Raw genomic sequence first — 133,091 nt, forward strand, 5'->3', positions numbered from 1 at the left:
TCCCAAAATGTTTGATTCTTTGAAGGCTTTAGTCATGCCTTGTGTGACATTCAAATATTTAATAATAATAAGCCAGAATGAGAATTATAATTTTTCATTTAAACATTTTTTTCTTATAATTAAAAAGTTTCAGAAAGAACTACAGACAGTTTATGACTAGAACTGGAATATTCTCCAGTAATGATAGTAACTAATGCATCAAAGCTAAACCGTCCATTCTGGACAAGATGTGAGTTGGTGGTTGGGGTTGGGCGGCACTGTGTGTGTGTGTGCTGTTATCATAGGGGAAACTGGTCAGTTATTTTTTTTTTTTGTGTGTGTGTAAAAAACTGACCACAGTTTCCCCTATGAAAACAGCGAGATCACTGGGTTGAGTTTACACACCGGTGCTGCTCATAAAATTAGAATATCTGGAAAAAGTTGATTTATTTCAGTAATTCCATTCAAAAAGTGAAACTTGTGTATTATACTCATTCATTACACACAGACTGGTATATTTCAAGTCTTTATTTCTTTTAATTTGATGATTATATCTGACAATTAATGAAAACCCCGAATTCAGTATCTCAGAAAATTAGAATATTGTGAAAAGGTTCAATATTGAAGACACCTGGTGCCACACTCTAATCAGTGAATTAACTCAAAACACCTGCAAAGGCCTTTAAATGGTCTCTCAGTCTAGTTCTGTAGGCTCCACAATCATGGGGAAGACTGCTGACTTGGCAATTGTCCAAAAGACGGCCACTGACACGTTACACAATTGGCCAGCAAACTCACATGACCTTAACCCCATAGATAATCTAGGGGGTATTGTGAAGAGGAAGATGTGCCAGACCCAATAATGCAGAAGAGCTGAAGGCCACTATCAGAGCAACCTGGGCTCTCATATAACACCTGAGCAGTGCCACAGACTGTGTGTGTGTGTGTCAGTCACTATGCTTGAAGGGAAATTAGTTTAAATTTCTTAACCGCTTTTGGGTTCCCCCTGAACCTGTTTTAGCTACGGTTTTAATTGATGTGACATGCAGCGTTTTTTCCCCCCGGGTTCATTAGAAGGATACTGGATGCTGTATGGGTAAGACCTGCTGCTCTCTTTCATTGAAAAATTCAGTATTTAACCACTAAATAATGAAATTGTTATTACGTGTAATATAACATCTCAGGAGAAGATGTTTGGAATGTCAGTTTTGTGTCAAATAAAAATTAAATTTTTATTAAATGAAATATTATAAATATATCATGAAATTTTAAATGAAATGAATATTTCATTCATTTAATAAATGAAATTTTGCGATGTTTCTTTGGCGGTACCAGTGTAGGGTGAGAGAGAGTGCTGATTTGCTTACCATGCCCCATGCTGTTTATTCAGGTATGTTCATTGTTTGTGCGATTGTAATAAGGGTTCATATGAAATATTGACATCTGTCCGGCTCTAATGTAGTATTTAAAACACTATACAATCAAAATATTATACTTGTAATATCATGTAATTATTTATTATTATTATTATTTTCCTCACGTGGTTTTTCGAGTTTTTTGTAGAAGCTCAGCATCAGACAGTTTTGTATGGAGCTTGTTTGACACTGTTAATGAGGTGAATTAATGTAATACTGTCATGTATCACCAAATTCATCATAATCTCTGGTCAGGTGCAAATTAACCCTCATCAGTGTATTTCATACTCTTCATATGAAATTGTTTTATATGGTCAGGGGTTCATTAGAGGCATAGTGGATGCTGTATGGTGTAGGGAGAGAGAGAGTGCTGATTTGCTGCATGAGCTTACCGTGCCTCATGCTGTTTTACTCAGAATAAATCTGCAGATCTCCGTGTGTGTGTGTGTGTGTCTGCTTATATGACCAGTGTAGTTTCAAGACTGCTACACCAGCGTTTCTAAAAATCCTTTTGTTGGTTTTAAGTAATATCCTAATTTTCTGAGATATCGAATTTGGGGTTTTCATTATTTGTCAGTTAAAATCATTAATTAAAAAATAGACACTTGAAATATATCAGTCTGTGTGTAATGAATGAGTATAATATACAAGTTTTACTTTTTGAATGGAATTACTGAAATAAACTTTTTCATGATTCAAATTTTATGACCAGCACCTGTACTGTCATTAACCTACACTGAACAGGATTTTCTCAGAGCCCCCCATCACAGTCCGTGTCCCCAGGGCCAGGCCATGCCTAGCTTAGCCATGATTGACATGAGGCGAATACTTGTTACCCTCCCTCCCCACATCTCTCTCTAAGCATTCATCTGTCCTTCATTCCAAGAGGGTGAGGCCAGACTGGGGTTCACACACTTTAATACTGTACACACAATAAACATGGGGGGTGGGGCTGGCTTTTAGGAAGGGCTTGAAAAATTCATTATCATAAATATGAAGACATAACTGCTATATTTTCATTTCTCCCAGGTTCTGTCTTTTTCCTTTCTTTCAACAATCTCTTAACTCTGATCTCTTTCTCTCCCTCAGCCCCACACCTTATTCCTTCTCTCTCTCTCTGGTTTCCACCCAGTGATTGTGTTTCTCTGATGGTGACATCACACACAAATCCCCCCCCAACTGTCTGTCTGTCTCTTTCTCTCTCTCACACACACACATCATGTTTATTAATTATCTCTCCAACACCAACACACACATAAACCCTCCCCTCGTGTGTGTTTGCGTGCATGTGTCTACGCGTGTATCTGCTTCGTCATCCATGTAAGTGAATGTGTCTTCTGCCTCCGAGCACAGCCCCCCTCTCCCTCCCTCTCTCCCCCTCTCTCACTCCCTCTCTCTCTCTCCACGCAGGCGCAGTGCTGCAGGTCTTCTGCATTACTGCAGCGGTGAAGCTGCTGGTTGAGCTGTTCGTGCGGAGCTGAAGGTGGAGGAGGTTTTTAAAGATGGAGGATCCCTCGCACTCCCCCACTGATGGGGGGTCTCCACTGCCGGGGAGAGTCAGACAGGTTAGTGGGGTAAATGCTAATGCCACAGTATGGGTGTAAATACTGAGGGGTAAATACAGAGGGGAGGGTCCTGGGTGTTAAGTGTGTGTATGGTGCATAATTCAGTGTTTAGGCTCTGGGTGTGTGTGTGTGTTCCTTTTTTGCTACTCTTGAAAGCTGTGTCCAGCTTCTGAGGTTCAAGGATGGTGACAGTGCTCCAGGCCCTGGTTGCTTTGGGATATGATCAGACTCGGAGATGACTAAGCGGGGAGGACTGCGTTTGAAGTTTATGACCCTGCGATCAGCTCCGACACTTATACTATTCTGAGATATGTTCCTCTATAGCACAGAGAACCGTCATATAGAACCTTCCTACAGCCCCTAACAATTCAAACCTCAGACCACTAGTGTCACTGCCACTCTTACATCACTGTCACAAGTGTCACCTCAGACACTGACATCACTGTAAATTAGTGTCACTGCTGTAACTCTGACATAACAGTCCACTACTGTCACTGCTGTAACTCTGATATCACTATTGACTACTGTCACTGCTGTAACTCTGACATCACTATTGACTACTGTCACTGCTGTAACTCTGACATCACAGGCCACTACTGTCACCGCTGTAACTCTGGCATCAAAGGCCACTACTGTAACTCTGACATCACTATTGACTAGTGTCACTGCTGTAATTCTGACATCACAGTCCACTACTGTCACTGTTGTAACTCTGACATCACAGTACACTACTGTCACCGCTGTAACTCTGACATCACAGTCCACTACTGTCACCGCTGTAACTCTGACATCACAGTCCACTACTGTCACCGCTGTAACTCTGACATCACAGTCCACTACTGTCACCGCTGTAACTCTGACATCACAGTCCACTACTGTCACCGCTGTAACTCTGGCATCACTGTCCACTAGTATCACCTCCATAAATCTGATATTAGTGTCCACTAGTGTCATCTCCATAACTTGAGCATTAGAGTCCACTCCAGAGAACACAGTTCCACACACCAGAACTGTTGGGTGATATTTAGTGTGGACCTGTGTGAGGGGAGTAAGTGCAGAAAGGGGACAGTCCTTCCTGTAACAATGACCTCTGCAGGTCTACCTCATGCACATCCTCGTCCTCGGTGATGATGTCACTCAGAGTAACATCTATGTGCTGTGGTCTCAGAAAGCCACACCCATTGGATAATGGAACTGGGAGGAAGAGCAGAGGGTAATCAGATTCCAGTAATGGACCATCTCTGCAGGACAAACACACACACACACAAATAGAGATAGAGAGAGAGCACACCCATCAGAAAACAAACACACTCTGCACTGTAGGCTTTGAAAACCACAACAATGCCAGCGGTAATGTTAGGCGCTGTTTACATCTTGTTCTTACATTTACATTTATGCATTTGGCAGATGCTTTTATCCAAAGCGACTTACAAAAGAACATGTGTACATGTTCTTGTGCTGTTTTTGTGTTTTGGACTGAACGAATCTGTTCTAACAGTTTTTCTTGTTGCTTGTTTGGCTTTTTGTCAGCCACCAACCCAAGGAGCATTTGAACCTCTTTAAAATCCCTCGGGATGATGTTGCAAGGTGCCAATTTGAGTCAAGAATCGTGACAGAAATATTCATATTGTAATCACATATAACCAGCAGCAAACATATAATGTTATTTGAATTGAAAATAAATGCATATTTACAAATACAATTAATAATAGACAAAGATCATTTTGTAACAAAAATAACATTTCAGTGTATCAATTATTATTTAAAAAACTATATATTATATATATTTGAAAACTTTCAGTAGTGTTCCTCAGTGGTGCAGTGTGCTACATGTGAAAACCTCGCCTTCCTGCATTGCACAGAGATGGGTTGAGACCCTAGTGGGGTTTCATCCTTTGTTTGAACTTTTTACTTCGGGTGAGTCCTGTAGTAATTAAACAGTTTGGAGCAGGTGGAAAATCTGTGAGAAAACAACTGCTATATGTTTATGCCCTAATCTCACAGTTAAAAATTATGGCTCTACAAAGGTTGTTCAGTTTGTGTTTGTAGATTATTTCTTAACAAGGCTTCTCTGCAGTTAACCTTATACCATTGGAAAGCCTGTTAATTTCCCTTTAAATGGTGCCACATTTGTAAGGAACATACGTTTGTGGGATGAGCAGTAGATGTGGGTATGTGGGTTGCGCCCATGAAACATTTGCCATAAATATTTTGAAGTTAAAGTTGTTTATATTTTGAGACTAAAGTAATAATATTTAGAAAATATAAAGTCACTGTGGAGTAGGGGAAGGTAGTTCATTCCCCTTGTGCATCTACATTGAGGTACAAATATTAAATCTCCAAAGAAGCTGGATTGAATTGATGGTGGCACTGTCCCTTAACACGAGACGCGATCAATCTATTTAAACAGCTGTCTATGGAGTCAGTGCCTACATAGGCAGCTCACTAGGTTTTGGCACAGACCAACTGTGTTAAACTCCAGTGTAAACAGTGTTAGTGCCCTAGTGTAAACACACGTCAACTTAGACACCAGCATAAGCACGCAGTGTTAGTCTCCAGTGTAAACGCAGTGTTAGTGTCCAGTATAAGCAGACACTGCTATTCTCCAAACATTTTAAACAGTGTTAGACCCAAGGAGCATATACACCTCTTCAAAACACTGTGAGGTAAAGTTAGGAGCTGCCTTTTTTGAGTCAGATAAAAATAAATGGGAAAGATGCTGTAACTTCAGAGATTTTACAAAAGGCGAGTTTGTGCTGAATTTGAATGACCATTTCGTGTTGATTAACACGTCTCTCTGGCCAGTCAATGCTCTGCAGGGTTTACACATCACTATTTAGTATCTATTCTGCACGTGTGGAACCCTGAGTGAATTGGGACTAGATTTTACCAGTGGAAAAGCAAAAAAGCTGTGCCAAGTTGAGTAGAGTCATGTAGGTTCCATGCAGAGGAAAGGCACCATTTGAGTGTGGGATATTTCTGTTTCTCCATCACTCATTTTCTCTCTCTCTCGTTTATTGTTATGGAAACCACTCTATCCAACAGTTTCACTCCATTAAGTTAGGAGTTTCTCTGTCCATCATAATACACTCACGACAGCCCCATTATAATAGTTAATATCCTCTCTATTTCTCTCTATCAGTGGATGTTGATGATGGAGTGATGATGGAGGATATCTGGTTAAAGGTGTAGCTGTTCTGTAGAGGTTGGTGACATCTGTCATGTGGACAGCATTTCCATAGGAACTACTAAGTGTTAACATTTGCATTTACCCCACAGTGCCCTTCAGACAAAGAGCTAAGTAGCTGGGGTTTTTGCCAGGAGAGACCTGGACCTAACCTCCCACTTCACACCAAAGGAACTCCATCACTCCAGAGAACACAGTTCCACTGTTCCACACACCAGAGGAACTCAGTCACTCCAGAGAACACAGTTCCACTGTTCCACACACAAGAGGAACTCCATTACTCCAGAGAACACAGTTCCACTGTTCCACACACAAGAGGAACTCAGTCACTCCAGAGAACACAGTTCCACTGTTCCACACACAAGAGGAACTCCATTACTCCAGAGAACACAGTTCCACACTCCCCTCTGGGGGATTGTTGGTCTTAGGAAGGGTGAATCTTTCCAGACAGTGAGCATATATCAGTCCACTGTCATAAAAATGCTGGCACACCACTGACTGTAGACCACTGCTGGTCCACCATCGGACCACTCAGATTACTGTCCTGTACAGGATACTGTGCTTGGATTAAAATGATTTATAAATAAAAACAAAATAATCTAATGAATGAAATATTTGTAAATTGGACCATGAATGGGGTGGCACAGTGCAGCACACCGCTCCAGGATCCTGGGGTTGTGGGTTCAAGTCCTGCACTGATTGACTGTCTGTGAGGAGGTTAGTGTGTCGGTGTGGGTTTCCTCCGGGTGCTCTGGTTTTCACACGCCGGTAGGTGGATTGGGGACTCAGAATGTCCGTAGGTGTGAGTGCGTATGTGTGTGTTGCCTTGTGAAGGACTGGCACCGCCTCCAGGGCGTGTTGCCGCCTTGTGCCCAATGATTCAGTGTAGGCTCTGGACCCACCGCGACCCTGAACTGGATAAACAGTTACAGACAATGAATGAATGGAAACGTGCTGAAATGTGGCACTTTGTCTACAATTCTGTTTAGTCACTGGTGGTCCACCCAGAAAACGCTGTGCAAAACGCCACTGGACCTCCAACTTTGCCCTCAGTGTACCAACCGTGGTCTGCCTTCTCCTTGCTCTCAGGGATGGCTCATTTTTAGCTGCTCCAGAACGTCAGAATACAGCAGTATAAGGCGCTGGAGTCTGTCTTTCAGATGACGTCAGACTGGATCTGATTGGATGACGGGAACATCTGCGAAATGCATTTTAAAATATTAATAATTGATGAAGATCCAATTTTCCATGATTTCCCGCAAGAGCAATGGAGGGCCTGATCAATACCCTTCAGACAGCAGATGGAGGGATGAGTGTGTGTAGGAGGGGGTGATGTTAATGGACAGAGGAACTGGACTCATCTAATTAGTGTCCCTTCTGGAGCCTGATCACTTTATTTATCTGTATCTCTCTCGCTCTCTCAAATTCAGATCAATAAGCAAATTTTGCCTTGCTCAGCGCGTGTGTTTTCAGCTGCGCAGTGAGGGGGCGGGGCTTGAGCGCACAGTGGGTGGAGCTTCCGCAAAGTGCGCAGAAAGGCCTCACACTCATGTAAATCTATCACACACACACACACTGATAGACACACTTAGGGTAGAAATATACTTGCTGTTTGGTCATGCCTTCTCATAAACTACCGTCTGCACCATGAACGTAACTGTTCACTATGTGCAAAGCTTATAACTGGCGGGTTATAAGACACGGCTAATTGCAGACTTGGCTCTCATGTGACTCAATTTGCCTAACCTGCCCAATTTGGACTGCGCATGTGCAGACTTCCATATAGCTTATAGCAGCAGAGACTGTTTTCCAAAGCAGATAGGAGCTTTATCTTCAAGAGTGAGTAGCTTTTAAACATAAGGACGCCTTTCCTCACTGACCTTTACAGTTTTAAACAACTGGAGAACATGCAAAGTGTGTTTATTTACAACTCACGATGTCCGTGTTGCTTTACTGAGGTAGTCTTCTGAGGGCCATGACTCTTTACGAGTATACTCAAAATAGGAATTAGTCAAATATCAAAGCTATCAGCAAAGTGTGCACAAGCATGATGTTCTGCGTATGGGCAGTCTGAACGAGCAGCAGCAGCGAAAATGTGGTAGCGACAGACACCGTGTTCTTCAAAACATTCCACCATTGTGATGCAGTTTTCGCCTGCACTGCTACTTACCGTTTATGCGCGTGCAGCACCTTGCATAGTGTATATTTTTTTCGAATGTGCACAATCGAAACACACACACACACACACAGCAACAGAGCGATAACAGGATACTGGGGGTGGAGAGCGCGCACCAGAGAGAAATATTTAGAGACAGAAGAGAGAGGTACAAACCGGATTCCAAAAAAGTTGGGACACTAAACAAATTGTGAATAAAAACTGAATGCAATGATGTGGAGGTGCCAACATCTAATATTATATTCAGAATAGAACACAAATCACAGATCAAAATTTAAACTGAGAGAATGTATCATTTTAAGGGAAAATATGTTGTTTCAAAATTTCATAGCAACAACAAATCCCAAAAAAGTTCAGACAAGGCCATTTTTTACCACTGTGTGGCATCCCCCCTTCTTCTTACAACACTCAACAGACGTCTGGGGACAGAGGAGACCAGTTTAGAAATAGGAATGCTCTCCCATTCATGTCTAATACAGGCCTCTAACTGTTCAATCGTCTTGGGCCTTCTTTGTCGCACCTTCCTCTTTATGATGCGCCAAATGTTCTCTGTAGGTGAAAGATCTGGACTGCAGGCTGGCCATTTCAGTCCCGGATCCTTCTCCTACGTAGCCATGATGTTGTGATTGCTGCAGAATGTGGTCTGGCATTATCTTGTTGAAAAATGGTCTTCCCTGAAAGAGATGACGTCTAGATGGGAGCATATATTGTTCTAGAACCTGAACATAGTTCTCTGCATTAATGGTGCCTTTCCAGACATGCAACCTGCCCATGCCACAAGCACTCATGCAACCCCATACCATCAGTGATGCAGGCTTCTGAATGGAGCGTTGATAACAACTTGGGTTATCCTTGTCCTCTCTGGTCCGGATGACATGGCGTCCCAGTGTTCCATAAAGAACTTCAAATTGTGACCCATCTGACCACAGAACAGTCTTCCATTTTGCCACACTCCATTTTAAAAGACCGCTGGCCCAGTGCAAACGTCTGAGCTTGTGGAGCTTGCTTAGAAATGGCTTCCTCTTTGCACTGTAGAGTTTCAGCTGGCAACGGCGGATGGCACGGTGGGTTGTGTTTATGACAGTGGCATTCCTGTTTGAGGTGCAGTGACATTTAAGGGCCCGGAGATCACGAGCATCCAGTAGAGTTTTACAGCCTTGACCCTTACGCACAGCAATTGTTCCAGATTCTGTGAATCTTTTGATGATGTTATGCACGGTTGATGATGATATCTTAAAAGTCTTTGCTATTTTACGTTGGGTAACACCATTCTGGTATTGCTGCACTATCTTTCTGCGCAACAATGGTGGAATTGGTGATCCTCTTACCATCTTGGCTTCATAGAGACACTGACAAGCTGAGAAGTTCTTTTTATACCCAATCATTTTGTCAATTGACCTAATTAGTGTTAATTGGTCTTCCAGCTGTTCATTATATGCTTAACTTCCTTTTTCCAGCCACTTATTGCTACTTGTCCCAACGTTTTGGGGATTTGTTGACACTGTGAAATTATGAATCAACATATTTTTCCTTTAAAATGTTACACTTACTCAGATTAAACTTTTGATTTGTCATCTATTACGAATAAAATATTGACATTTGCCATCTCCACATCATTGCATTCAGTTTTTATTCCCAATTTGTTTAGTTTCCCAACTTTTTTGGAATCCGGTTTGTAGTTGTAAATCCTGATGTAAAGGAGTGTGTAACGTGCACAATGTGGAACAATGTGTTCTCTGGAGTGATGGAGTTCCTCTGGTGTGTAGAGGGAAGGTAGGTCCAGGACCCACAGGGAGAAACACTTTGCTCAGTGTCTGAAGGGTAGTGTAGGGTAAATGTTAATTCTAGCACCTAGCAGTTGCTATGGAAATGCTGTCCACACGAATTATGTCACCAGCCGTTTCACATCAGCTACACGTTTAACTAGACATCCTCCATCCTGCTGGGGGCGCTCCCTCTCTCTATGTCTGTGTGTAAATGTAATTTGTGTCCAGTGTGTATTATCTGTGCTGTGTGTGTGTTTATCCAGTGTATTTTATCTGTGATGTGTGTCTATATATCTAGTGTGTATTATGTCCTGTGTGTGTGTGTGTGTTTATCCAGTGTTTATTGCCTGTGCTGTGTGTGTTTGTCCAGTGTGTATTATCTATGCTGTGTGTGTATTTATCTAGTGTGTATTATGTCCTGTTTGTGTGTGTATGTTTATCCAGTGTGTATGTGTGCTCTGTGTGTTTATGCACTGTGTATATTCTGTCCTGTGTGTGAGTTTATTCAGTGTGTATTATCTGTGCTATGTGTGTATTATTGAGTGTGTATTGTCTGTACTAGTGTGGCACAGTGGTGCGACAGGTAGTGTTGCTGTTACACAGCTTCAGGGATCTGGGGTTTGAGTCCTGCTCCGGTGAATGTCTTTGAGGAGTGTGTTGTGTTCTCTCCATGTCCTTGTGGGTGACTGTCTGTGAGGAGTGTGGTGTGTTCTCCCTGTGTCCTTGTGGGTGTCCTCCAGGTGACTGTCTGTGAGGAGTGTGGTGTGTTCTCCCTGTCTCTGTGTGGGTTTCCTCTGGGTGACTGTCTGTGAGGAGTGTGGTGTGTTCTCCGTGTCTGCGTGGGTTTCCTCCGGGTGACTGTCTGTGAGGAGTGTGGTGTGTTCTCTCTGCGTCTGCGTGGGTTTCCTCCAGGTGACTGACTGTGAGGAGTGTGGTGTGTTCTCCCTCTGTCTGCGTGGGTTTCCTCCGGGTGACTGTGAGGAGTGTGGTGTGTTCTCCCTGTGTCTGCGTGGATTTCCTCCGGATGGCTGTCGGTGAGGAGTGTGGTGGGTTCTGCCTGTGTCTGCGTGGGTTTCCTCCAGGTGACTGTCTGTGAGGAGTGTGGTGTGTTCTCCCTGTGTTTGCATCAGAATCAGAATCTCTTTATTTCGCCAGGTATGTTAAACATACTAGGAATTTGTCTTGGTGACAGCAACACATGTATGACATGTAACACAGACTGTTAACAAACATAACTCTAAAAGAGGTACAATAAACAATAAATAAACTAAAGAATACAGTTAAGTACTAGCAAAAAAAAGAGCATTAAGACATAAATTAGACAACATAAAATATAAAATCTATACTGTACAGATATGAGTATGAATATAAATGTTTCCAAATATTCCTGAAGTAGGTTATATTATATATTGTTGTAGGAGTTACAGAAATAGAACTTCTGTACAGCTGTGCAAAATAGCATAGTGCAAGTGAGTAAAGTGTCCTGTTCAGTGCAGTTAAGTCCAGTCGGTTTAGTTCAGTGGTTTGGAGACTCAGAGGTGTTCACTGTGGTTGAGGAGAGCTACAGCTCTGGGAAAGAAGCTGTTAGCACGTCGTGTTGTGCTGGTTTTGATGGTCCTTAGTCTTCTACCAGAAGGGAGAGTCTGGAAGAGGTGATGTCCAGGATGTGAGGGGTCAAGCGTAATTTTGTGAGCGCGTTTCCTCACCCTGCTGGTGTGGATCTCCTGAAGCGTTGGCAGGTTACATCCAATGATATTCTCTGCTGATCTGATGATGCGCTGGAGCCTGGCTCTTTCTTGCATGGGTTTCCCCCAGGTGTCTGTCCGTGAGGAGTGTGGTGTGTTCTCCCTGTGTCTGCGTGGGTTTCCTCTGGGTGACTGTGAGGAGTGTGGTGTGTTCTCCCTGTGTCTGCGTGGGTTTCCTCTGGGTGACTGTCTGGGAGGAGTGGTGTGTTCTCCCTGTGTCTGCATGGGTTTCCTCTGGGTGACTGTCTGTGAGGAGTGTGGTGTGTTCTCTCCCATGTCCCTGCGTGGGTTTCCTCCGGGTGCTCCGGTTTCCTCCCACAGTCCAAAAACACACGTTGGTAGGTGGATTGGCGACTCAAAAGTGTGCATAGTTGTGAATGTGTGTGTGTGTCGCCCCCTCCAGGGTGAGTCCCTGTCATGCGCTCAGTGATTCTGGGAAGGCTCAGGACCCACTCCAACCCTGAACTGGATAAGGTTTATAGACACTGAATTATGAATGAATATTGTCTCTGTTTATCCAGTGCTGTATCTGTTTAATCTGTGCTGTGGGTGTGATTTAGCATTTTAGAATGACATTTATGATGATCCCCTATCGATATCACTAGTTGGAAGAGTAGACACTGATTTAAGGTTAAGTACATATGTATAAGAGGACATACTTATTGACAACCTGCTTGCAAGTGGCTCCTATCTCAACAACTTTACACAGTAGCTAAAGGCAGTTATCAGTTTATCCTTAATTCTCAGGTATGTGAAAAACATACCTGTAAACAAACAATTGGTCTCAATGTAATCTGTATTGGTCTCTAGGTAAATAATTATCAAAAAAGTTTGAATTTTAGACACGCTGTTGCTGCAATATTTCAACAAACATGAGTGGGCAGAACTCATTGCACTCTTTGAGCTACAGGGGTTAGACAATGAAACTGAAACACCTGCCATTTTAGTGTGGGAGGTTCATGAATAAATTGAACCAGCCTGGGGGCCAATCTTCATTAATTGCACATTGCACCACTAAGACCATGTGCATCCAATGGTTCAAACATTGTATCCTGGAGGCGATGCCGTGTATCAGGATGACAATGCACCAATACACACAGCAAGACTGGTGAAAGATTGGTCTGATGAACATGAAAGTGAAGTTGAACATCTCCCATGACAGTCACCAGATGAAATCCCAAGACGAATTGAAGCTGTGTTGGCTGCAAAAGGAGGCCCTACACCATACTAATAAATTATTGTGGTCTAAAACCAGGTGTTTCAGTTTCATTGTCCAACCCCTGTATAACTCAATCATACTTATCACACTCAATCAAACCAAAATGGGTAGACATGTGCAGGCCATTACTCTGAAGAGGTGTGCCAAATATAATCAAAATGCACATACAGGGAACATAACTTAAAATTAAGTTTTTAAATGTCTTATAGTGCCACCTAAGGATGCAAATCTTTTCTGAAGCCCATATGAATTAATCTTGTGCATTTTCATAACAAGTGGCAAAAGCATTTTTGACTTACAGCTATTTGTGTAATGTTTCGAAGGCAAGCTGCACAGCTATTTTAAGCAGAGCTTGGAGGCCATGGGATTTTAAACATTCTTTTCATAATTATTAAAGTTCAGGTTCTTATGATTCTGCTCATACCACATATGTCCATATTAGGTTATAATTCAGAGACTAGTGTATATGTGTATATATATATATATATATATATATATATATATATATATATATATATATATATATATATATATATATATAATATCTCTTCTCCTATTGTATATTTATATCTCTCTTCTCTGGGCAGCCAGGACTTTTTATACCTGCGTATAGGAGAGAGAGAGTGTGAAGTGGGATTTGTTCATAAAATATTGTATGGTTTGAATGCATTGTGGAAATGTTGCTTACATTTGCGAGTATGAGGTCTTACTTGCCATTGCAGTGTTGTTGGATTGTGCACCATACCTTGATATCCCCTTTTCTCTATAATCACTTTCTATTCTCTGATTCCTATAGACCAGAGAGGAGTACTTTGTAGTTTTATAATGAAAGAATACAGACCGTTTGTGGCTCTGTATATTTTATTTCCCCACTTTCACACTGATTTAAATGCTACAGTTTATCAATAAATTGAGGCATGAGTTTTTTATCTTAATTTATATTCTAAATTAAGATATCTCTAATTATATTTTGACTAGGTGAAATAACAAATGAGGTATCTTTAATAACATTTTGACTAGTGTAAATGACATCAAATTTAACATGGAGTTCAATGGAAGCTCCAATTCAAGATATCTGAAATTAATTACTATCTTAAATCTACACTTCACACATCTACAAATTGTCTAAATTGTGAATAGTAAAAAAGTAAATTAGAGATAGCTAGCCTTTTGCTCTGACTAATCATAATTCTAATTGGAAATAGAATTCTAATTAGAATTGGAATTGGATTTATATATCTTAAATTCACTCTATATTAAGAATACAGTGATCCCTCGTTTTTCATTGGGGAATGCGTTCCAAGACCACCCGTGAAAAATTTTCGCGAAGTAGAGAAAAGAAATTTTTTTTATGTATTTAACGAGTATTTGGACTTTTGAAACCCTCCCTGTACTGTTAACAACCCACCATTTGCATTAAACAGTCATTCTATAATGTTTTTCAGCTGGAACTACATGTGATATCCTGCCAGTTTCTTTAATAGAGTAATTCCTAAGCTGTGATTTAGCGTCAGTAAGTTTCACTCGGATGTAGACATGAACAATACATGTACTGTACGTAAGAAATACTTGTAAATGATACATTTTGTCACCTACAGGCCTAGTCTATGAAATTTTAATGGATTTAATTAAATATTTTTGCTGTTCATCTTTCATGGTTTTCCTAGATTTTCCTTTAATATCCGTGATATAGTGGCCATAAGCCCCCTTGAAAAAAGTAGCGAATCCACAAAAGATGAACCGCAAAGTACAGAGGAATTACTGTATCTTAAATATAGTTTGAGATATCTGAAGCTAAATTGTAGATATCTGAAATTAAATTCTAGGTACCTTGAATGTAAGTAATGACTAGTCAAAACAAAGTTAGAGATATCCAAAATTGTATTCTTGAGTAGTAAGTATTCCTTTTTAGATATCTTCAAATCAATTACAGATATCTTCAACTTTTTCGCTTTTTTTAATTCTGATATCTTAAATGATAATTGTGACTAGTCAGAATGTGATTGTAGATATCTTAAATTATTGTTCTGGCTAGTGAAAATGTAGCTGACTTACATAGCCCATTTTAGCATCATGTAACAGTTGCCAGGTCTGCATATTATAGTGGACTTTGGTTTTACATTTGCAGTAAATTCACTTAGAAATATTTAGTCGTGGGTTGCTTTTTGGAGCTTGTTTCTAAAATTATATTGCCTTTTTGGGCTTGCTTCTTCATAGAGATAATGCCCACGAAAATAAGCCAAAAGTTTAATATTTACATGGTATGGAAGTCATGTTCGTATGTTGCCGTCTATTGGCGACAAAATGCAATTACTGCACCATCTATGGTAGAACAGAATATCTGAATAAGAAGCTGGAGAATAAGAAGCCAACTTCAGCGGTGTAGATTTTTTCTGTATTTTCCCTAGTCCCTGACATGTAAATAAACGTGTGAACCTTTCTCATTGATGGAGCATAAGCTGGTGTTATTATGATGTAAGCGACTTTACAGAGAAATAACACTTAAATTCAGTGTGATGCCTGCATTCTAAATTACTCTGTAGTCATTCATTCATTCATGCATTATCTGTAAGCGCTTATCCAGTTCAGGGTCACGGTGGGTCCAGAGCCTACCTGGAATCATTGGGCACAAGGCAGGAATACACCCTGAAGGGGGTGCCAGTCCTTCACAGGGCAACACAGACACACACACACACACACACACACATTCACTCACACACTCACACCTAAGGACACTTTTGAGTCGCCAATCCACCTTTACTCTATAGTACTGCATGCAAACGTTCATCTTGCTCTTCTTCTTTTCTACCCTAAATGAGTACATCATACATGAAACAAACAACTCCCTCCAGTGCCTCTGTAACTTCAGACACGTTTGCCCATTTCACACATGCACTCTGGAGAATTTCTAGAGAAACTCAGGAGTATCGGGTCTGGAGACACATGCAGCTCACAATGGGAGATTTTCTGCCTCAGAAGCGCTCTCGCAGCAGGAGATGAAACATGTGATTTAGGCAAGGGGCACAGCGCGCTGTTCTCACATGCCCTGACTCAGACTTTACCGGGAACATATACTAGGCCTTGAAGAAGGTAAAGTCCAGATAATGTCAGGGAAAAATATTGTGGGTAGTCACGTTCACACATACAGCTCCTTTGGGTAAACACTGAAACATTTCTGGATTTCTGTGAAGGTGCTCCGGCGCTGAAGCAATTACAAATGAAAGACGGTTGAAAAAGAATCTTCTGAATGGTGCGGTAGTGTACTGATTCTATCATTGGAGGAATTTGACACAAATCCATATTTGCACCAAGTTTACTAAAGATCTAGGCTCCTTCTATGTTACCAAATGTCAGCCCTATTGGAGGCAAAACATACTTTACACACTGCTTTATTTAGCTTGGTTAGGTTTACACAGGAAGTATTCAAATCTTTTTGGTCACAACCACCATACTGGAAAACCAATCGATTGGTTTTTTTTAACCCTGCTTATGACTTCCATGCTTTCCATATAGTGAAGTTCCTCCTTCACTTTATGCATAAGAAGTAAGGGAATTAATCTTGGGATCTGTATCTGTAGCACATACATAATGAAAATGACCATTTTTTTCCCCATATCCACCACTGTTCACATTGTTAGCTGGACACAGGTAATTTGGATGTGAAAGGGTTTTTACACATCGGTAGCATGAATTACTCATAGCCTTTACTCTGCATGTTTTTGCTTTCCCTGACTTGCTATGTATAAGTGCTATACCCTCTTTCCACTAAGCACTCAGAAGTTGATTCATAGCGCAAATTACTGTTGCTTTTTCACTTCCTCTGATTGCCTAGGTATATTGATGGCTTTCTCTTGAGTCAAATATTTATCCAAATGCATATGTTCTGATAGAGATGTTTCAGCTAACCAACAACTAGCATCTCCTAATGTAACAGACCATTGCCTCTTTCACACATGAATTTCTAGAGAAACTCTGAAGTATCAGGTCCGGAGTTGTCCCAGAGTGGTAATTCACCCATGCAGCTCACAGCAGGAGATTTTCTGTGTCAGTCACGCTCTTGCAGTGGGGAAATTAAATGGGTGCTTTAGGCATAGCACAGTGCCTATACAGCTCACTGACTTTACCTGGTGTCTTTACTAGGGAGCGAGGAGGATTATGTGCAGGTAATGTCCGGGAGACATAGCTCCTCTGCGTAAACATTTCTGCATTACTGTGCATATGTGAAAGGGGCACATGATTGCAATGCTCGGCCAGCTCATATGAGGCAGTAACAAATGAGTCTTCACTTTCATTTTCACCTTGTTTCGGAAAATTCGGTTACAGTGTAGTTTTGATCACTGTAATTGTAAATCAGGATATGATTTCTATGGTTACGATGTTGTTTGATCACTGTAATTGTAAATCAGGATATATTTTCTGTGGTAACGGTGTTGTTTGATCAATGTAATTGTAAATCAGGATATCTTTTCTGTGGTAACAGTGTTGTTTGATCACTGTAATTGTAAATCAGGATACCTTTTCTGTGGTTACAGTGCAGTTTTGATCATTGTAATTGTAAATCAGGATACCTTTTCTGTGGTAACGGTGTTGTTTGATCACTGTAATTGTTAATCAGGATATATTTTCTGCGGTAACGGTGTTGTTTGATCACTTTAATTGTAAATCAGGATATATTTTCTGTGGTAACTGTGTTGTTTGATCACTGTACTATGAAGTCAGGATATAGTTTCTGTGTTAACATTGTCATTTTGATCACTGTAATTGTAAATCAGCATATCATTTCTATGGAATCTGTGTTATTTTGATCACTGTGATTGTACAACGAGATATTGTTTCTGTGTTGATGGTGTAGTTTGATTTAATTGTAGGTAGGGATGTAATTTCTACTGCAATTGTGTCATTTTGATCATTGTATTTGTAAAGTCAGGACATCGTTTTTGTGGCAGCTGTGTTGTTTTGATCACTATAATTGTAAGTCAGGATTTCCATGGTATCTGTGTTGTTGTAATACAGCTCACTGACTTTACCTGGTGTCTTTACTAGGGAGCGAGGAGGATTATGTGCAGGTAATGTCCGGGAGACATAGCTCCTCTGTATAAACATTTCTGCATTACTGTGCATATGTGAAAGGGGCACATGATTGCAATGCTCGGCCAGCTCATATGAGGCAGTAACAAATGAGTCTTCACTTTCATTTTCACCTTGTTTCGGAAAATAAGTTTAAACCATTCCGTACTGGTACTCACATCTTTGTTCGCTGTTTAAATTCAGCCCTTGCAACATGTCATCTGCTTCATCTCCCATACAATAGATGAGCATTTTGACCTGATTATCTTCAGTGGATGTGTGAAGATTGCTTGCCTGACAAAAACGTTAGAATCGTTGAATCTATCTCAACCTGTCCTGGGGTTTTGTCAAACGGCTCTGCCAGCTGGATGCTAAATGTTGCAATTGGACCCTGCACATACATATCTTTGTGAAGCCTGCTTGCTTCACACTACAACACTTCTGACACCATGTCATGTTTTCCATTAATACATGTTTCAGAGGCTGTTGTAGAGCTTCTGAATTTCCTTTATTAATCTTGTCACACCACACTCTAACCCATCCACCTCACAGGTGTGGCATACCAAGATGCTGATTAGACAGCATGATTATTGCACAGATGTGCCTTAGGCTGGCCAAAATAAAAGGCCTCTCTAAAATGTGCAGTTTACTTTTACTGTATTGGTGGGGTCCAGGGGATCAGAAAACCAGTCAGTACCTGGTGTGATCACCATTTGCCTCAGCAGTGCAACACATCTCCTTCGCATAGAGTTGGTCAGGTTGTTGATAGTGGCCTGTGGTTTGTTGGTCCACTCAGTATGCCATCAGTAAAATACACTCATGTTCATTGTCCATAACATATGCTTGCCCATACCATAACCCCACCGCCACCATGGGCCACTCGATTCACGACAATGAGGAAGACAAGTAAGCAGATGAGCTTCCCTGGGATGGTTTCTGACAGTTTGTGTAGAAATTCTTTGGTTATGCAAACTGATTTTTACAGCAGCTGTCCGCATGGCTGGTCTCAGACGATCCTGATGGATTATCTCGGTAATGGAGTAGTGCTCTCTAACACAGATTAAGACAAATTTGAGAACAATATTTCGGAGAAAAGGTCTTTTGTCTACGTAGATCTTGTTGCGTTTAAATTTTTGTTCACTATAAATCATCCCACATCTATCTCTTTCTCTCTATCCCTCTGCTTTCTCTCTTTGTTATATTTCTCTCTTTCTGTCTCTCTCTCCATTTTGTTTAATGTAATTTGTTCATATGTTGTACATTTTTGCAGCTAGTCTGTAAATTCATGTAATTACACACACACACTCAGTAATCTTTAAACAGCATCACAGGTTTGTGTGTGTACGTGACCTGATGGTGTCCAGATGTGGACACACACACTCAAACACACATACACACAGCGAGAGGGACAGAGCTGTATGGATGGTCAGGAATGTGGACAGTTTGTCGTTTACTGTCCGACAGCTGATTTACAGTCCACCGCTCGGCTGTTTCGGAGTTTCAGTTGCTGTTGTTTCTGGGGTAAAACTATACATTTTGATCACCCAAATTGAAAATCAGGATATTGTTTCCATGTTAACGGTGTAGTTTTGATTGCTGTAATTGTAAGTAAGGATATCTTTCCTATGGTGAAGTTTTAGTTTTGATCAGTAATTATTAGCCGATATACTGTTTCTGTGGTAACGGTGTAGTTTTGACCACTGTAATTGTAGGTCAGCCTATCGTTTCCATGGTGCCAGTTTAGTTTTTGCTCACTTTAATTGTATGTCAGGATATAATTTCCATGTTAACAGTGTCATTTTGTTCACTGTAATTGTAAGTTTAAACTTAAAATTTAAAAGTAAGATTCTGTGGTCACGGGGTAGTTTTGATCACTGTAATTGTAAATCAGGATATCTTTTCTGTGGTAACAGTGTTGTTTGATCACTGTAATTGTAAATCAGGATATCTTTTCTGTGGTAACAGTGTTGTTTGATCACTGTAATTGTAAATGAGGATATCTTTTCTGTGGTAACAGTGTTGTTTGATCACTGTAATTGTAAATCAGGATACCTTTTCTGTGGTTACAGTGTAGTTCTGATCACTGTAATTGTAAATCAGGATATATTTTCTATGGTTACGGTGTTGTTTGATCACTGTAATTGTAAATCAGGATATATTTTCTGTGGTAACGGTGTTGTTTGATCAATGTAATTGTAAATCAGGATATATTTTCTGTGGTAACGGTGTTGTTTGATCAATGTAATTGTAAATCAGGATATCTTTTCTGTGGTAACAGTGTTGTTTGATTACTGTAATTGTAAATCAGGATACCTTTTCTGTGGTTACAGTGCAGTTTTGATCACTGTAATTGTAAATCAGGATACCTTTTCTGTGGTAAAGGTGTTGTTTGATCACTGTAATTGTAAATCAGGATATATTTTCTGTGGTAACTGTGTTGTTTGATCACTGTACTATGAAGTCAGGATATATTTTCTGTGTTAACATTGTCATTTTGATCACTGTAATTGTAAATCAGCATATCATTTCTATGGAATCTGTGTTATTTTGATCACTGTGATTGTACAACGAGATATTGTTTCTGTGTTGATGGTGTAGTTTGATTTAATTGTAGGTAGGGATGTAATTTCTACTGCAATTGTGTCATTTTGATCATTGTATTTGTAAAGTCAGGACATCGTTTTTGTGGCAGCTGTGTTGTTTTGATCACTATAATTGTAAGTCAGGATTTCCATGGTATCTGTGTTGTTGTAATTACTGTGATTGTAAGTCAGAATAGTGTGTCCATGGTGACGGTTTAGTTTTAATCACTGTAATTGTAGATCAGGATATGATTTCCATGGTATTTTTGTCGATTTGATCATTGTAGTTGTAAGTCAGGATATTGTATCTGTGGTGATGGTGTATGATGGCTCATGCGGCCGCCCATCTGAAGAAGGCCCGGGAGTTGGAACAGCTGTCTGAGCTTCGGGCACTCACTAAAGCGCGAGAAAAACGGCAAAGGCACCGAGAGAGGGCACAGCGCAGACGGCAGGTAACACACTGATCTGTGCTTTAAATACACCAATCCCATGACTGTGACCCAGAGGCCATGCCTCTGCTGCATGCCATTAAAAGGAGACCTGGGTCAGAGCTGGGCTGCCAGGAATGTGTGTTCCTCTCACTGGCCGCTTCACAATGATTACATCTCTATGTGTGTTTGTGTGAGAGAGTTATATCAATGCTGTTTGATGTAGACCTTTCACAGACCCACAGTGAGCCCCAACAGCAGAAGATCGCAGTATCACTCGACACACACAATATTCACACATAGTGGAACACCCAGGGAACGCAAATGACAAATATGTACATGATAGGCTGGGTCAATATCTGTGGAACACCCGCGAAATGGAGATGATGTGCAGAATGAAAGCCAGTCCAACACCAGCACCAATCTAGGCCTGACCTTCAAACCCCTGTCCCAGTGCTGCAGCCAATCAGAACCCAGCACATGAGAGAGGAACTCCCAGAATCATATCCAGAGACCAGAGGTGGTCAAGAACTAAAGATATGATGAGATCTAGAACCAAGCTAAGATCTGAGGAGATCTAGAATCCAATGGAAATCCAGTGGTGGACAGTAACACAGTATATGTAGTTTGTTACTGTACTTAAAGCAGACTTTTTTTTAGCAACTTTTGTGCAAATTTGAGAGTAATAATCACTTTCAGTTCTTAGAACCAATATGAATTAACACAATTATTTGTACCATTTAGCATTTGGCTGTATTTAAGTCAGCAGCAACTATTATTAGTTTATACATGGTTTAGAGATCTGTAGATATCACAAATCATTCTCCAAGGATGAGAGTCAGTTGGAGATTAATTAAACACGAAACATGAAGCGAGATCAAAACCAGAAGAAATCCCAAATCCCAAAAATCAGTACAGAGGTATAAACAAAGCTTCTGTGATTGCAACTCTCAGCTCAGCACTGCAGAAAGTGCACTATGTAACTTGTGGAGGAGGGTAGGAAACCACCCCTTACATCCTCCTCCATACCAATTTCAGTACAGTGCATTGAAAGTTCATTGCACTGGGAAGGCCCTAAAAAAAAACCCCAAACCTTACCGTTCCTAAATGAAATGAACTGTTTTCTGGTGCAGAGAACACACTAAAAGCCAGTTTATGCTTTTGTGTTACCTCAATGCAGAACCTATGTCATAGCCTGCACATTTGTCCTATGCCGTTGTGAAAATGTATACTTGTGTGTTGGCGTCTGCATCGCCCTACTATTACACTGCCAAACAACTAGGGGTGAATTTCAGACATCTTTTTCAACTCTGTGTAGTACACAATGTAGTGGTGTAATGGTATTAGTTTAATGAATTTTTAAAGTTCAGTAGGGCCAAAATAGGGTAAAAAATTCTTGAGCTTGTAAAAATATTTTCATAAATGTATTGAAATTTGCAGTTGTGTTTGAGTAACTACAAAGATGTTAAATCCAAATTCACAAATGAATTGGAATGTGCCAATATGAAACAAAAACAAAAACAACAACAACAATAATAATACTATATACATACACAATAATAATAATGATTCAAGTTTGCAAATGTGTAAAATATTTTATATAGAAAGAGTATTTTAAAAAGTAGAAAAGATTTTAGAAAAGCATTTGTAAATAAAATGTTCTGAATGTGTGAATCAGTACTGCTCAAATGACTTAAAATTTTCATGTAATTATACTCTCTGGCATTTAAAGGTTCCAAGTGTGACTGTGGGAGCTTTTGAATGTGACTGAGTGTGCACACATCTCTACTTCTGTATGTGTGAACCTCTATATATTAAAAATATTTTGGCACATTAGTCAATTTTAATTCTATTATGCAGATTCCAGTACATTTGCGAATATAGTTTTTTAAACTCAAATTTTTTGGCACTCTTTTACTCCGTAGCTGTTTGTTTAGTAGGAGACAGATCTCGCAATTGTTTTGAAAATGTATTGTACTTTTTGTTTTAAACACTTGTGCCAGTATTACATATCACTCAAGCAGGTAGCATTCACACAGCTCCAGGGACCTGGAGGTTGTGGGTTCGATTCCCGCTGCGGGTGACTGTCTGCAAGGAGTGTGGTGTGTTCTCCCTGTGTCTGTGTGAGTTTCCTCCGGGTGACTGTCTGTGAGGAGTGTGGTGTGTTCTCTCTGTGTCTGCGTGGGTTTTCTCCGGGTGACTGTGTGTGAGGAGTGTGGTGTGTTCTCTCCGTGTCTGCGTGGGTTTCCTCCGGGTGACTGTCTGTCAGGAGTGTGGTGTGTTCTCCCTGTGTCTGTGTGGGTTTCCTCCGGGTGACTGTCTGTGACGAGTGTGGTGTGTTCTCCATGTGTCTCTGCGTGGGTTTCCTCCGGGTGCTCCGGTTTCCTCCCATGGTCCAAAAACAGACCTTGGTAGGTGGGTTGGCGACTCAAATGTGTCCATAGGTGTGAGTGTGTGTCGCCCTGTGAAGGACTGGCGCCCCCTCCAGTGTATGTTCCTGCATTGCGCCCATTGATTCGGGTAGCGACAGCGACCCTGAATTGGATAAGTGGTTGCAGACAATGAATGAATGAATTAATAAATGAATGAATGTTTCTGTGTGCATATTTATGTATTCTATATGTGTGTGTAATGTGTGTATATTGTGTGTGTGTGTTTTCCAGTCGGACAGTAACACCAGTTTCCTGAGGGCAGCAAGAGCTGGGAACATTGAGAAGGTTCTGGAGCTGCTGAAAAGTGGACAGGACATCGCCACCTGTAACCAGGTAAGACATTCAGGGTCAGAACACTCATAGACACTGTCCGTACACACACACCACAGTCAAACCAGAGCACCAAGTTGAACATGGCGCAGTGCACATAGAGAGGAGTAGCCCACTTGGGCAGGAGGACACTGTGGGTTACCTTTTGCAGACAAAGCCAAATGGACGCACCTGAGAACTGTGAAGTAGGTGGAGTGGAGGTGTAGAGGCTTGCTGTTTCTGACTTTAAGATATGCAACGTTCCCACAGCAACCGAGTCTTAATTTAGAAATACTGTTGTGTGTGTGTGTTTGGAGAGAGGAGGGAGGCGGGGAATGAACAGCTGTTTGAGTTGAACAGCTGTACACCCCCCCCCCTCCACACACACACACACACACACAACAGATTCTGCAGTGCATTCACATGCAACCTAATATCATGTACACAGGTTATGCTCCCATCTGAATGCTGCCAATTTGAAGTTAATCATGTGACATCATTCAGTTATGACCTCGACTATCTGACCTCAACTCTGTCCAGAGGATGTTACACTTCAGTTCTATTCACATTTAAATTCCGTTAGATAACACCCTAATATCCACCATACGCTCTTTCTGTCAACAGCCTAATAACCACCCAGGACACTACAGACACCCCCTCATATAAACACCATAATAACCACCCAGGACACTACAGACACCCCTTCATATAAACATCCAAATAACCAATTTGAACACTATAGATCCCTGCTATCATCAACCTAATAAAAACCCAGCACAACATACACCAACATGCTAATAATCACCCAGGACACCTGTCCTGTCAATACCCTAATAACCACCTGGGACAACATACACTCCCACTATCCACACACTAAAAAATGCAGAGAAGCATTTTCCCTAAGAGGATGGATAAAAGTGTTTCTTCTTCTTTTCTTCTAAAGAAAGATCTAATAATGCCCTAATAACACCCAGAGGCACTATAGCTACCACCTAGCAATTCCCCTTTGGGACACCATAGCTACCATCTAGCAATGCCCTAATAAACCTCTGGGAAAACAACCACCTTAAGGGTAATTCCTGAAACCATAGCTACCACCTCAGAATGCCATTGGCTGCTCTGTCCCTCTGACTTGTCTTTCATGTTTCACAGGTTCCAGCTCCAGGTTTTTGTCCAGCCCCTCTCACACACTTGGGCATTAAAATCGATAACTAGGTTTTGTTTCCACACTTGCAGTAACATGAAGGGCAGAGGCCCTAGGCCAGGACCTCAAGGAACACCTTATCTGACCACTGACATGGCCTGGCGTGTTCCACTCGGGCACATTAGCAGTGTGAACCTGTCTACCTTTGGCTTAACCCCGGGGGCAACGGCAGTGATCGTTATGTAAATCCTCTCTCTGTTAATGAGTGGAGGCTATTTCATCATCTGATGGAGCAAATGTGGAGAGTTTAATCCCTCTCTCTATATAACTCCCTCTCCCCAACCTGTAAAACAGAAGAAACACTGTGTTCCAATTTTACCACCTGCTTCTCCTCATCCTCTAATGCAGAGTTTAAACAGAGTTTATATCAGGACCACCAGGGGGCAAAACACACACATGACCATTGAACAAAAGAGTGAAAGGAGGCCAACAAAGTATGCAGAGTAACAGATTGTAATTACAGAGGTAGAATTACAGAGTGGACAGTGAACGGAGAACCAGGAGGTTTTTTTATGGTGGAACAATATAACGTTCTGTGTGTGTGTGTGTGTTTAGAATGGGTTGAATGCCCTCCATCTTGCTGCTAAAGAGGGTCATGTGGAGCTGGTGGAGGAACTGGTGGACAGAGGAGCAGCCGTCGACTCAGCAACAAAGGTCTAAAACGCACACACTAACACACACGCGCGCACACACACACACACACACACACACACACACACACATGCACACACACTCCATGACACAACTCCCTCTTCAGCAGGAGACCATGGGGGTGACACACTGAGATGGCACAGTATTGATGGCATCAATATTTAAATAGTCTATACAACTTTAACTCTTAACACTCTGATTGGCCAAGCAGAAGGGAAACACCGCCCTCCATATTGCCTCATTGGCTGGGCAGAAGGAAGTGGCCAAGCTGCTGGTGAAAAGAGGAGCGGATGTCAACGCCCAATCACAAGTAAGGATCTCTCAACCAGTCACAGGTAAAGACATATAACACAGTGTTATATGACATATAACTCTCTGTGTGTGTGTGTGTGTAGAATGGGTTTACTCCTCTATACATGGCATCTCAAGAGAATCACCTGGATGTGGTTCGCTACCTGCTGGAGAATGGAGGGAACCAGAGCACTGCCACAGAGGTGTGTGTGAGAAGATGTGACAAACTGAATGTGTTGAGCTAAACTGCTGCAGGATGTAGACTGGGCAGGCTAAGCTACAGTAGACGGAGTGGCTGGGGCAAAACTGCTGCAAGATCAGTGGGTGGGTTTAGATTGCTGTAGGCTGAGTGGGTGGGTTTAGATTGCTGTAGGCTGAGTGGGCGGAGTTATATAGCTGTAGGCTGAGTGGACGGGGTTAGATTGCTGTAGGCTGAGTGTGCAGGGTTAGATTGCTGTCTCTAGATTGGTTCAGAGCTGTGTAGAGAAGAGGGTCGTGTAAACAGAGTTGCCGACTTTGTTGTTATATTTAGCAAGAATTCAGACCCCTCTAACGACTGTGTTTCAAAAAAAGAGACCAGCGACATATCTAGCGACATCTTCTGGGGTTATTACTTTTGGAGACTCAGACATGACCGCACATATCGTTCTGCATTTACTGTTCTCAGAGAGCAGCAGTTGCTGCTGGGGGCCCCTCCCCAGTCCCAAAACACTCACAGGAGATCTCCCAGTAGCAGCAGTCAGAGCAGAGAGGAGATCCACAACCTCCACTCTATGTCCAAATTGCAGATGAATCAAGCATGCCCAAAGCTGCCGATGATTCCGTCCTAGCTTACACAGAGGGATGTACAGTTTCTTTCGTGTGACACTATATCACTGCATTTGACTCACAGTCTGACTTACACTTTCTGTGTGCCAGCACAACATGTGTACATTAGGTTTGAAACTGGACCAAATAAGACTGTGAGGAGTTTGGTGTGTTCTCCGTGTGTCTGCGTGGGTTTCCTCTGGGTGCTCCAGTTTCCTCCCACAGTCCAAAAACACACATTGGTAGGTGGATTAGGGACTCAAAAAAATAGTGTCCGTAGGTGTGAGTATGTGTTGCACTGTGAAGAACTGGTGCCCCCTCCAGGGTGTGTTCCCACCTTGCGCCCAGTGATTCCAGGTAGGCTCTGGCCCGACCTCGACTCTGAATTGGATAAGCGGTTTGAGACAATTAATGAATGAATATATATATGTACAGGTGCTGGTCATAAAATTAGAATATCATGAAAAAGTTGATTTATTTCGGTAATTCCATTAAAAAAGTGAAATTTGTATATTATACTAATTCATTACACACAGACTGATATGTTTCCAGTGTTTTCTTTTAATTTGATGATTATAACTGACAACTAATGAAAACCTCAAATTCAGTATCTCAGAAAATTAGAATATTGTGAACTGCAACACAAATAGTTATTTTTAATTTAATCATTTAGTAATGACTGTAGTTGGAACAAATAATAATTGTAGTAGTGTAAATGAGATACAATTCTGCATCAACTGCAGTATTCACAAAACATGGATATATTACATTTATGAGCTGCATGAAAAATAGTCATGTTTAATAAAGGTAAAAACAATACATGAATAAAGTTACAACCAATTAAATGTATTGTCACATTCCACTAAAAAAAGTTGATATTTTTAAATCCCATATTTTAAATGTAAGGTATAACGTTACATTATATGAGCATGAATTTAAAAAGTCCATCTAACTGTCTCTTTTTTGATAGTTGGTTCATTGTTCAGCTTTGTATGGCTGACTGCCTTGATCTGGGACACTGAAACATAAAACTTTTGCTGGATGTGTTCTGCATTAAACAAAAAGAATCATCTTAAATTTTTCTGTTAATTATAAACTTATAAACTTATTTTTTATTATTTCCTCCTTCATCCCAGACTGACTCCCATGGCACCAAATACCTCCACTAATATATGCAACCAGCACAGAAACTTGTTAACCCTCTAAAATGTAGAGCAAGACTTTTTATTTTAATGCTGTTTAGAGCCCTTGTTATCAAATCTGGCCTAATCCAATCCATCAGCACACTGATCTTCACATTCCATTTTGTCTAAATAATGATTTGATACTTTCTATTTAAAATGCTGATATACACATTTGAAAACATGGCATCTGAAACATCTTGGCAGAACTGAATTAGAAGTTGCTTATTAGATTCGACAATTTGTTGGCCTTGATGGTCTCTCTCACAGAATTGGTTGCCTTAAGGCCATTTAGAGAATGTGTGAACAGGGTCTCTCTACCAAAGGTCCAAAAAAAGCTTGCTTGTAAATTTCTTGTAGTCTCTGCTGTTGATCCAGTCATAGAAGGTTTTTTGATGATTACATCTTGTCCCAAGCAGATATAAGTAGGACCGTGCCCGAACTCCTCCTCTCACCCCTATATATACCTCGCAAATTCACATCATTTCCGTGTCAGACAAACTCGCTTCATTTAGTTCAGGAGATGGATCTCGACTCGACTGCTTCACTACGTCAGCTCGCTCCTCCGCGCTGGGTCATTCCTGCTGATCCCCATATTCTGAGCTTTGTTTGGCCATTATCAAGCCCACCGAGCCTCCTGTTTTCCCCTTTCTCCAGCTAAACAGCTATGGGACTGCCTGGTATTTGAAGTTACGTACGTCGTTGTCAAGCCTGCAAACTGCTTCAACTGTTCTATGCTCTGCGGTCTTACCCGCTCCGGATCGGTGCTCTGCTTTTCTGCTTGTCCTCCCACTGCGTGACACCCCGTATCTACCTCCAACGCTGGCGCACGGCTTTGAGCCTCCCTTTACCTTCATCTCCGGCTACGCAGCTACGGAACTGCCTCGTGTTTGGGGAATGTGAATCTACCGTCGTCACGGCTGCTGCTCCACAGCAACGAGCTCTACATTTCCTCCCATTTCCTCCTCTCCAGCAGAACAGCCTCAGTGTTCCAGTAACATGCTCCCGAGAACGAGAGCTAACGAGAGGAACTCCTCTGCCAGTGTACGGAGCAGCAATGCAATGATGTCACAACCTCCTATCTCAGACTCAACACCCCCTGCTGGAGCATTCTTTGTCTTCCTGTTACCCTTCCTGGTTGTGTCTAAGCTGTAGACATTAGCTTCAATGTCTTATAGTCTTTGCTGTCTCACAGGCTGGTGACTTAGAGGGCTTTTTTGATAATAATATAATTACCTGAGCTGCATTGGAAAATGGCTTGGAATCTGCAATATTTATGTGCATCACCAGGGCACTAGTTCATCTACCCTGCTTGCCAAGATGGTCCTATTTGAAATGTTGGAAAAGAAAGCAGGCAGCATGCTTAAGCCTTCATTCCAAATCGCCTCCTCCTTCCCTCTGAACACTACCCTGATTGACAGCATTTCACCCATTTAGACAAAGCCCCCCCTTGCTCGTTTTGTTCCCCCTTATCCTCTCTACACATCATCCCAACCCCTCCCTTTATCATCCCAACCCCTCCCTTGCTCTTCCTCTCTACATCTGTCTGTACGCATCATCCCACCCCTCCCTTTATCATCCCAACCCCTCCCTTTCTCTTTGTCTACATCTGTCTCCATGCATCATCCCACCACTCCCTTCATCATCCCACCTCGTCCCCCATTGCAGCTGCAGCTACATGCCTCAGACCTTCTAGCCTGCACCCCTCTATAGGTGATGCAGCAGGCCCGTCTCCTGTCCAGCACTCTGGGCACTCTTTTATGGCTTCTTTATTGCTGATTCATTTTCATTTCACCCACCCACCCCTGCCTTTCTTCATCCCACCCTCTACCCCACAGCAGCTGCCACTCTATGCATCATCCTTTCCAGCTCACACCCCCTGGACCCTCCTCTGTGCTGCCTTGCTGCTCATACTCTATAGCTTCTAGCTCCTGCTCTGTTTTCAGGTGCTTCGGTGGACCTTCATCACCCACTTTTTGCTGCTGCACTACTCCCGGTCTCTGACTTTCCAGCTCATCGTCTTCTCGGGTGCTGTTACAGGCCATGTCCTAATCCTCTCTCCTTTGCGGCTGTCCCATACCCCGCCTCTTACTTTACACCCTCTATCCTAATGTGGACCTTCATCCTAATCCCCTTCCCCTTGTGGTTTCGCTGCATCCTGCTGCTTGCTTTACAGCCCTCTTCTCTCATGCCGTTGCCCTTTGTCCCAACCCCTAGCTTTATGGCCGTGCCGCCCGCCTTCAACTTCACAGCTTGCACTCTCTCCTCAGAAACTGCTGTGGACACTCATCCCTATGCCTTCCCCTCACAGACAAACAGCGCCCTGCGTCCACTGTACGGCTTGCACTCTCTCATACTGGAGCTTACTTTCTGCCTCTCTGCTTGCAGCTAAGCTTCTACCAGCCCTAGATTTGCAGCTTGCGTTTTCTCCCACCCAGACCTTTGGCCCAGCCTCTCTCCTTTCCAAATACGCTGCTCCTATCTTATTTAAACCCTCACTCTGTGTCAGGTACTGCCATGGACCTTCATCCCATTCTCTCCTCTGGGCAGCCACATTGCTCTCAGCTTCTAAATTTCCAGCTCATGCCACCGAGGACCTTCATCTCTCTGCTAGCGACTGTACCTCACCTGGCCTCTTATGGTACTGTTTGCACTGATTCCTCCAGCAGCTGTGGGTTTTCAACCTGACCTCTTCTCTTCGCAATCATGCTGCTCTGATACCTCTAAGTTCCAGCTTAAGCTCTCTTCTCAGGCGTTGCCTTGGACCAGCCCCCATACCCAGCACTCAAGCCCTTGACACCACCTCAAATTCAATTCAACCTCTTACATGCAGCCTTGTCGCTCTTGGCTTCTAACTTTCCAACTCCTGCCACCGAGGACCTTCATCTTTCATCTCTCTGCTAGCAACTGCAACTCACCCTGCCTCCTATGATACAGTTCGCATTGATTCCGCCAGGCACTGTGGGCCTTCAACCTGTCCTCTTATCTTCACAACCATGCTGCTCCTAGCCCCTAAGTTCCAACTTATGCTCTCTCCTCAGGTGTTACCAGCACTCAGCCACCTCAAATTCAGTTCACCTTCTTACATGCTGCCTCTTCTCTGGCACCTGTTTTTCATCACCATCTAGGCGTCTTTGCTATATTTGAGTCAACTTTCTACCACCATTACCACCCTTGCTTGAGCTCCTCAGCATCTTTGGATTTTGTCTCTTTCCTATGTGACAAACTGCCTTCTCTCTCCCCATTCCTGCGGTGCTGACCCTTTTTGGGCTTCTTAATTGGCCTCATCTGTCATCCATTTAGATCACTCTTCCGTTCTCAATTCCCTCTATGCCATTGGAAAGGCACCACCAGGGCACACCTGCCAATGAAGGACATCTTGCTTTATTAATGCTGCCCCTCTGTTGTACTTTACTTTAAGGCTGCTACTAATCTACTTTCCACTTATTGTTGCCAGCCTCAGACCCCTCACCATTGTCCAACCACCATCAAATACACTGAAGTAGAAACTGGACTTAGCAACACTCTGTCCGGCTTCATACACATTCATAAGCCACTCTGAACTCCTCCCAAAAGACTTCTGGTCCGTACTAGCAAATTAACCATGAGTGGCTATCCCAATAAAAAAAATAACATGTAAACACACACACACACATGGATAGCCATTCTAGTGTGTGATGAACTTGAACATAACGAGATGGAGTGCTCAATAAGGCAAAAGTTATAAAAATTATGATTATGCCTTACTGGTACACATCCTTCAGCTGTACACTTTTTAGGTTTTTGGCCAGTGCTATGCTTTTGGGTACATTGGGACCAAATTACAACCAATTACAATCCATAAATGCTAGGACACTGCAAAATGTAAATAAAAACAGAATGTAGTGATGTTCAAATTATGTTGAAACTTTGGTCCTGGAGTTTGGTCCTGTGTTTATGGGTCTTGGAATAGTACAGGTGCTGGTCATAAACTTGACTCGAATCGAATATCATGAAAAAGTTGATTTATTTCAGTAACACCATTCAAAAAGTAAAAATTATTTTATACTGATTCATTTCGCACAGACTGATATGTCTCAAGTGTTTATTTCTTATAATTTGATCATTATAACTGACAACTAATGAAAACCCCAATTTCAGTATCTCAGAATATTAGAATTTTACTTAAGACCAATACGCAAAAAAAAGATATTTAGAAATGCTGGCCAACTGAAAAGTATGATTATGAAAAGTATGAACATGTATAGCACTGAATACTAAGGTAGGGCTCCTTTTGCCTGAATTACTGCAGCAATGTGGTGTGGCATGGAGTTGATCAGTCTGTGGCACTGCTCAGAGAGCCCAGGTTGCTCTGATAGTGGCCTTTAGCTCTTCTGCATTGTTGGGTCTAGCATATTGTATCTTCCTCTTCACAATACCCCATAGATTTTCTATGGGGTTAAGGTCAGGCGAGTTTGCTGGCCAATTAAGAACAGAGAGACCATGGTCCTTAAAACAGGTACTGGTAGCTTTGGCACTGTGTGCAGGTTCCATGTCCTGTTGGAAAATGAAATCTGCATCTCCATAAAGTCTCAGCAGGAGGAAGCATGAAGTGCTCTAAAACTTCTTGGTAGACGGCTGCATTGACCTTGGACCTCAGAAAACACAGTGGACCAACACCAGCAGATGACATGGCACCCCAAACCATCACCGACTGTGGAAACTTTACACTGGACCTCAAGAGAGGTGGATTCTGTGCCTCTCCTCTCTTCCTCCAGACTCTGGGACCTTGATTTCCAAAGGAAATCCAAAATTGACTTTCATCAGAGAACATAACTTTGGACCACTCAGCAGCAGTCCAGTCCTTTTTGGAAGTACATACGTATGTGTGGTGGTGGTTCTTGAAGCAATGACTCCAGCTGCAGTCCAGTCTTTGTGAATTTCCCCCACATTTTTGAATAGGTTTTGTTTCACAATCCTCTCCAGGGTGCGGTTATCGCTTGTACACTTTTTTGTACCACATCTTTTCCTTCCTTTCTCCTCTCTATTAATGAGCTTGGACACAGAGCTCTGTGAACAGCCAGCCTCTATACAATGACCTTTTGTGTCTTGCTCTGCTTGTGTAAGGTGTGAATGGTCGTCTTCTGGACAACTGTCCAGTCAGCAGTCTTTCCCATGATTGTATACCTTACAGAACTAGACTGAGAAACCATTTAAAGGCCTTTGTAGGTGTTTTGAGTTAATTAGCTGATTAGAGTGTGGCACAAGGTGTCTTCAATATTGAACCTTTTCACAATATTCTAATTTTCTGGGAAACTGAATTTGGATTGTCATTAATTTTCAGTTATAATTATCAAATTAAAAGGAATAAACACTTGAAATATATCAGTCTGTGTGTAAAGAATGTGTGTAAGTTTCACTTTTTGAATGGAATTACTGAAATAAATCAAATTTTTAATGATATTCTAATTTTATGACCAGCATCTGTGTACTGAGGTATAATTCCAATTAATTTCAAAGTAAATGCAATTATATTTGTAAGGGAGTGAGCTAATCTGGCTAAAGTTTGCAGACTTTAAAATACATTAAAATATAACACTGAGCCAGGACATATTAAATCACATAGGTTTGCACACATAATACTAACCGGATTCCAAAAAAGTTGGGACACTAAACAAATTGGGAATAAAAACTGAATGCAATGATGTGGAGATGGCAAATGTCAATATTTTATTCGTAATAGAACATAGATGACAGATCAAAAGTTTAAGCTGAGTAAATGTAACATTTTAAAGGAAAAATATGTTGAATCAAAATTTCACAGTGTCAACAAATCCCAAAAACGTTGGGACAAGTAGCAATAAGTGGCTGGAAAAAGGAAGTTGAGCATATAACGAACAGCTGTAAGACCATCCATCCATCCATCCATTATCTGTAACCGCTTATCCAATTTAGGGTCGCGGGGGGTCCAGAGCCTACCTGGAATCATCGGGCGCAAGGCGGGAATACACCCTGGAGGGGACGCCAGTACTTCACAGGGCAACACACACACACACACACATTCACTCACACACTCACACCTACAGACACTTTCGAGTCGCCAATCCACCTGCAACGTGTGTTTTTGGACTGTGGGAGGAAACCGGAGCACCCGGAGGAAACCCACGCGGACACGGGGAGAACACACCAACTCCTCACAGACAGTCACCCGGAGCGGGAATCGAACCCACAACCTCCAGGTCCCTGGAGCTGTGTGACTGCGACACTAACCTGCTGCGCCACCGTGCCGCCCCGCTGTAAGACCAATTAACACTAATAATTAGGTCAATTGACAACATGATTGGGTATAAAAAGAGCTTGTCAGAGTGTCAGTGTCTGTCTGAAGCCAAGATGGTAAGAGCATCACCAATTCCACCATTCTTACGCAGAAAGATAGTGCAGCAATACCAGAATGGAGTTACCCAGTGTAAAATAGCAAAGACTTTTAAGTTATCATCATCAACTGTGCATAACATTATCAAAAGATTCAGAGAATCTGGAACAATTGCTGTGCGTAAGGGTCAAGGCTGTAAAACTCTACTGGATGCTCGTGATCTTCGGGCCCTTAAACGTCACTGCACCTCAAACAGGAATGCCACTGTCAAGGAAATAACAGAATAGGCTCAGGAATACTTCTGGAAAGCATTGTCAGTGAACACAATCCACCGTGCCATCCGCCGTTGCCAGCTGAAACTCTACAGTGCAAAGAGGAAGCCATTTCTAAGCAAGCTCCACAAGCTCAGACGTTTGCACTGGGCCAGGGGTCTTTTAAAATTGAGTGTGGCAAAATGGAAGACTGTTCTGTGGTCAGATGAGTCATGATTTGAAGTTCTTTATGGAACACTGGGACTCCATGTCATCCGGACCAGAGAGGACAAGGATAACCTCTACATAATCACAAAAACTATTGTGTCTTACTGTTGTGTAACTTTAGCTTAGTTTGTATTGCAAAATAAATACTTATTTCACCTTCTCCACTCACAAGTCTACAGTCACTCAACCCCAGCTAAATTTAACAAATACTCCCCCAGCCAAACATAATCCCCAATGGAATAAATCATAACATCACACATAAATATACTGATTTAGTGGGGAAATCCGCCTACATGCTTTAACACATTTATTAATTGGATATAGATGTGTTGATAATATAACATCTCATTCTTTAAACAACTTAAATTTTAATCACACATCATACTCATGTCTGTTATGCTGTAACTCTACGATGCTGCTGGTGTCTGGGACTAACTTCTGGGAACTATTGCGAGGCTCCATGATCTGTCATTGCTGTAAAAAATGGTCCATTGGCATGAACAGAGTTGACACAACTCTCTACATGGCTCTGAATAGTGCAGGCTGAGTGGGCAGGGTTAAATTGCTGTAGGCTGAGTGGGCATGTTTAAACTGTGGCAGGTTGAGGTGGGTGGAGTTAAATTATTGTAGCTGAGCGGGTGGTTTAGATGGCTGTGGGCTCAGTAGGCTTGGTTAGAATTCTGCATGCTGAGCGGGCATGCATAGATTGTTATAGGCTGATTGGTTGGGTGTAGATGTGTGCTAGTTGAGTGGGTGGTGTTAAATTGCTTTAGGCTGATTATGCATGGTTTGTCTGTAGGAGGCTGAGTGGGCTGGTCTAGGGAGGCAGAGTGGGCATAGACAGTTAGACAGTTGAAGGCCATATGTGCTGGGATAAGCAGAGATCTCTCTCCCTATAGGACGGGTTCACTCCGCTGGCGATTGCGTTGCAGCAGGGCCATAACCAGGTGGTCTCTTTGCTGCTGGAGCATGACACTAAAGGGAAAGTCCGGCTCCCAGCGCTGCACATTGCAGCCCGGAAAGATGACACCAAATCAGCGGCACTGCTGTTGCAGAACGACCACAATGCTGACGTCCAGTCCAAGGTCAGCACACACTCCCCACACCTCTGTTAACACACTCTTCACCACAGGACTCCTACCCGTGTCCCAAGGCCTGGGTCTGACCCATACTGCGAGGGATAGACTACATGACCTGGTTCTTTTTACTGTGAGCTTAGTCTGTAGAGTCATTGCTCTGCCCAAATGCCTTTTTCCTGAGCCTAGGTGTTAACATGAATCTATTCTAAACAGCTGGAATGTGTTGTGTTCTTTTCAGATGATGGTCAACAGAACCACAGAGGTACCGACCTTCTTTCAGATCACTGTTCAGCTTCTTTGCTTCTGCCTATCCATCCTACAGCACATCTATACACACCTGCACACTCCACAGCACACCTGTTTCAACATGTAAAAGCCTGTCTACTCTATAACACACCTGTACACTCTACAGCACATCTGTCTAATCTATAACATGCCTGTTCACATCTGTACATTCTACAGCACATCTATACACACCTGCACACTCCACAGCAAACCTGTTTCAACATGTAAAAGCCTGTCTACTCTATAACACACCTGTACACTCTACAGCACATCTGTCTAATCTATAGCATGCCTGTTCACATCTGTACATTCTACAGCACATCTGTACAAACCCACACAAACCTGTACACTCCATGGAACACCCGTACACATCTGTATACTCTACAGCACACCTGTACAAACCTTTCTACTCCTTAGGTATTTCTTACCTGTACACACCTGTTCACACTCCACAGCATATCTGTACGCACCGGTATACTCTAACACCTGTTGACACCTGTACACTCTAAAGCACACCTGTACTTTCTACATCACATCTGTAAACACCTGCACACACATGTACACCTTATGCTTCACCTGTACACAACTGTACACTCTACAGCACACGTTTACATGCCTGTACACATCTGTCTACAGCAAGCTGTGCAACCTATGGCACACCTGTACACATTGCTTCATCCTATAGCACACCTGTACATACCTATTTAAACATGTGCACCTTACAGCACATCTGTTGACCCTACAGCACACACCCTTTACACTCCTGTTTATCCTTATCCACACAACAGCACACCTGTACACATCTGTCTATTCTGCAACCAGAAAATATGTCTACAAAATATCTGTCCTCAACTGTCCACTAAAATGCACATCTGTCCACACCTATTCACACTACACATAATACTTCTGATTCACACTTTATAACAAAACACTGCATGAGGCACAGAAAGCATGATGAATGTGGGTGTGTGGTCTAATATTTGCCTTTCTGCACATCACTGACCGCCACACTCTGCCGATCGTTTGTGTTTACTCTTGTTCCTGTTGGTCACTGTTGCACTTGTGTCCTGTTCATTTATGTTAGAAAGTGATGTGGGTTTTGTTTGTAAATAGTTTTTCATGTTACATGACTTGAAAGTGCACGTATCCAAAACAGCATGGAGCCACAGCCACACACCCACCTTTGTCCAACTTGCCGTCACTGGACGCCCGGTAACAGGGGCCCAGTAAAAGCGGTGGGGGGAGGGTCTGGACTGTTCCATTTGGAAAGGAAGTGAATACATTGAGCATTGCAGTGGCACAGTGACTGGTTCCATGGGATGTGACCTCGTGGTCCAAACTGAAACTTAGTCGATCAAAATTCTGGGCATCGCATGCTGTCCATAAGTGGTCTTTGGTTCTTTTCTGCTGCACCCTTTTAATTTTGTCTCTCAAATTACACCATGTCTGTCAGAGCGGGAAGGTAAGGCACACCCCCATCTCCCATCTCCACCCCCCCACATACCTGATAGCAACTGGCCACAACCGTGGCCATTCTTGGCTTTAGCTTTGTCTGCTTTCCTTTGTTCCATGCTTGTTCTGTGCTTCATCACTCTGCTTCTAGATGAATATGAGATGCTGCGCTGCTCATATGCTGGACACAGGGGGTCTCTGTAAATGCTGGAGTGGTCCCGACTGTGTTTGGTGCATGTCCAGCTGGTCACATTTTCCTTTCACTCAGCGTCCAGTCCATCCCCTCCTCTCCTCCTCTACCTCCTCCTCCTACATTCATATCTTTATTTCTTGCACCTTTCCATGGGCATGTTGCATGGCTCTGACATGATGGCCGCACTCGTGAAATATAAACACATTTCTCTCACTCTCTCTCTTCTCCTTCCCTCATTTTTCTCTCCTCTGTCTCCTTCTCCTCTTGTTTTCCCTTTATCTCTCTACAGAGTGGATTCACTCCTCTCCACATTGCTGCTCACTACGGAAACGTCAACGTTTCGACTTTGCTGCTCAACCGGGGAGCTGCCGTGGACTTTACTGCTCGGGTAACCTCTCAACCAATCATACAGAAGAGCCTCTAATCCTCTGCCAATCACACAGTTTCAGCCCTCCCAGCCATTAACAGTGCAGCCTCACCCTTCTCAGCCAATAAAATATAAAAGTTGATCAAATAGTTACAGTAACGTGCAAATAAAGTTATTGTGATGTACTGACATGGTTGTTACAGTGATGTACTGATATGGCTGTTATGGTGAAGCATTGATATGGCTGTTATATTGATGTATTGATATATGGAGAGGAATTAGTTCTAAATTGAAACGTAATCACTGCAACAGAACAGGGTGGAATGCAATTCACACACTTCATTGCTTTTTATACACTAACATGTAGAACATATGCCAAAGTGAAAAGCACAACCTCTAGTACATTGTTTTCACATTGCTTGACCTCTTTACTGTAAAACAACACACAAGGAATACACAAAAATAAATGTCTCATCGAAATGCAATACATCTGGGATTACATTTATACACTGATGTATGAAAAACGTGCCCAAATATAAAGTGAATATTTATTACATTGATTTAATGTCACTCCCCAGCTAGCAAGGTAGATCTGGCTCGGCTGGCTGCTGTCTCGGCGTGAATGCGGCACGTCACGTCTGGCCTAGTTCCGGCTGCCCATTGGCACTGTCGGCTGGCTGTGACTCAGCGTGAATGCAGCACCGTGTATCTGGCTCAGTTCCGGCTGCACGTTGGCACTGTCGGCTGGCTGCCGTATCGGCGTAAATGCGGCACCCTGTAACTGGCCCAGTTCTGGCTGCACGTTGACACTGTCGGCTGACTGTGACTCGGTGTGAATGCGGCACGCTGTATCTCGCCCAAATCCGGCTGCACGTTGGCACTGTCGGCTAACTGAGGCTCAGCGTAAATGCGGCACTCTGTGTCTGGCCCAGTTCCGGCTGCACATTGGCACTGTCCACTGGCTGTGACTCGGGGTGAATGCAGCACCCTGTATCTGGCCCAGTTCCGGCTGCATGTTGGCACTGTTGGCTGGCTGCCGTCTCGGCGTGAATGCGGCACCCTGTATCTGGCCCAGTTCCGGCTGCATGTTGGCACTGTAGACTGGCTGTGACTCGGCGTGAATGCGGCACCCTTTATCTGGCCCAATACTGGCTGCATGTTGGCACTGTTGGCTGGCTGACATCTTGGCGTGAATGCGGCACCCTGTATCTGGCCCAGTTCCGGCTGCACGTTGGGACTGTCAGCTGGCTGTGACTCAGCGTGAATGCGGCACGCTGCATCTGACCCAATTCCGGCTGCACGTTGGCACTGTCGGCTAGCTGAGGCTCGGCGTGAATGCGGCACCCTTTATCTGGCCCTATTTCGGCTGCACTTTGGCACTGTCGGCTAGCTGAGGCTCAGTGTAAATTCGGCACCCTTTATCTGGCCCAATTCCGGCTGCACGTTGGCACTGTCGGCTAGCTGAGGCTCGGTGTGAATGCGGCACGCTGCATCTGGCCCAGTTCCGGCTGCATGTTGGCACTGTTGGCTGGCGAGGCAGTTGCCATTGCAGTTAGCACACTACATTGATCAGAGCATTTTATTAAATACTGTGTATTAATCGTATGTGGCCCACGTCTAAAAATAAACTGTCTGGAAAACGATATAAAAAATGTTAAATAAATTAAATCATTATTTTAACTTGTTAAATGCCGTACAGTTATAGGTAAGCTCTGTATTGTAATATTTTAGAATATTGATGTAATGACTGGGACACGAACCACAGAAATGATTATGATAAATAGGGTTAATATGGAGACATCGGCCATTTTGCCTCCAACTTTTGTTTTTTCAATGGGAAAAGGGTCATGTGACACATCAAATGTATTGGGAATTTCACAAGAAAAACAATGGTGTGCTTTGTTTTTAACACAACTTTATTCTTTCATGAGTTATTTACAAGTTTCTGACCACTTATAAAATGTGTTCAAAGTGCTGCCCATTGTGTTGGATTGTCAATGCAACCCTATTCTCCCACTCTTCACACACTGATAGCAACACCGCAGGAGAAATGCTAGCACAGGCGTCCAGTATCCGTAATTTCAGATGCTACACATCTCGTATCTTCACAGCATAGACAATTGTCTTCAGATGACCCCAAAGATAAAAGTCTAAGGGTGTCAGATTGGGAGGCGGGCCCACGACGACCAATCCAGTTTCCAGGAAACTGTTCATGTAGGAATACTCGGACCTGACACCCATAATGTGGTGGTGCACCATCTTGGTGGAAAAACTCAGGGAACGTGCCAGCTTCAAAATGGCCACCATGATCACCACCCATCTTGAAAAGCCCCCCACCCATTAAATAATGTGCCACAGACAGGAAGTTAATATCACCAACCATTCCCATTTTATGGTATGTGTATCCATATATAGATTTTAAAATGTGTTGATTTCATACTCCCTGTTTCATCTTCAGGACTTTTATTATGTTTTTTGTTATATGACACATTTCTATAATGAAAGATTACAAACATGTATGTTTAAGGAACAAAACTGGACTTTTAAACAATGGTTTACCTTTAGTGACCAATATTGTACCTTTTTTCAGAGAGTGTAAGTTTATATTTAATAAAGCAGTAATTTCTTCATGAACCTGGTTCTATCCTTTTCTGAGGGAACCAGTAATGAGCCAGATCTGAGCTGAGTCTGGCACTAATGGCATGCTTCTGGCTCAAACTCGGTCATGGTCCAGTTATTGCGATTGAGTTATGGCTTGCCGGACTAGGGCCGAGTCATTTGATCTGTGCCTCAGCCACAACACTTGGCCGAGTCTGGGCCAAGAGTTTCCCAGACTCGGGCCAGAACTATCGGCCCGCTCTACGGCCGTACATCGCGGCCAAGACAATGCCGACTCTGCGTGCTGTCATCGGGCCGAGTGTTTTTGTTCCGGCGTGCATGAGTGTGGGCAGGTACAGTTTTAGCTAGGGAGCACTAAAGACAGAGAAAAGGGGATGCACTAAGATGCATACACGTCGAGCACTGTAACCTCCAGTGCACCGAGTCTCGTGCGTCACATATTTGAAAGAGACCGTGATTCTCAATTCTTCAAAACTCCTGGTAACTTGTGCGGCATACAGGCTTGTAACTAAGGCTGTACCAGGCTCCACATGGCATCCAGCTCTTTGTGTTCATAGAAGATGAATCTGCAGAGAAGAAAAAACACCCCTGGAGGTTGGATAAAACTCAGAAGAGAAGGAGGAACTCCTCAGTAAGAAAATTAACTATTGGCTGTTGTAGGAGTCGCTAAATTATGTCATTGCTTTGTTTGCATAATTTTCCATGTGTAATTGTTGCTGTAAAAGAGAGAAATAACACTGTGGGACAGTGAGTATGTTAAAAATAAACCCTAAATATGTTAAGAACAACAAATTAACTTTCTTCTGTTAATTATTTTTGTCATTGAAATAGGCAATCACTTCTCAAAATAACTTCATGATTTAAGTTTTCTTAAACTTGATCTTGTTTCATACCTAATTATCACACGTTATGCTGGCTCACAGAAAGAGTAGGTTATCTGACAGATTTGCGTAAGTCAAATGCAGTAATATAGTGTCACACAGAAGCCAATGAAAAGCCAAAATTTGTCATTTTTCACAAAACACCTGCAAAGGTTTCCTAAGCCTTTAACATGGTCCCTTAGTCTGGTTCAGTAGGCTACACAATCATGGGGATGACTGCTGACTTGACAGATACCTCATGATGTAAAGCGATACAGTTGCGCATTTATTACATTTCAAGATTGATTTTATTCAATTCTGACACTAATTCAGCATTTAATTTTTAATGCAAATTAATGTATGTATTGTTTTTCAGTAAAGAGGACAAGCGCCATGAAAACAATGTAATAGCAGTCTTGCGTTTCCTTTTGGCATGCATGTTAGTGAGGAAATGCAATGACGTGGGTTGCAATTCACATTGTCCTATTGGAATGAGTGATTTTCAATTTGGCGCTAATTACTCTTGATAAGGTTGTTATGGTGATGTATTGATAACGTTGTTATTGTAACTGACTGGTGGTCTTAGTGTGTGTGTTTATTTTGACTTGTCTGTGAACCCCCCCACCCCCCTTGTGCTCTGCAGAATGGTATCACCCCTCTCCACGTGGCCTCTAAACGAGGAAATACCAACATGGCTGCTCTGCTGCTGGACAGGGGAGCGCAGATTGACGCCAAAACCAGAGTGAGCCCCTCAGGCTATCAGATCACATATCAGAACATCAGAACAGCCTATCATTCATCACCTATGATATACACTGTCACAGACATCAGCCAGGGCATTAAAATACACAGACATCAGCCAGGACATTAAAATCACCTCCTGCTTTTTCCACTCACTGTCACCTCTCTCAGCTCCACTGTCCCTCACTGGCTATGTTTACAGGCAAAGATTTCCTCCAATCAGATTAAATTAATTCCAATTATAGATTCATACTATGGTGATTATATGTAAACTCCATTCACCAATCTGATTAAAATTGCAATTTATATGTGTGCTACCAGTAATCCAAGAAAAAAATTAATCACAGGTGCAGGGTACCCCTTAGTATACATTACTGGAGTTTGCTGTCCCCAAGAGGAAGACATCATGCCTAGTTCACAGAGGGACACACAGTCAGACCTGCAGGGCTGCCTGGCCTTTAAAGAGTCAGAGAGAGAGAGAAAGATTCTGCGCATGCATCAGGTAGTGAGCAGTGTTTCCATCCATCCATCCATCCATCCATTATCTGTAACCGCTTATCCAATTCAGGTCACGGTGGGTCCGGAGCCTACTTGGAATCATTGGGCGCAAGGCTGGAATACACCCTGGAGGGGACGCCAGTCCTTCACAGGGCTGAGCAGTGTTTCTCCTTCTTTAAAATAAAGTTTCCTTCATCTGCAGTTATACAGTTTCATTTTGCCTGCGAGGCTTACTGAAAAAATCACAGACTCTGAGTCTCAGAATTTCCGTATGATATGGCAGTCTTTCATGAAAAATTATATATATATATATGTGTGTGTGTGTGTGTGTGTGTGTGTTTTAGGATGGGTTAACTCCACTACACTGTGCAGCTAGAAGTGGACATGATGAAACAGTGGAGTTACTGTTAGAGAGAGGAGCTCCCATACTCGCCAGAACCAAGGTACTCCCTCTCTCTCTCTCTCTCTCTCTCTCTCTCGCGCGCACGCGCGCTCAGGTACTCACACACACATACACACACACACACACACACACCTATTAAATTAGAGCCCCTGTGGCCCTTACCTTAGCTGTGTCTATACACATGTGGTGATTAAGGTAATAATGATGAATGAAGGTGAATGATTATGATGAATGTGATGGTCCTGATGATGATGAAGGTGATGTTGTCTTACCCTGTTGCAGAATGGCCTGTCCCCGCTGCACATGTCTGCCCAGGGTGACCATGTGGAGTGTGTGAAGCACCTGCTGCAGCACAAGGCACCTGTTGATGATGTCACTCTGGATTACCTGACAGCCCTCCATGTTGCTGCCCACTGCGGACACTACAGGGTCACCAAGCTGCTGCTGGACAAGAGAGCCAACCCCAATGCCCGTGCTCTGGTACTCACCCAACTGCTTACACCCACAACTCCTCATAAAAGACATTTAGATACACCCACTAGTCCTTATATGGACATCCACGCAACCCCACAAATCCTTATATGGACATCCTACCACACCCACCACTCTCTATATGGACATGCTGCCACACACACCACTCTATATATGGACATGACACTCACAACAGAAAGACCACTTGACTGCAGTTCCTGTTGTAAAAGTAGATTTTAATTACATTAACATTTTATTAAAAAAATATTTGTATAGTGTTTTGTGTGTGTGTGTGTGTGTAGAACGGTTTCACTCCTCTACACATTGCCTGTAAGAAGAACAGAGTGAAGGTGATGGAGCTGCTGGTTAAATATGGAGCGTCCATCCAGGCCATCACTGAGGTACAGACATTCATTGACCTCTAATGACCTCTAACACTGGACCAATGTAAGAAACACATCTGTCTCTCATTCTCTCTCTTTCTCTCTGTCTCTCTCTCTATCTCTCTCTCTCTCTTTCTCTCTCTCTCTCTCTCTCATTGGTCTTGTCAAAGCATTAAACAAAGTCACACATGCATACAACAATAGCAATGCAAGAATAAAAAAATATTTTATTATATGCATTAAAACATTGTAAAATAAAATAAGAAAAAATGTATGTTATAATCTTTGTGTTAATAAGAAAATTATGTAGTTTGAGAGGGTAAGGGTTAATGAGTTAGGGTTAATTAGTCTCTGGACCACCCAACAGAGGGGACTATTTTCAGAGTTCAGCTCTTTGGATTGGAGGGCCTGATATTTCACACTTCTTGTGGGACTTGATTTGAAAATTTGAGGTATCTTGTTTCAATGTTGATGAAATTTTAAATCTGGTTATTTTTTTCTTCTTGAGCTGTTTAGTAATCATTTTTTTTATGTTTAGTCCACGGGTAAATGTATTCAGATACTGTAATAGCTGTGCTTTTTGTGTCTTGAGATCTTTTTGTATTCACATTATTTCATTTAATTAGAGATTTGTATCTTTGTTTTTTTGTTTGAACAATGTCTTAATTTCGTTCTTATTCTTTTCCATTCTTCATTAAATCATATTTTATGCTGTCTTTTGTAGTATTTGTTCATTATGAAATTGATACCTGGGCAGCACGGTGGCACAGCAGGTTGTGGATTCAAGTCCCGCTCTGGGTGACTGTCTGTGAGGAGTGTGGTGTGTTCTCCCTGTGTCTGCGTGGGTTTCCTCTGGGTGACTGTGAGGACTGTGGTGTGTTCTCCCTGTGTGTGCATGGGTTTCCTCCGGGTGACTGTCTATGAGGAGTGTGGTGTGTTCTCCCCGTGTCCACGTGGGTTTCCTCTGGGTGCCCCGGTTTCCTACCACAGTCCAAAAACACATGTTGGTAGGTTGATTGGCGAAAAGTGTCCATAGGTGTGAGTGAGTGAGTGGGTGAATGTGACCCTGTGACCCTGGATTGGATAGGTAGTTACAGATAATGGATGGATGATTTGTTCAATTACTAAATATTGTAATGACGCTGAGCTAATATGTTGACTGGTTAAAGCTAATGCTAATGATTCAAAATTGTTCATAGGTGTGAGCATGAAAGTGTGTGTGTTGCCCTGTGAAGGACTAGCGCCCCCTCCAGGGTGTATTCCTGCCTTGCGCCCAATGATTCCCGGTAGGCTTCGGACCCACCGCGACCCTGAACTAGATAAGCGGTTAGAGATAATGAATGAGTGAATTAATGAAATTGATACCTGCATTTGTGGATGATTTATGATATTTAATATTTATTTGTGACACAGCCAAATTAATAACTGTTTGGTTAAATTGGTGAACAGAGATTTAGATGAAGATATATTTGTTTTGGCGTTGAAATCTATCAGAATGACATTACCATGGGCCTGGAAATGTCTGACCGCATGATGAAGATTTTCAAAGAAATGCTCTTCATAGTGCGCTGATTCTAGCAGAGGGGCATATGCTGCACATATGTACAGTTCTTTTTGTCCTTTTTATGTCAAATGAGTGTGGATTCTCTTTTAATTTTTGATTAACCGGATGAAAAATCATCCTTATACCATTATATATCCATTATAACCACTCATGAATCTACCATGATTGATGTTTTTATGTTTTTGAGAAGATAAAATAATTTCTTTGTAATTTGGGGGATAGTGCGTGTTACCACCATCTCTACAACATATTTCTCAAAGTATTATATCTTGACCAGAAATACTGGCTAAAAGTCTAGATTTGTGCTTTTAAAATAAAATGTTGAAGACTATAACCCTTGAATATTCCAAGAGCTTATAGTAAGGGATGCCATTAATTAATTAATATAAAATGATAACAATCAAACTAGAATACACTTGTAGGTTTGTACAACAGAAAACTACATTTACAGATCAAATAGTACAAAGAATTATTAATTTCATACAGTTCATCCCTCAATATTGCTTCATAAGGTGGAACAACTTTCTCGCCTCTTCTAGGGCAAGATGATCAGGTTTTCTCTCCTCAGACACTACCTGTGGACAGTTGCTGGCACTGCTGAGGGCTCTGAGGGCTGTGTTTCTGGCTTGTGCTCTGGTGAAACCAGAGGTTTTTGGCTGGGCTTTACTGGGAGGAGTGGTGTTGGGTGGAGTCCCATTTTGTCCTGCAGCGTTGGATGTGGCTTTGTTTAGCCTGTTGGTCCTGCACTGTGCTCACCACTTGTTTGAGGAGCTATGCTTCCTGCTGTTCTCTGGTTGGATATTGAGGTGGGTGCCAGGGGATTAGTACAGCTCCTCCCAGGAAATACTCTTAACATCTAGATGTTACTTTTCTGTACATGCACATGATTGTGTAGATGTTCCGGATTGGGTGATTAGCGGTTTTAATGCCAGTCACCTGGAAGCACTCTGATGATAGTATTGTTGATTTCATTTATGATTTCACAGGGGAGGTATCTGGGGCGGCACGGTGGCGCAGCAGGTAGTGTCGCAGTCACACAGCTCCAGGAACCTGGAGGTTGTGGGTTCGATTCCCGCTCCGGGTGACTGTCTGTGAGGAGTTGATGTGTTCTCCCCGTGTGGGTTTCCTCCGGGTGCTCCGGTTTCCTCCCACAGTCCAAAAACACATGTTGGTAGGTGGATTGGCGACTCCAAAGTGTCCGTAGGTGTGAGTGTGTGAGTGAATGTGTGTGTGTGTGTGTCTGTGTTGCCCTGTGAAGGACTGGCGCCCCCTCCAGGGTGTATTCCTGCATATTGTGCCCAATGATTCCAGGTAGGCTCTGGACCCACCGCGACCCTGACTTGGATAAGTGGTTACAGATAATGAATGAATGAAGGGGAGGTCTCTGCATGGCTGTTCTGTGGATGAAGTGATGTTAGCATTGGGGAACTGTTTGCAAGCTTTCTAAGCTATATTTACAATGAGAGTGCGGTTAATTTTTTTCCCTATGTGTATGATTATATTATCAGGCACCCCTAACTGTGCATGGCAAAGTTATGCTTTTGTTGTGGGGCATCAGAATGTTCCCTCTCTGTGTGTTGGAAACATCTGTCTATATTACAGAATTTTCCCAGTGTGACTGTATTTGGGGTCTGTAGACGTGGGTCAGATGTTTATCCCGTTTCATGTTTAGCTGCAGAACACGAACGAGATTTGATTGATTTAGGATAGAGTTACTGTGCTCTCTCTGTGGAGAGCTCAGCTCCTTCAGTAGAGCAGTGGAAGGTTGGAGCTCTGGTTCCCTCTATAAAGCTGTGGAGGGGTGTGGCTCTGGCTTCCTCAGTAGAGCAGTGGAAGATCTGTGCTTTGGCTTGCTCTGTATAGCCCTGCAGGTGTGGTGCTCTGGCTCCCTCTGTAGAGCAGTGGAGGGCGTCATTCTGGCTCCCTCTGTAGAGCAGTGGAGACTATTATGGGTTTTTCTTTTTTATATTAATTTTGTATGGATTGATTGACAGTCTGAATGTACCAGTATTTTAATGTTCAGTTTGACTCCTCCTCTTTCTCTCTCTCTCAGTCTGGCCTCACTCCAATCCATGTAGCTGCTTTTATGGGTCACCTGAATATTGTCCTCCTGCTGCTTCAGAATGGAGCTTCACCAGATATCTGCAACATTGTGAGTGTGACATCACTCTTACATCATCACTTCCTCATTAATACCTCAACATTGACTCATCAATTCCTCATTAGTGTCTCATTACTACCATGTCAGTATCTTATGAGAACTTCATCACTATATCTACCTCATCATGACATTTTAAGGTCCCCATCACTACCTCATCACTATCTCATCTGCATTTCTAACTCATCAGTACCTCATTACAATTGCAAACACATCAGTACCTCATCACCACCTCATCATAAACTCATCACCAGCTCATCACTACCTCATAACCACCTCATCGCTATATTATCACTTACTTGTCAGTCATCCCTCATCCATATCTAATGAAAACCTCATCACTACATAATCAAAACGCATTAGTACCTCATCAGTACCTCATGAGAACCTCATCAGTACCTTGTTGCTGTGTGTGTTTGACTGTAGCGAGGTGAGACAGCTCTGCACATGTCTGCGAGGGCAGGGCAAATGGAGGTGGTGCGGTGTTTACTGAGAAATGGAGCTCGAGTGGACGCAATGGCCAGAGTGAGTAACAAACAGACACACACACACACACACACACACACATATATATATTACACATCCTTCCTGTGTCCCCTGTTCTCTGCAGGAGGAGCAGACCCCCCTCCACATAGCATCTCGTTTGGGACAGACTGAAATTGTCCAGCTGCTGCTGCAGCACATGGCCGACCCCAATGCGTCCACAACCAATGGATACACACCACTTCACATTGCTGCCCGAGAGCGCCAGATACACACGGCCAATGTCCTGCTGGAGGCCGGAGCATCACACTCGCTCACCACCAAGGTACACACTCATCTGTACACACCTGTGACACAGTTGTGACATACCTGTAATTCTCAGTCCTGGAGCATCACTCTGTAAATAATGATGTACACTGTCACCTGAAACACACCTTTAACTCGAAGTTCTGGTGCATTTTACTCTGTAAATAATCATGTAAACACTCACCTGTAACACACTGGTAACACACCTGTAACACCCTTCTTAGTCATCGAGCATCACTCTGTAAATAATGACAAACATACTCACCTGAAAAACACCTGCAACTCTTAGTACTGGTGCATCACTCTGTAAATAATGATGTAAACACTCATCTCTGACGTCGTCTTCTGTGCGTCGACAGAAAGGGTTCACTCCTCTCCATGTTGCTGCTAAGTATGGTAGCCTGGAAGTAGCCAAACTCCTGCTGCAGCGCAGAGCCCTGCCGGATGAGGCTGGAAAGGTAAATTTTCAGTTCGCTTATGCACTCACTTACTCACTCATTCACTCACTCACTCACTCACTCACTCACTCACTCACTCACTCACCCACCCACTCACTCACTCACATATAGTCCACCCAGGTATTAATGGTGTATAACTATTAGTGGAATATTTCTGTGAGTGTTGTATGTAAGTTGAAGTTGTGTTTTCTGAAAAAGTAAATTTTGTGTGTTTATAAAATTGTTAAACGTTACATGTAAAACCAGGCTCGTGTTCAATCATCACATTCGTCCTCATCTCTCTCTCTCTCTCTCTCTCTCTTTTTAGAATGGCCTCACTCCTCTACACGTTGCTGTTCACTATGATAACCAGCAGGTGGCGCTGCTACTGCTGGAGAAAGGTGCCTCTCCGTATACCCCAGCTAAGGTGATACATTGCTAACAGCTATCTCAAAATTGCAGTAAAGCCAGGACAGTGTCAGTTGTGGGTGGTTAGAGCAGTGGAAAAAACCCTTTCTTTTATATGGGCATGTGGTTCAGTGCCCAGCTCAGGTAGGAGTATTTAACACTGCATATCTGTACAGGGTTAAAGAGTCAGTGATAATGCTGTGAGTGGCTGGATGAAGTGCTGAGAGATGCTGGTGAAGATGTTTGTGTGTGTGTGTCTCATATGTTGTGTTGTTGTTTCTCTGCAGAATGGTTACACCCCCCTCCACATTGCTGTGAGGAAGAATCAGCCCCAGACAGCAATGGCTCTGCTGCAAAGGGGTGCGGACCCTGCAGCAGCCACCCTGCAGGGGGTCACCCCCCTGCACCTCACAGCACAGGAGGGGCATGCCACCATGGCCACATTGCTGCTGGAGAGGGGCGCAAACCCTAATGCTACCAGCAAGGTGTACCCACACACCAAACAACACGGGTGCAGGAGAGAGCATAAAGGCTAATGCTAAAACTTTTCCCTCTCTCACTTCCCCCACACTCTGTCTTTCTCTCGCGCTCTCTTTCTCTCTCAGAATGGAATGACTCCTCTCCATCTCTCTGCTCAGGAGGACAGAGTGAATGTTGCTGAGGTTTTGGTTAACCATGATGCTAATATAGACCATCAGACAAAGGTCAGAACACACATGCAATAAACACAGAATGCACACGCAACACACACAAACACACACTATAAATGTTCACACATGACATTTGCGAGCACAGACACACACGCAAAAAATAGCCACGTACACACACACTTAAACAGTAAAGGTCTAATAATGCACCTATATTCTGAACATATTCACACACTCTAATCTGTTTAATTTTGTTTCCCCGAACACTGTAAAGCAACTTTGTGTTTGTGAAAGGCACCATTTAAGTGTAACATATTATTATTATTATTATTATTATTATTATTATTATTATTATTATTATTAAATGAACCAATCTATCTCTCTCTCTCTCTCTTTCTCACTCTGCAGCTGGGTTACACTCCTCTGATTGTAGCATGTCACTATGGAAATGTTAAGATGGTGAATTTCCTGCTCCAGAATGGTGCCAGCCTCAACGCCAAGACCAGAGTGAGAGTCCACTTCCTATATACTTACCAGTGATGGACAGTAACCAAGTAAATGTAATTCATTAATGTACTTAAGTATTTTTTGTGTATCCATACTTTACTTAATTATTAGCCTGTTGCTAGTAGACGAACAAACACAGTTGCTGTGCTAAACCAAGTGTGAGTTTCTCCTCCTAAAACCAATAGCAAATACCAAAGGCAGACTTTGTTTTAAGTGAATTTGAGACTGTAAGTAATCACTTTCTCTTCTTAGAACCATAATGTAAATTAACAAAATAATTTTATACCGTTTAGTATTTGTCTGTATTTGAGCCAACAGTTACCACTATTCATTGATTTACACAGTTTACGGACCGAGTGTCACTTGAAGGTTAATTAAAAACAATGGATGAAGAGAGGTCAAAACCAGAAGGAATATTCCAAAACCCCAAAATCACTACAGAGATATTAACAAGTCCAAAAGACAAAAATGAATATCAGACAAAAACTCAGAAAAACAAAACCGCAGCCTGTTTAAAAAAAACAGGCGTTTCAGAATTGCAGATATGCTCTGCAACTATGTAGAAAAAACAGAGCTTAAAGGAACAATGTAATATTTTTCCTTAGAATTATAGCTTCAAAATCATTGTGATGCTACTAGGGCTGAATAGTTCAGACATCTTCTTCAACCCTACTTAGTACACAATGTAGTGGTATAGTGGTATTAGTTTTACGAATCTTTAAAGTGTACTATTAAGGGAGTGAAGAGGAGTTAATTTTTCTGGACTTCTTGATTTGAGCAACTTGAACTACAGTCGTTGTGGTCTGCGTAGACTTAATGAGTTACATTTCTGGAGAGGTGCACATCAAGCTGCGCTGCCTGAGGCATACGTTCAACACAGAAGCATAAATTGGGTTTAATATTCAGGCTACATGTAATAGTTGGGCATATGTAATAGTTGATATAGCATAATTTATTTTGTTTAATCTTTGGCCATTTCTGCTGTGTTCAGTGTCAGACTAATGAATGATATTCTATTAAAAGACTGGGTAGCCAAGAATGACACTAGAATCTTTTCACCTACAATGTGTTAAACATGAGCCCTTTTAAAAAAATTATAATAGGACATTAGAGCCATAATATGTCATGGTACTTATACTTTCAATACTTAAGTACATTTGAAAGTAATTACTTTTGTACTTTTACTCAAGTAGAGATCTACAACAAGGACTTTTACTTCTACTGTAGTAATATTTTGCCTTGAGTATCTGTACTTTTACTCAAATACATGGTTTGCGTACTTTGTCCATTACTGGTAATTACATTTAACATCTTGGTTAAAATGGTGCTGTATGGTGGTTGATATAGTGTTGCTAAGTGGTTGTTATTGTGTTTTGTGTTGGTTGCTATTGGGTTCTATGGTTTTTCTAGGATGTTGTTAGATGATTGCTAAGGTTTGGTATGGTGGTTGCTTTTGTATTGCTAGGTGGTTGTTATAGTGTTTTTTGGTGGTTTCTATAGTGTTAGTTAATTGTTATAGGATGGTTGCTGTTGTGTTTTATGTTTTTCCAGGACGTTGCTAGGTGTGTTAGGGGGTGGTTAGGGGGTGTTGCTCTGTGGTTGCTATAGTGCTGTTTGATGGGTTGAGGGTGTTTCTAGATGGTTGCTATGGTGCTGTATGCCTATTCTAGGGTGCTGCTAGGTAGTTCCTATGGTGTTGTATGATGGTTAGAGTGTGTTGCTGGGCAGTTGCTATGGTGTGTTATAGTGGTTAGAGTGTGTTGCTAAGTGGATGCTATGGTGCGTTATGGTTGTTAGAGGGTTTTGCTAGGTGAATTCTGTGGTACTGTATGTTTATTCTAGGATGTTGCTCTGGTGCAGTATGGTGGTTAGGTGGTTGCTTTGGGGTTGTATGGTTGTTAGAGGGTGTTGCTAGGTGATTGCTAGGCAGTTGCTAAGGTGTCGTATGGTTTCTATGGTGTTATAGGAGGTTGTTATGGTGCTGTATGGTTGTTAGAGGGTGTAGCTATGTGGTTGCTAAGGTGATGTATGGTGGTTAGGGGGCATTGCTAGGTTGTTGCTATGGTGCTGTATGATGGTTAGAGGGTGCTGCTAGGTAATTCCTATGGTGATGTATGATGGTTACAGAGTGTTGCTGGGTGGTTGCTATGGCCCTTTATGTTTGTTAGAGGATGCCTCTGGGTGGTTGCTATGGTTTTGTGTGGTGATTAGAGGGTGTTGCTAGGTTGTTGTTTTTTTAACAATCTGTTTGTTTGGTTTTTTTCCAGAATGGTTACACTCCTCTTCACCAAGCAGCTCAGCAAGGAAACACTCACATCATCAATGTCCTGCTGCAGCATGGAGCCAAACCCAATGCTATTACCATGGTGACCACGCGCACACACACACACACACACACACACACAGATATTTGCACATGCACATAGTTAATTTAAACTTTGGATTGGGAGTGTCTGAAGTTCTGTAGGGTATGTGGGCAGGACTAATGTACACAATGTACTGTGACTTATGTCCGCTTTCTGAACGACACATCTGTTTACTTCTGCCTAATTGCTATAAATACTTACCCTGCGGCAGGGTGTGAATTATACAATGACAAGTGGGGGTCAACTTTTTCTTCAGATCATAATCGGAAACCAGTACAGTGCAGGTGTGTACTTCAGTAAACTGAAGACTTATAATCCTTAAACAGTCTTGCTTGTTTACTGTAATGTCTGCAATACATTAATGATAAACCCATTATACCAGCTAATATGTCACGTACCATACAACAGCCTTTGTAGTCAGGGGTCACCAACAATATATTATAGAGCAAAATCACACAATGCTATTGGTTACAACTATACAAACTTTAGGCCAGTACCTGACTAACAATAAAGACATAGACCACGCAATAATCAAAATCTGTCAGCAGTTTTTTTGCCCTGAAAATGAAATTCATATTATACAGAATCTCGTAATCATGTGTTATTTAATTCTGAATAAATGGGAATTATGTCACTGAAAGTCACTGTAGCTTAGGCTTTTGTCCTATGTTACCCATTCATACTGGGACCAATACAGCTTCTACAATGTGAAATGTTTAAAAGCTTAGCTATTTTTAGTCTCCAAAGTAAACTCTTTTTTAGTGAATCACGTTAAATGCAACATTTTTAAAAGCATTTTAACCAATGTGCCTCAGATTCATTGCAGTAACATTTGTGTTTACTGTAGAGCTACTTACAACAGCAACTAATACCTCACTACTACAGCCACCAGATTATGAAGCTTTTAGGTTCTTGTTCAAATTTTCCCTTCCACTTAAAATTGGTGCATACATTACATACTGAGCATGTAGTAGATGTCAAGTTCTTGATGATTTGTATACATTTCTGCTTATGTTGTGCAGAAAATACAAACAGTCCACATAAAAACCTGGCTTCTTATTTGAATGTTCTGTTCCACCTGTATCAAGCCAACGGAGTTACATTCAAATTGCCTAAAAAACATATCTTCAGCCTGCAACCTGTATGTCACCACTGCAGCATTTAATGTGGAAGGGTAAAACTGAACTATTTTACCAGGTGTTACCTTAATGAAGACGCAATCTACATGACCAATAATATGCGTGAGGAAATTGCATTTCAAGATTCTTTCAGGCAAATATATTCTAAATTTATTGTAATATTTATCATTATAGCTGAGAAAGATTTATAAATTTTTTCGACCCCCCAACCCCACCCCCACAAACTATAGCTTTTATCCTGTACACTACAATAATAATTACAATAATTATAAAAAGATTGTATAAAATTGATATAAACTAGGGCGGCACGGTGGTGCAGCAGGTAGTGTCGCAGTCACAGCTCCAGGGGCCTGGAGGTTGTGGGTTTGATTCCCGCTCCAGGTGACTGTCTGTGTGGAGTTGGACCCGGAGGAAACCCCGTGTCCACGTGGGTTTCCTCCCACAGTCCAAAAACACACATTGGTAGGTGGATTGGCGACTCAAAAGTGTCCGTAGGTGTAAGTGTGTGAGTGAATGTGTGTGTGTGTCTGTGTTGCCCTGTGAAGGACTGGCGCCCCCTCCAGGGTGTATTCCCGCCTTGCGCCCAATGATTTCCAGGTAGGCTCTGGACCCACCGCGACCCTGAACTGGATTAGCGCTTACAGATAATGAATGAATTAATGATATAAACTAATGAAACAGGAATGTAGATCCGAAGGGTAAGGGTTGCACTAGGTGGAAGTAAACAGTTCGGAAAGCAGACATACGTTACTGTACATTATGCAATTGGTCCATACCCTGCTGTATGCTCAGTGGGCGTGACTAGCATATTATTTGATTGTCTGTAAGCAAAGTGGGCATGGCTTTAATAATAATAATACATTTTATTTAAGTTTCTTTACATACATTAAAAAATCTTTTAACATACAGTACAAATAAGAAAAATAAAATACAATATAACACTAAATCAAACAATAAAAGAGCCAAAACTTAAAAGCAAGCTATGAAAATGAAGAGCATTAACTCATGTATTAAAAGCAGATCAAAATAGGTGAGTTTTGAGGAGTGATTTAAAAACAGCCAGGTCAGTGCAGCCACAGATGTGTTTGAGAAGAGAGTTCCAAAGAGAGGGAGCAGCTACAGAAAAGGCTCTGTCCCCCCAGGTCCAGTATGGATAGGAGGTTGGCATCAGAGGAGTGAAGGTTTTGGGAAAGATTGGGATTGGTGTAGCAGATCAGTGAAATAGAATGGAGCCTGGTTGTGAAGGGCTTTGTGAGTGAATAGAGGGATTTTGAACTGAATCAGGTGTGAAACAGGAAGCCAGTGAAGTTTGTGAAGGACACGTGTGATGTGATCATGGGAATGATAGTAAGTGAGAAGGCGTGCAGCTGAATTTTGAATATACTGAAGTTTATTGAGTATTTTTGATGGTGTGCCATAGAGAATGCTATTGCAGTAATCAATTCTGGATGTGATAAAGGCATGGATCAAGATTTCAGCAACAGAAAAAGATAATGAAGGATGGATACATGCTTTTTTTTTTCATTTTTTGATTTGATTTACATGACGTTCAAAGTGGAGGCTACCATCAAAATTATGCCGAGGTTACACATATGAGAGGAAGGAGAGTAGAGTTGTCGATAGTAAAGGATTTTGAGGGCTTTGGGTCCAATGATAATAGTGTCTGATTTATCACAATTTAATTTAAGAAAGTTTGTTTGCATCCATGATTTAATTTCAGTGATGCAGTCAGTCAGAGTAGAGAGAACTATAGTAGTGATGGATTTTGTGGAGATGTAAAGCTGGACATCATCAATGTAACAATGATTACATGGGGAACACCTTGGGACAGAGGCGTAATAGAAGACGTGCAGATATGAATGCTGATAAATGTTTCCAGTGTATGAGATAGGATCGTAGCCAGGAAAGGTACCAATGATGTTGAGAGAGGATTCAAGGCAGGGAAGAAGAATGGTGTGGTCAATAGTGTCAAATGCTGCAGTGAGATCAAGGAGGACGAAGTTGTTGATGTGTCCAGAGTCAGAAGAGAGAAAAAGGTCATTGGTAACTCTGAGAAGGGCTGATTGTGTGCTATGATGATTAAGTTAGGAGGTAACAGCACGTTCTAGAATTTTTAACAGAAAAGGAAGATTAGAAATGGGCAGAAAATTACTCATAGTCAGATTCGAGTCCAGGTTTTTTGAGACTGGGTGTGACATCAGCTAATTTAAGAGCTTGGGGAACTGAACCAGAACTAAGAGCAGAGTTGGTGATCATTGTGATGAGTCAGGAGCTTGATGAGTTTAGAGGGAACCAGATCCAGAATGCATGTGGAGCTTTTCATTCCTTTCAAGATGTCAGACAGCTCCACTGGGGACACAGGGGAGAACTGAGACAGAGACTGAGTGGTAAATTGGGACGAGACATGTGGGGGGATATAGAGGGCGGGGAGGTGGTCAAAGTGTTGTATATTGCATCAATTTTGGTTTGAAAAAAAGAAAGAGTTGCACTTTTCAGTGCAGTCACTTATCAGTTGCTCAGGAAGTGATTGATTTAACATTTCTGAAAGTAATTTTACCTTTGTCTTTTGAGATTGGAATAGGAATTTCAATGTCCATGATGACTGTCAGATGGTCAGAGGATTAAGCTCAAGGCTGGAGAGCTGATGTATTGAGACACCAGTATCAAATCAAGTGTATGACACTGATTATGAGTAGGGAAATCTGTGTGTTGGCTGAAATTAAAGCATTGTAACAGTTCCAAAAATTCCACGGCAAATTTGAAATCAGTGTCATCAATAGATAGATAGATAGATAGATAGCCTTTATTGTCATTGCACATGTACAACGAAATTGAGCAGCAATCCTTAAAGTGCTTAAACAAACAAAAACAGTAGAAACATGCAGTTTTTTTACAATATAAATAACAAATTATTGCACTAGTCCTGAATAGTAGAAGAGATTAATGTGTGTGTGTTTGCTGTGTATTGTACAGGCCCTGAGTTGCTTAAGAGGTTTGTGTGTTCAGTTCCCATACAGCACTGGGGTAAAAGCTGTTTTTCAGTCTGTTTGTCCTGAATGTGATGGACCTAAAGCGTTTTCCTGAGGGCAACTGTTGGAAGAGATGGTGTCCAGGGTGGGAGGAGTCTTTCAGTATATTGGCTGCCCTGCTGAGGCAGCGGTAGCTGAACAGATCCTCCAGCCTGGGCAGTGGACAACCGATGATCTTCTGGGCCATGTTGATCACTCTCCTGTAGAGCTCTCCTTTCTGCCACTGAGCAGCTGCTGTACCATGTTGAGATGCAGTAGGTCAGCACACTCTTGATGGCACAGCGGTAGTAGGACACCAGCAGCTTCTCCTGAAGGTTGTTTTTCCTGAGAATTCTCAGGAAATAAAGTCTCTGCTGTGCCTTCCTAACCACAGCTGTGGTGTTGGTGGTCCAGGAGAGATCTTCAGAGATGTGCATACCCAGAAGTCTGAAGGAAGGGACTCTTTCCACACAGTCACCCTTTAAGGTGAGTGGTGTGGGGTCTATGCGTTTCCTCCAGAAGTCTATGACCAGTTCTTTTGTTTTGGTGGAGTTCAGGGAGAGATTGTTCTCTGCACACCACTCTGCCAGTCCCAGGACTTCATCACTGTAGGCGGTCTCCACCAGATATGAGTCCCACCACGGTTGTGTCATCCGCGAACTTGATTACTGTGTTGCTGGAGTGGGTGGGGGTGCAGTCGTGGGTGTAGAGTGCGTAGAGGAGAGGACTCAGCACGCAGCCTTGTGGAGCTCCAGTGCTAAGTGTTACCCTGGAGGACTGATGGCGGCCTAATCTAACAGACTGGGTGCGGTTTGTTAAAAAGTCCTTAATCCAGATGTATGTGGATTGAGAAAGTCCAAGGTCTAAGAGTTTGGTCACCAGTCTGCTGGGGATGACTGTACTAAAGGCAGAACTAAAGTCTATAAATAGTATTCTTACATAGTTTCCCTGGTGTTCCAGGTGTGTGAGTGCTGTGTGAAGGGTAGTATTGATGGCATCCTCAGTGGACCTGTTTGCTTTGTAAGCAAACTGATGTGGATCGAAGCTGGAGGGAGAGTGGCTCTGATGTGCTGTAGAACCAGTCTCTCAAAGCACTTCATTATAACCGGTGTGGGTGCGACTGGACGGTAGTCATTGAGGTCGCTGATGGTGTTCTTTTTGGGCAGCGGGATGATGGTGGCAGACTTTAGACATGGTGGTATGATGGATTTTGATAGGGACAGATTGAAGATTTTTGTGAAAATGCCACAGAGCTGGTCTGCGCATATTTTCAGCACCTTACCTGTCACACCATCCGGACCAGCAGCTTTCCTGGGGTTCACTGCTTTAAGTACACGTCTCACCTCATGTTCTTGCACCATGAAGATGTACTAATTGGAGACCGGTGGAGGGCTTGTGTTTGTCTCCACTGCTCCCACTTCAAAGTGAGCAAAGAAACAGTTAAGTTCCTCTGCGAGTGAAGTATCACCCTCCACAGTAATGCAGTTTCTGGACTTGTGGTTGGTGATGTGTTGAATGCCATGCCACACGTGACGTGGGTCATTGTTGGTGAAGTATTCCTCAATTTTCCTCTTGTAGGCAATCTTGGCCTCTTTGATGCCTCTCTTCAGGTTGGTTCTTGCCATGCTGTATAAGGCTCTGTCTCCAGACCTGAATGCGATGTTACGCTTGTTGAGGAGAATTCTGACCTCTTGTCAACCAGGGTTTTTGGTTTGGGTAAACCCTGATGTTTTTGTCCACTGTTACATTGTCCACACATTTCTTGATGTAGCAGAGTACAGTTGATGTGTACACTTCCAGGTCCTGATCCTCAAATATATCCCAGTTGGTTCTATCGAAGCAGCCTTGCAGCTGTAAGGAAGCTCCTTAGGGCCATGTCTGGACAGTCTTTGTGATAGGATGAGATCTTCTTTTGAGGGGGGTGTATGCCAGAGTTAGAAATATAGAGCAGTGGTCTGATTGACCCAAGTGTGGTAATAGGGTAGTTTTAAAACTGATCTTTAAATTTGAGTACAGCTTATCCAGTGTATTTTCCCCCTGGTAGCACATTTGATGTGCTGATCAAATTTAGGGAGAACTGATTTTATATCAGCATGATTAAAATCACCAGCTATTATGTGGACCGCTTCAGGGTAACTGTTTTGCTGTGAATTGATGGCACTGAGCATATAGCTTAGCGCTATGTTGGCATTAGCAGCAGGAGGAATGTACACAGCGGTTACCAGGACAATGGTAAACTCTCTGGGAAGATAGAATGGCCTGCATTTCACTGTCATATACTCCAAATCAGGAGAACAGTGTCTATCAGTGATGTTGGCATTAGTACACCAGCTATTGTGTGTGTAAATGCATAGCCCCCCTCCTTTTGTTTTACCTGAGTCTTTGTTTCTGTCCCAACGGAATTTCTAATAAGAAATTTAACTTTTGGGATTTGACTTCAATACTTAGACTTTTAAATGGTCTTCAGAGACATCTCCAATCCACCCAAGCCCAGATGGGAATGTGAGATAACATTGTGAGAGAACATTCTTTGTCTTGTCAAGTGTCATAAATTGGGTACAGGAAACATCCAATCAGGAGCAAGAGATGCTTCAATCCTCAATCCCTGAGGACTAATCAGGTATTCAAGGCAGGTTTCCTAAAATCTGGTTAAAACCCAGTGGTGAGAAAAAACTCACTCAGAAGAAGCAAGTTTTTTTTCAGTCCATTCAGTCAGTTAGACTCAGTTAGAGTTCAGGGAAAGTTCCCAGTTAAGGGAGAGCCCCGGCTCTCTCTCTAGAGAGCTCTCAGTTCAGAGTTCCGCTCTTCAGCTCTCTTCAGGCTTCTTCAGAAGCTTTCCAGACTCTCTTATGTCTCTCTCTTAAACAGTCTTGGGCTCCTCCAGCAGGGTCCAGACTGAACAAACCCAGAACAAGAAAGAAAATGTAGAGAGAGAAGAAAAGAGGAGGGGTGGAATGAAGGAGAATTCGCTTCCAGCCCGGGAGCTAAGCCAAGAGAGCCCAGAACTTCCAACCAGAAGTTTTATTTTTATTTCAAGCAGAAAATCTTTTAAAAAAGCTATAGTTTATTTCAGCAAAGCTCAATGCCACGCCCAGAGCATAAAGGAGACCACAGACCTCTGACCCTCAAAGTGGTGACAAGAGCTTCAGGATCAGTGACGAAGAAGAAGGCCACATGCTTCCCCAGAGTGACTTTCTGAGCAAAGGCCCAGGAGAGATCTGCATGGATGTGTCTCTCACCAGGAGGCAGATTAGCGATGATGGAGAATCCCCACAGAGACCCTCAGAATGCCACCAGCTCCAACGGAGTGGTCGCTGTACCTATGATTTGCCGTGTCTCTGGCCAAATGGGAGAAGAGGAATGGCCGCTGCTTCAATGCTACAAGACCTACACCTACAATGCTCCACGGATACATGAGGTCACATGGTATCATTTATTTCATAGCTCAGGAGATTGGTGCTGAATGCTTTTGCTGGGATAAACTATAGCCTTTCTAGAATTTAAGGTAATTATCATAGAGAAGTTCCCTCATACATTAATCTCCCTGGGCGGCACAGTGGCGCAGCAGGTAGTGTCGCAGTCACACAGCTCCAGGGGCCTGGAGGTTGTGGGTTCGATTCCCGCTCCGGGTGACTGTCTGTGAGGAGTTGGTGTGTTCTCCCCGTGTCCGCGTGGGTTTCCTCCGGGTGCTCCGGTTTCCTCCCACAGTCCAAAAACACACGTTGCAGGTGGATTGGCGACTCGAAAGTGTCCATAGGTGTGAGTGTGAATGTGTGTGTGTCTGTGTTGCCCTGTGAAGGACTGGCGTCCCCTCCAGTGTGTATTCTCGCCTTGCGCCCAATGATTCCAGGTAGGCTCTGGACCCCCCGCGACCCTAAATTGGATAAGCGGTTACAGATAATGGATGGATGGATTAATCTCCCTGTTGCCTCATATATCGCTGTAATCCATTTCATTATATGAATGTATAATTAATATTCATTATTTGATATTACAATTAATAAATCTTTGGTTATTTGTTTGTGTGTGTGCACTTTTCTTGTACAGAATTATTGCTTCTAATTCAGATTCAATTTTGTAGCCAAGATCCTACAGCGGGTCAATGAGCATAATAATCATGAATTCATTCTAGCTAATTCTGCTATATAATATGTAAAGTCATCTAACATGATAAACCACATGTTCAAGCTAAAATTGGAAAGGTAAAGACACTACATATTACTTAATGGCGTTAACAAAATGAATCAAATTATTATTAATCAAATAATAAATAGTTATCACTGACTCTGCTACATATAATTTATGCCGCCGCAATGTGGGGCCTACTCATTTTACTACAAGTTGTAGGCTGAGAGGATGGAGCTATAAAATGCTGTAGGCTCAGCTGGCGGGACTGATGTGCTGCAGGCTGAGAGGGTGGGGCTATAACCTGCTGTAGGCTGAGTGGGTGGGAATAAAACTATTATGAATGGGTGGGACTAATAAGATTGGCTGTGTGGGTGAACTCACAGTGCTGACCCTATGTTATGACTGGCTGTGTGGGCAGCGTCATCATGCCGATGCTGTGTTGTGATAGGCTGTGTGGGTGGGAACACAGTGCTGACCGTGTTTCTATGTTTTTCAGAATGGAAACACTGCCCTGTCCATCGCAAAGCGGCTGGGCTACATCTCTGTTGTGGACACCCTGAAGGTGCTGACAGAGGAAATCATCACAACCACCATGGTGAGCCTGCCCTACTGTCCCCTCTTCAGCTTCATGCGCACTACCAGCGTGGCCAGGGTTCCGGACTTCCGGAGACCCCAGGGCGCTGCGGAGGTTGTTTTGATGCTAACGCTGGTGTTTGCTGATGATCTGCAGACTGTGACAGAGAAACATAAGCTGAATGTGCCCGAGACCATGACTGAGGTTCTGGACGTTTCTGATGAGGAAGGTGAGCACATGCAAGTTCACTCATTGGCCATTTTATTAGAAACACCTACTCTCCTCTGACTAAGGACTGTGGTTAATATAGCCAACTGTGCTGTACTGTGTAGCTGTGTTTCTTTAAAATTGTGGATAATGTAGTTGTAGCAGGTGGAGGATCCTATAGCATAGTGGTCATGAATAGGTAGACTGAAATCCGAGTCTGGACCCAGACGCTGTCCTATCTGGACCTGCACCTGTAACTGATGAAATAAGAGCTGTTAATTTTGATAAATAAAAAGTGGTGTGACTTCTACTTATTCCAGTTCAGGTTTAGAGGTCCAGGAAATTACCAGAATAATCACATTTGTAATCACATGTGAAGCTCAGCCAGTCAGATCTAAGCATTGTGACTAAAATGAGTGACACACATAGGGCAGGACTCCAGACATCATTGTCCCAAAGCCAATAAAAAGAGCCCAAGGGACATGAAAAAGTCTCTTTTGGGACACATTCGAGATGACAGTGTTGTGTGAGGTAAAACCGGAAACTTTTATAAGAAGGGAATGATTAATGGTTGAAATATTCTCATAATGCTGAACATGGATTACAAACCGGATTCCAAAAAAGTTGGGACACTAAACAAATTGTGAATAAAAACTGAATGCAATGATGTGGAGGTGCCAACATCTAATATTTTATTCAGAATAAAACACAAATCACAGCTCAAAAGTTTAAACTGAGAGAATGTATCATTTTAAGGGAAAAATATGTTGTTTCAAAATTTCATGGCATCAACAAATCCCAAAAAAGTTGGGACGAGGCCATTTTTTACCACTGTGTGGCATCCCCCCTTCTTCATACAACACTCAACAGACGTCTGGGGACAGAGGAGACCAGTTTCTCAATTTAGAAACTGTTCAATCATCTTGGGCCTTCTTTGTTGCTCCTTCCTCTTTATGATGCGCCAAATGTTAGGTGAAAGATCTGGACTGCAGGCTGGCCATTTCAGTACCCAGATCCTTTTCTACATAGCCATGATGTTGTGATTGCTGCAGAATGTGGTACCATCAGTGATGCAGGCTTCTGAACGGAGCGTTGATAACAACTTGGGTTATCCTTGTCCTCTCTGGTCCGGATGACATGGCGTCCCTGTGTTCCATAAAGAACTTCAAATCATGACTCATGTGACCACAGAACAGTCTTCCATTTTGCCACACTCCATTTTAAAAGACCCCTGGCCCAGTGCAAACATCTGAGCTTGTGGAGCTTGCTTAGAAATGGCTTCGTCTTTGCACTGTAGAGTTTCAGCTAGCAATGGTGGATGGCAAGGTGGTTTGTGTTCACTGACATTTAAGGGCCCGGTGATCACGAGCATCCAGTAGAATTTTACAGCCTTGACCCTTACGCACAGCAATTGTTCCAGATTCTCTGAATCTTTTGATGATGTTATGCACGGTTGATGATGATAACTTAAAAGTCTTTGCTATTTTACGTTGGGTAACACCATTCTGGTATTGCTGCACTATCTTTCTGCACAACAATGGTGGAATTGATGATCCTCTTACCATCTTGGTTTCAGAGAGACACTGACACTCTGAGAAGCTCTTTTTATACCCAATCATGTTGTCAATTGACCAAATTAGTGTTAATTGGTCTTCCAGCTGTTCGTTATATGCTCAATTTCCATTTTCCAGCCACTTATTGCTACTTATCCCAACTTTTTTGGGATTTGTTGGCACTGTGAAATTTTGAATCAACATATTTTTCCTTTAAAATGTTACATTTACTCAGATTAAACTTTTGATTTGTCGTCTATGTTCTATTACAGATAAAATATTGACATTTGCCATCTCCACATCATTGCATTAAGTTTTTATTCCCAATTTGTTTAGTGTCCCAACTTTTTTGGAATCCGGTTTGTATTTTTTTCTAATAAAATTCCATCATCCAGCATAAAGAGCCAATCAGCTTGCTGTTAACGGATAAAGTCCTACCCTTTAGCAATAAGAGTCAATCAGATTGCTGGTTATAGAAACGCAGTAAAGTCAACTGCAGTTACAGAGTCATTAGGGACTTTATTTAAATATGCATTTATTTTACAAAATCATTGTTTTATTTGTAAATTTAGCTTGAAACAAGAAAATAACATTTTATTTAGAGTGGTTAAAATGATTTATAAATCTCATTGAAGTATGTTGAAATGTAATTGAAAGTGTCATTTGATTTGACACTCAGTTGTTAACTACATAACATTATGCTATAACTACAAGGCTATTTCAGTATGCAGGATTTGGCAAAGATCATAATGCAAGTAATACATTATGTATGTAACTTGGCTTGAGAATTTTCTCTAACTGTTCCTTAATGAATTTTAATTATTACCCCTGCTGTAGCACAACTGGCTCTAGAGTGGAGAGGTACTCAGTGGAAAGGGGGAGTGATGGTGATGACTGTGATATTGATGATGATGGTGATGATCATTTAACAGCATGCAGTGTGGAGTGTCAATGGTCAGAAGGGAGCAGATGTGGGTAGAGTAGCCAAACTGTACTCAAGTACAACCCCAATGAAGTTGGGACGTTGTGTAAAACATAAATTAAAAACAGAATACAATGATTTGCAAATCCTTTTCAGCCTGTATTCAATTGAATACACTGTAAAGACAAAATATTTAATGTTCAAACGGATATTGTAACTTTATTGTTTTTTTGCAAATATTCACTCATTTTGAATTTGAGGCCTGCAGCACGTTCCAAAATATGGGACAGGGGCAACAAAAAACTGGGAAAATTGAGGAATGCTCAAAAAACACCTGTTTGGAACATTGAACAAGTTGAACAACACTTGGAACAGGTGAAGAAGTTAACTGAAAACAGGTGAGTGTCATGTTTGGGTATAAAGGGAGCATCTCTGAAGAGCTCAGTCGTTCACAAGCAAGGATGGGGTGAGGTTCACCACTTTGTGAACAACTGCATGAGCAAATTGTCCAACAGTTTAAGAACAACGTTTCTCAATGTACAATTGCAAGGAATTTAGGGATTTAATTTCTATAGTCCATTATATCATCAAAAGTTTCAGAGAATCAGGAGAAAGTGGCAAGGCCAAAAAACCAACATTGAATGCCAGTGACCTTCAATCCCTCAGGTGGCACTGTATTAAAAACTGACATCATCCTGTAATGGATATTACTACATGGGCTCAGGAACACTTCAGAAAACCATTGTCAGTGAACACAGTTTGTAGCTCCATCTACAAGTGCACATTAAAACTCTACCATACCATGCCGCCGGCTTCTCTGGGCTCGAGCTCATCTGAGATGGACTGACGCAAAAAGGAAAAGTGTCCTGTTGTCTGACGAGTCGGGATTTCAAATTGCTTTTGGAAATCATGGACATTGTAGCGGAGTCAGTGATAATTAATTTATTATTTAATTAATAATTAATTATTTAATTCATTTTGTTAGGCTCCATGATTAGGAGCTATTAAGTAATGTAGTGGAGTGACCTTATTTGAACTCGTTATGCTTAATAGTGATTTAACTAATGATAATAATTATTATTATTATGATTGACTTAAATGACAAAAACATTAACCATTAATTGGAGAGTGAATACTGTCGCCGCTACGTGAGTTCTTTAGGATTTTCAGACTCTTAATGAACAAACTCAACACACTGTTATTTCAAATAATGGAAATATTTTATTAAGAGGAAAGATAATATTTAATAAACATAGCACAATCTCACGGAATCAATGCAGGTGAAACCTGTTCGAATTTAGAGATAGGCTAGGCGATATGACTTGGAAATGAGGCGTTGCTATGGTCTAATTAAGAGGTTATGTTACCAAGAGATTTAATTCAATTTTCAGCTCTGGAAATGAGTAATCTTAGCTTACTTTTCTGTTGATTTCAACCACTTGATGGGTACAGAGGCGCTTTGAGGTTTTGGGAGAGAGGAGTCCCGCTTGGTTCCCGCAGTTCTTGCGTGGGAGCTTTGAGACTGGGTCAGCGTGGACTTGGTCACTCATGAGTCAGGCCGCCTCGGGCGTGCTCAGAGCGTGGTGATGCCGATGAAAGGATTTCCTCTGGCTCACTGTCCTGAGTGGGACGTTCCATCCATGTGGAAGCGTTAGAACAGAAGTTTGCTTGTCCTTACAGTCTAAAGAACTAAAACGCTCAGAACACTCAATCCACACACTGGCGAGAAGCGGCAGCCAAACGCGCACAGCGTACTCTCGACCAGGAACAACCGTCCACCTGGAGGACTGCATTGGGCACTAGGATTTCACCCAGGACAGGGTGCCAATCCATATCTGGGCACACACACATTCACTCACACATACACACTCATTCACTCAGACAGCAGGACAGTTATTAGACAGAAGCCAATTCACCTACCCTCCATGTTTTTGGACTGTGGGAGGAAACCGGAGCCCCTGGAGGAAACCCACGCAGACACGGGGAGAACATGGAAACTCCACCCAGATGGGACTTGAACCCAAGGTCCCAGCGATCAGTAATAAAATTAAACTTGGATGGGCTACCAGCATGAACACAAATAAACAAAGAAAAGATTACGGACAATTGCTCGACGTTACTCTGTAGTTTCTGTATCGCACTGCTAACTGACACAAGGTGTCCCTTGGGCGTTGCGTGAGGTCCTTCGTTAGAGTCTTTTGAAGTCGTCTTGTCGGCGTAAAGAAGGAAGAAGAAGAGCGTCGCAAGCAAAGTGAAGAGAGAGCGACGTGAGGAGCGTAAGAGGGTGTAAGAGAGCGTAAAAGTGGAGCGTAAGAGTAAGAGAGCTAGCTTAGAGCTGGGCACTCCTTTTTTAGATGTGGCGCGGTCACGCCCATTTGGGAGGTCTCCTTTCTTTGATTGGATCCTGGGTCTGAGGCTCACATGACTTGTTTCACGTTTCAGAGAGAGAAAAGAGTCACATATGCTGGATAACATAGGATAATGACTAAAGTAAAATACTTATACATACTTGGGGTATAGCATAATGAGTGTACTGGATTATCTTTATCAAATATATATGTATGTATGTATCTTGCGTACATTACAATTGCATTCCATTACAGTATTATTCTAGATGTTAGAAACTAATTCGTTTTCCTAAACAGAGACAGAAATTTTCCTTCATGATTGAAACAGTAATACACATCACTTCATTAGTTAGTAGACATTTACCTGAGAATAACAGAGGGTAACATTAATGCATATTTGCATAAAACATGTTTATAAACACCCGATGCGTCCGTTATGTATTTAGAAGGCGGCAGGGCGAAACGTGATTTCGCAAATGTCCACTTGGGGGCACTGTTGGTCCATGCTGTTTGTCTGGTATGAGCTAGGGTTGCGGGAGGTCACTACAGGTCAGTCCTGTGGCCATCTGTTGATTTGCCGAAGATAATCAGTGCTTTTCTATGCGCTATCTAGGCGCCAATCTGGCACCCATGGCCATAACTGGGGTTCTTTTAATCCTGGTCTCCAAAACTTTGTTTGATCTCCTGGCTTAAAAGCGTCATAAACTGGGTCTGATTTCTTTACATTCCTGGAGAAGACAGGGGGTCACTGGAAAGTGTCCTGCTTAGCCTTTGTTGCAGACATATGTATGTGCGTGAGTTTGTGTGTGTGTGTGTGTGTTGGGGAAGTCAGCACACACGCATTCTATGGAATGTGGGGGTTCTGTTCAAAAAATCCTGATCAGGGTAGAGAGTTTTTTCATTCAGAACTTTTCATTTCTTGGTTTGATCCATACTCCACTACAGTAATATGTAGTGTCTTTACCTGTCCAGTCTCAGCTTGGACAAGTAGGCTATAATGCTGAATGACATTATATTGCTATATAATTTAGCAGAATTTGCTAGAAATAATTAACATTAATGAATTATGCTCATTGACCTGCTGTAGAATCTTGGTTATGAAATTGAATCTGAATGAAAAGTAATAATTCTGTACAAGACAGGTGCACACACAAAAAATGACCAAGAATAGGTTTTATCATACAGCTGGTTTATTAAATGTAATATCAAATAACAAATATTTATTATACATTCATATAATGAAATGGATTATAGCGATACATGAGGGAGCAGGGAGTTAAATTTATGAGGGAATTTCACTATGATAATTTCCCTAAATTCTAAAAAGGCTATAGTTTATCCCAGCAAAGTGTTCAGCACCAATCTCCTGAGCTATGAAAGAACAGAGGCTGGACCCTGCTGGAAGAGCCTAGGCCTGTTTTAGGAGAGCCATAAGAGAGATCTGGAGAGCTTCTGAACAAGCCCGAAGAGAGCTGAACAGCATTCTCTAGAAAGTTCTGAACTCAACTGAAACTGTACTCTGCTGAAAAAAAAAAGAAAATTCAAATTGTATCTCTTGCTCCTGATTGGCTGTTTTCTGTAGTTTCCTTGGTGATGACATCACATGAAATTTATGACACTTGACAAGACAAAGACTTTGGCCTCCAGGCCAAAGATAAAAGGGACTGTCCAGATTGTTATCAGTGCAAAGTCCAAAACCCAGCATATCTGATAGTATGGGGTGTGTTAGTGCCCATAACATGGGTAACTTGCACATTTGTGAAGGCACCATTAATGCTGAAAGGTACATACATACATATGCTGCCATCCAACCAACGTCTTTTTCAGGGACATCCCTGCTTATTTCAGCAAGACAATGCCAAGCCACATTTTGCATGTGTTACAACAGTGTGGCTTTGTAGTAAAGAGTGCAGGTATTTGACTGGCCTGCCTGCAGTCCACATACGTCTCCATTTGAAAATGTGTGGTAATTATGAAGCAAAATATGACAATGGAGACCCCGACTGTTGAACAACTGAAGTTGTACATCAAGCAAGAATGGGAAAGAATTCCACCTAAAAAGCTTCAATAATAAGTGTCCTCAGTTTCCAAACGCTTACTGAGTGTTGTTAAAAGGAAAGTTGATGTAAAACCGTGGTAAACATGCATGTGTCCCAACTGTTTTGGAACAGGTTGCAAATTCAAATTCAAAATGAGTGAATAGTTGTAAATAAACTATAAAGCTTATCCATTTGAACATGAAATATCTTGTGTTTGTAGTGTATTCAATTGAATATAGGTTGGAAAGCATTTGCAAATCATCGTATTCTGTTTTTACTTTTGTTTTAAACAATGTCCCAGCTTCACTGGAATTAGGGTTGTAAGAGTCATATTATTGTTACTTTACAATAATATGACTAGAGCTGGGTGATATGGACCAAAAATAATATCTCGATATTTTTTTAGCTATACGTGTGATATACGATATATATCTCGATATATTTCTTCTTATGAGATAATAACAAAAAGGCACTTCTGAGTCAAAACTACATGTCCCAAATGTCACACAGGAACTTTTATTAACATTCAGCTGTAGATGTACATGAGACGTTGCTCAAAAATAAATATTGGCATATATTAAATTATAATGCTCCTTAAATAAAATAAAGTTATTTGCATTGCAAAAGACTCATAGCTGTGCTATTAACTATAAACAGAAAACAAACAGAGCAAAAATAGCAAAAAGTTGACTTGTTCTTTAAAAGTCAGTTTCCTGTGAAGCAGACTTCACCAAAGTGCTTCCTCCTGTGTGTGCTCCTGTACGTCTAGTACTTTGAGCAAATAACAAAACATGTAAACAGACAATGATCCAGTTCAGGATCGCTGAGGGTCCAGAGCCTATCTGGAATCATTGGGCGCAAGGCGGGAATACACCCTGGAGGGGGCGCCAGTCCTTCACAGGGCAACACAGACACACACACATTCACTCACACACTCACACCTACGGACAATTTTGAGTCGCCAATCCACCTACCAACGTGTGTTTTTGGACTGTGGGAGGAAACCGGAGCACCCGGAGGAAACCCACACGGACATGGGGAGAACACACCAACTCCTCACCGACAGTCACCCGGAGTGGGAATCGAACCCACAACCTCCAGGTCCCTGGAGCTGTGTTACTACGACACTACCTGTTGCGCCATCGTGCTGCCCATGTTGTGAAATATAATGTGAAAAAATGATTTATGAAGATTTTATGAACAGAATATACAGTTTTGTGTGTTAGCTCAACCTCATGTCCCAATATTCAAATGAAAATCAAATGTCCATGTATGTTTAAGACAAAGGTTTTCATTCAGGTTTTCCCCCATAACTGTACATTGAAAACAATTCAGTTGTAAAGCAAATTAAAATGACAGAAAAACATTTTATTTATCAAAATAAAACTGAAGTACATGTCAAATGACTTTATTAATTTACAGTCATACAGAATCTGTAATAAAGTGCTTTTAAGAACAGTGTAAATCAGGGGTGTCAAACTCATTTTCACAGAGGGCCACAACAGCATAATGGTTGCTCTCAAAGGGCCAGATGTAACTGTAAAACAGTATAAATGTAACCAAATGTAATGTAGAATAAATGTAAGTACAATGTAAGTTTCCAGTCGGAGTTTGACTCCGTCAGGGCTGCCCGTTGTCACCAGTTCTGTTCATAATTTTTATGGACAGAATTTCTGGGTGTAGCCAAGTGGCGGACCTCCAGCTCTTGCTGGACCAGTTTGCAGCCGGGTGTGAAGCGGTAGGGATAAGGATCAGCACCTCCAAGTCCGAGTCCATGGTACTCAGTCGGAAAAGGGTGGAGTGCTCTCTTCAGGTTGGAAGTGAGATCCTGACTCAAGTCTACCTCGGGGTCTTGTTCACGAGTGAGGGAAAGATGGAGCGTGAGATTGGCAGGCGGATCGGTGCAGCATCAGCAGTAATGCGGGCTCTGTACCGGTCCGTTGTGGTGAAGAGAGAGCTGAGCAGAAAAGCAAAGCTTTCTATTTACCGTTCAATCTACGTCCCAACCCTCACCTATGGTCACAAGCTTTGGGTAGTGACCGAAGAAACGAGATCGCGGGTACAAGCGCTGAAATGAGTTTTCTCCGCAGGGTGTCTGGACTCTCCCTTAGAGACAGGGTTAGGAACTCTGACATCCGGGAGAGACTCGGAGTGGAGCCGCTGCTCCTCCACGTCGAGAGGAGCCAGTTGATGTGGTTCGGGCATCTGGTTCGGATGCCTCCTGGACGCCTTCCTGGTGAGGTGTTCCGGGCATGTCCAACGGGGAGGAGGCCCCGGGGCAGACCAAGAACACGCTGGAGAGACTACATGTCTCGACTGGCCTGGGAACGCCTCGGTATACCCCCAGAGGAGCTGGAGGCAGTGGCTGGGGAGAGGGAGGTCTGGGTTTCTTTGCGCCGACTGCTTCCCCCACAACCCGGATCCGGATAAGCGGTGGATAATGGATGGATGGATGGATGTAAGTACAAACTGGATTCCAAAAAATTTGGGACACTAAACAAATTGTGAACACAAACTGAATGCAATAATGTGGAGATGGCAAATGTCAATATTTTATTCATAATAGAACATAGATGACAGATCAAAAGTTTAACCTAAGTAAATGTAACATTTTAAAGGAAAAATATGTTGATTCATAATTGTCAACAAATCCCAAAAAAGTTGGGACATGTAGCAATAAGTGGCTGGAAAAAGGAAATTGAGCATATAACGAACAGCTGTAAGACCAATTAACACTAATAATTAGGTCAATTGACAACATGATTGGGTATAAAAAGATCTTCTCAGCTTGTCAGTGTCTCTCTGAAGCCAAGATGGTAAGAGGATCACCAATTCCACCATTGTTGCGCAGAAAGATAGTGCAGCAATACCAGAATTGTGTTACTCAGCGTAAAATAGCAAAGACTTTTAAGTTATCATCATCAACCATGCATAACATCATCAAAAGATTCAGAGAATCTGGAACAATTGCTGTGCGTAAGGGTCAAGGCCGTAAAACTCTACTGGATGCTCCGGGCCCTTAAACGTCACTGCACCTCCAACAGGAATGCCACTGTCAAGGAAATAACAGAATGGGCTCAGGAATACTTCCAGAAAGCATTGTCAGTGAACACAATCCACCATGCCATCTGCCGTTGCCAGCCGAAACTGTACAGTGCAAAGAGGAAGCCATTTCTAAGCAAGCTCCACAAGCTCAGACGTTTGCACTGGGCCAGGGGTGTGGCAAAATGGAAGACTATTCTGTGGTCACATGAGTCACAATTTGAAGTTCTTTATGGAACACTATGACGCCATGTCATCCATACCAGAGTGGACAAGGATAACCCAAGTTGTTATCAACGCTCCGTTCAGAAGCCTGCATCACTGATGGTATGGGGTTGCATGATTGCTTGTGGCATGGGCAGCTTGCATGTCTGGAAAGGCACCATTAGTGCAGAGAACTATGTTCAGGTTCTAGAACAATTTATGCTCCCATCTAGATGTCATTTCTTTCAGGGAAGACCATTTTTCAACAAGATGATGCCAGACCACATTCTGCAGCAATCACAACATCATGGCTGCGTAGGAGAAGGATTCTCTCAGTTTAAATTTTTGATCTGTGATTTGTGTTCTATTCTGAATATAATATTAGATGTTGGCACCTCCACATCATTGCATTCAGTTTTTATTCACAATTTGTTTAGTGTCCCAACTTTTTTGGAATCCGGTTTGTACTCTGTAATGTTAAATAACTCTGAATTTATTACTTATTCAACTCATAAATATTTGCATAGATATAAAAATGTTTGCTTGTTGCTCTGTTAATATAACATAAATCCTGTTAATTTGTGAGGTTAAGAAACTCATATTACTCCATCAATCAATTATCAAACTATCCAAATTGAATAAAGGAAACACAGGTTATGACATTAACTAACTCAAAACATTGTCACAGTTGAAAGGGGCAGATTAAGAATACAACCAAAAACTGTGAGCTGCTAAGAACGTGTAACAGATGTGGCATTTTACAAAAAAATGTAAATGTCTGTATTTGGTCAGAACACACCTGCTCACATACCTTCAGCATGCACTGCTTAAAAATAATGCACCCTCTGAAAAAGACTTAGACGCGCGAGCGATTTCTTCAGCTACAATAAAGGTAGCTTTCACAGCTGTGTCGTTTTGGGCCATAACTCTCTCTTGTGAACTTATTGTGCGGCGATTGCAGTTTGCCTTTTAATTCTTGTACAATTTGTTGCTTTTCTTAAAGGCTAACATTGGCATACTTAGCTCCGTGTTTGGTATCAAAGTGCAGGCGTAAATTGTACTCCTTGACAACTGCCACTGCCTCATAACACAAAAGACATACCGGTTTTTCTCCTTGAAGCACACACATGTATTTGCCTTCCCATCTCTCTTGCAACTTTGCCATTAATTTTTCTTTTCCTGGAAATTTTGGGATCAATATTAGTAGCCATTTCTTAATTCCACTTGTTGAAAAAAAAATCACATCGAAGAGGATGCACTGAAATCTAGTGGTGGAATGCCGTCACTTGGCGGGCAACATAATTGGCATGCATTGTGGGATATGTAATTTAAGGTCAATGCACGCTTTAGAATTAGTGGCGGAGTAATTAAGTCTAAAAGCGTGCATTGTCCATAAACTCCATTTTCCACAATTCATGCCGATTATGTTACCCGTGAAGTGACGGCATTAAGCCACTAGATTGCAGTCAATCAGATCTTTCAAGCTCGTGCGGGCCCCATCAAATGACACAGTGGGCCATATTTGGCCCGCAGGCCTTGAGTTTCAGACGTGGTGTAAAGGCTTTGGCTATGTGCTCCAAGTGTGGATTTCTGGGGAATAGCTCGTATGCAGACACACATTTTAATCTCCCAATCTTCAATAAAGCGCATAGTCACTCTCAAATATGGCTCACAAGTGCGACTTGACCCTATGTCTTTCGTCAAGGCAAAATGTTTTACTCTCGCGAGCCGGTTGGAAAGGGTCTGTTGGACTTAAATGTACATGATAGGCAGTGCTTCTCATGCAAAGAAATTGCGACTGGACGATTGGTATCGTGGGTCCGGAGTTTTAATCAGTTATTTGGAGCCCCTTTACTCTACTGTTGAGACGGGGAGCATACCCTTTTGCTATGTAGTAAACTACCGCTTTAGTAATACCATGCAACTTCATACTTTTCTTTTTGTAAGGCACAGCGTTAGCTAATGAAGCTTGCAGTGCTGTCTGCACTGGTTTAGGGAACTGTACTGGGACGTGAATGCTTCAGAACAGTAGCAGCAGCACCTCGGAGTTTAACAGCTTTGTACAGAAGTTTCTGCTACTGTTGTAAGTGGTGAAATAGGCTGGGAGTACCCCCCTCATTTGATACCTGCTTTCGGCATTCCCTGCAGATAGCCTTTTCTGCTACTCATCTGACCGGTAAAATCCCAACCATTTCCATATAAGCGAACTGCTGTTTTTTCTTGCTCCATTTTGTGTGTGTGTGTGTGTGTAAGAGAGAGAGAGAGAGAGAGAATGCAAGTGGGGGCGGGGCTGTGAGGAGAGTGAAACAGACGAGCTGAGCAGAGCACAGAATGGCCCTGTACAAGATTTAAACAAAGCAAAAAAAAAACAAACAAACAAAAAAAAACTAAACAATGAAGAATTTCAGAGCCAGAGAATATATCTTAAACAACAAAAACAATAATAAATTAAATATTTAAAAAATTAACATAAATTAAATTCAGACACTGACTTAATAACAAAACAATGGGCTCAATAGGTAGAGGTTACAAAGAATAAGAACAAGAAGAAAAAGGGCTGTACATAAGTTTATGTAAACCATAAGATGTGTGTGTGTGTAGTTCTGTGTATTTGCATGTTCACTCAATAGGCACTCAACAGGCTCAATAGGCAGAGATTACAACGTATAACAAAAAAAAAGAACAAGGCAGTCGGCACATATACCATAATTTATCCAAAAAGTTACTCAAGTAATTGTAACAAAGTAAATGTGGTGTGTGTGTAGGAGAGGACACTATGACGGGTGATGGAGGAGAGTATCTGAGAGCTGAGGATCTGCGGGAGCTGGGAGATGACTCTTTACCTGGACAGTACCTGGACGGCATGAGTTACCTCAGCCATAACCTGGACAGGTACAATAACAAATACACCCTTACAATTACACATCATTATAATAACAAATACACTATTACAATTACACCCTTACACATCATTATAATAAAAACATATAACATTACAGTTACACAGTTGGTTCTTTTTGGGGCACAGTTAAGCAAGGGATTCGACACACACCCTGGTAGGGCTCACAGACTTTTGTGATTTGCCTGATGCTTGGCAGCAAGACGTAGAGGCTAACACTAACATGGTCTCAGTTGCCATTGTCGCTATGTTCAGAGTTAATGTTCAACAAAACAGAAATCTATAGCAAAACTGATGAATGGGTCTCGTAGTGCTTGTAGATTGACCATGCATATGGTGCTCTTTGCACGCGACCTGATGAACATGCCCCACCGAAACACATCCTGAGAATACACTATTGCAGTGTTTTCTAAGATATCTGCAATGAAGTCACAAAGACCAGAAATCAACAAATACATATCTTCAGAGAACTTCTGACTACAGTGGTGAAGGGCCGTGCTGCCTTTCCATCCTGCCAGATCCATTCTTCAGGAAAAGCCTGGAGTATGGTTCCAACAAATCTGCAAAGCTTAGAGTGACGCTCAGTGGCACAGAGTCTGTGTTCACCAACCCCCAGAAGGCCCTCCAATTTGCCGGACATCATTTTTGGGCAGCCTCTGAAACTGAGAAAAAGTACGAGTTAATATCTGTCACACAGCTCCAAGGACCTGGAGTTTGTGGGTTCAAGTCCTGCTCCAGGTGACTGTCTGTGAGAAGTTTGGTGTGTTATCCCCATATCAGCATGGGTTTCCTCCCATGGTCCAAAAACCCACCGTGGTAGGTGGATTGGTGATTCAAAAGTGTCCGTAGGTGTGACTTTGAGTGAATGTGTGTACAGGGGTTAGAGAATAAAACTAAAACACCTGTCATTTTAGTGTGGGAGGTTTCATGGCTAAATTGGACCAGCCTGGTGGCCAATCTTCATTAATTGCACATTGCACCAGTAAGACCATGTGTTGGTTCAAACATTGTATCCTGAAGGCGGTGCCATGTATCAGGATGACAATGTACCAATACATACAGCAAGACTGGTGAAAGATTGGTTTGATGAACATGAAAGTGAAGTTGAACATCTCCCATGGCCTGCACAGTCACCAGATCTAAATATTATTGAGCCACTTTGGGGTGTTTTGGAGGAGCAAGTCAGGAAACGTTTCTCTCCACCAGCAATATATATTATCTCTAAGACGTAGCTCATATGAAATTAGGTAATGGTCAGAGATTGCTGAGGTTTGAGTAAGATATTAATTTAGTCTATGTTAAGACCTAGTGTCAAAACTAAGTCTGAAGTGTGAAGACAGTAGTGTGTAGGACCTGTTACATTTTGAGTAATACCAATAGAGTCTAGGATTGAAGTAAATGCCTTTTTAGTGGGTCATCTGCCTTCTCAAACTGGATTTTGAAATCTCCTACAATTATAAATTTATGATTGCACACAGCTAAGTTTGCAGCGAAATCACTGAATTCTTTAAGAAATTCTGAGTAAGGCCCTGGTGGTCTGTAAATGTTACATAATAAAAATGCATCATTTTTGTGACTGGATTTGTAATAATGGTGAGGAGGACCTCAAAAGAAGTGAAGGTGTCACAATGTTTAAGACTAATTTCTAGTTTTTTTTGGTAAATTACAAATACTCCACCTCCTTTGCCTGATACTCTTGGGCTATGTACATAATTATAGTCTAGGGGGTGGCTTCATTTGGTGCTGAATATTCATTTGGTCTAACCCATGTTTCCGTGAGACAGAGAACATCAAATTTATGACCACTTATAATATCATTTATGATGACTGCTTTTGAGTTTAGTGATCTTATATTGAGTAACCCAAATTTTAGTTCTGAGGTGTTGCTGCTATCATATGTGTATGATTTAATATTGATTAGGTTGTTGAAACAGGCTGATTTAGTTTTTCTACTTCTACATTTATTTCGAGGGAAAGACACAGTCTCAATACAGTAGAACCTAGGTGACACCTCAAGGCAGTTCGCAGACGGTCAGTTTAGCCTGTCTGTCTGTGGCCTGGCCCCAGCTCTGGATTGTCAGCAGCTGTTTACACTATTCTGCTGACTAACTAAAATACTATTTGCTATGCTGCAAGAAAGTAAGGCAGCACCCTCCCGCGTGGGATGGATACCATCCCTACCTATATGATCAGGCTTGCCCTCGAAATGTATCCGATTGTCTATAAAGCCCACTTGATTTTCGGAACACCACTTGGACATCCAGCAGTCGAAAGTCTGCTGTAGGTTTCAGTGCCGCACCGCATTGGGATGGGACCAGAGCAGATTACGGCACCTGACATCGTCTGGGCCAGTTTAATCACCTCTCTAATATTACCCTTAGTTACCTCACACTGTTGCAGATGAATACCTTTGGCCCCTACATGAATAACTATCCTCTAATATCTCCTGTTAGCTAACAGTCTAAGGTTGCCACTAATGTCGCTCTGGCTTCTGGTAAACAGCTAACTGTTACTGCTGGCGCCCCTAAAGGAGTAGCTAATTTCGTGTGTCGAACAATAGAGTTTACTATAACCAGAGCACTCTTAACAGGCTCCTCAGCGGGTGCTTCGCTGAGCAGGGCAAACCTGTTTGACACATGGATTGGAGGAGTGTGGTGTCCTGGTGGGCTAGCTTTGGCCTCAGCGTTAGCATCAGCCTTAGCTTTTCGGCTATGTCGCTGAGACGTCAGCCATTCACCCCGCTGTGAGGACTCTAACGCCGGAGTTGAGGGGGTGCTAAATCTCCCTAAGGCACCCGGAGTTGCTAGTACTGAATCTCGCTGTCTATCCCTTGATAATAATAAGCTCCAGATGCGCACTTCTAGCTGGTCCACTTTATCCACCAGAGAGCTAACTAGCTGGCACTTAGCACAAACACAACCACTATCATTATCGCTAGAGATGGAAAAAGGGGTTAAACTAAATATGCCATACTCTGAGCAGGCAAAACAGCCAGCAGTAGCCATGGTATTGCAGGTACTTACCACATTAGGTTGATTTAGGAACTTACACCAGAAACGTTACTGCAGGAGCCGGTGGCAGTTTTAGTGCCGCTGTAATAAATAATCCTGTGGAGATAATCTATAAAATAGATCTATGTATGGTTAGTAAGTGGTAAAGACAGAAATAAGTACAGAAATAACAGTAGAAACAAGTAACAGGAAAACCAGGGCGAGCAAAACAGCTTTTTCTGAATGGGTACAGAAACAGCTAAACGGGTTGCCAGATCCTCGAACCCTCACACACATGCTGTAGCCTATACAGACTGTCAGCTAGATGTGAAAGTTTTTTTTTTCAGTTTTTGGGGTTAGTATGATAAAGTAGAGCTGTATATTTAACTGCTGCACTGTTCGGCTGATCTGCATGTCTGAGTACTGGAAAGATAAGTGACAAACCAAATGTAGAACTAGACCTTTGATGTTTCCTGGAATGTCAGAGCAATTAATGTCCCAGAAAAAAAAAGAGTGCTATCACAATTTAAGATTCTCTGCATAGACATATTAATTTTACAAGAAGCTCATTTAAAAATTGATCCCATTTTAAACTCAGGTCCAAATGGATATGACACATATTCCACTCTGCATTTCCTGTGCCAGAGGGACAGATATTTTGATTAGATTAGATAAACATCAAATTACTGTAGCTTCCAAAGATGGCACATCTGTCTTAGTTTTCAAGGAAATACACTTCACACACTTTACTTTCCTCCGCATTTATTGGCCCAACTATGATGAGCCACAATTTCTCAGAAATGTTTTAGGTCAAATTCCAGTTATAACAAATACTAGCCTAATAATAAGAGGCCATTTTAATTTTGTTTTAGATCAGTTTATGGACAGGTATAGATTGGATTGGTATTGATTGGATCTTAGTGATTGCATAGGTATCGCAAGCAGTGTTGTAAGCATATATTGAAAATATGAACATATTTGATGTGTGGAAAATACTAAGTCAATTAGCAAGAGAATACACCTACCATGAGTGCCAACCCCACTCCAGCTACCAGAGGGCAGCAACAGGTGAGCAATCAGCCATAACACCCCGCACCTGGTGACAAATCTATAAAGACTCAATATAAGCAGCCCGAGTTGCTGGTTCTTTGGCACTAGATACGTGACAGAGTATGGCTGGTAATTTTGTAAAAGGGCTAAGATTTTTTGCATTTCCCTATCTTCCTGAATGCAAATAATAATTCTGAAAGTAGTGAGTTTACCTGCTCCCTCTCAGTATCTCTTTGGATTTTTTCCCCTACCACCACAGTACTGGGGCTAAGAGATTCCTCTCTGTTTCCCCATTTGTGGTGTCTCTATACTGCAGGGTTAAGTGATCATGTCCCTCTTCTCTTTCTATCTTCTCTGTTCTCCTCAGCTTCCCATTATATTCTTTTATTTTGGTAGAATAACGTTTTTGATCCAGGTAGCCAGTCTCCCCTGGTGTCCTTTGTTTTCCTCTTCCCGCTCAAACTTTTCCCGAAAATTTTGTGGTCTTTTGTTTTCCACCCGTTTTATGTTTTCCGCTCATTATCGCACCTTTTTGTCCCAGATAAAATACGACACTTGCGGTGCACTCGCCGTAGCTCAGTGGTAGATCACACTGCTACTTACACGGCAGTGCAAGTTTGAATCTCACCTCTGGTGGGATTGAATTCAGTTTGTTTTTCATTTGTTCCACTCCCTTACTGCTTAGCACTTGGGTTCGTTCCTCAATTACGCTTGTAGCTTGCCCAGTAGGATTTCTGGATAGCATCCAGGAATCGTCAGTTCCAACCTCATTGGGGGCTACAACCACCTATCACCATCGATGACGCCACAGTAGAGAGCATCAGCAGCTTCATGTTCCTGGGTGTTCACGTCACAGAGGAACTTACATGGACAGAATACACCACAAGGGTGGTAAAGAAGAGATTTGTAACTCCATTACAACAACAGTGGCTCTTCTTCCGCAGATGGCTAAAGACGTTTGGCTTGAACCCCTGCATCCTCAGAACATTTCACACATGCACTGTAGAGACCATATTGACAAGATACATCACTGCCTGGTACGGGAACTGCACCACCCTTGAGTGTAAAGCTCTGTAGAGGGTGGTATGGATAGCACAGCACTGAAGTTCAACTGCCAAACCTCCAAACTGTACACCAGCCATTGCCAGAGGAGGACTATTAGAATCCTAAAGGACTCTACCACCCAGGCTATTGCCTGTACGTGTGGCTGCTGAGTGGCAAGACGTACAGTAGCATCCAATCAAGAACCAGTTATATAAAACTCTGGATTGGGGATACTGCAGGGATGCACTATTGGTTGGGGAGGGGAGACTGTCTACCAGTATTGGTGCAATTATCCTATCCCCTGTTGCAATTAAAATATATTGTTATAATTGCAGTCCTATTATTTCAAGTACTATTCATATTCGGAAGCAGGTCACACATTTAAAAATATTTTAACTTTAAAAAATTATCTCTCTTAACTCCATTACAAATAACCCATCTCTTATTTCTTCAATGCTAGATGAGGCTTTATATACATCTTTGCATCTTAGAAATTTGGTCTAAATATTTTTTTTTGTTATTTTCAAATCAGAGATTATGTATGTAACTATTGTAAAAATGACTGTAATTGGTCTGAATGTGTATTAACAATCACTTCTGGGGTTGGGACCGGAAAGCAATCATATATGTTCAGGTGAGTTGAGATAAAGTAGATAATATTCAGGTCCAGGATTTAATTTGAAATCTTTAAATTGACTTGTCCATTAAAATTAATCTGGTACAGGTCTCCACATGTAAGTAGAAGTGGGTGTGGTATTCTACACAGGGATACCTATAAACAAAAACACATAGAAATACTGTTCTATGAGTACTCCCCTTACTACAAATACAACTTAAAATGCCCATAATAGAATAAACATGATTAAAGGCCTGTCACAAGGCTAAGACCTGACTATACATTAACTATAGATGTACAACATAAATGCACATACATGACATATCACAGCTAAAAGTAATCTACTCAACATAAGGTATATATCACACAAGTATTTTATGGATGTATTTAATTAGGAAAACAAACTACGGACATGTACTGCGTCACATATAGGCCTACATATCTCAATTATGTAAAGCTAAGTTGCTAACAGCTGACTTCCCCAAATTACTTAAAAACACTTGACAAAACTTAGTGAAAATATATATATAGGTCTTACACAACCAAAGATAAAGCACACGTAAGGTTACTCACTTTTAATGGATGCACACTGTTAATGAGACCGATTAAATGGAGACCATTTCATGCCAATACCTCTCTAAACCACGTTTTGTTAGCAGGATTACGCATTGGTGCATTTGGGTAGCTGCCTAGTGGCTGAAATTAGAACTACATACAAAACACTAAACTATAGGCATACTAAACTTGAGGTATGAAAACTGACAACATTTAACAGTCTTTTGTACAACTATGAAACTGCTAAATTAAGCAATTTATAATTTGAATATAAATTTAAACCCAGACACAACTTTCTTATTTCTATGATATATTACTAACATAGTCTGCCATCAACTGAAGCTATGAAAGCATATATATATGCATACATGCTCCATTACTTCACACCATTGTTTTATCCAATTTAAAATCCTTTTTTAAATTAAAACATCTATTAAATCTACTGTCAAACAAAGTTACATACTTTCTATCCTGAGTTTTCAACCAAAAAAATGTAATGAATGAAACTCAGTGGAAGCTAATTTACTTCATAGTTATAGTTATAGTTCCAGTCCCAAACTGGAGAATTATTGGAAGGATGTTTTTTAAATCCTGTCTAAAATTTTAAAGATGCATTTGGACTGAACCCCATATTAAGCTGCAATATATGGGTGCCTTGCAGTCTGTGTAAATTTTGCTCACATTTGCAAGTACAAGGCCTTATATACTGTTGAATGTTTGCAGGCTATTTGGGATCTTCTGCTTATACTTCAGTTGGGAGTATTTCCTGATAGTATTTTTTGATAAGCTAAAATAAATCTATCTACTGTTTTTTTTAGGCATCTGTACTTATTTCAGTACAATTATGGTAGCACATTTCCACAAGTTAACACAACTCGACAGAACAATAGGGTTTAATTCTCGTATGTGTTGAAATTTGAAACCTGAATAAAATATTTTAATAATTTCTCCTGTTTGGAAACTGAAACCGTCAGCGCCATCATCATGTTGGCTCAGAGAAGGCAGGAGACAGTACAGAGCAGCAGCAATATTGGTCTGGGATGCAAATTTGAGTGTCATATTGGGGACACAAGCCCTGTGTGACCGCTGCATTATATGTCTCTGCTTAACTAGCCAGCAATCAAATACAATATGATTTGAGTAAAGTATACAGGAGTTACAGGGGTTAAAGTAAAACATGCCATTAATGGTACAGGTTCATTTGCATATGGTGGCCATCTTGACTTCACAGTATCAGAAATCTTTTTATAATTATTAACCAGCATGCTCCTGTGAAAGTTTTGACACCAAGTTCATGAGGATAGTTCACAGAATCTAGAAGGGCCTAGGATTATATTGACCTTTTTGATTGTCAGGATGGTATTCTCATCTGTTGTGCTTGTGGAAGTCTACTTTCCGCCCCACACCACACAGAGCACATCATCAACGTGGAGCATGAACACAGACACTGTTTTCATTCTGGGGGACTTTAACAGGGTTAAACTCTCCAACGAACTGCCCAAATACAGACAGCATGTTACCTGCCCCACCAGGGAGAGTAACATATATTACTGCTACATTGTATTAAAGGGTGCATATTGCTCTGACCCCCCGTGCTGCTCTGGGCCTCTCTGATCACAGTTTAATACATTTTCTGACCTACAGACAGAAGCTCAAGTGTGCCAAGCCTGTGGTCAGTACTGTGAAGAGGTGGACTAATGGGAGGCGGGCTAAAGAGAAGCTACAGGACTGCGTGGGACTGACAAACTGGTGTGTGTTTGAGGCTACCGGCAGCCTGAATAAATACATGGACACTGTGACATCCCATATCAGCTTCTGTGAGGACATGTGTGTTTGCACCAGGACATGCAATAAGTATAATAATGACAAGCCCTAGTTTATTGCCATACTGAAGCAGCTGGCTGGTCCAAGAAGGCAGCATACAGGAGTGGAGGTCAGGTGCTGTACAATAAGGCAAGTAACACACTGAACAGGGAAATCAGAGCGGCAAAAAATGCGACTCAAACAAGCTGCACAGTTTGATGTCCACTAAGAGCCATCAACTGTGGAAGTGCCTGCAGAACATCACCAACTACAAAAGACCACCCCCAAAGACAATTTGTGATCGTCAGCTGGCTGATGAACTTAACCCCTTCAACTCTAGGTTCGAAAAGCCCAGCACCATACAACAGTTCAGCAGCAGTTCACACCCTCCTGACACTTATTCCACCTGCTCTAAAGATCTGTATGACTGTTCGAGAGACAAAAAATGAGGAAGGCACCAGGCCCTGATGGAGTCTCACCCTCATGTCTGAAGGCCTGTGCAGAACAGCTTGCTCCAGTCTTCACTAAGATCTTCAACACATCACTGGACCTGTGTTTTGTACCCTCGTGCTTCAAACACTGGGCCTGAATGACTACAGACCCATTGCCTTAACCTCTGGAGTCATGAAATTCTTTGAGAGTCTGGTCCTCACACATCTAAGGGACATCACAAACCCCATTAGACCCACAGCAGTGGAACAACAACATCAGCTCCAGCGTCAAGTAAGCTCAGCGAGGATGTACTTCCTGCATCAGTTGAGGAGGTTCAACCTGCCACAGGTCTGTCATCACCACGTCCATCACAGTGTGGGTCAGCTCAGCCACCAAACAAGACATTCATAGATTATGGTGAAGGCCATTAGTGTTAAGCTGCCCACACAGCGGGATCTGCACAGCTTCAGAACCAGGAAGCGTGCAGAGAAAATCATACCAGATCCCTCACACCATGGACACCACCTGTTCCATCACCCCCCTTGGGTCGGAGATTTAGCCAAATGAGGATCAGGACAACCAGGCTCCAGAGAAGCTTCTTCCCACATGCCCTCACACTCCTGAACAATTGGCATTTGTTATAGGTTATGTTTTAGGACTGTATAGGTGTAACTTATATGTGTTATATAGGTTATGTTTTAGGACTGTATAGGTTGGTTAGGGATGTTATCCTTGGGGTGTTGGTCAGAACACACAGGCTAACTAGCATTAGCTTTAACCAGTCAAAATATTAGCTCAGCATCATTACAATATTTAGTAATTGAACAAATCATCCATCCATTATCTGTAACTACCTATCCAATCCAGGGTCACAGTGGGTCCAGAGCCTACCTGGAATCATTGGGCGCAAGGCGGGACCACACCCCGGAGGGGGCACACATTCACCCACTCACTCACTCACTCACACCTATGGACACTTTTCGCCAATCAACCTACCAACGTGTGTTTTTGGACTGTGGTAGGAAACCGGAGCACCCAGAGGAAACCCACTCAGACATGGGGAGAACACACCAACTCCTCACAGACAGTCACCCGGAGCGGGAATCGAACCCACAACCCCCAGGTCCCTGGAGCTGTGTGATTCCGACACTACCTGCTGCGCCACCATGCCGCCTAATTGAACAAATCAGTTAAAGGCTAAATGTGTCTCTTGTACCAGAATAAAGTAATTTACTCACAATATGCCACAGATGCACACAATTAACAACATTTGAATGGCACAAATCCTTTTGGAACTTTGCTGCATCTAACCACTGCTGACTGGATGGCTCTGTGTGCTCTATATAGAGGTTGCACCCTTTGACCACAAGAGGGCATCTGCCCCACAGTCTACAGTCTTCCCAACAACATTACTGCTACATAAAACAATCCATCTTCTGGTCTCTTCTTGGTGAAAAATACAAACTATACACTCCATCCTCTATACTTAAGCCCTCCAATTAATTTCTCCTCAGGATTTTCTCTCTCCTGCCCTTGTCACTTTGCCACTACAGGACATAATAGCTGCACACCGCACTTTAATATTTAATTGTTTTTCATGAGAAAAACAATGGAAAACCACGGATACTGGAAGCCTGTGCTAGCATTTCTCATGTGGTGTTGCTATCAGTGTGTGAAGAGAGGGAGAAGAGGGTTGCACTGACAATCCAACACAATGGGCAGCACTTTGAACACATTTTATAAGTGGTCAGAAACTTGTAAATAACTCATGAAAAAATAAAGTTATGTTAAAACACCATTGTCTTTCTTGTGAAATTCCCAATAAGTTTGATGTGTCACATGACACTCTTCCCATTGAAAAAACAAAAGTTGGATCCAAAATGTCTGACTTTAAAATGGCCGCAATGCTCACCACCCATCTTGAAAGGTTTCCCCCCTCCCATATACTAATGTGCCACAAACAGTCAGTTGTAAATAAACATACTTTGCAGGAATTCCAGTTGCTTAAAACTGTAACGAACAGTGAGGAAAGGCTGACTCATGTTTATTTGTGTTTTTAAAGTCACTCTATAACTTGCATCTGTAACCCGTTTCTTTTGAACATTCACAGTGATAGCACCTTCCTGTGGTGCATTACACACTGACGGGGTGGACCACACAACTGTTAAACAATGTAAGACACTGACCTGGTACTCTCTCTCTCCATCACTGTAGGGTTCAGCAGACTCCACCACACCTATCCTACCCACAAGATGGAGTCCTGATCGAGGACATTATCACAAGCCACCAGGTAAACCAGCAAACCAGGGGATTAGTGACTGAAGGTATAGTGTCTGAGGAGATTGGTGTCTTGGGGCATGAGAGTTTGAGGGGATTATTAACAGAGGGCTAGTGACTGTGGGATTAGTGTCTTAGAGGATTAGTGTTTGAGGGGTTATTGACTGGGAGGATTAGTGTCTGAGGGGATAGTTATGGAAGGGTTAGTGACTTAAGGGATAGTGACTGAGCGGATTAATTACTGGAGGGATTAGTGACTGAGGGGTTAGTTACTTGGGGGATTAGTGTTTGAGGGGTTAGTAACTGGGGAATTAGTGTCTGAGGGTATAGTTACTGAGGGTATTAGTAACTGAGAGGTTAGTGACTAGGAGATTAGTGTCTGAGAAGATTGTTAATTGAGGGGATTATTAACTTTAGCCTCTGTTGCGTCAGGTTTCTGCTCTCTCCAGAGAAACAGATAAGGACTCTTTCCGTTTGAGTTGGGGAGCAGAACATTTGGACAACGTCGTTCTGACCAGCACACTGCTGCACTCAGGGTCAGTACACACATACACACACACACAATACAGACATACAGAACAAGCAGTCACATCACACCACCAAACATAAAGCTGACCATCAATCAAAGCTGCTGTTTCCTCTCTTCCCCCCCTGTGGTGTCATCTCTCTCTCTCTCTCAATCTTGCTACTTTTCTCTCTCTCTCTCTCTCTCTCTCTCTCTCTCTCTCTCTCTCTCTCTCTCTTACCCCACTGTGTGTGTGTGTGTGTGTGTGTTTTGCTTATAGCCTGTCTACTCCGTGCCTTGATCATGACAACAGCAGGTGATGCCCCACACTGTTTTCTTTCTTTCATTTTCCTTTCTTTTTTGTTTTTTCTCACTTCACTCTTTTGTTAGAGGAGGGAGGAGCCTCTGCATGTGCTGCAGATGTGTGTGGGTGTGGCCATGGCCTCACATTGTGTTTGTTGCCATGGAGACTGCCTTTGTGCTTCCATGGTAATGTTGCAGGTCTGACTGTATATGTAGCTCTGGTGCTGGATGGACCAGCACTGACGGACCTTCACAGGAAAAATCTGGAATTGTTTTGGTCCACAATCAAAGGAATTCTTGCAGAAGAATTGGTTCCCCAGCAAGAAAGACTTTTAATCTTTAAAATCATTAGACTTCCTATTTGGCAGTGATTAAATACATGATTAAAAAAAATATATATATATGATTATAGTAATGAGCTCTGTCTAAGGGTCTGTGAGGTGGTTGGGTGGTCTCTGTGGGACAGAGGACTGTGTGATGGTCCTGAAGTGTGTTCTGTGTTAAAGCTGTGGGTTTGTCTCATGCTTGCCTCATGATGTCCAGCACACACCATCCACAGCTATGCTCCAAGCTTTTATCCAGAAAAAATAAACCCTCAAGATCACCTTAGCATCAATCCTGCCCCGGTCTTCACTGCTTCAGATGAACTGGACATTACAGACACTGAGGAAAGCATGTTTTTCTTCTGACCCCAAGGGTTACAATTACCCAAAAAAACTATACATTACACATTTACCTTCACACTTACCCAGAGATCCCTTTCTGCCACAGTAGTTCAAGCATGGTCATGTTTGGCATTTTCTTCTGTAGATTCACTCTGGAGCCACTGGTAAATAGTGGACTATAATAAAAATAATCTAACGGTCTGCTTAAAGTATGTGATGCTATTTTAATAATAATAGTCTTGATATTATTGTTTCAGATGGATAATTCTGTGATAGAGAGTAAGATATATTTAGCTCTGTGCTAACTTGCAGATTTTAAGGTATTACCCATTAGCACCTGTGTAAAACTAAATATACAAAGATTTGGGGTTTTGGGGGAGTTGTCCTGTTGAAGCTCTGCACTCAAATCCAACTCAAACCACTGACAAACTGAAGAAACTTAAAGCCATGGAGTTTGAGGCCTTTCATTTACGTCTGAGGTAATCTGATATTTATTGATATTCTAACAAATTTCATCTACCTACAAATGTTTGTTCCCAAAAAGCTACACATGCAATACAAAAAGCTACACATTCAGTACAAGCCCAGCAACAAGAATCTGATGTGACACTGTTTTTCGCAATACCTGTGGCTCACACATTGACTATTCATGAGATAGGTGTGAAATACAGTTGAGAAAATTCCCTCTCCACTGTGCAAGATAATGGCCCATTAGCCACCACCCCACCCCATCAGTGAGACCAACTGTATTGTTTGTTTGTAAACTGTGGTATTTTAGTTATTTAGCAACGATAGGCTGAACTCTGTGCTTTTGCGCATTTACAAAATATTTACCGTCAGCTTCACAAATTCTGTTGCTGAAATATAGTACTGAACAAGCATAGTGTATAAGCTAACCAGTGGCAAACATGCTACAGAAAAACGAGTCAAATATATTTAACTTTCACTCATCACAAAATGATACCGTTCCTCCTTAGGCAGCTGAAAATAATGACTATGCTGTCTTGGAGCTTCTTGCTCAGTGCAATAACACAGCCACCTGCTTTTGTTTATATGACTAAAATGAGTGTTTTCACACATTATAATCCTTCAATAAGAGCAGCCGGATTTCTGAGGGTATGTTTATAGGACAAAAACTTGCATACGTTTTTTGGTGCAAGTTCTGATTTATCCTCCGACTCCAGAGGGTTAATCACAGTTTCTCATTGGACTGAATTAGATTGTGCCCAATCTAAACCATCAACTGTAACATTGGAGAAGCACCATGACAGAACATGGATGGGTCAGATTCTGAATCCAAGTTTTCCATTAACGCTGATGTATATTTGGCTGTTTTTCCTCTGTCTTGTCCAATCAGATTCCTGGTTAGTTTCATGGTGGATGCAAGGGGAGGAGCTATGCGTGGTTGCCGTCATAATGGCCTCCGTATCATTGTGCCACCCAGGAAATGTTCCGCCCCAACACGAGTCACCTGCAGACTAGTGAAGAGACACAGACTCGCCATCATGCCCCCCCTGGTGGAGGGAGAGGGAATCACAGGCAGAGTTATAGAGGTCGGACCGACAGGAGCACAGTTCCTTGGGTGAGAGAAAGAGGTGTTAAGGCCAAAAGCATATTTTAGAAATATATTTTTCCACATAATTCAGTGTTGATGATAATTAATGAGAACATTTGGCATCTAGAAAACAGACCATATTCAGAAATGAGAATTACTGAGTTAAGGCCATAATTTCCCAAACAGTACTGAGACAAGACAAGCAAATCCTCATCTATGACAAGCAGATAAAGACAGACATGTACCAAACTAAGAAAGACTGTAATAATGCTGGGGTGTGTAGGAGTGGTCAAGGAGTAAGGAAAGGAGGTATATGCAGGCAAGCTAACGCTAAATGCTAAACACTAAACAAAGCTTCTAAATATCAAACAGGGCTAAGCATTAGACAAGGACTATACAGAACAAAGGGGTGAAACACATAGCAAGGTTAAGGAGCATTCACATAAAGCACAGACAGCAAACATATGTACAATGACCCACAAAACAGGAAACACTGACAAGGACTATATAAAGACAACACCAACAAGAAACACCTGGACACTAAGACACATGGGAAGGGTGTCACATGACCAGGACCAGGACATCCAAGGGGACGGACTTGAACACTGACAGGGACAGAGACAAGAGCAGAAACAGGCACACAGACAGAAACAAGGACAAGAACAGGAACAGACAAAGGAACAAAAACAACATTTGGGGAGTGCCCAGAACTGGCAAAAGTCTGAGGTGAAGTCCGAGAAGCCTGGGCACAGTTCTAGGGATCGACCCCGAAGTCTTTTGGGTCAATCTAGGCACACGAACCAAAGCGGCTGGGGCCACAGTCACGGGAGCGGCGGGGTTTGCCACCATCACTGGAACAGAAGCGGTGCAGTTCGTCACTGGAGCAGGAACAGAGGCGGATTCCGCCTTCTCTGGAACAGGAGTGGCTGAGAAGATGTCCTTAGAAACAGGGGGCCCTGCAGACTCTGGAGCACCCGGGGGCTCTGGATCCTCTGGAGCAGCCGAGAGCTCTAGATCCTCTGGAGTGGCTGGGGGCTCTGGATCAGCCCCTGTGAGCTTCTGACCCTCGGATCCTCTGGACTCCGAGGTCCGGTCAACTAGCTCTCCCTCAAACAAATTCATGTTCACATGAATACACGTTGTTAATTCGTAAATTAAGTCCATCAGGTCCAGATCCTCAAGACTTTAACACGGGTATGGAAAGCCGGACTGGAGCTGCAAGTTCTATCACCTTCGCCTTCAGAACATGAGCATACCAGCGAATAGGTGTTATGTCCATGGGGCTAGAACTGCAGGCCTGAGAAGACTCAGGACCCTGGGGGCTCAAAGCAGGAGGGGAACTGGAAGCTGGAGTGAGACTGAAGACAGGAGCAGGACTCTTGGACTTCTTCTTTTTGGTCTTTTTTGAAATTCTGGAACAGTGCACTAGAGAGTCCCTGCACTGATCCCCAGCAGTAGTCAGTTCAATAAGTCCAATAGATAATCCCAAATCACCTGATACATCTCTGATATGGTGGGTCATTCTGTAATAATGCTGGGGTTTGTAGGAGTGGTCAAGGAGTAAGGGAAGGAGGTATATGCAGGAGAGATTTTTTAACAATAAACGAAAGGTAACAAGACAGAGGCAAGCTAACACTAAACATTAAACAAGGCTAAACACTAAACAAAGCTAAACAGTAAACAAAGCTTCTAAACATCAAACACAGTTAAGCATTAGACAAAGACTATACAGAACAAAGGGGTGAAACACATAGCAAGGTTAAACATAGAGAAAGACAAAACACAGAGCAAGGTTAAGGAACAGTCACATAAAGCACTGACAGCACACATACATACAATGACCCACAAAACAGGAAACACTGACAAGGACTATATAAAGACAACACCAACAAGAAACACCTGGACACTAATTAAGACACGTGACACTAGAAACACATGAGAAGGGTATCACATGACCAGGGGCGCACAAACAAGAAACCATACAGAACAGAACACAAATCTAAGCACATTACAAAGACAAATTTCAGGCTGAGACAAGCGAGTCCCAAGCCGAGTCAGGAAACTCTTAAGCTAAGATATGATCTAAGAAATGCAAGTCCTTAGCTGAGGCAAGTGAGTCCTGAGGTAAAGACAGGCAAGTCTCATTCAAAGATAGGTATCACACAAGCAAAGACACCAAGGTTCTTAACCAAAATAAGCAATTTCTAAATGATTAAATGCACATCCCGAACCAAGAAAGCTAAGTTTAAAGTGTGTGTGTGTGTGTATGCAAGAATGTTTGAGATGTCTGTGTTATATTTGTGTCCCTGAGAGGAAGTGTGATATATATATATATATATATATATTCTGGTTTTATCTGCTTTAATGCTGCATATGGAGCAGGAAGCTGCACCTGCCCACAGCTCCGCCCCCTCTGAATGAGGGTGAGAGTTTGGTCAGCAGGATCCTGCAGCTTGGCCCTCCAGGAACCAAGTTCCTCGGGTAGGATATAGTCGCCTCCAGAAAGACCTGCTTTACTGTTTATTTATTTTTTATCTCTTATGTTCTGTTGTCATCTGAAGTACACTGCTAGTTTGTTGTTTTTTTGCTTGTGTTTCTCTTTTTATATGTATAAATTTTTGTTATTAAATGATTTGCTGTTTCCACTGATTTCTGCTGAATAATGTCCTTGCCCAGCTCTGATCTAGTATTGAAATGTACAACACACTTTTTTTGGTTCTGTTCAGTTTTACAGTTCTGTTCAGTCCTCCATGTCCATGTTCCATGGTCTGTTTACACACACTGTGCTGATGCAAGACTAGTTCAGTTAAAGTAATTTATCTAAAAGTTAATACTATATTTCAGCATGTCTATGTGGGCTTTCATCAGCATTAGAGAGAAAGGACCTTATGGATCATTTTATTTTATATTTAAGTAGAGAAATTTTCAGCATGTCCTCCTTCATTTTCTAACAATTCAGGACATGGTTTATATCTACATTCTGACTTGTCACTGCTGTTGTTTTTGTTTAGCCCAGTGATTGTGGAGATCCCTCATTTTGCAGCACTCCGTGGTTGTGAACGAGAGCTGGTAATTTTGCGCAGTGAAACAGGCGAGAGCTGGAGAGAGCATTACTGCGAATACACAGAGGTGGAACTCAATCAAATCCTCAATGGCATGGACGAGGGTACACCATAAATACCAAACCCTACACAGTACACACTAATCACAAATCCACAACACAAAGCCAAAACAATCAAGTCCTGTGCTTAGACAGACTAGCCCTGATCTAAGACAGACAAGTCCTAAACTAAGACAACCAAGCCCCGCTCTAACACAGGCAAGTCCTCAAATAAGACCAATACAGCCTAATAGAGGCAAATTCCAATTAAAGACACAAAAGTCCTGTGCATAATAGGTCCTGATTTGATACAAGCATGTACCAATACAGGCAGGTTCTGAGCCAAAACAAGCAATTCTGTAGCTAAGACAGGTAAATCACAATCTAAGGCATGTCCTGAGCCTACACAGGACTTTAACTAAGACAACCAAGTCCTTATCTAAGACAGAGAAGTCCCAAGCTAACACAAGCAAGTCCTGAGCCAAAACATGCAAGTCCCAAGCTAAGCTGCTTGTCCTAATTCAAGTCAAGCAAGGTGTTAAACATGACAAGCAAGTCCACAACACAGGCAAAGAGCTCTGTGAAAAATTGGCAATGGCATGTATGTGGGTACACCATAAATAACAAACCCTAAATACTACACCCTAATCACTAATCCACAACACAGAGGAGGAACTCAAACAAATCTTGTGTGTTCTAGATAGCAGTCCTGCTGCAGTATGATGACAGATGTACTGTTGTTGCTATGTTCTGATTGGTTCAGAGCTGGACTCCCCAGAGGAACTGGAGAAGAAGAGAATATGCCGCATTATCACCAGAGATTTCCCACAGTACTTTGCCGTGGTGTCCAGGATAAAGCAGGACAGTCACCTGATTGGACCGGAGGGCGGCGTTCTAAGCAGCTCATTGGTTCCTCAGGTTCAGTCCGTATTCCCAGAGGGAGCACTGACCAAAAGGATCCGAGTTGGACTGCAGGTCTGCAGGCTGTACTGTTCAGCTTTGATTAAACTGGTCAGATGTTGTATTATCATTTATATCATCACTGTTTAAATAATACAGGGCGTCACGGTGGCACAGCAGGTAGTGTCGCAGTCACACAGCTCCAGGGACCTGGAGGTTGTGGGTTCGATTCCCGCTCTGGGTGACTGTCTGTGAGGAGTTGGTGTGTTCTCCACGTGTCCGCGTGGGTTTCCTCCGGGTGCTCCGGTTTCCTCCCACAGTCCAAAAACACACGTTGGTAGGTGGATTGGCAACTCAAAAGAGTCCATAGGTGTAAGTGTGTGAGTGAATGTGTGTCTGTGTTGCCCTGTGAAGGACTGGCGCCCCCTCCAGGGTGTATTCTTGCCTTGCGCCCAATGATTCCAGGTAGGCTCTGGACCCCCGCGACCCTGAATTGGATAAGCGGTTACAGATAATGAATGAATGAATGTTTAAATAATACAATATGTCTCCATGTGGTCGACAACTGAACACATCAACTACTAATCACATCATATGATAATAAATTCTAATATGAAGGAATTGTGTCCCTGAAATTGGATGGTGATACTGACAGTGTATCTGTGTGTTATTGATGATGTATGTGTGAGTTATTAATGAAATATCTGTGTGTTATTGATGCTGTATTGATGGTGCCGTATCTGTGATATTGTCAGGCCCAGCCAATTCCAGAGGATGTGGTGAGGAAAATTCTAGGAAACAAAGCCACATTCAGTCCCATCGTGACTCTTGAGCCTCGGAGACGAAAGTTCCACAAACCCATCACCATGACGATCCCCATCCCCAAAAACTCCACCAATCACGGGACAGAAGGCATGTTCTCCGGGGACATGCCTACACTTCGTTTACTCTGCAGCATTACTGGTTAGTCACCATCATTACTATCACCATCCTTTTCTTCATCTAAATGAAATCTATCTAGCCTTTAGTGTCAATGTTCTCTGTGTGTGTGTGTTTGTGTGTGTTTTATTTTCCCAGGAGGCACCACTCCAGCTCAGTGGGAGGATATCACAGGGTCAACACCTTTAAGCTTCATCAACCAATGTGTGTCTTTTACCACCAACGTATCAGCCAGGTCAGCTCTCACCTGCAGTTTAGTTACAGTGTGGTGTTGGCGTAGCGTTGACTAGCACAAGGTTGACAAATGTTGTTGCCATGGTAGATGGAGATTGGCAGTGTGATGAATGATGTCGTTGTCATAGGAGACAGGTTTGGCAGAGTGATAATTGATGTTGTTGCCATGGGAGATGGGGTTTGGCAGCATAATGGCTGATGTGGTTTCCATGGGAGATGTGGACTGGCAGAGTGATCACTGATGTTGTTGCTATGGGAGATTGTGGTTTGGCAGCATATTGGCTGATGTGGTTGCCATGGGATACAGGTTTGGCAATGTGATGACTGATGTTGTTGGTATGTGAGATGGACTTTGGCAGCTTGATGGCTGATGTGGTTGGCATGGGAGATGGGGAATGGCAGATTGATGACTTATCTTGTTGCCAGGGGAGATGGGGTTTGGCAGAGTGATCACTGATGTTGTTGCCATGGGAGATGGGGTTTGGCAGTGTGATGACTGATGTTGCCATCGGAGATTGGTTTGGCAATGTGAGATGGGGTGTGGAAGCTAGATGGCTGATGTGGTTGGCATGGGATATGTGGACTGGCAGTGTGATAATTGATGTTGTAATGGGAGATGGGTTTTTCAGAGTGGTGACTGAAGTGGTTGACATGGGAGACGAGGTTTGGCGATGCTGATGCACTGTAGTTGTGCGCAGGTTCTGGCTGATTGACTGCCGCCAGTCTCAGGAGTCGGTGAACTTCTCAGCGCAGGTTTACCGGGAGATCATCTGCGTCCCATACATGGCCAAGTTTGTAATCTTCGCTAAAACCCTGGACCCCATCGAGGCCAGGCTGCGCTGCTTCTGCATGACGGATGACAAGATGGACAAGACCCTGGAGCAGCAAGAGAACTTTACAGAGGTGGCACGCAGTAGGGATGTGGAGGTATGGGCAATTCATCTTGGGAAATGTAGTATCTTGTAGTATCTTTGTCTGTTTAATTTCCTGATGTAGCATATGATGTAGAGCAGGCATTGTCCACCAGTATCTCTTTAACAACAGCTGAGGGACAGAGAGAGACAATAAGTGATTGTAGAAGTTGAGACAATGTCTTAAACACATCCATGACAATAAACACACACACAAACACTCACACACATACATACATACACTTTTGAGACATGTGTGTTCTCTGTGGTACAGGTTCTGGAAGGGAAACCGATCTTTGTGGACTGTTTTGGGAATCTGGTTCCTCTGACTAAGAGTGGGCAGCACCACGTCTTCAGCTTCTTTGCTTTCAAAGAAAACAGACTTGCGCTCTTCATCAAGGTGAAGGAGCACAACTGCTTACTTACAGCATTACACAATTACACAGTTAACAAACCATTAGAGATTACACAATCCATAACAAATATACACTAACCTTTACACACTTAACCCTTTACACAATTACATAAACCGTTGATAAAAACCATTACACATGACCCAAACTGTTACACAATGACACATCTCTAAACAGTTACACATTTACTGACTTAAACATTTACACAAGTAAACATTAAGGTTGAGAGGCATCTTCTTTAGCACACCATTCCATGTGTAACCATCCTTTACTGGTTTACTCCTGGCCACATCCAGACATTTGTAACCTGCTTCTTTATCCCCAATGTTATTAATACTGCTACCACATTATGTAGTTCACAATGTTGCAATTACTCGTTAAGATTTTAGGCTTCCTGTGTGGTTTAAAGTTTCTTGGCATTCCATATGTTCTCTGACCATATGTTTAGGAGTTACTAACATGTATAACAGCCAAACGATGAGTCTTACTGTAAAGTGTAAAATACATCAGCATTCATACATGAGTTACTAACGCATATAAGGGCCGAAACAGTCTTACTGCAAAGTGTAAAACACATCAGCATTTATTCACAAGTTACTAACACTTATAATGGCCAAAACAGTCTTAGTTCTAGTGTTAAACATTACCAATTAACGAGCCACATTTATGTAATAAAATTACACACAATGCAAAGGCAACAGGAACAAAGTTTCATTTGTACAATACGAATACAAGTACAAACACTAAAATTCAAACTGTCTTAACTAACACTGAAAACTTCAGTTTTTTGTGGAAATTTAATTAAATTTAAATAAAATTGTCTTATAAAATATGTAAAACATATATAACAAAAAAAAGACCTAAACAAGCCAAAATATAAACCCCATATACAGGATGGGCCATTTATATGGCTACACCTTAATAAAATGGGAATGTTTGGTGATATTAACTTCCTGTTTGTGACATATTAGTATATGGGAGGGGAGAAATTTTCAAGACGGGTGGTGACCATGGCGGCCATTTTGAAGTCGGCCAATTTGGATCCAACTTTTTTTTTTTCAATGGGAAGAGGGTCATGTGACACATCAAACCTATTGGGAATTTCACAAGAAAAACAATGGTTTTAAAGTAACTTTATTCTTTCATGAGTTATTTATGAGTTTCTGACCACTTATAAAATGTGTTCAAAGTACTGTCCATTGTGTTGGATTGTCAATGCAACCCTTTTCTCCCACTGTTCACACAATGATAGCAACACCGCAGGAGAAATGCTAGTACAGGCTTCCAGTATAGACAATTGCCTTCCATATCACCAATCTTTCCCATTTTATTAAGGTGTATCCATATAAATGGCCCACCCTGTGTGTGTATATATATATATATATATATAGTTTTGGAAATACCTGGAGAATGAAGAAATGGGTTTTTGGAATGATTGGAGTTAAAGAAAGGAGGAGGACACTAGTGCTGAAATGATCAAGATACCATCTTGTTCCTCTGATCAGAGAACATGTCCTCTGGCAGGAAGTAGCATAATAAGTGATGAGTGAAGGGCATACAGTGTTGCACTGTGAAACATGGGGAACAAGCACTGCACAATAAATCACAGCAGGTACTTTATGGATCCTTGGTCAGGTTTGAGGACTATGAAAGGACAAATCCATAGACTGAGGGGAAATTGTTGAACGAACATCTCATGGTTCTTAAATGTCTTCTTCAGCTTGGCTCTCACCTCAATTATGGGCTGCTTCAGATGCTTGATCAAGGACATACAAAAAAGCCTTTCTGGTCTAAATTGCATGTTTTATTACACACTATATCTGAATATTAATTTCAGTCAGGAAAGTGTTTCTAAAGGAATTAATGAAAATGTTTGCTTGTTTTTTGTGTGCAATATGACAAAATTACTTCAGCTATGTGTGTATGTTAGTAACTCATGAATAAATGCTGACTCTGTTTTGGCCATTATAAGTGTTAGTAACTAGTGAATAAATGCTGATGCGAGTTACACTTTAAGACTCATGTGTTAGTAACTCCTTAACATATGGTTAGAGAACATATATGATGTTAGACTGATGATAGACTCTTAAAACCATATGTTAGCGCCCGCCCTCTCCGTTCCTCAAAGGAGCGCCAACTAACACGGCCAACCCCCCGTACAGGTCAATCGAGGCTATTCTCATCTCTGGTACGACACTGGTGGAACGAGCTTCCAAGCACTATCAGAGCAACAGAAACCCTCTCCACATTCAAGAAATCCTTGAAAACCCAGATCTTCCGAGAGTATCTCTTGCACTGAAAGTCTTTCTTTAATGCACTTACTTCCTGGCATATTGCACTCAATGTAAGGTATTTTGTATAAATTGTGCTGTAGTTTGAATGTTAGATTCTCTTTTGTAAGTCGCTTTGGATAAAACCGTCTGCCAAATGCATAAATGTAAATAAATGTAAATATGATGCCTGGAAACATCAAACCACACAGGAAATCCTAAAATCTTATATATACATTGAGATCTACATAGTGTGGTAGCAGTATTAATAACATTTGAGATAGTTAGAGCAGGCCACAAATGTCTGGACGTGGCAAACAGTAAATCAGTAAAGGATATTTACACATGGAATGCTGTGCTAAAGTTGACGCCTCTCAACCTCAAGGATCACAGTAGTGCTATCTTCATGTCTGATGTACATTAGCACCTTGCAACATTATATCCATACCTGTCACAAACATGAGGAAAACTTCATATGTGTTCAAAATGTCAAGGTAGAAAATACTGCTAAGATTTTATAATGTGAATTTTGGGGATTTCATATGGTAAGATACATTACATTATTATTAAAAGAAAACACTAAAATAAAATAGAAAACATCTATTGGTGGTTAAAAATCGATTAAAATTGGTGATTAAATAGTTAAACTTATTAACAGTTATGTGATGAAGCTGACAGGCTTTATGTTCACTGATGGAGAATACAAAAATAAATGATTTTACAAGATCAGTTTAACAGTGTAGAATGATATGGGTTCACTATTTGGCAAACAACAGATGACTGTTTTCCATTCTATCTATGTGTTATAAATGGTTATTAATGAGTTGTTAGGTGATTTCAACCTAAATAATAGCATTAATAAATAGATCCATCCATCCATTATCTGTAACCGCTTATCCAATTTAGGGTCGTGGGGGGTCCAGAGCCTACCTGGAATCATCGGGCGCAAGGCGGGAATACACCCTGGAGGGGACGCCAGTCCTTCACAGGGCAACACAGACACACACATTCACTCACACACTCACACCTACGGACACTTTCGAGTCGCCAATCCACCTGCAACGTGTGTTTTTTTTTTTGGACTGTGGGAGGAAACCGGAGTACCCGGAGGAAACCCACGCGGACACGGGGAGAACACACCAACTCCTCACAGACAGTCACCCGGAGCGGGAATCGAACCCACTAATAAATAGATGATAAACCATTTATACAGTCTATAAATGTGCTGAATTACTGATGCTTTAGTTTATTGATTGATTAACTGATTGCTGATACCAATTGTTGTGTTTATCTGTGATCAGATTAGAGACACTGCCCAGGAGCCCTGTGGACGTTTGTCTTTTACCAAAGAGCCCAGGACCTACCGCAGTCTTACCCACAATGCAATCTGCAACCTCAACATCACTCTGCCGCTCTATTGCAAGGTGAACATCCTGGCTTCACAGCATTAACCATCAGAAATGTTTAGATGCTGAACAGAGTTCTTTTTTTTTTTTCTTATTAAAAATACTGAACATTTATTTATTGTTTATTGGTTTAGATACCTTTATGTTAATCTAAAAAACAGCACTTATTATTAATTCCCTTCTCTGTTTTCTCTTTGAAGGAATCTGATTCAGATCAAGATCCTGATGAAGAGGTAAAACTGCTTTTTGTTCATTTCAGAATCAGGGTGAATATAATAATAATAATAATAATGGTATAAATATTAAAAATTCAGTTTTTGAACATGCATTTGTCATGTATGCACAAATTTACATTTGTTTTTTGTAATTTCTTTGGTTTTCAGAGCGACAAGGCGCGTGAGAAATGTAAGAAAAAGGCTGTTTTTTTTCCTGTTGTGTTTAAATGGAATCATGTTCTTAGAAAATGGATCCTTGATTGCTGAGCTGTGGCTGATTCCCCTCCATTCTTCTGTTTGTGTTTTCCTCTAATCATAAATCATTCACTAAGCAGTCGTTTTGATCAGCTTTAGACACAGAGTGTTAAAATAATAAGATATAATTTGTTAGTAATTAATAACAGATTAATCAATTAAAACTTCCCCAGCTCTGTGTTAGAGAGGATACTGAATGAAGCATTATGACTGTTCTCTGCATTCTTCTGTCAGTCATACACTGCACTGGACTAAGTTAAACATCAGGATTTGCTCAATTACCTAAAAGACATTGAGTACATGTCAGCACTTGTTTATAATTTCATATTCAGAAACTTTGGTCAGAGCTTTAATTGTCTACAGAACTCTGAGATACGTTTTTTGTGTTAGAGTTAGGATTAATGTAAGAGTAATGTAATGTATTAGAAGTAAGGTCTGAGTTAGGGTGAGGGTTGGGATTAAGGTTAGGTTTAGTGATACTTTTTTTTATATAAATCTAAATTCATATTTAGGAAACATTATTACACAGTTTTAGAAGTCTGTAATCTCCAGTTTTATTCAGACTTAATCAATAAACTTGTATGTTTTGTAGTATAGGACAGAAAACATTGTTTTATTGAATCTGTAGAAAATATAAGGGTTTACATTTATAAATCAATGCATGGACATTGGATGCCTGTTCTGCATGGAAATAACTTGACTTACACATGTTCTGTGTGAGCTCTGTGTGTATGGAATCCTTCTACTTTATGCATCTTTATGATTTTATGGACTTACTGTTTTGTTTGTTGTGATTCTCTTTGTGTTTCATTTGACTCTTTTCGTTTTTGTCTTTCATCAATATCACAGTCTTCACTGGACACTTCACAATTTCAAAAGCAGTTTATTACTGAACAGACTGTGGCGGAAATGTCGTAGCATGTTGGAGTTCAAGCTTTATTATGAGCTGAAAGGCCAGGGTAAATCCACTGGGCAGACATAAAGTACATTTGTCTGGATATTGTGCCTCAGCTTGATTTGACTGTGGAACAGAATGCTTTTGTTTATGTTTATTAGAAGTTCTAGAGTGTTCTGTCCTCATTAACCATGGTACTTTCAAGGTTGTAGGAAATTCTCTTTGTTTATCTCGTTGTTTGTGTTTGTCTGGTCAGTCTGCTGTTTCTTACAGGGGATACAAAAAATCTTGGAAATGTTTAAAATGTATTTATTCCGTGTGTGTTTATGTTGACATTAGCTCTTCTCCATGTGGAGAACAATCTTGAGATGCCTCTGTGGCTGTTTCTGATTGATGTGTCCATTTGTTTTTGTATTCAGCTTTCTCTGTTAGTCCCAACTCCTCCTTCTCCTTCTTCGTCTTCATTCATGTGTATGAATGGATTCTCTACTGTAACATGTTTAAGCAAGTTATTTCCAGCCCATCGTGTATCAGCTCTTTTTTTCCCCTCTGCTTTGCTTTAGCTGCTCCCATGCCCCCAGATCCATCTTTGCAATCTAGTGATTTACTAATTTTTCAGCTTCATCAAATTTCTATCAATCCTCTCAGAGGAAGACTATTGTATTGCTGCTGCCCTGATTACTTTCCTCATGTCTTTTGTCCTCTTCATTTCCCTTTTGTTCTTCAATTCCATTTTACTCTCAAAATGACAAGATGAGGATGAAAATGAGTCTACAGATATGCCCCTCTTAGAAACACAAAGGGATTATGAACCAGCCACACTCGTGAGTCCAGACCTTCTCTCAGATGTGTCCGACATGAAGCAAGACCTTCTCAAAATGTCCACCCTCCTGACCATTGACCTTTCAGAGTATTCTCTGAATGCAGTTGAAGATGAAAAACTGAAATCTGGAGGTTCAAGAGAGGAGGAGGTTCAAGAGCCTTTTGAGATTGTGGGAGAAGTGAAAGAGGATCTGGAGAAGGTAGACCAGATTCTGAAAATTGGAGAATTCAGTGGAACAGAGGATAAAGACACTCTAAAAAAGTCAAAGTCTAGTGAGGAGTGTCATGTACTTCATAAAGACCAAGAGGCTCGGGAAACCAAACACAATGAAACTTTTCAAGTTCAAGAACCTCTCCTCACAGAGGTCAGAATCAAAAAACCAACTATCTCCAGTTCTCCACCAAAGAAAGATGCATCTGAAATGGTTTCACACCTTACAACTGACTTAGAGATGTATCTCCAGGAGATTCCTTTGAGAGCTCATAATGCTCAAGAAATGAAATTTGTGGAAGAGACTTTTACAGAGGTTGTGTTGCCACATGTTCGGAAGCGCCGTACTCCTCGAATCACAAAACCTGCAAGAAAGAAACTAAAAGAGAGAGAGTATGCAAGTGGAAGCTCAGAAGATGAACTTGAAAGAATGAGCTCTGAAGAGTCACTGGATGGAGACTCAGTCCAAGTGGTAGCTTCTGGACCAACACCCATGTCCCCTAAGGTTGAAGAGACTCCTATAGGCTCCATCAAGGACAAAGTCAAAGCTCTTCAAAAGAAAGTGGATGAGAAAGAAAGAGAAGAGACTCTCAAGAAGCAGATTAGACCAGGAAGCCAAAAAGTGATCACTATACTGAGCAAGTCCTATTCAAGCATGAGAGAACAAGAACAGTTAGACACAATGCCTCCGAGGTCTCCAAAATCCCCTCGATCCCAGACAGAGAGAATAGAAGAGACCATGTCAGTCAGGGAGCTGATGAGAGCTTTTCAAACTGGACAAGACCCATCAAAAAACAAGACTGGACTTTTTGAACATAAAACTATTGCTGATTTAACTGTCTCTTTTACAACATCTCAGGAAGCTCTGGATGTTCAAACCCATGATACTAACCATGACCAAGTAACACAGAAATCAACAGAAAAGACAGACAAATCATCACACATTGATTTCGACCAGCATCATGACACAGTGATTCATGAAGGGGTTGCACATGGACAGTCAGTCTTTACCTCAGAAATCACAAGTGTGGGTCAAAACATTATCCCAGCAGCTGAACAAGTGATACCTTCAGATATTTCTCCTAGAGACAAGGAAGACTGGAAATCAGAGGCACCGCACTGTCCAGGAACAATAGACATGCAGACTGGAGAATTATCTCAAGCACTAGATGAGCAAGTACAGACTTCTCTATTTGTCACACATGAAATGAGAGATGAAGTTAGAACACATAGCGATGATAAAATCAGAAATGGCTCAGAATTGAGGGAATCTGAATTTGAAGAACCAAAAATGACTCATGAAATGTGGACCAATGAGGAGGGAGGACATAGCCCTGGGAGAATAATCTATGAAGATCGAGTCATTAGGCATGAACGGAGAACTTCTATGGAGCCACAGATTAGTCCAGACAGGAGACCTTCTGAGGACTTCAGTGCTGTCATCAAAGAGGAGCTAGAGAACTACCCAGATTATCATCTCTTCTGGAAGGCAAACAAACCAAACGCTGTGGTCAGATTTGCCACTGAAATGGTGAGCAGTGAGCCACCAATTCTAAATGAATTTCATGATGAAATTATGGAAATAAATGAAAGTCTGGAGAAGGACAATATAAAGGTGGGTAGAGATTCACCTCGCAGCCAGACGCCTCATTCCAGCTTAGGAAAAAGTGAACCTTATGAGGGCTTTATACAAAGCCTACAAAGAAGTTCCAGTGACTTGTTTATATGTGAAACCAAAGAAAAGACTCTCATGGAGAAGGAAGATCAGCATAGGGATACATTGACCAATATTTCATCTATGGAAATCGGGTTTTCAGTCCAAAAGGAACTGGAGGAAACAGATTTACCAGACACAGGACATGACCAACACTGGTATAAGGTTACAGTGAAAGAGTTCTCACCAACAGAAGTCCAAGAACAAACCAAACCAGACTTTCAGGAACCACATTTAAAAGAGACCAAGGAAACACACCAGAATGGGTGTAAGGATACAGTAAAACAGTCATCAGTAACTGAAATCCAAATGCAAGCTCAAACCAAACTTGACAATATCTACATACAAGACATACAAGATCAACACGGACATAAGGGAATAATTGAAGAGCAGCCAACAATTGAACTTCAAGAAGAAGCCCTACCAGAGCTTGAGGAATCACATATACAACAGACTGAGAAACAAGATCATCTTGAATATAAGGCCATACTGGACAAGTCGTCACTTGCAGAATTCAGAGGACAACCCCCCAGAGAGTATGCAGAAATGTGTGTACAAGAGCTGGATGTTGATCAGCATGGGTATGCAGGTACAGAAGGGTTGTTCCCTACAGAAATACAAAGAGGATCCCAAGCTGAGCTTGAGGAAACCTATTTACCAGAGATAGAACAAGGCCTTATTGGACATGAGAATATGATGAAAGAGTTTATATCTACAGAAGCTCAAAAAGAGCTTGAGGAAACATACTTACAAGAGATTGACAGTCAACTTGAGTATAAGGGCTCTATGAATCTTTTGCCTTCTACAGAATTTCAAGAATATAATCAAACAGAGCTTGAGGGAACATCTTTAAAACATCAAGAAGACCTGCACAGTTATGAGGGAACTATACAGTTGACACATACAAAAATAAAAAATGCACAAACCGATACTGAGGAAACATGTATACAAGAGATGGATGAGGAGGACAAGGAGGGTCATGAAGCTGGTATTAAAGAAATCCAGGAACAAATCCAAACAGTACTAAAAGCACGTTTTGAGGACTTGGACTATGACATAGTTGTTTCTGAAGCTGGGGAAATAAAACAGATTAAGGGAACCACTGAGGCTTCCAAAGACTTTAAGATTTCTAGGTCTGAAGAATTTCTGAAAATGCAGCAGAAACCTTACCATGACATCCAACCAACTAGACCTTGTCTTCTAGACACTGCCCAGCATGTCACAGTGAGCAGTCCTAAAAGTGCCTACCAGAGTGACTCACTGGAGACCTCTTCTGTTAAAGAGTGCTTCTCTTCTCAAAAATCTCCTGACTCCATTGATCCCAGTCCAAGTAAGGACTTCCAACATCCTGATTTTTTAGAAAGCTGCCCCACTGAGCCTACACATGGATCTCAAAGCCTTGACCAAACATGTCACAGCAGTGAGGACCTCCAGATATGTCAATTCACATCTGACCTCCCAGCAAATATTGAGAGTGAGAAAAGGTCTGAAATTACCTTTCAAAAAGATGTAGAAGGATCTCCAGACTCAAAGTGCCTTTCTATGTCTTTAAAGCCATATTCAGCTTCATCTAATGGAGGTGAACGAGAGGAAGCTATAGAGAGCAGCTTGGAGAAATGCATACCTGAGGAAATGATGTTTGAAATGGCTGAAAAAATAAAAATATTTGATGAAATAGAGAAAGAAGATGAATTGAGAAAGATGTTTGATTCCAGTGGTTCTGCTCTGTTTCTGGTCAAAGAATCAGTGTCAGATGATCCTGACAAATCAAGAACACCAATAGGACTTGATGCATCCAGCTATTCTGAGACTGAAGAAACACATGGATTTTTTGTACCTATAAAGCCATTTTCATCTCAGCCCATAGATGATGATGATGTTGAAAAGGATGATCTAGATATGTGCGCCATATCCAAAAAACAGATCACCCCTGAAGAAGAAATGTTCAAGATAGCTGCAAAAATCAAAGTATTTCAGGAGATTGAAAATAATGGCAAAAAGTTAGCACTGACGTTACAGGATAAAGATGAGCTGCCACTAAGTCCCTCAGACCATGAACAAGAAGAAGCCAAATACCAGAAGGGTTCACTAGAGTCTAGCCAAGTGCCACCTTCACCTCTAGAATCAGAGGTGTGTAATGATCCAGAGTTGTCCAAACTACCTCAAGAATTGTGTGGTCAAGCCATATCTGAGAATCAGGCCTCAGAGTTTATGGAGAATGGTGCTGAACACAAAGATGTGGCATCTATAGATGAACCACCACAAATTGACATTGACAGAAAAGAGGACAGCCATGTTGATCTGTCACCTTTGTGTCTTATCAAAACAGCAGGTGTGGGTGAGAATATTTTAGTGACTTCTGAAAATGATGGAGAGAGTGATTGTGTCATTGCTGAGGAAACCCCACATCAGTCAGATGAAGATAGAAGTATAGAGAGGATCCTCAGGGACAATGTCCTATCTGTATCAGACTCAGCAGAACCTCAGGAAGAGCAAAAACCAGGCATGTGTATTTATATCGAAGAACATAGAGAACAATCAGAAGTGTCTGTTCAAGGATCTGTTCAGGGAGATCTAGTTCCATGGAATGATAAACTGGAGGATGATGAGAGCTTCTGTTCACAGAGTGAAGCAGAAGAGAAGAAAGTATTAGCTCTAGTTTCAGAGAGTCAATCAACATCGGAAACAGCAACTGGTCGAACACCTACAGAAGATGGAACACCAGACCCTTTCATGTTCCAGGAAGGGAAGCTTTTTGAAATGACCAGGGGAGGTGCTATTGATATGAGCAAAAGAAGTATGGAGGAGGAACAAGATGCTTTCATCTTTTTCTCTCTAAGAGAAGAGGAAGCTGAGGAGGCTCCTTCTGAACAGATGTCAGAGGAAAGTGGAATACTTTCTAGCAGTCAGGAATTGACTACAACAGAAGAACATAGTCTCCGCAAGGTTTCAGCTGAAGATGTCTATCAGCCACAAGATTTAGAACACTGTTCCAGTAAGACTGACCCAGGGAGTACCAGAGGTAAGGATCCGGACTCAGTTTCACCCATAATTACCATGGACACTGCCACCTCAACCGTTACTAGATCCATTTATTCAGAGCAGGATCAGGAGTCATCTGACTCGTCTACAGAGGAGGAACAGCACTCTGTGATTGAAATTCCCATACCTACACTGGAAATGATCAGTCTCCCTAGCATCCTGGGGACATGTTTTACTCAGTCTCTCATCTCAACCAAAGAGTCTTCTGCAGAAGCTGAAAGCAAGAAGATGAAATCAAAGATTCCAGTAAAATCTGCAAGCTTTGAGCAGATCTTAGGAAAGGGCGATTCCACTGAACAGAGTCAAAGACCCAAATCGGAGACAGATGTAGGTTTTTCAGATTTACTCACTACTAACATAGAAGTTTCTTCAGCTAAACCAAAGCCTACAGCTTCTAGACTACATGTGCCTGTTGAACAAATGGTGTTCAGTTCACCCCAGGTCCTTGTTGCATACCCTCAGCAATTTGAGGATATGTGCAAGCAAGGGTCCACAGATGAGAAGGACTTTGCTAAAGGCTTCCTTGACTCAGAAGGGGATTCCAGGCCACTGCCAGGAGTTAGACCTTTCTCAGTAGGTGAGGATGTGTTTGAGACAAGACCCAACTGGGAGGATTGTGTGGAGACCCAGATGCAGAGAATCTCAGACAGCAGTAGCCCAGATCAAAGTTATAAAGGTACACAGTTCTACCTGGCTTGTGGCCCCTTGTTCCCTTCCCTTAATGACTCCTCAGTTCCCATCCAAGACAAGATAGTCACTTTCTGTTCTGGTCTTGTCCTGTCTCACCCTGTGATATTGTGTATTTTCCTGTTTTATGTTGTTGTGTTGTCTAGTGCAAGTTTGTTCCATTTTGTGCTGTCTTATTATATGTGTGCTGTATGTCAGTGTGGTGTCCATGTCCATGTGTTTGTAAAAATCTCAAGATTGAAGATCTGTTTTTCTTTGCTAACAGCATTTTGTTTTAAAGCATTTCCTTTGGTTTATTTGCTCCCATCTCCATCACTGCAGCATGGATTGATTTCTGTCATTATTTTGAATGGTCATCTTTCTAAAACTCAGATGCAAAATTCGTGAATTTACTCCTTTGTTTTAATTATTTTGAAGCTGTAGGTGTTTAGTGAATTTTCTGTAATCTTATATTGTCAATCTTTAATAAAACATACATTATATACCCAACATTTACAGTGGACTGGAATGAAGATGTTGATCGTAAAGAAGAAACATTGGTCGTTATTGCTGACCTCCTTGGTTTCAGCTGGACAGGTGAGATTATATGAAGAGTCAGTGTCCTGAGAATGTGTGCCCTGTGGTCTCAGGTTTCAGTCTGTGATTCTCTTCTGGGTACATTCCTGAGTTTAGTATTTTTGTTATACCCTTATTTTTTAATGAACAAACATAGCAATGTTTGTCCATGTATTTTTTTTTCAACAGAGCTGGCAAAGGAGCTGGAATTCAGTGAAAATGAAGTTCAACAGATTCGAACAGATAACCCAAACTCTCTTCAGGAACAGAGTAACGCTCTCCTCCAGCATTGGAGTGAACGGGAGGGAAAACATGCCACCGGTCAGTCCTGCCCTCTCTAATACATACAGGAGTGTGGGATAGAGAAGAGAGGAGGTAGTGATAGAGGGGAGTGGGAGAGATACATCATGAAAGATGTTTGCAGTGTGGTAAACATCCAGCATGGGTTGTCCTGTTACTGCAGTCAAATAAAGACAAAATAATATACTTTCTCCCATGTCTAGAACACAAAACTTTGGAATGCAGGAGACACATTTCCTTGCCAATGTACCAGAGAAATATTGTAATATTTATATAAATAATGGAAACTGTCAGTGGACACTGATTTTGTGTTTTCTTTTTTCTACAGAGGACTGTCTGATAAAGCGCCTGACCAAAATAAACCGCATGGACATTGTCCACCTGATTGAGACGCAGATGAACAAGTCAGTTCAGGAGCAGACATCTAGAACATATGCAGAGATTGAGAGAACCCTGGACCACAGTGAAGGTGCAGAGTATTGTGTCTTACGCAGTCAATTGATCACACTACTGATTTTCTCCACCTGTGTTCATTAACCACATTAACAACAACCTCTTAGAATCACTATAGCAACCTTTTAGTAACAACTAAAGTGTCCTGCAAGCTGCCTAACAAAGCCCTAACAAGCACCTGTGGTACAATGATATTCAAAGATGTTTATGTATTGTGTGTTGTGTAGCCCTATCATCAGTGCAGGAGGAAGGGGACAGTCCCCATGTGGTCAGGAAGTTAGACATTTCATCTCAGAGACATGTCCCTGCCGTCTCAGAAGAGGATCTCTCAGTCGCCTCGCTTCTGGATGTCCCATCATGGGCAGAAACATTTGGACATCCACATTCAGACAGTTTTCATGGAAATCTGGAGGAGGAGGAGGTCAACAACACTCAGTGAGATGCTTAAGAATTAACATTCAAATATTAATATTTTAAAATGTAATATTAAAATTGCCAAAAACACTGCAAGATCATCATTAACTACAGGCAAAAAAAAAATCTACAGATGAGTATTAAACACTGATGCCTGTGTGTCTGTGTTCACAGAGAGAGCTTTGTAAACCCGTGGTCAGTACCAGAGATCAGGACTGAGTCCACAGAACAAATTCAACAACAAGAAGTAAGTTACTGTTTATTTTTACTGAAGCTGAGCCCAAGGTGTTTCTCCTGATCGGCTGAATGTAACAAAAGTAGTTTTCCCTATTCTTTGGAACTGCTATTTAAATTAAACCACGAAAGACGAAAAACATCCTCAAGTGTTTGTTTTTGATGTTTTGGCCATTGCTGGTTGGAAGTTGGAGATGTTAAATGCTGTTAGGCTTGAGAGATGATATCTTTCAGTGAACCAAGCAGGCAAGGGGTTTTGTACATTAGATCGCCACACATGGGTGGACATGGCCAATGGTTTGGGTGTGGCCTGTCAAATTTCTGGTTGAACATATGTGTAACAATAAGCAAACATTTTATTTTACACTCATTTTAAAACAGAGGGAAACAACCACTGGTAACAATAACAGGAACCATGTCCCCTCTTGACTATTGCTCCCAGAATGTGGTTATGGTACATCCTGGCCCATGTCCACCCCTGTCTACATACAATTAAAAACAGACTGTTCTTGCACATGAGAGATGTCAAACGGTGTGCCTTTTCACTCTGTGATCATGTCTACAGCGCTCCATTTGTTTGATGTCAGTTTCCACTTTCATCATCTCATTATGTTCTTGTCTTGTGTACTGTCTTTTTCCACCTCCTTCCCTTCCATCATTCTCACCTTCCAGCTCATATCTTTACCCCAAGAAGAGAACCAGACTCAGACCGAGTCTTTAGAGCATAAGGAAAAGTGTCTGTCTCCATCAACAACCTCACTAAACAAGCATTCAGAACATGTAACTGGGAACAGAAAGAATTTCTTTAACTTCAGCCAGTTGTCCATCGATACATTTTCAAATGAAATCTCAGCAGAAGAAACCGAAAATGAACATGGGCAGATTGTCCCTGACATGGTTATACAATATCCTCAAGAACACAAACCAGAAGAACTGGAGGATTCTTCACTCTGTGATCTGTCTCCTGTCTGTGAAAAGAGTGATATAGAAGGAAATGAAAAGTGTCTGTCCGAGCTTTTAAAATGTCCACTCTCAGAGCCTCTGGAAACTTTAGACACCCTGCAGGCATCCTCTCTTAATAACAAGCATCTGTTTGGTGTTCAGTTCCTTGAAAATAATCTGGCAACTGGAGAATATATTCCTTCATTTCTTGTCCAGATTTCAGGGGAAGCTTCTCCAGAGTCCTTTACACAATCACCTCAGCAAAACCAGGAGTTGTGTCAGATACCTTCAGACTTCATCAAGACCTCAGTAGACTCAGGTTACAGCTTTGTTGACTGTGAACCTGATCAGGTTCCTGATGGTCTAATAGAGTATGAAGACTTCAATCCCACTGCTTCAGGTGAACTCAGCATGGGGGAACCAAAAGAAACTGGACAGTCATTCACAGAAGATTCCATAGAGAAGCAGGACCTTTCAGAGAAATCAGAAGACAGGCTTCAAACACTTGAAACAAAGAAGGTAATAGTTTATCCAGTGGAATCTGTCATTGACCCAAGAGTACTTATAGATTCCCTGTCTTCTACAAAATCAAATGCATCTTCAGAAGAATCTTCACATCAAAACCATTGTCGATTGGAGGAACAATGTGAAGAGCATGATTCTGAAGTTTTCACTACTCAAGAAGAATCTCGTCAAACAGAAGTAATCAAAATCCCCCAAAAGTTCACTGATGATGATAAAATGCAGAGTAAATCCCAATCTGAAATTGACACACTGCAAGACTCTTGGGTTTTGAAGGGGACTGATCTACATAGAGATACTTCATCATTTTCAGTCTCTAGCATTTCTCCACAAGATGCAGAAGCAGTCAGAACATCTTATTATTTTGAGTTTCAGGACTTTCTTTCAGAAAAAGAACCAGGCAACACTGAGGCTACAATGCCAGTTTCCATCCCAGAAAACTGTACTGAGGCTGCCGAGATTCTTCCCAAAGATGCAGATCCTGCAGGGCTTCTCAGAAAAGATTCAGAGATCCAAAGATGCAAACACTCAAAACGCCCACTATCTCATTCATTTGCCTCAGAATCAGTGCCTGGGTTTTCAGAGAATGCTTCTCCTGCTCGTAGTTTCTCTGAATCTGATCAAACAAAACTACACACTGTCAATACTGATCAGGATTGGGCATTGCGTCTGAAACCTGCTTTCACAGAAACCATATTGTCTGAGCAAGTGGTCATCTCAGAACCTGTTGGATCAGCAAGTTTTGGACTTGCAAATGATGAAAATATGTTCATCCAACCGTTGGCTGAGAGATCCTACCCTGAAATCCTGGAGGCAGAAGATGTACCTGCAGAGAATACTTACATTAACATATCAGATTTGTGTAAATTTTCAGGAGAACATTTTTGCCCCAGGGGTTTCCAAAGCCTCGAAGACTCTGATCCCGAGATGTTCTTTGAGTGTAAACAGACCATCTTTAATCCCTCAGAACCAGAACTGAATCTCCATGATGATCCTGTCAACTCTTGCAATCACAAACTAAAGACTCAAGTCAGAGCCCAACTGTCAACTTTGACTAGTGCTATTAAAGAAGTTCCCCATGGGTCAATCCAGTCTTCAGGAAGTGAGGATTACAAAGATGCTCCAGTTGTCCAGGGGATTCTGGAAAATTTCCAGGCAAAAGACAAAGAATTTTGGGAATGCGAGAGAAAGATCTCACTTGTCACACAAACTCCTCAGGAGTTTCATCTTCAACAAGGAAATAAAGATTATGATGATAATGAGGTGTGGATGGTAAGAGCATGTTACTTCCATTCTTCTGAACCCAAGCTAATTTATTCCTTTCTCCTTGCTGCAGGAATGCCATTTTGCTTTTCTGTGATTTCTTAATTAAACTTGAGTATTTCTGAACCAGCTCCAATCAGACAGAGCCATAAGAACCTCCAGAGCACTCAGAACGATTGATGAACCTAACAAGCACTTAGTTAATACTGTCCATTCATAACCAAGACATAGTCCTCACTGTTCTTTCATAACCAGGCCATAGTCCACACTGTCTGTTCATAACCAGGTCGTAGTACACATTGCCTATTCATAACTAGAATATTGTTCACATGGTAAAGTCATGGTATGTCCTAAGCTCATTGACTTGCTGCATGCTTGAATCCTGTTTGAAAAATAAATTGGGTATTCAACAAAATAGTTAATTCAGAAAAGATCAATGTGAGAAACCAGGATTGTTTAAACTTCCAGTGGTCTGGGGTGTGTGGAATGAGGGTTCTTACATTGATTTTTTCCAATTGATTATTATTGTATTGTATTGTATTATTATTATTATTATTATTAATGCATGCTTCTTGGCCATGTTCTTCGTAAAGCTCATGCTGTTTCCAGTTGTTTCTTCAGTCACGTTCTTTTCAGGAATATTTTCCAGTGGTGGAGTATTTTGTTATAAGCTGTGTTTAAAACATAGACATATTTATGACGTAGCTGTGCTTATTTCGTTGCCATGGTTATATAATAGCCTTATGTATGGAACTGCATATATGGCATGGTCGTATTCATAGTGTAGCCTTAGTTATGACGTAGTAATTTGTGACACAAAGCTGTATTATTGCATAATTGTGTGTATGATATTATCATGATAATAATGTAGCCATGTCTATGCAAATTTTCTGGCATGATAAGGACATATAGGAGGAGTTAAAGCCACGTTCTTAAAGTTCAGATGATGAAGTTCTGGGTAACACATGTGGATGCTGATGTGGATGTCTTCTGTCTAAAGATCTAAGACAGTTCACATTGACCCTTTGTGTTCAAATGTAAACCTGACTGAAGTAACCTCTACCTCTCCCGCCTCCCTGATCTTGGCATTGCTGGTCTTCACTCTGACATGCTGGCCGATCTTTGAGAAGTTGTTCTGCCCTTTCTGAAACGTAATCACTGAATCATCTCCAGCCTCTGAACTGAGGTCAGTCTGGAGTAATTTTGAACAGAAAAGCTGGACAACTTCTGGGTTTAAGTTATATTATTATGCTGTGTCCTAAACCTGTGACCTCTTACACCATGCCCTGTGGTTGTGGCACCAGTGCTCCCCCTGGTGGAGGTTGTATTAATTTAGTTCTGTCACTTGTAAACAGGGCAGTGAGATTCCGGATGTTCCTCTGCAGTCTGTGACTGTGGAACAAATTACTGATGAAGGGGGGAACCCCGTCACAACAAAGGTAGGCCCTAAATCCACAGAAACCCAAAACTACTGGTTCCTCATCACTGGAGCTAAAAGATTCATGTTAAACATGAGACATAATGATTATGATGTGTGTGTGTGTGTGTGTGTATTACCTGTGCAGGTGAGCAGGAAGGTAATCCAAAGGACTGTGTCTGATGGTGTGGAGAGGGAGGAGGTGCCGGTGGAAGGGAGTTCTGTAGGGAAAGTTAAATTGAAGGAGATGGACTCCTGCTTTAAGGTGATGAAGAGGACAGTGGTGAAGAGCGAAGGAGACGAGGCTGAGGTTTGCTTCTATTTTATCAATAACTCAGAGACAGTGTTAGGATTAGAGACGATGTGTCCACTGATAACGGATGACCTGCATCTTTTTAAATGTTAATTGCTGCAGGTCATGTTCTGTGAGAGGAAACCTGTGGTGGTGAAGGGGGAGGTGAAGAATGGAGGAGGAGAAGAGGTCACCCAGGTGATCAAGAGGACCGTGGTCCAGGGGGAAAAAGTGGAGCAACACTTGGGAGACCCTCAACTGTCCACCAACCTACCCACAGCTCAACATGACTTCACACAGGTGAGTATACAATAATATATATATAATTATAATGTGCAATTATTTGTCATTGTACAATGTATGAAGAAACGTGTCTTCTGCATTTAACCCATTTGTGTCAGTGAACACACACACACAAACTAGTGCACTAGGGGCTGTGAACACACACCCAAAGCAGCAGGCACCCTTCCCAGGGGACATTTGGGGGTTCAGTGCCTTGCTCAAGGGCAATTCAGCCATGGATGTTCCTGTCAATTCTGGGAATTGAACCAGCAACCCTCCAGTACCAAGTCCGGTCCTCTAACCTTTAGCCAAGGTTGCCCCCTATAGTACAGCATGTCACAACTATGTAGCAAATACCTGAGACACCAGAACCAACACCAGCACCACCATAGCTACAACCAGAAACAGCCCCACCCTAGCAGCAACCTCAAATGCCAGAACCACCACCAACACCACCCTAGCAACTACCTGAAATACTAGAATGGTCTCACTGTTCTTCACTGAAACTAAACTCCTTTCTCTTTCTCTCTCTCGCTTTCTTTCTCTTTATACTCTCTAATACACTGTTTTTTCTCTCTCTCTCAGAGCAAGGATGAACAGTATTAAGCCTAAAAAAGGACACTGCTGAAAGAAGTTGGAGGGAGGATACTGACTCTCCCTTGCCATGACGACTAGCTCTGCTGTCATCATGACCACCTCCAGAATTTGGTGCAGCTTTACTGTGGCAGGTGGAGGAAGAGGAAGTAGAAAGTGAAGGCGAGGAATGATTTGGTCCTGCTGTGTCTTATTCATCCTCGTTTGGCCCCGCCCTCTTATTTCCCTATGCATCGCACTCCAGCAAACCCACAATGCACCTGCCACACCCAGTCTTCCTGTATGTCAAGTGGTGGGCGGAGCCTTCATTCTGGTTTGCTCCTCCTCCTCTTGTTTCCGTGACCAAAGAGTTCACTGTGTTCCTCCTGAAGCCCCACCCCATCTCATCCCTCACTCAGACGCCACAGCCTGCTCAGTGCTGCCCCCCATTCCCCAACACACCATCTCCATGAGTCCCTGAGTCAAATGACAACCCCTATCCCCGAATTCCCCACCATTCCCTGCATGAGCAGTGGACAATGCATTGGGCAGTATTCTAGAGGAGAACAGTGGACTTCTTAATCAGTGTGTCCCCTTCACAACCTAACCCTCACTATATGTAAGGAGTCTGGTTCCATTCATACACTGCTCCATCCCGATCTAAACACACTGCAGGGGATTCTAGGAAAGTGGTTGAGCTGCCCTTCCTGTGATTTATATCTCAACACTGTTCCAATAAAGGATCTGTAAATAAATGTAGCACACATTAATCACACGTCCACCATATTAGCAGGCATGATAATGCTAGAGTCTCACTGATAACTCATATCTCACTGTCTGTGTCTCTCACCCCTCTCTCTCTATCACTTTCTCATATATCACTCTCATATTTCATTTTCTCTCCCTCTCCCTCATATATCACTGCCTGTGTCTCTTATCTCTCTTTTTCTCTTTCTATCTCTCTGTGTCTCTTGCCCCTCTCTTTCGCAACTGTCTCTCACTGTCCACATATCCTGCCATCTCATACCTCATTGTGTGTGTCTCTCTCATAACTTACTGTCTATGTCTCTGTCTCTCTCATATCTCACTCTCTGTGTCTCACCCCCCACCCCAGTGTATTTAGTGTAGTCTCTCCATCTTCATCTCCGTCCTGGGGATTTTCATGTGGTGTTTTCGGATGTGGATTCATTCTGTTTTTGTTTTGAAGAATGTAGCAGGTCTGGTGCAAAGGCAAAAGGTGATTGAACCATTCTCTGATCCTCAGCCAATCACTGACCAGCATTTAATTTCACTGTCTTGCACTGTAACATTAATTTATTTATTTGTGTGTTTGTGTATGTTTAATGCTGCATTAAAATCAACATTTTACTGTTTTTGTTTGTTGGTTTGCAGCAAGGTTGTGTTAATTTTGTTAAGAATCAGAGTTAATGCAGTGTGGAGAAGGGGAGGTGAAGGAGTGAAGGGGTAAATGAGTGAATGAATGTATGACTGATGGATGGGTCACTGCTGTGTTTCACTGTGATGCTCCACATTTGTGTTGTTGAATGAACCATGTCCGTCTGCAGATGATATGAATATTAATGAGCTGTATCCGCATGTATTAGGTTATTCTGAAACAACAGGAAGATATTTAAACTCTATAAATGCTACAGTGTGTTTTTGGCTAAATAAAAGTCTGTGTGTACTCTCAGCTCAGCTGTTTCACTCCTTCATTACACTCTTTAATGGAGTGTGGTGTGTTTACCCTGTGTCTGTGTGGGTTTCCTCTGGGTGCTCCACTTTCCTCCCACTGTTCAAACACACGCTGGTAGGAGTGACTGAATACGAGCTTCCAAAGTGGGAATTTTTCCTGTAGGAATGCATTGACCAAAATTTCAACCTGCACTAACTCAGTCAATTTTGAAGCTATGGACACAAGATTTCAGATTATTGGACCCGGGCACACTGAGACCCATCATGTCAAAAATCAGACCTCTTGCACTCATCCTTCCTGTTTAATCCCTTCTTCAATATCCCTCCATTCACTTGAAAGGGGGATATCTCTACCATAAAATTTAAATGACATCTCTAGGTGAAAGTATAAGGAAGGTATGGGGAACTGTTTGGCTAAAAGGGAAAAAGGCTTTCCAGGCAGAGGAGCTAGAGTGCGTGATGCCATCGCACTCTAGCTCCTCTGCCTAGAAAGCCTTTTTTCCCTTTTAGCCAAACAGTTCCCCATACCTTCCTTATACTTTCACCTAGAGATGTCATTTAAATTTTAAATGGTAGAGATATTACCAATTTCCAGCACCTGTGAATTTGAGAACATTTGAAAACGGTTTTTGAGTTATGAATTTTTGTTCAGTACTAGGCAGGATTTTGGCTCCCATAGAGTTGAGCAGTGTATTTCAGAGCGGCTCGGAGCGACAGAGTTCAAAAAAATTGTTCTCAAAATTATGTTTGGTTTGACCAGATGAGCACACCTCTTTTAAAAATGGTTGTGTGCTTTTACCCTGTCATAACACAAACATTTCTTGTTCAATCTGCACAGTTCTTCAAACAAAGAAACTGCACTATGTAACGTTTGGAGGAGGTTAGGAAACTACAACCTGTCCCTTGATTTCTGGACAATGCTGTAAATGTTAATTACACTCTGCAGCTGTGAGGAAGCCCAGGAGCAAAAATACCAAACCTTTCCTAATGTTCCCTTAAGACAAAAAAGCTGACGAGATGGTTCTTCAGAGTTCTTCACACCAGAATCTTAATCGCAGGATCACAGCCTTATTAACATTTTAATGTCAAAACTACATCTTAATTAACCTTGTAATATCACAAAGGGAATATTATTAACCCTTCATTGCTCACTCTGAGTATACATCATTGCAATTTAAGAATATTAATGATAATATTCAGTTTTCTGCAGCAAATATATTCATATTTAATGATGTTGTTCTTTATTTCTTTGAATTTAAATGCTAGAAATTTCTGAACAGCAACAAAATGGCAATGAGCTGAAAATTTGCAGATATTAATAATATTAATAACAATAATATCAATATACATCAACACAAATGAATATAGAGACTCAAGGGCAGTGTGGAGAGAAGGGGCAGGGCTATATTTACATTTTATACATTTGAAATGGCTCCAGATCCCACCCCCAAAATTAAAGGGTTATAAACTGTCTTTGGCCCAGGGGGAGGGGCGGGGGTGCGCGGTTCATGGATCCTCAGGTATGTCTGGCACTGGTCAGATGGTCAAATGTTAGAGCTTTAACACACATGCTGGTTCTCTCCTGCTTCAGTGTCTGTTAAATACAAAACAACAGACATCATTACTGTCAACATTAACACCAGTAAAGTAAAGCTTTGCCCCATCAGACAGAACTAATTTTTAATGGGTCGTCCTCTGGAGTCCTGGAACTGCATGAGACGAATGTATGCAATACAGCCTGCATCTTCTCCAATCAGATGGATGTTCATCTGGATTCAACAGGATGGTGTAATAAGGTTTATTCCCCTTACAAAGCCCTGGTAAAATCTATATTAATATTCATCACCAACACTTGATATAAACATATCAATGATCGGGGGAGGGCGGGCAGGCAATCTAAGACTGAGGTAATGATTAAAGGTAAACTAAATGTAATGTCCTAGATACTGTTCTCAAAGTAGAACTGATAGAAATTTTGTCCATCCACCAAGTTCCCCAGAGCCTCAGGTTTGAAGGAGGTCAGGCCAGGGTCACAGATCTTACTGCAACACAGAGAGAACTCGGCCAGAGCACCTCCTCCTTCAGCCTGAAGGACTTTATTATTATTATTATTAGGGGTCCAAGCATATAAGGTGCTGGAGCTTTACTCTAAAATAGTGTACTAAATACAATCAAAATGCACAAAAAGGAGGTGCTACAGTTGAGGAGTAATTGGTTGCATACGTTTTTTTATTGATTATGATGCCATCTGTGGGTGATACCAAAATGAGAAAGATATTTTCTGAAGCCCACGGCTTCAGCATTGTCATAACATATGGCAAAAGCGTTTTTGAGTTACAGCTACATTATTGAGATTTTTAGAAGGCAAGCTGAAAAACTATATTGATACTTATTAAAGTTCAGGTTCTTAAGAGTCTGGTTATTCCACATATGTTGATAATGGCTTAGAATCCTGAGACAAGCTCACCCTCAAACTCAAAATATGTGGGTTTAATCTCACCAATGTATCTGTTATAGCAGAATCTCTCATCACCCCTCCCTCATCCACACACCCCTACTCATACACACCTACTGACTGAGAGACCCACATTCACACCCCCTCTCTCCCTCCTCTAACAGAGGAGTGTCTAACACAGTGGACAGTGAGTGGACACAGAATTTAAAAACTGCAACAGCACAGCTGTGACTGATCCACTCATCACCAGCACATCAGTGTCACTGCAGCACTGAGAATGATCCACCACCCAAAACATATCTACTTTGTGGGGGTTCTGACCACTGGGTGATGTCAGGGACAAGTTGCTGCTCAAATATGTGTGTGCAACAGTGCATTGAAACTCCAAAGTGTGCTCTGTGCTCTCCCTGTGACCCAACTCCCAAATACTCCTCCCTCTCACACTCAATCTCCACATAGACACCAAAACACAAAGGACCACCTTTAAAACACTACAAAAATTACCCTTAAATATGGCTTCTGTCTCAGGACAGGTTGAATGCTAATGTACTTGGTGTCTTTGAGCGAATAATATGCTTGGACCCTGTGAATTTCCACTTGCTGCAATATTTATTATTATTATTATTATTATTATTATTATATGGAATGTTTAAATATGATTTGCATGCATATCTTTCACACAAAACAAACATTCATACTACACAAAGAGCTGTGTCTGAATTTGCACCCTCACAGGTTAGTGTAGTATTCAGGGTTGTGGTCATTTTGTAGCAATATCCTACTATATAGGCAATCCAAATTGTCCAATTGAAATCCATCATCAGCATCTACATAGCATTAAAAAAGCAGCAACATTTGATCCAGCGGCCACATTGGAAACCACAACAACAACCTTTGATCCAACAGCAGCTTCTAAGAACAGCCCTTAAACCTATTTTCAAAGGTCCAGACTCCAGAGGGTTTCAGAACAGGAGATACTGCATGTTGTTAGTGGTGTGTGTACAGCCCCAATTCCAATAAAGTTGGGATGTTGTGTAAAACATAAATAAAAATAGAATACAATGATTTGCAAATACTTTTCAACATATATTTAACTAAATGCACTACAAAGACAAAATATTCAATGTTCAAACTGATAAACGTTATTGCTTTTTTGCAAATATTTACTCATTTTTAATTTGAGGCCTGCAACACGTTCCAGGGACAGGGGCAACAAAAGACTAGGAAAGTTGAGGAATGCTCAAAAAACACCTTTTTGGAACATTCCACAGGTGATCAGGCTAATTTCATTTTCCAATTCAATTTCCATTTTTAAAAAACATCTTAGGTTAAAGTTGTTTAAAACTGTAAGTCATTCCAAAGTTGTTTCCTTTCCACAAGCAAAGCCTAGGGGATTTATAGGAGGACACTTGAACATTTGTAGTGTTGTCTCAAAACCGGAACAAGTTCAGCATATTTTATGTGATTCTAATTTACATTTTTTGGGCTTAACAGAATCATGGTTACATAAAGATTTACCAACTGTGCCACTAAATGTGGGGGTATAAATTATTAAGAAGGGATAGATTTGAAGGATGAGGTAGTGGAGTACTGGTTTATTGTTATGGATTATTCATTATTTTATGGAGTGTATTGGTCTACATTTATCACTCTCATCTCAGATGTCATTTGTACTGGTTGTGTTATATCATCCACCTTCTTTAAATAATGATTTTTATGATGAATTAAAAAAATTATTCAAAGTATGTGATGTTACAAATGACATTTTCGTTTTGGGTGATTTTATTATTAATTGGGAATATTAAATAAGAAGTGTTTAAAAAGAATTACAGATAAGATTGATTTAATGCAACCCAGACACAGATTGATTTAATTTTTAGTAATAGACCAGAGAGAGTAGAGAACACGTACAACTTTATCACTGTATTGTCTGATCATAATTTGGTATTATTCTGTAGAAAGCTTTCAAAGAAAATATTTAAGAAAAATACTAAATCTCTTGAGAACCATCTCAAAAAAATGAATTGGGGAATTTTCAAAAATAGAAATAAATCAAATAATCTGGAATTAATTAATATTGGGAAGTAGTGTAGAGGAAGACAGTAGTATGTTTATGAGTATAATTAGGAGCATAGTTCACAAATTCATGAAAAAGTCTCCAGTAAAGGAACATCAATGGAAATGTTTACCATGGATGAATATAGAATTATGAAAGCTGATGAAGGAGCTGATGAGGGACCATGCATTAAAAAAGTCATTGAAATCTAAATTGTATACTCATTCATTATCTGTAACCGCTTATCCAATTCAGGGTCACGGTGGGTCCAGAGCCTACCTGGAATCATTGGGTGCAAGGCGGGAATACACCCTGGAGGGGGCACCAGTCCTTCACAGGGCAACACAGACATTCTCTCACACACTGTGTTTTTGAACTGTGGGAGGAAACCGGAGCACCCAGAGGAAACCCACGCGGACATGGGGAGAACACACCAACTCCTCACCTGGAGCAGGAATCGAACCCATAACTTCCAGGTCCCTGGAGCTGTGTGACTGCGACACTACCTGCTGCACCACCATGCCGCCCTAAATTGTATACTGATAGACAGAAATGTATAAGATTATGGAATAGGTATGTGAAAGAATTGAGAAAGGCTAAAGCAAACATTTTTATTAGTATTATTTGAGAGGCTAGAGGTAATACTAAAAGATTTGGGAGCAAATTAGTAAGTCAACTTGTGTTAATACCCATGGATACAAAGTTACTGCTAAAATTGAATGATAGTATGGTACATGTTCCGATGGATATTGCTGAAGTTTTTAATCAACATTTTGTTGATTCGGTTGTTGAAATTGCAGAGTGTATTGTCCCTGTAGATGACAGAGTGCTAGTGGATATTTCTAAATCTATGTTTTATCTTAGTAATAGTGTGAAGAGTGTGAATTAATTAGGATAATTAGTTATCTTAATACTACTAAGACTAAAGATTACTATGGGATGGATTCTGTAATGCTTAAGTCCTTAAAGGAGTCGTTTACTTCACCTATAACTCGTATTGTCAATATTTCAATTTCTCCAGGATTTTTTCCAGATGTTTTGAAAACTGCTGTTGTATCACTGATTTTTAAAGCACGTAATCCCCAGCTTGTTACAAATTACAGGCCTATTAGCATGCTGCCTGTTGTTTCTAATGTAGCGGAGAGATGGGTGGCAGAGCAGATAATTATATATTTAAATAATAGTTATTTTACCTTGCATCAATTGCATTTTGGTTTTAGAGCTCATCACTCCACTAAGACAACTACCTGAAAATTAATTTAATGATGAATAAGTGTGGTACAGTAGGGGCTGTGTTTCTTTATTTTACAAAGGCGTTTGATACAGTAAATCATAAAATACTTCTTAATAAATTCTTCTATTAATTTTTCAAGTGTGTGTTTTAAAATGGATAAAATCATATATAAGAAGAAGAGTACAATATGTGAAGATTAACAATTGTTCTTCAACTGCCCTTAGCACCTTAACTGGTGTTCCCCAAGGGACCACTTTTATTTAGTCTTTATATTAATGATTTGCCTTCTGTTTGTCTGGATGTAGAAATCCAGCTGTATGCTGACGATGCAGTGATTTATGTACATCGCTGCACAAAGCAACTGGCTGCCTCTAAACTGACTAATGCAATGAGCCATAATGAGCAACAACATGGCTTAATCAATCATGTCTTAAGTTAAATGTAACTAAAACTGTAGGAATGTTTTTTTTTAAACGATCATTCACCAACCAAGAGACAGATATATTTATATCAGGACAAAACTTGCTATTTGTAACTGAATTTAAAATACTCTTACATGAGAATAACATAGAATATCACATAATTTAAACAATAGTAATACATTGGGCAATGCATAAACTGGTTTAAGAGCTCCATAAGTTTCCATGATACCTTCTTTTGGGACAGAGATAATGAGAGAGAGAGAGAGAGAGAGAGAGAGAGAGAGAGAGAGAGAGAGAGAGAGAGCGAGCGAGGTGGATGCTTGTGACATATGATTTCCCCAAAGTCGAACCCATCGAATGTCATATCATTTGGATTGTCTCATAAAATCCTGTCACTTTATATAAGCTTTCAGTGGAGGTTTATCAGTAGGAAAGAATTTTTTTTTTAATATTGAGCTTCAATAGTTTTCTTCTAGGAAAAATTTGAGAGGGTGGTGACTTATTCTCCTTTGGGCCATCTGCTGATTTTTTCCTAGATTAGGTCTGACGGTTAGGTTGACCACTGCTTTTGGGGGTCCTGGACTTTACGAGTTAGTTATCAGGATCTCATGACTGATTTAAAAGAGCTATCTGATGGTCTAATTGTGGTCTGATGGTCATAAACCATGTGTACAGACATTTTAGTGTAGGGACGTATCTTTCCCTGAATATCACAGGGTAAATGACCTATGTGTGTGTGTGTATTTGTGTGTGCTGGGGGATGGGGCATAGTTTAGAACGTAGAACAGAACGTAGATGAAGCATTCGATAAGAAGAAACTGAAGTACAAAAACTAGGCCGGTGAGTTGAGGGAACTTGGGTGGCAGGCACATGTAAGACCGGTGGAGATAGGTGTTAGGAGATTTGTAGCCATGTTGGCAACACCCCTGTTTGTGCAGTTATCAGCAGCCAGAAACTAAGGGTGAAGGAGTTATAAGAAACTGCTAAAAGGTCTAGTCAGTGAATGTGGATAAGGGGAGCACAGATCATAAACAGCCACAACAGCCCTAGAGGGTAGATGTTGCTAGATGTAGTTGGTTGCTGACTGGATCATAAACGGCAACAGCAACCTTAGTGTTGAGGTATAGGATTCAACAGAAATGTTGTGGCTGCAGGTAGGAAGAGAGTGTGGTGGTCCCTATGTGAAGCTCTCATGGATTGGCATAGGATATTTTACATCTTATCTTGTGTATGATTATAATATATATATACTTAACTCCACATTTTCAGCTGTGTCAGTTTTTTCACATTGGTCCATGAAATGAGCAAACACAAATTCATTGATCATTTTGTTGTCCATCAGTTTAACATTGGCTGCATGATTTTATATGAATTTCAGTAAACAAGATGATCAATTCCTTCCTCAATCTAAAAAGAATATTAATTCACCTCTAATAACTAGAGTTGTTTGTGTACGTATATAAATATACTCAATGTATGAACTCAGGAAAGGAATTAACATTAAAATATACAAGAGGTTTTATCCATCTAAGCACCTAAGTTATGAGATGAGAATGAGACTCAGACCACATGACGGTCACATGCATTCCCCAGGTCCTGTAGCCAATCCGAGAATGGCTACCTCTCAAGTGGGTGTAATGGCGCTAACTAGAAAACAGTTGGACAGCCAGAAAGGAGGGGATTCGAAAAAAGAAGAGAAACAGGTCAACAGAGTAGAGAGGGTCTGGGAGAGTAGAACAAAAAGGGAGTGAGAAGAAGATCCAGAACTATGTTCCCCTGCTGGCAGAACCAAACTCACTCAGAGAAAGAAAAGAAGAGCACAGACTCACGCTCACTCTGAGGAAAGACGCTAAATTAGCACTGAAGAACAAGGACCCATCTTAGAACTGTACAGAGGATACTCTGATCAGGTCTAGCATTGGGTCACCATTTAAACCTTTTTAGAAATAACTGTCAGTGTCAGCCTTAACTTCTTTGCTATTTGTTGTTTTATTTTCTTTTATTGCCCAGTCTAAGCATTTTTATTAATGACTGATCAAAGCAGCTGAAACTTTTTTTTTGCCAGAATAAGGAATCACCCTTGGGATTAGTAAATAGAAAATATATAGGTTTCACATACTTTAAGGCGCCAACTCTGAACTGACGAGGCCTCTTTAGATGTGCTTTTCTGGCATTCCCAACCAGAGCAGCCATCAGTTCTCCCCAAAAAGGAATCCCGACCACGTCACTCCTGCTCAGGAGAAAGTCATGGAAGCGGACCTTTCCATCGCTGAGGCGACTACCCCCTCCTCCAGAGGCATCAACACTTGTTGTGGTATCTGACACAGCCAAGGCCTGAGGACTCAGTTTCAACAGACACTGATTCGCTGTATCCACGGGTTGGTGAACAACATCGCAACAAGACATATAATTTTCAGAGCTGATGTCTAATTAGTCCCTTGGTAAACTTACACTTGAATCACTAGTTAACGTTCATTAATCATATTTAGTTACACAATTTATATCACCCAGCAACTAATAAGACTCATAAGAAGGGTTGCATCTGCATTGATCCCTGTGTTTTTGGTTATAATAATTGTGATATGTCTATCAAATGAATATTGTTTCTTTTCAATAAAGTGTTCCTTGATTTGAAATAATATTGTTGTATAAAGTTTGTCATCAAAGATTCTGAAGATTCTGAAAAACCCACTTTTTAACAGGGAATGGTATCCTAAGATATGACATTATTAATAATATTATTATTATCTAAAATGAATAATAATACTAATAATAATAATACATAATTAATAACCACAATTAAGCATAAATAATCCAAATACTGTTCCCATGCTACACTTTAACAGTAGAGAAACATGTCTGGCCACAGTGTAGTTAACAATGCACACTGGGACTTGCAGCGTTTTTCCGACATCCACCAGCAATTTTCAATCTCGTGCTTGACAGCACCTACCAATATTTGTAGTCTGCACATTCTCAAAAACATCCCCCCTCACACACAAACCTAATAACTTTATTGTTTTTACCATTTGCTGTCAAACAAACATGCTAAAAAACCTTAGCACCTGATATGCTAACCCTGTGGCAAACTAACCTTACAAGCTGATAATGTTTCAGCATGCCAACCCCTGTACATAATCCACAACTAAGGGTCTTCACCTACCTACTGTCCAAGATTTTGTGGTGTTGGAAGGAAATCTTAAGTTGCTCCCAGCGAAAATATACTAATATACTTAATAACAAATTATACTTTATACTGTATGAGTTATAGATTAGTGCTTGTGATTATATGCAAGTTATTTTTTACATATATGTGTTCAGTATTTGGCACTCTGAGTAATAGATAGGTCTATTGCTCATTGTTAAGTTGGAAATGTTATTTTAATTATATTAATTTTTATATTATAGATATTAAATATATATTATTTTTAGTTGATAAACTAATATAAACTAATTTTATGTTGGATGGCGGCGAACCCTGCCGCTCCTGTCCCTGTGAAAGTGGTGAACCCCGCCGCTTCTGTCCCTGTGAAGGCGGCATCCATCCCTCCTGTCCTTGTGAAGGTGGCGAGCCGTGCCATTCCAGTTCCCGTGACTGTGGCTTTGGCCACTTCTGTCCCAGTGACTGTGGCTCCAGCCACTTCAGTTCATGTCCTTAGATCGGCCTCAAGGACTTTCGGTCCAATTCCTAGAGCTGTGCCCAGGCTGGCTTCTCTGACTTCATCACAGACTTTTACCAGTCCTGGGCACTCCCCAATTGTTTTGGTACCTCTGTCTGTCCCTGTTCTAAACCCTGTCTCTGTCTATGTCCCTGTACCTGTGTCTGCTCTTGTCTCTGTCCCAGTCCCTGTCACTGTGTTTGTATCAGTCCCTGTTCCCCTGCCGAGTCCTGTCCAGTCCCCATTTCTTATTATGAGCCTCCACAATTACTCAGATCACAGAGCACTGGATTTTTAATTGTTCCCAGAATTCAGAAGTCCTCAGCTGGGGGAAGAGCTTTTTCTTATAAAGCCCCCCAACTCTGGAATTATCTTACAGAAAATGTTTTGAACTCTAGGCATCTTTGTGTGTCCTTTTGTTTCTCTCCTTTTGTCATGGCTGAGCAGGGGAACAAGTAGGTGGATGTAAATGCAAGGATTTTATTTAACAAAAGATAGAATCAAATTAAACATGGATAGATACAGGGAAATTAGACAAGACTAAACTATGAACTAAACAAAGACAGACAGGGAAGAGCCATGAACCAGGGTAGACACGTGTAAACAGAAAGACAGAGAAAACACACATCTACACACAAAAGGACACCTGAGACTGATAACAAGGGAGCAGGATTACAAATAACACTGACGAGGACACTGACAAGGAGGAGGAACTAAGGCAGGACTAAGGCGGAGACAACAGCAACAAAAAAGAGCCATGTGCCATGTGAGCACATGGTGGAAACATCAGACAAGACAGGGCTAGGGCGTGACAAAATGCCCCCTCTTAAACGCACAACTCCTGGGGCACGTACACCTAGACCCCCCAGGACCTGGCACAAGGAGAACATGGAAAACAAGACAGAACAAGACCAACAGGACTCAGGACAAGACAGGAACAGATACAGGAAATGGAACTAGGGATTTGACAGGACCAGAAATGGGAGACTGGACTCGGGACAGGACAGGTGACTGAGAAATGGGAACAACAGGAGATGGACTCGGGACTGGAAAAGGGGCTGGAGAAGACTAAACAGTGTAGGAGTGGACTGGGCTTGACTACTAGATGGGACTGAGACAGAACAGATGAAGGAAATGGAGACAAGCCTGGGGACAGAACAGGATTAGAGACGGAAGACTGGATAGGAGCAGGTGACTGGACAAGGGACAGGACATTTGACTGGACACTGGACAGGAATAGAGATTGGACATACAAACCGGATTCCAAAAAAGTTGTGACACTAAACAAATTGTGAATAAAAACTGAATGCAATGATGTGGAGATGGCAAATGTCAATATTTTATTCATAATAGAACGTAGATGACAGATCAAATGTTTAATCTGAGTAAATTTAACATTTTAAGGAAAAATATGTTGATTCAAAATTTCACAGTGTCAACAAATCGACAAAATGCCACATTTTAGCACTTTTCCATTCACAGTCCAATTAATATTTTTTTTCCTTCATTAGGTTCTTTTGTTATTCTTTATAAATAAGATTAGTAAATAATTTAATCCAGCACAGTGTCAACATTTTTTGCATTTAATCATTTTATATCAGGCTTATACTTATTATTATATCTCTCATAGTTGTTGGTAATATTTGTAGTAGTTTGTTTCCAGCATAAAAGTCTCTGTGAATGTAAAATCTGGTTGAGGAGATTATAAATGAGTTATATCCTGTACAGGACAGTAATCTGAGTGGTCCGATGGTGGACCAGCAGTGGTCTACAGTCAGTGGTGTGCCAGCCTTTTTTATGCCAGTTGACCGATTATATGCTCGCTATCTGGGGCCTGATAATCTTGTATATAATTATAGTAGAGTGGGGGCTTCATTTATTTCTGAATATTAATTTGGTCTAACTAATGTTTCTATGAGACAAAGAACATCAAATTTATGGCCACTTATAATATCATTTATGATGGCTGCTTTTGAGTTTAGTGATCTTATATTGAGTAACCCAAATTTTAGTTCTGTTATCATATGTGTATGATGTAATATTGATTAGGTTGTTGAAACAGGTTGATTTTGTTTTTCTACTTCTACATTTAATTCACTGTTCCCAAGCATCTCCCTCTCTCGCTGTGTGTGATTGAGTTTGATACACAGTGTGCCATGCTTAAAAGACTGTATGCAGACAGAACTGTTCCCAAGCTGCAATGTGCATTAAGCACCCACGTCACATCAGATTAGTCCTTTCTTACAGTTTGAGCACATAAATCACATGCGTTATCCGCACATGACAAATGATTCAAACGTGCAGTGTGTATGGCATGCATTTAGGGCCAAAATTGTCTTAATTCTAAAGCTTATACACATAAAAATATGTGTCCAGATGACAAAATACACGTTAAAGACAAAAGTTTTAAAATTAAACATAAAACCCAGAGGTCAGCAAACCAAGGGAAACAGTGACAGGAACCAAAGCTCACGAGGGGGGACCTATATATCCTCCTCTGATCAGACTACCTACAAATTATAGACAAAATGTCCCTGTACCATCACGTAAGTCTGCTGTTACAATCATGTGTACTGATATAATCATAGTAGTAATAGTAGATCATGAAAGCAGTGACGATGCACTACATTTAATATGTGTGTCTACAAACTGGTTTTGCTTTATTGTCGTTTTATATTTTAAACCGTATTTTTTTTCAAAGTAATAACCTAATGATATTTAATACAATAAATATATATATTTACATCATACTACATTTATTATAATAATCAAATCTACAGTAATCAGACTATAGAAAATATCCTACAGATTATAAAGAAATAAAGCAGCGGTTTAATAAAACCTTCACGTTCACTTTGCAACTTTATTCAATGTGTAATTAAATATCGACATCTACTGGCAGAATGTTGCAACTTTAGTGAAAAGGCCAATACGTTGTGCAATTACGTCTGTACACATTAAAAAAAAACCTCTGTAGACGTAAAACTATGCAATCTGTAGATGGAAAAAATATATACCTCTTACAAAAACATGCCATTTGTACACGTAAAAAAATATATGTCTCAATTCATTAACACACAGCATACTTTACGTCTGGACACATATTTTTACATGTCCAGGCATAGAATTAAGAAAATTTTGGCCCTAAATGCATGCCATAAGTGTGAGCTGTCACCAACTCACGACTTTCAAAATCGAACAGTGTATGTCTGGGTTGATAGAACACGACGAAGAACACATTTGGGGATTAGATAAAAATGAGTAAAATTAGACACCTTCTAAACAGATTTCAGTGTTAGTGCAGTTATTTTAATACAATCAAAATTCAAGGATTATTTTTAGCCCTTGGTGATATCAGTTGAATCTATTATCTTACCAGCAGAGGTCACTTGGCGCAGAGAGAGCAGAAAGTGTGTGTGTCTCTGATATGGAGGACATGTGCTATGAGTCAAAGATTCGCAGCAGTTAATAGTGTCTGTCTCCCTGTTCATTAAGCAATGAAATTGTTTATACAACAGATGTCTGCTGCTGATTATTTTGTCTTATTTCCCATAATCTTTCTTGTGTGACATTAAAACTTTAAAATTCATTTTTATTATATTAATGAATATTCTGTTGAATTAATCTCAAATTATCATAGCCATTGTTAACTGGTAAAATAGGACAGTCAACGTCTGGCTCAGGAAAACATATTAGAAATTAAATTAATTAATTAATATTCTGTTCATTCATTATCTGTAACTGCTTATCCAATTCAGGGTCGCGGTGGGTCCAGAGCCTACCTGGAATCTTTGGGCGCAAGGCAGGAATACACCCTGGAGGGGGCACCAGTCCTTCACAGGGCAACACACACACACACTTTTTGAGTCACCAATCCGCCTACCAATGTGTGTTTTTAGACTGTGGGAGGAAATCTGAGCACCCGGAGGAAACCCACACAGACAACACACCAACTCCTCACAGACAGTCACCCGGAGCGGGAATCGAACCCAGAACCTCTAGGCCCCTGGAGCTGTGTGACTGCGACACTGCCTGCTGCGCCACCACGCCACCCATACTCTGTTGAATAAATCTAAAATTGTCATACCCTCTGTTAATTTGCAAAATAGAACAGTTAACGTCTGGCTCAGGAAAACATATTATAAACTTGCAAAATGCAGTGAGAATGAAAAAAAACGCCTTTGCAAGAATAAGCCAGAATTATAAGATAATTATAATTTATTATTTAAACAATAACTAATATCATTGCAGATAATTGTAGAGTTCAGAATGCATATTATACAGATAGTTAAAGACTAGAAATTAAATATTTTCCAGTAATATAACTAATACCCATCTGAAGGCAGCAGGATCTTATTAACTTTTGTCAGTGCTTAGGTCTGTGCATCAAAGCAAAAACATCTCCATTTAGGGTAAGACTGTTTGGGGATTTATCAGCACAGCTTCTATAGACAGTACTGTTGTTTGAACGACGCACTGGAGATTTATGTCATGTGAGTGCTTGCGCAGTCTCTTATGTAATGGGTTTTCTTTGCCAGAAGTAGATTAGGAAGTGACATGATTTATATATATTGCCAATGGCTGTGCCCCATTAGGCCTGGGGCTGGTAAAACACACACACACACACACACACACACACACACACACACACACACACACACACACACACACACACACACACAAATATTACAGCTGTTTTCTCTGAAGCTCAGAGAGATTTATTATGAATGTTTAATGGCTTCATGTGAAAAAATATATTTACATTTGTTAAAATTTATATTACAGTCACAGCAATCTTGTCATGAATTATCCATAAATACATAAATACTGAGATAAATAATTTCGACAGAGACCACCAGCCTCAAAGCGTCTAGAGAAGGAATGTTGTTGGAGATCAGAGGTTTATGTCTCATGGCGTCCTGCTGTAGAAAAAAATCACACACAAATAACCCACATGATAAATAAAGTGTGTGTGGGGGGGGGGTGAATTATGTGTGTTTTTTGCATATAGTACGTGCATAATACATTTTTTTGTGCATTGTGTATGTACAGGTGCAAATTTGAATATCATCAAAAATTCATTTATTTTATATATATTATATAGATTATCATTACAAACAGGGTGATCTATGTGTTTTAACATTGTTGATTATGGTTTACAGCAAATTAAATCCCAAAAGTCATTACTTCTCTTTTCTTTTCTAATTGATTTATAAAGTCAGTTAGAATATTATATAATACCATTTAACAAAATTATTTTTACTACAGGAATGTTGGCCTAATGAAACGTATGTACAATATATGCACTCAATACTTGACATAGGCTCATTTTGCATGAATTACTGCATCAATGTGGCGTGGCATAAAGGCGATCATTGCTGAGGTGTTTTAGAAGCCATGGCTGCTTTGATAGTGGCCTTCAGTGGCCTTTCTGCATTGTTGGGTCTAGTGTCTCTCATCTTCCTCTTGAAAATGCCCCATAGATTCTCTCATAGAATCTCATAGATTCCTTTACTTGACAATCCTTTCAATAATGTGATTATCCCTGTTGCTTGTGCACCTTTTTCTACCACATTTTTTAACCCCTCCGCTTTCCATTAATATACTTGAATACAGCAGGAGGGTGTCAGTGATTGCCTTCTGGACATCTGTCAAGTCAGCAGTCTTCCCCATGATTGTGTACTAAACCAGACTAAGGGACCATTTTAAATGTTTAGGAAAACTTTGCAGATGTTTTGTGTTGATTGTTCTAATTTTCTGAGATAAAGAATTTTGGGTTTTCAGCCATAATCACCAATATTAAAAGAAATAAAGGCTTGAAATAGATTACTCTGTTTGCAATAAATCTATATATGATTTTTACTTTTTGAACTGAATTGCTGTAATAAATTAATTTAAATGATATTCTAATTAATTGATATGCACCTGTATGTGTGTGCCTGTGTGTTTGTAATGTGTCTATAAGTGTGTTTTGTGAATATTTTGTATGTGTATGTTTGTATTTTTCTTACTTTGCCATGATTTTCTCAATGAGTTTCATCACCCATGGAGCTTTAGTATCCAAACATATCTCCTGACCACTGCCCTTCAGATTTGCTCTAAAAGACACAAATAAACACAACATAAACATTAAAGTGCCGTGTGTTGTATATAGAGTTGTGTATGATGTATATAGAGAGGTGTGTATTGTAGACGAGTTGGTGTTGTATATAGAATGGGTGTGTGTTGTGTATATAATGGTGTGTGTCGTACAGTGGTGTGTATTGTGTATAGAGGGCGGTTCATTGTATAAGTCAGATTTAAAAAATACAGACCCATAAATTCAAGTCTAAAAAATATGAATTAAGGCCAGAGGTCAACCAGCGGGCTTATTATATCAGTATGGCAAGTAAAAAGAAGTTTTCCCCAAACTCCAGCATGTTTTTAAACTAAACAATTTACATAAATTACACTCAACAACACATAATCTATGGAGAAATACTTATATTTCTATAAATGTCTGATTATAAAACAGTGCTGTTTGTAATGGAGGTCCAGTCGCCTTGTCTAAAATTAGTGAGACAAAACAAAATGAAACATCCCCCAAATCCCCTGAAAAAAAAAAAAAATACACACTTGCGGCTTTGTAATTCTAAGATCTGCCCTGTTTTGGTGTAAAGATAAAGTAAAACTGAGACGCTGTGTAGAATTGTTCAGGAGGAAGTTCAGCCACTATTTATCTGCTTTTTGACCTCTGGCCTAGATTTGTATTCTCTGACTTTTCTCATTAGTTAAATGAAATAAAATCTCTGCACATCCGGCTGCCTCCTGATCTCCATATGAGGGAGTTAATAGAGCAGTGTGTGTTGTATATTTAAAGGTGTGTTTTTAAATAGCGCAGTTTGTTTGTTGTAATAGTGTGTTGTATATAGAGAGGTATGTGTTTTATATAGAGAGGTGTGTGTTGTATATAGAGGAGTGTGTGTTTTAGATAGAGGGATTCTCATTAGTTGTCTATTTTGTGAAACAAAATATCTGCACATCCTGCTGCTTCCTGATCTCCATATGAGGCAGTTATTAATATAGTGTTGTGTTTGTTATATATAGAGGGGTGTGTGTTGTAGAGTGGTATAAGTTGTATATAAAAAGATGTCTGTTGCATATAAAAGATGTGTGTGCTGTATATAGAATGATGTGTGTTGTATATAGAGCAGTGTTTGTTGCATAACAAGAGGGGTTCTCCTTAGTTAACCATTCTGTGAAATAAAATCTCTGCATATCCTGCTGCATCCTGATCTCCACATGAGGGAGTTATTAATAGAGCAGTTTATGTTCACTCACATGATCTCTGTCTGTTTACAATGGGGGTTTGGAGGGAACAGTTCCACACTTTCAATCATTTTCCCAATCCGT

At 41.3% G+C, this 133,091-nt stretch overlaps 3 protein-coding genes across 4 annotated transcripts in view; 2 read left to right on the forward strand and 1 right to left on the reverse strand.

The window, feature by feature from the left end:
- The first annotated feature begins 2,810 nt into the window (after positions 1 to 2,810).
- On the forward strand, positions 2,811 to 115,856 carry LOC136686113 (ankyrin-2-like). 2 transcript variants are annotated; one of them, XM_066659660.1, is made up of 48 exons: positions 2,811 to 2,959; positions 23,793 to 23,894; positions 25,630 to 25,728; positions 25,937 to 26,035; positions 26,121 to 26,219; positions 35,735 to 35,920; positions 36,153 to 36,176; positions 38,134 to 38,232; positions 42,334 to 42,432; positions 43,274 to 43,372; positions 43,615 to 43,812; positions 44,106 to 44,204; positions 47,804 to 47,902; positions 48,335 to 48,433; positions 48,519 to 48,716; positions 49,057 to 49,155; positions 49,463 to 49,561; positions 49,830 to 50,027; positions 50,148 to 50,246; positions 50,598 to 50,696; positions 52,964 to 53,062; positions 61,834 to 61,932; positions 62,068 to 62,140; positions 74,992 to 75,118; positions 83,025 to 83,129; positions 85,830 to 85,905; positions 86,325 to 86,428; positions 86,678 to 86,713; positions 88,723 to 88,947; positions 91,303 to 91,401; positions 91,932 to 92,086; positions 92,784 to 92,995; positions 93,676 to 93,883; positions 93,998 to 94,094; positions 94,792 to 95,020; positions 95,279 to 95,404; positions 98,989 to 99,111; positions 99,294 to 99,326; positions 99,477 to 99,498; positions 107,433 to 107,510; positions 107,679 to 107,810; positions 108,118 to 108,258; positions 108,470 to 108,677; positions 108,831 to 108,903; positions 112,973 to 113,056; positions 113,183 to 113,344; positions 113,450 to 113,626; positions 114,194 to 115,856. In XM_066659660.1, the coding sequence occupies exons 1-48, from the start codon at positions 2,897 to 2,899 to the stop codon at positions 114,212 to 114,214; spliced, it is 5,580 nt and encodes a 1,859-aa protein (XP_066515757.1). In that variant the 5' UTR covers positions 2,811 to 2,896; the 3' UTR covers positions 114,215 to 115,856. The 2 variants fall into 2 exon arrangements, with proteins under 2 accessions (XP_066515757.1, XP_066515758.1); XM_066659661.1 differs by lacking the exon at positions 112,973 to 113,056.
- On the forward strand, positions 103,732 to 107,175 carry LOC136687596 (ankyrin-2-like). The gene is made up of 2 exons (XM_066662100.1): positions 103,732 to 106,923; positions 107,171 to 107,175. Exons 1-2 carry the CDS (start codon positions 103,752 to 103,754, stop codon positions 107,173 to 107,175), a joined length of 3,177 nt encoding a protein of 1,058 aa, XP_066518197.1. The 5' UTR covers positions 103,732 to 103,751.
- Positions 115,857 to 130,396: 14,540 nt separating the features above from the next.
- cxcl8a (chemokine (C-X-C motif) ligand 8a) overlaps positions 130,397 to 133,091 on the reverse strand; it is a gene marked incomplete at its 5' end in the record, with an annotated part of 3,577 nt that continues 882 nt past the window's right edge. Inside the window, 3 exons of the mRNA XM_066653838.1 lie at positions 130,397 to 130,621; positions 131,711 to 131,797; positions 133,020 to 133,087. Coding sequence (XP_066509935.1) covers positions 130,609 to 130,621; positions 131,711 to 131,797; positions 133,020 to 133,087 — 168 coding nt within the window. The remainder of the gene's footprint in view (positions 130,622 to 131,710; positions 131,798 to 133,019; positions 133,088 to 133,091) is intronic.

This window comes from Hoplias malabaricus, chromosome 2 (genome assembly GCF_029633855.1).
Source record: "Hoplias malabaricus isolate fHopMal1 chromosome 2, fHopMal1.hap1, whole genome shotgun sequence".
Lineage (NCBI taxonomy): Eukaryota > Metazoa > Chordata > Actinopteri > Characiformes > Erythrinidae > Hoplias > Hoplias malabaricus.

Excerpts from the sequence above, each read along its gene's own strand:
- LOC136687596 (XM_066662100.1), top strand. The coding sequence starts at position 103,752 with ATGTGTGTACAAGAGCTGGATGTTGATCAGCATGGGTATGCAGGTACA.
- LOC136686113 (XM_066659660.1), top strand. The coding sequence starts at position 2,897 with ATGGAGGATCCCTCGCACTCCCCCACTGATGGGGGGTCTCCACTGCCG. Across the intron at positions 26,036-26,120 it reads ATGTCAACGCCCAATCACAA|AATGGGTTTACTCCTCTATA; the intron begins GTAAGGATCTCT and ends GTGTGTGTGTAG. Across the intron at positions 50,028-50,147 it reads ACCCTAATGCTACCAGCAAG|AATGGAATGACTCCTCTCCA; the intron begins GTGTACCCACAC and ends TTTCTCTCTCAG.